The following is a 123,524-nucleotide window of genomic DNA, read 5'->3' as shown; positions in this document are numbered from 1 at the left end:
ACCTGTATATTATGATATACCTATGTCACAAGTTTATAACCAAAAAATTATAAATATATTTATTATATAGTCTATATAAAAAAGTTACGTACTTCCGTCTTATTATATAAGGAGATCACCAAATTAGAGTACGTTTCAATTATATATAATGTTTGCTACATCATCAAATCACCAAACTGGCAGTGGAAATGGAATCGATTTAAGGGCAGTCGTGATTTTACCAAACTACCCATGTACACAATTTTACTACTAGTTGTGAAGAGAGATCAAACATGACCAAAGTTCAACGGTTCTAAGAGATCAAATCCTCTGTTTCTAATACCAACCTGTTAAATCTACGATGGACCGAGAGCTTTGTATATTCAAGCCAGCAACAATTCAAAGTTTCGGTGGAGTTATTGGTTCTATGATTTTAATGGATTTGGAAATTCAAACAAAAATCAAGTGTTATTCAATCAGTGATTTTAAAATACTTATCAAAATTATGTATTATTGGTTATATGATTTACAAATACTTATTAAAATCCCAGATTATTCATTTAATAATTTGTTTTTGGATTTCAGAATCCACATTATGTTTTAAATAGATTTGAATGGATTTGAAAGTGTAAAATAGAAGGATTCATATCCAAGGATAAAACATGTTATTTCAAAATCCATATGTTTTTATTTCCATTATTTACAATTCTATATAGATTTAGAAATCACATCTCCAATAACAGCCCCTTAGTTTAGGGATGATCATGGCCGTGACCAGTGGCGGAGCCAGAGCCGAGTTTTAAAGAGGTCAATTTTTTTAATGGATTAAAAATATAAAATGTAAGAGGTTAAAATAATTTTTTTTGGTTTAATGAGGTTAAAACGCAAGTTTTCGGAGGGTCAAAATGAAAATTTTGTTTCAATAAGATCAAAATTCAAAATTCAAAGGGATCAAAATGTAAATTTTAAATTTATGGGGATCAAAATGTAAAATTTAGGGGTCGTTATGTTATTAGTAACTAACAACATATCAAAAAACAAAAATTAAAATGACATATCTTATTATATAAAGTTTGATGTCAAAGTTACTCATTAACGAGAGAGTGACACATGTCAATAGTATCGATAAGATGTTGACATGTGTCCAGATTACTGCTTAACATGATCGTGACATGTGTCAAATTAACGAACTTAGTTTTTGACACATGTCTAAGTTAATTGCTAAAAAAAATTAAAAAAATATTTACCAAACAAAAAAACTAATCCAAAAACAAAAAGAAAATATTTACCTATCACTGACTCACTGTCATGAAATAGAGTATATATCTTATTATATAAAAATATATATTAAGTGGTATCCTATATCAAATCAAAACCTTAAGTACGATAGAAAATCATGAACAACAAAAAAACAAATACAAACCATGCGAGATCAGAAAATCTTGCTAATAAAAGAAAACGGGGTATCATAAGTGATAATCAGATTGCTATGATCGAAAACACATTTATATATGAACTTCATATAAGGCTGGATTTAACTACGCTTCATATATGGGTAAACAAACTAAATCAATGCGTAAGTACAATATTTAAGGACGCGAAAGCTAGATCTTCAGGAGAACTCGGATTCACGAATGGATCTTGCTTAGAACGTCGTAACTTGACGAAGAAGCAATAAAGATAAGGTCGAAATCGGCAGCGATATCAACGTGGTTTTGCAAGTCCTCCTTGTAGGGCTTGAACTCAAGCTTTTAGGGTTGAGAGTCCTCCTCTTTATAGCATCATGGGATTAATATACTACTACACATATATCTTCGACTACTTCCACCTATCTCACTATTTTCATATCTATGAATAATAGACATTGTATTATTTTAAAATTTTCATTGATTTTCATTGTCTAACATAGTTTAGCCAAATGCTTGGTTCCCAAATTATAACTTCACAACTTAGACGTTGGTAAAGATTTTTATTACATTTGTCTTATACAACTATGGATGACGAATCTACGCACTATCAATATTTTATGTTGTAGTATTTTTAGATTTTAGTTATATTATTTAGTTAAATTTAATTTTCTTAATAGAAATTCGTGATATTATAAAATAAAATTTTCTATACTATTTTGAGTTTCTTTTTTACTTTTCAGTTAAAGATATGTATGATTATTTATTTATTCCTTTTAAAATAAATATTTTAAATTTCTTTTGTTGTAGTATTTTTAGAATTTTTATTTTAGTTTATATTTTATATATCTATAAATTATCTAAGACTCCTATATCATCGTGGTTATAATTTTTTATTTTTTTAATTGTCTTTTAATTTCTCAAATTTTATTAGGTTGGTCATAAACTCATTGCAATCGTGTAAATATTTTTTTCTCAATTTTTCATCCAAAATATTTTTTGAATAAATAATTTTAATGGTTAAACAAACTGTCACTACAAATTTTATTGGTGAAAAGAAACTACATCAAAGTGAAAGTAAAGAGACAAAAATTTGTTTAATTTGTTCACACATACATTTTATAGGTGGTGTAATAAAGAGCATATTTTAACAATAAAATATTTTAGAGTATTTTAGGGAATCCCGCTCCCTACGAATGTAGGGATTAGGCTAATGGGCCAGTTTTTTGTGGCTCAATGGTTGCCTAATATATATATATATATATATATATATATATATATATATATATATATTAGGGTGCAAGAACACATTATTAGTGATAAAACATAAAGTAAAATTGTACGTGGATGCTAATAAGATGACGATTTGACGGGTGGATTGCATGTAAAACATTTTGTGAATAATTTGTTGAACGTTTTAAAATTTGACAATAATAATATTCGTAATGGTTAATGTTTGAAAATATTTTGGTGGTCAATAATTTAGCTTTAGATTATTGTAAGAATTGTAACAATAATTTTAAAATATATAAATATAAATTAGTGTATTAAAGTAAAAACTTCTCTCTGACTAAAAATATCTATTTTTTATTTTCAAAAAATATATTTCACTTAAAAAACATATTTATATATTTTTTTAAAAAATTGTTTTATTAAATAATTTTAAACCCGCACATCCCTAATCTAGTACATATATAACCAGCAACTTTTGTGACCTTACAAAATGACTTGAACGAAGGAAGAAGCTGTTGAAGAAGTAAGAATGTTTCGTAACAAAACTAACTTACGTAAACATTGATATCACGCAAGCTGAATAACGACGATATCTTTTCAACAACAAAGGTGCCAACACGCAATTTATTGGCTTTCTCTCTCAGGCATTCCCATCAAAACACTTTGACGACCCTTTATTTAAAATCAACAATAGAACTTGATGGGAATCAACATAAGGCTTTATTTTTTACTCACAAACCTCAAGGACCATTGCAAACCAGCTATTTTGTTATGACCACATAAAGAAAATTGATGGTGAGACAACAAAGAAAAGCTTACTTGAGGTAACTTCTATTATTACAAAACTAGAAAAACTATTTCTTTTGGAAATTGAGTTTGCTCATGAAGAATGCGAAAAGAGAGGCTACGATAATGGGATAAGCGATGAGAACAAACGCTACTACAGCCAATGAGCCATGTTTGTAACCGAAGTAATCTTCCAAGAAAGCTGAAACTCTTTTCTTTTCTCCAAATACTGTTATCTCTTTGTCGACATCTCCGTACTGCGAACTCAGTAATCCTTCCAACACCCATGATGTCGGGCTCAGGTAGTACATCCATATCCACCATTTTGGGATTTTCTGCGGGATACGGTTAAAAAAAAAAGTTGTGTTCATGAGTCTGAAAACTTCATTTCAATCCATGGCACATATATTTCTTTCTCTTGTTTGAATGATTACACTTATCCTTTCCAATGGCAATGTAGCAACTTTTGATTTTAGATAGACTTGACATAGCTATAAGCCTATTGGGTTATTGAGGCAATAAGTCTAGAAAGAACACAGGTTCTATGACATGTAAAAAAAGGCGTGAGAGAATAAGGGGGCTTACCTGTTTTGGCATGACGAAGCCAGCAAACAGATTTGCCATGGAGAAAAACGACGAGCGTAGAGTCAATGCCATGTGAATGTTTGGCGTCAAAGCAACCATAAGCATTCCATAGTAGTTGAAGACGAGTAACGAGCAGAAGATGCTGTAAAAGCTCCAAAACAGTTTGTAAACTGACATCTGGTAACCGATCGTAGGATATATGATTATTGTACATAGTAGAGACTGGAGTAGTGAGTATGGAATCTCAACTAGGACCTGCAAAATATAAGTATAATCTGGATTATTTAGTGGAAGCCTAACTGATCAGCTATAAGATCTATTTCTTAAAACTTGACAAAACCCAAGTTTTGATGGAAATATCTTAACCTGAGAAAATGAATACGCCCATGAGGAGTACATCCGCGCAAACCTTTCACGGTAGAAAACATTGCGTTCGGTTGCAATGAAGTTCATCACTGTCGCACAGTTGTTTATTCCCGAAAAGATCACTAGAGTGTACATTGAGCCAAATATGCTGAAGAGATCTTGCTGATTTTTTCTGCAAATTAAGGGAAACTCATATTAATAAACATATAGTCCTCTTGATCTGTGAAATATTGGTGGTATTGATGGAGACTTACAACCATATAATAGAACGAAGGTTCTGTAGATTTATTGAAAAAATAATGTTTTTGGAAGCTAATCCGTGAGATTTAGTTAATAAAAGGTTTTTTGGAAGCTGAACTATTTGGTACGGGTGTAATATTATGCTATGTGCTTCATCCATCCAAATGGGTAGGGGAAACTTACATGTCTTTAGCTTTTTGCCAGAAGAGAGAGGCACATAGCGTAGAGTTGAGCAAAATGAAGACTATGCGAGTGAGATTATGTGAAGGGTTTCTCCAATACGAGCAATGCTGTTTCCAAAGGCAAGCCTTTAGTTGTCCCCACCCTGTTTGTGAAAATCGTGACGGAAAGCTCAAAGCTCCTGATCCCGGAGATGCAGAACTCAGTTGATCAACCACCATTTTGTTCTGCCTGCAAAAAAAAAGGACCGAACAACCAGCACTGAGACGATAGTTTTAACTCCCAAATGTAACATTATGAAGATTGCTGCACAAAGACTCACTTGTACAGAGTTGAATCCTTGTACGCTTGTGCAAAATCCATTCCAAGTTTGTCCTCTGTAGATTTACCAGTAATATCTAACATCCAAGTGGCTGGATTATAGTTCTTTTGGATCTTTGGAAGTCCAGGTATGTTCTGTCAATTTTTAGTTTTCGAAGAGTTATCTTGTGAAATCAGTAGTATTCAAAAACCTTTTGTCTTTATGAATATAAAACAAGAAACCCAGCTGAGATGAAAATAGTCTATTATTGTAGAGAAACTGACCTCGAAATATTCGATCACTTTACTTGAATGTTGTCCCAGAGGACCATAGTAGATAAGCTGACCCCCATTTTTCATCAAGATCAGCTGCAATCAACGGACTTAGAAGCCTATGGGTGTCAAAGTTTAGATTATGTGGTAAAATAATTGATTTCATCCGTTTTACCTCATCAAATGTCTCAAAGATATCTATGCTCGGCTGATGGATCGTGCAAACAACCGTTCTCCCAGTCTCAGCAATATTTTTCACAGCTCTCATAACAATAGCAGCGGCTCTTGCATCAAGCCCTGTGGTAGGTTCATCCATAAATATGATGGAAGGGTTAGCAACAAGCTCCACAGCTATAGTCAGCCTTTTGCGTTGTTCTGTAGATAAACCACTAATTCCAGGAAGTCCCACCATGGAATCTTTAATATCATCAAGCTCAACTGTCTCAAGGACTTCATTGACGAGTTCCTGAGGCCAGATTCAGAATATAGTCAGAATAAATTTCTGTCATTTTCTTGTTGAGAGTCTGATTACTTACGTTCTTGGTCTTTGAATCAATGTTATGAGGGAGTCGAAGCCAAGCAGAATATTTCAAAGACTCTTCCACCGTTATATTAGGAGAGTGAAGATCAAACTGTTCACAGTAACCTGATACTCGTGCAAATGTTTCTTGAACCTTGGGATATCCGCTTACTTGAATCTCGCCTTTGATGATACCACGGGTTTTCCTTCCAGAAAGTACATCAAGAAGAGTCGTTTTCCCTGCTCCACTGACACCCATCAAAGATGTGAGAACTCCGGGCTTCAATGCACCTGTAACATCAGAGAGAAGTTGCCGCGTCTTTCCCTAAAAAGAACGCGCGTCACATGTAAAGTTGTGCTCTGTTTGCATCTCAAAACAATCATACTGAAATTAAACGATATTAACCTGAGGAGTTTCAATATAATAATGCACATTTTGAAATGTGACAGTGAGGGGCGTGAAAGGCAAGATAACTTTTCCTGTAAAATTAGACCAAAAGATGTGAAAAGATATCTAGTCATAAGGGATGGCAGACACCTGACCTGTTTGGAATATAAAAACATGGAATAGATTATAAAAGTAGAGGTACCTGTTTTAGCTCGGGAAGTAACTTCAGGGCAGGGTTTAGATTCTTCTTTTGAGCGCTGAGAGTTCTTCTCATGAGAGACAATAGCACGGGATCTTTGTGGATCTTAACTTACAAAGAAAATCTTGTCAATATTTAGTTGGAGAACACTTCATGAATTCATATCATTTGTGGTGAACTTACTATTCCGATATGTCAGGGCCAACAAGTAGAGGGCATTGAAGAACAATACGAACCCGACTAAAGCACCAAAAGCTGTCCAGTAAGGATGCCTACCAAAATTCAATCCACGGACATCTAACACTTGTTCTCCCACCGTAGTGTTTCCAGAGATTAACTATAACAAAATATAAAGCGGATAAGCAACCTAGAGTTCCTAGACTTGTGTGAAAGTCTTCTGAGAACTATTACCTTTCTCCAACGTGGAGAGAAAAATTCATTTGTGGTTAGACCAATCTCAGCATATGATAAGGGAGATAGCCAGAATCCCCATCCCAGCCAAGCAGGCATGGACGCTGAAAGATGAGAGAGATATAATTTTTCAGAACTATAGAAGCATAACTTCATTAAAAGAGAAAAAAGTTACCGGAAACTTACATCTTGGAATAACAAAGCCTCCAAATAAGGCGAGAACCAATACCGAAGTAGCTCCAGTTAATGTTGAGGCAACAAAAGTGCGAAAGATTGCTGCTATAGCGCGAAACATTGATACACATGAAAGGTGGAATGTAAATAAGATAAGGAAGTGCCGGAAGAACCTGAAGGAAAGCAACACTTAACGTTAGAACTAGTTTACTCAACTGAATCTGGAATTTTTTTTTTTTTTTTGGGCAAACTTGAATCTGGAATTATCATTGCAGATATCTGTAAAAAGTTGTTCACCTTCCGACTTCGGGGGTGTAACCAATGACATAGTATGTCAGTAACGTCCAAAGGAATGAATCAAGAACTGATAGAGGTATCTTTAAGATAATTGAAGGAATTGCATATGCCCAAGCAGGATGGAAGTATAAATCTTTCTGTTTGCTGAACACTCCCATTCTAGAGATTGTCAAAGTGAGTTCTGGAAGCCCATCGGCAAGAAGTCTAAAGAGAGCAGTGAACATAGAACCCATAAGATAATTCCCATGACGAGCATCCCTCGTAGCTCCAACTTGTATAAAAACAGTCATTGTGACTAACGCATTGAAAACTAACTGCATAAAGAAACAGGTTAGAAGGAAATGGTAGATAATAAGGAATCATTGGCAAAGTAGAGGAACGTACCAGTCCAGATTTGAACAAGTAAATGAAAGAATTCCTTTTCATCAGAAGATATTCTCTCCTCGAGCAAGCTTTAAGCATCTCCCATTTACCCAGTGAGTATTTTCTAAAACATAGACCATCCTTGCGAGTCTGAGTTTTGTCAAACGGCTTTGACAGTTCTTCCTTTAGCATCAACCCAAGATTTGATTCTTCAAACTTCTTAATGAATGAATCAACATATATATAACTGTAGGGCTTGCTTGTGTGGCACCAATATTGTTCTTGATCTTTTCTAGACATAACCTGTAGCAGAAGCATGTGAAGGATAAAGTTTTCCATCAAATAGATTAAAAATAATGACCAATTTTACTCTTATACCTCTTGAAGGAAGTCAGCAACGCCTTTTCTCTCTGGACACTTAAATCCACAACCTTCAAAGAATCTGCAGATATCAGCTCGTGGAGCATGGTAAATTATCTTTCCTTCCCCCATAAGAATCACATCATCAAAAAGCTCAAACGTTTCTGGTGCAGGCTGAAGAAGTGAAATTAGTATGGTGGCTTCAGCTATATGCGCCAATTGTTGGAGACATGACACTATCTGCAACGTAGTTGAGCTGTCCAAACCATTCGATATTTCATCCATGAACAGAGTAGTGGCTGGACCCACAACTATTTCCCCTGCAGTAGTCGACATATAAATCTATAATAGCTCTCATCAAACAACTGTGATTGGTTGTAAGAAAGTGCAAGTACCTGTTGTCAACCTCCTCTTTTGGCCACCAGATATTCCAGGTCGCGTGGCATCTCCAGCTCGTGTATCTGCACAGATATCGAGTCCCAGGATCTGAAATATGGATTCATGAAACTGAATAAAATGGAGCATATAAATGGTCAGAAGATTAGAAGCAACCCTGAAAGTAGCATACCTTTAGGATGTAGTCAGTTTGCAAATTGTTTTTCAAACCTTCAACAGATATTGCCTGTAACAGCAAAGGTAAACGACAAATTGAGATTGCTTATGTCTTAATAGTGTTACAAGAAGAATATCGACCTTTGGCTACCTTCATGTAAGCATCTATAACAGGATCTGGAACGATTTCTTGGAGTTTCTCCCTTCTACTGATTTCTTTCATAATTTCTGTTGAAGAAACCATAGCTTGCTAATGTGAACCAAGTTCAATAGATCAAAACATCATTCATTCCGAATAAATATGAAAAATCTGGTCCTCACCCATACGGCTCCCTACACCCTGACAACACGTTGCGAAGTCGAGCGTCTCTCTCACAGTCAGCTCTGGAATATGCAGATCATTTTGACTTATATAACTTGACGTTTTTTCTGGAATAAACTCTGAAAGTAAGCAACCATTGTAACTTACTTCTCCTCCAACCTGTAAAGTGAAGACAACCCTTGTGATCTCTAATATCTTATATGATGTTCGTTCAACAGGTTTATGTATTTTTAGTTCTCTTGTCAAACCTTTACAGAAAGGGAAAGTCTTCCAGAAAGTGCCTGTAGCAGAGTGGTTTTACCACAACCAGGAGGACCGAGCAACAACGTCATTCTGCAAGAAGACAAATACATATTCTGAACTCAGTAATAATAATGGCAAGAAAATAATTACTAAACAAGATAGCCAATCACGCCTCATTTATTCTGCCATGCAACTTAAGGGAGTAGTGTTTAGCCTATCGAATACTTTACCTTCCAGGCCTTATGATTCCGCTCACTCCTTTCAAGATGTCTATCTTGGTTTCTTTCTTTGAACAAATGAACTCCTGTAACAACCATCAGGTTTTTAATTAAGCATACACAGCCAAAAGGACAGAGATAAAAGAACATGGAAAGAAGAAAAACGCTCCATATCAAGCAGATTGATAGCACTTACAGATAGTAACCCCTTGACCGTATTCCAAAGAGTTGGGATAGGCTTTCCATGAATTACTTCGCATTTCGCTTCAACAGAAAGGTCCTTGAACTTCACTTCCACCGTCGGTAACTCTAGACCAACTCTACAATACCATGCGTTACACCGAATTAAAAGGTTGCTAAAACATACAAATCGAAATCATCGACGGCATGAAACATAAAAAAAAAACTATACTCAGGAACCAAAACAGAGATTATAACATGGAATTTTTCGAGGCTTTTGCAGTGGCTTACTTGTCGATTCTCGTCCTTATTTTCCTGAGTAGATGGAGGTTATCAGCCTCAGTTTGTTTGACGAGCTTTTCAATCAACAAGTGTCTCTCAGCAGCCTCAAGTTTAGTAATATCAATGACTCTCCCTTTCTCTGACGCTTCATCTCTTGTGTCTAACAAAGCAGTAGTAACCCTTTTAACAGTTGGTAATCTCTCAACTGTTGCCCACTGCGACCGAAGCTCAACTTGGAAAGACTTTTCCTTGTTGTCATCTTCACCTGTTTGAGCCATTGTCACACACAAAAAAGAACCCCTTAACAACAAAGAGAAGCAAAACTTCACATGAAGAAGCTACTGAAGTCAGAGTATTATATATATACTAACACTTTAACAACACTTACGCATACATTAAAATCACGCGAGCTGCACGTGTGAATACGTGATCACCTCCGTAGAATCCGGTCTTGTACAGAGAAATAAAGAATGAATAAAGTAATCAAGAATGTGATTAAGAGTTGAAAAATCTGGTGATTAAAATAAGTGAACAGAATCAAAAGACGAGATCTTTTCAGACAATAGTCAACTCAACTAAACAATGTCGGAACTGATTCCAACAATGTGCCAACGGATTCATACTTCCACCACTGCAACTCATATTGGTTTCTTTTTTTTTTCTTTCTGTGAAGCATTCCATCGAACACTTTGTACGCATTTGTATGTATCAGTGATATGACTATACCCACATATTACTTTTTTCCCTGAGATTTCTGTTTGCAGATCGAATCAAATAGAATCGAATGAAAGACAATGCATGGGTGAAATCAATCACATGGAGCATATCTTCAACATCACGTCGTCCACACAAAAAAAAAAAAAAAATTGTATTTCATGTCAGAGATTTTAATGAGAGAGTTTAGCTTGCATTGCAAGTTTTGCAGAGGATGAACATTTTCTTTGGCGAATCGAATCGTTGGCTGACGCGTTCACAGTATTATTCGACGACGCCGACAATATGAGAATTGGGGGTGACGCGACTTCAATTTTTCAAATTAGTTTTTTTGAATTTTCTTTTTATATTTGAGAACAGTCCAATAAGAGGAGGTTTTAATCTTTTATTGGATTATTTTTAACTGGGCTTAGGCCCATTTACATATTAGCTTAATCAAGCCATTTTGTAGAAGTTGCAGTTTTTTTATTGGTAGGAAACCTCCTAATAATTATTCAATAAAACTGAAAGAAAAATTACAACAAGGAACAACAACAAAACAAAGCATCTAAGCTTAACTGCATATTGCAAATTTAATGTAGGATTTCTTCGCTCAGAAAACACTTTGTAAACTTGTATAATGCATGGTTGATATATAAGCTCTTGTAAGTTTGTCAAAAAAAAAAAAAAAAAAAAAAACTCTTGTAATTGTCTTGGATCCTGAGATTGAGTCTTTTCCTTATATCCACTGATATATATCTATATATATATATACATGTACTCATATCTTAAAACTTTTTCAGAATCCTAATCCAACTGAAATTAAGAACCCACGAATATATCTAAGCCCACACCATAGACACAGAACATAACCCAATAATTTTTTTTATATTAGTAAACCAGCGATTAAACCGGGTTTGTACCCTTTTCACCCAACTCTTTTTGAACATCAATTTCTCAAAAATATACGTTTAATATACTAATTATTAGATGACTTACATTATAATGAAAGACACACATGTAGCTCTTATAAATAAAAGACACACATGTAGCTCTTATAAATAAATAAATTCTCACATGGTATATTTGAATCAGGTAGTATAGCGAACGGTTGTGTTGCGAATATTGCTGTCAAATTTGATATCATGGAGTTCATGTTGGAGTGTCAATGATAGGTGTGTGACCTAAGACATAGAAAGACATTTTTTTTTTGCTCTTAATTAGAAACAATTTTCTTTTCTCTTAAGTCACAACTCACAACCTACATCTTGTTTTTCTTTGTAATTCAGTTCACACATTATTAAGATAGATCGACAATACTTTTTTTTCCACCATTTATAAAATCATCACACTGGTTTCGACATCCACATAATTCATACATACAATTAATATTCTAGTTGTAAGACATCACTGAAATTGAGCCTATTTATTATAAGGCAATCATGAAGATATGAAATGAATGGTGGATGTAGCATTAGCCAAAAAAAAATCATATATGTATTTCCTCCACGTGCTTAAAACAAACACATTGATGGAGAACACTAGAACCCTAATTATACCAAAGAATCTCAGGAAATGACGAAAGAGGACAATGAAGACGCCAAAAAAAAGAGGGCAACAAAGTCATTAGTGAATCCTCAGATGGACCGCTAGAAATATACCACCAGTCGTTTTAGTCTTTAAGATTACGTTACACAAATCACAACCACTCGTTAAATATCTTTTGTTGCTATATAAAGAGCTCGTGAGCTTTCTTTATGAGAGACAAGTGAACTTCAACTACTACTCAGTGCTACTTACTGCCCCATCACAAAGAAAAAGAAAAAGAGTCCACTCATTGGTACTTGTTTTGTTTGCATTTAGAAGAAAAATGGCTGTCAATTACAACGAGAAGCTTCTTCTTAACTATGTTCCCGTTTACGTTATGCTTCCGGTAACTCTCATCATCTTGAGTTAACATCATTTTGCTAATGTTTCGAGAATATAATTCATGGTTTTATTTCATGTGTATGCAAATATTATATTATTGATCACCACCTAGCACTTGGGATTATATTGTTAAACATACAAACATAAGTGGCTATATGAGATCTTGACAGGACATGTTTCGGCCTAGAACTCTTTGATTTAATCATACAAAGATAATAACATATTTCCTACCATTAAGTTACGGATTAAAATCAATCCGAAACTTGAACTAACGAATAAAAGGGAACAAATAAGACTCATTCTTCGGTCACCATCATATATGATTTAGCAATGATATAGTTTGTATTTTTACCCATCTTTTCACACGTTATGTAATGTGCATTGTCGCATTTTATGGATTTATAACAAATTAACACAGTAAAGATGATGAGGTTCGTTTTCCATAATGTCTTGATCATAACTATTATATAATTATCCACCGTTCATAACTATCAATGACATTATGTTGTGAATGTGTAAGTTGGGAGTCGTGAATGTGGAAAACGTATTTGCGGACCCAGAAACGCTTGAAACGCAGCTCAAACGTCTAAAAGAAGAAGCTGGCATTGATGGCGTGATGGTCGATGTTTGGTGGGGAATCATAGAATCAAAAGGTCCCAAACAATACGATTGGACCGCATACAAAACGCTATTCCAACTAATCGCAAGTTTGGGACTCAAGATCCAAGCAATCATGTCATTTCACCAATGTGGCGGAAACGTTGGCGACGTTGTCACAATCCCTATCCCGAAATGGGTTCGTGACGTTGGCGATATTGACCCCGACATCTACTACACTAACCGTAAAGGAACCAGAGACATTGAGTATCTCACAATTGGTGTTGATAATGTTCCTCTCTTTGCCGGAAGAACCGCTGTTGAGGTAGTAGAATCTACGAATAAGACAAAACAAAACAAAAAGATTGTAGTTAACGAAATTGATTGTGTTTTCATTTTTCATTAGATGTATAGTGATTACATGAGTAGCTTTAAAGAAAACATGGCGGATTTGCTGGAAGCTGGTTCGATTGTTGACATTGAAGTTGGACTTGGTCCCGCTGGTGAGCTTCGTTATCCTTCTTACCCACAGAGCCAAGGTTGGGTGTTCCCCGGTATCGGAGAGTTCCAGGTTAGTTTCGTAAACTCAGTCACATATCTTTGCTTTTTACGACTTTATCACTGAATAAACGGTGTTTTTGTGTAGTGTTATGACAAGTATTTGAAGAAAGATTTCAAGGAAGCGGCGGCCAAAGCTGGACACCCTGAGTGGGAGTTGCCCGAGGACGCCGGAGAATACAACGACAAGCCGGAAGAAACTGGATTTTTCAAGAGAAATGGGACTTATGTGTCGGAGGAGGGGAAGTTTTTCTTGACATGGTACTCGAACAAACTTATCTTTCATGGAGATCAGATCATAGGAGAAGCCAACAAGATCTTTGCTGGACTTAAAGTTAACTTGGCTGCCAAGGTATTACTATTATTATCATGGAACTGGAGCAGGAAAAACCCCTAATTGTTGAAAGATAACAACCCGAACAAACCAAAATGCTTGAGTTAAAAACTGAATTCAGTTTCTATATTAACCGGATGGTTTCAACAACTATAAAATCAAACTGGGATCACTAGAACAACTGTTGAAGTTAACTTGTCTTGCAAGGTAGCTAGTAAATGAGTCTGAATTGAGTATGTGAATGCGGTAGGTTTCGGGGATACACTGGTTGTACAACCACCACAGCCATGCCGCAGAGCTAACTGCCGGATATTACAACCTTTTCAAGAGAGATGGTTACCGTCCGATCGCTAGGATGCTCTCAAAACACTACGGAATTCTCAACTTCACTTGCCTTGAGATGAGAGATACAGACAATACCGCTGAAGCCCTAAGTGCTCCTCAAGAACTTGTTCAAGAGGTAATTTAACTCACCACTGCGCATAAAGAGAAGAGATTCAATTTGTAAAGTTTATTAAATGGCCATTCATTTGATATACAGGTACTGAGCAAAGCATGGAAAGAAGGTATAGAAGTTGCGGGTGAGAACGCATTGGAGACCTATGGTGCCAAAGGTTACAACCAGATTCTTCTTAACGCTAGGCCTAATGGGGTTAACCCGAACGGTAAGCCAAAGCTCAGAATGTACGGGTTTACTTACCTTCGGTTGTCTGATACGGTCTTTCAAGAAAACAACTTTGAGCTGTTCAAGAAGTTGGTGAGGAAAATGCACGCTGATCAAGTAAGACTTCAAATTCCAAACCCAACGAAACTGTTTCTTTTTCTTTTCTTATGTCAAAAAACTTATATGGTTTTGGAATAAGGATTACTGTGGAGACGCTGCCAAGTACGGGCATGAGATCGTGCCATTGAAAACTGCGAACTCGCAGCTGACGGTGGAGGATATCGCCGACGCGGCTCAGCCAAGTGGAGCATTTAAGTGGGACTCTGAAACCGACATGAAGGTCGACGGTTGATCCTCCTTTGCGACTGCTATTTTTATGGCCGGTTATGAAATGAAGTGAGAATAAGAGGCTTTTGCGACTTTTTAGTCAACTGCATAAATAAAAATGCGAATTTCGTCGTGTGTTTTGTGTTGACCGAAGAAATAAAACGTATGTGCTATGTATTTTGTGGACTATAATTTCTTGTAAGAAATAAATAAATTGAGTGATATGAATAAATAAGTGAGTCTTCTATGGGTAATGCTAATGCATATTAGGAGGTTGATTCTATGCTTAATAATCTGATTGACATTTGCCACAAATATAATGGACCAGCCACACTTTTTAGTTTTTAATTAACCTACGTTCGGAAGGGCAAAGACCAGACAATGTAATCAAACTAGTCTCCTCTTTGTAGCCTATGTTCGAACTTCGAACTTGGGACTTCCCATTGTATATATTAATGTATTATCATCCGAAATTCATGTGTAAATTGTACTCGAACTACCACAATTAAAGTTAAACGTAGAATACACCATAAACGAATATATAATTGATTTAACATTCTGGAGTACTGGAAAAATATATAAGACTTCTTTCTTTATTAGTTGACTTTTGACGATTTCTTTTAAGTATAATATACTTTTTCTGTTTCACAATGAGTGTTTTTTTGTTACAAAAAGAGTGTTATTTTATGTTTTCAATACAGTTTTTAAAATTAAATATTTTTTATCTTTATTATTTAAGCTAATTAATTATAAATATTTTTTTTAGTGTATTTGTAAAAGGTAAAATAAATTTTTTAATAATTTTCTTAATTCGTGTGCATTGTGTCAAACACATCGTTGTTTTTGTATAAAGTTGCATATAAAACATATTTTGTATCTTATCTTTTCTTGTCAACATACTTTAACTACCTGATTACTTACCAACAAAATAAATAAGCTGATGGTTTAATCTTGGAAACATATCATTAGATAAGATTTTACAACTTTTAATTAAAGGTCATATATATATATATATATATAGAAAGGTCATAACAAAATTGTCTTCTGTTAACTCACAAAACAAGTCACATCATCTAAAAAAAGCTTTCCTTTCAAAGAGAAAAAAATAATCTTGAAACAGAGCTTTCTCTTTCGTTTTTTCTTTCAAATTTTAGTTTTTCGTTTGTGGTTACGATTGTTCGGCGCCGTAGAAAAGCGTTCGGACGGGTTCGGAGCTTTTCTGCATGGCGGTTTGCTTCCGGCGAACTACGACAGCGAGATCATTAAGCTCCGTGAACGTAAGCTTTTATCCTGTTGTTTTCCGTGAGATGAGAAACGCAATACGAACAAGTTGAATGGGGAGATTGAGAACAACGTTTTTGGCGATCTCTCTCGTTGTTTTCGTTTGTGTTTCCGAGGAGATTATCTCTCGAGACGGTGTAGGGAATCTCTTGTCATTCTCCCTCTCCGTGAATCAAGATTTTATCGATGTGGTAAATTTATTGTCATTGTTCGTTTTTTTACATATCCAAGAACATGTATGAACATTTTTGCTTAGGTTACAATCTAGTGAATTGCTTTTTTTTTTTCTCGATCTTTTTGTTTTGACGCATTTCTCATTACTGATAGGCAGAGCAAACATGGATTTCTCAACATCCGAATTCGAAGAATGAGAGATGTTATTGGCATTGGTTTCTTGAATCTCAAGGCGAATCTACGACCTATCCAAGAAGGAAGCTGGTCAGTAAAAGACAAAAGTTTAGTGTATCTGCTCCAAAGTTAGCTTCCCGTCCTGTACCAGGACCGGTTTATGCGCCAGGACCTGCGCCACGTTTGGGGCCAGGTCCTGCACCGAGTCCTAGAAGTTATGATCTGGCTGCACCTGCAAGCGCTCCAACCCCAAATCAACCTTCAGATTCATCAGCTGAGACACCGGATGAGGATTTGAGTCCTGGTCCAAGCGAGGAAAAAAAACCGAGTGTTGCTCCTAGCCGAAGTGTTCCGGGTCCTCCTCCTCCACCAAAGGAGAAGAAGGATGATATCTTGATGAAACTTATCATCGCTGTTGCTTCAACTGCTTTGTTAACGTTTGCTCTTGTTGCATTGATGTTCTTGTGTTGCTTCAGATGCAATCGTAAAAATGCCAATGGTCCAAGAGATGAAGGACCACTTCTACGTTTATCAACTGGTATGATCATGCTTCTTGCAGTGTTGATAATGTCTTTGTAAACTCATTTGACAAATGTAAACTCAACTTTTCAGGATCTACTGAGAACTCTCCCACCATTGCAAGCACTAGCACGAGAATGTTCGGTGTTGCTAGTTCAAAAAAGAGGTCGTTTCTTTCTAGAGTATCTTTTAAGAGAAATGGTAATGAGTTTCCAACAGCAGCTGATGTTACTTCTTCCACTGGACTTCCTCCATTGAAGCTTCCACCTGGAAGATCAGCTCCTCCTCTTGCCCCTACTCCTGCTCCTGATCCACCTCCACAGCCACCACCCCCTCCTCCTCCTAAACCTCAGCCTCCTCCACCTCCTAAGATTGCTCGTCCTCCACCTCTACCACCGAAAGGTGCAGCTCCAAAACGTCAAGGACATACTTCCTCTGGAGATGGATCTGATGTTGACTCTGAGAATGGAGCTCCAAAGACAAAACTAAAGCCGTTCTTTTGGGATAAAATGGCTACTCCTGATCAGAAAATGGTTTGGCATGAGATCAGCGCTGGTTCATTCCAGTAAGAGTTGAATTGTGGAATCTTGTACTACTTCTTTAATATTGTTCCCGGGGCATGCATGCTTAAACTTAACGTTCTGATTTCAGGTTCAATGAAGAGATGATGGAGAATCTTTTCGGTTACAACGATGGCAACAAAAACAAAACTGGTCAGAGAAGTAATTCCGCTAGCGAGTCTCCTGTCCAATATATACAGATAATAGACGCTAGGAAAGCACAAAACTTAGCTATTCTTCTTAGAGCTTTGAATGTAACAACAGAGGAAGTTGTTGATGCCATCAAAGAAGGTATAATATAATCGTCTCACCATTTAGTGGCTTTTGGGTCCTTTGGTTTAGGACTGAACGTGTCTTCTTCTTGTGGTATGTCATAAGGTAATGAGCTCCCAGTAGAGCTTCTACAAACATTGCTGAAGATGGCTCCAACTCAAGAAGAAGAACTCAAACTTAGATTATACTCAGGAGATCTTCACCTACTTGGTCCAGCAGAGCGGTTCTTGAAAATTCTTGTTGATGTACCTTTTGCATTTAAACGTATAGAGTCACTTCTATTCATGATCTCACTTCAAGAAGAAGTCTCTGGCCTCAAAGAATCTCTCGCAACTCTTGAGGTACCTCAGCTAATAAAGACACTTGAAAACAAGAATCTACCATTCACTTTACTAATTTCTCTGTTTCTGTCTTTGTGTCGTCAGGTGGCTTGCAAGAAACTCAGAAACAGCAGACTATTCTTGAAACTACTAGAAGCAGTTCTCAAGACAGGAAACCGTATGAACGTAGGAACCTTCCGCGGTGATGCGCAGGCTTTTAAACTTGACACTCTTTTAAAACTCTCTGACGTCAAAGGAACTGATGGCAAAACCACACTCTTAAATTTCGTTGTTCTTGAGATCATTCGTTCTGAAGGTGTCCGTGCACTCCGCCTCCAGAGATCAAGCCGAAGCTTCTCTAGCGTTAAAACAGACGATTCAGCATCAGATTCTAGCCCACAGTCGTTAGAGCGTTACCGAAGCACTGGTCTTCAAGTGGTTACGGGGTTAACAACAGAGCTTGAAGATGTAAAGAAAGCAGCAATCATAGACGCTGATGGCTTGGCTGCAACGTTAACAAATCTAAGCGATTCACTAACGAACGCGAGAGAGTTCTTGAAAACTATGGACGAAGAGAGTGATTTCGAACGAGCATTAGCTGGATTTATCGAACGTGCAGATGCTGATATCAAATGGTTGAGAGAAGAAGAAGAGAGGATCATGGCGTTGGTGAAAAGCTCTGCTGATTATTTCCATGGCAAATCAGCCAAGAACGAAGGGCTGAGAGTGTTCGCCATAGTGCGCGATTTCTTGATTATGTTGGAGAAAGTTTGCAGAGAAGTTAAAGAAACTACAAAGACTACGAACCGGTCGGGTAAGAAGGAGAATGAAATGGGGACTTCGGACAGTACTCAACCATCTCCGGACATTCGAAAACGTTTGTTTCCGGCTATTGCTGAACGAAGAATGGACAGTTCGGATGATTCAGACGATGATGAGGGTAGTTTATCTCCTTAGTCTTTTGATAACGTTAACGCCGTTTAGGTTTCCTTCACGCCGGGAAGAGATTGATCGCCGGAAACTTAGAAAAGAAAAAAAAGGAGGAAGCCGGAAGTTTTATGTTTAACAAAAAGGCGTGGAAAACTAGTGAGTTTGTTGTAGCTGTTGCGAAGATCAAAGTTGTTCGATATTAATTATGTTTTCTTGAAAATCTTACTTACATCGTATATTTGTATTATTATTTCCCTATTTGTGAACCAAAAAGATAGATGATACGTGTTTTTAGATGTCGATCGAAAAAAATGTGTTTGAGAAGAACTTTCTGTTTATTTTCAGTCTTATATAAAAACTTCAATGAGAAGAAAAGTTATGTGAGATGGTATGGGCCAAAGCTTATCCTTACTTTCTATCAAGTTTGGTGACTGAGACAGCGGCTTTGCTTTGTATCGACAATCTATGAAAATCCCACCATCTTGGTCGAGGCTTCTAAGGTATACGAGTGAGATCATTGAGAAGATTCTTCGAGCCAAGTTCTATTTTCACAAGCTAATGAATATGCTGATAGTATTGGTTATTCTGAAATATGACTATGACGTCGGGGTAACTATGACCTAACTGGTTAGAAATTTCAACCATTTTGAGTCAGAACTAACTGGTTAGATATAATTTCAACTATTTTTTGAGTTGGGAAATTCTGAAATCTCAGTAAGTACCTGATCTGTTTCAGTGCTTTACCTTCTCAACAACAATTTGCACATCTTGTTTATTCTAATTTGGGTACATATACACAAGCATACCTAGCTGTGATGTTTACATATGATTTTACACTTCAACTGTAAAAACACAAATGATTTTACACATCAATTGGTAGGAATACAGATTACTAACAAATGCCCACTGTCAATCCTACCATTTCATTATGACACAAAGATGGCTTTACAAGTAAGATCCGGTTTCTTGCTATTTCAGTATAATCCAGTTGCCACCAGCAAAAACAAAACAGTTGCATACAAACTTCCAAAATATATATTTCAACTTATCTTTTTCCATTTCTTTTTGGTGTCAAGCTTTAACAGATTTAGGAACACGAATAGATTAACTATTTATTAATATAAGGTAACAAAAAAGAAAAAAACAGAAGAGACCCTAGTCAAATGATTCTCCTCTCTGAAAATTATGTGAGCCTAATCTACCAGGAATATAACGATGGCCCTAACCCAAAGTTATTATCAATTTCCAAAATCACATATATGGCAAAGCTATACACAAGAATGAGGGGAAAGCTGAGGACCTTTGAAGTGAATGGCTTTGGTCATGGATAAGAGACTATTTATAGTAACTATGTGTTGCCCTGATTGCTCGCTTTCCCAAAAGGGCAACTTGCTAAATTAAAGAGAAGATTTTTACCTAACTATCCCATGTCGCTTGGAAGACCTGCCGTCTATTTCTTAGCCACTGCAACAGTTCTCTATCAAGTGATGAGTTATTATTAAGGACAGCATCGAACATCGGGCTTCCAAATACTCTTGGGGCGCTTTTGAACGTCCATATTTTATCCTTTGGCCACGGTCTTTGAGGTTGCTTAGACTGTACACACAGTTAAAAAAAAAACCGTGTCATGAAAAGCGAAAAGACAGATGAAACACATTTCAGAAGTGTGTTAAAGAAAGAAATTACCATCTGTGAAATCATAGTTTTCACCATCTTCGGGCCATAAACACGATGCTTCGATGGTTTCTGGGCCTTTGCATAGAAGGAAGCGACATCGGGTAAAGACAAGCAACCTCTGGTTGCTCTCACCAATGTAAGATCTGGATCAGTATTTGTCTGGTTGTACCAGTAAATTAGCTGCCCAAGACAATAATTCTCGCCATAAGTCTTCCGGTACTCCTTGATACTTGCACCTAACTTGTCAGCATACTTAGCCCCCAAATCTAACGGACTTATGTGTACAGGAGAAGAGATAAAGGACTTGTATTCCTGCGACATATCAAGACCCATCTGTTAGAAGAAGTTCAACAAGATTTATTATTTCGTTACTCAAATTAAGCGAAACGACTTACCCGAACTTTGAAAAAGCACTTTGTATAAGCATATATGTGAATTAAATCAGCTGCGGCATCATTCCGACACTTGTATGTACATGGGAGATCTCGGATCTCATCTCTCAACCTTCATGGGAAATAATCTTTGATATGAGTTCACTGTTACGTAAGAGCGTTTCAAGCATACGTAATACTAACATGATAGATGTACTCACCAAAGTAACGATCTCTGAAGTTCCTTTAGGACATCAGCAGATCCAGATGGATCATGGGCATGAATTTTGGATCTGAGTTCATTAAGAATGCCTTCTTCCACGTGTGGTGACAAGCTCTGAAGAAGCTCATCAACTAAGGAGCCATCCCCGTTCCAAATAAAAGAGACTGTTTCTTCAGGAGCGAGCCTCTCAAGCGGAGGAGGGGCGTTCTTGGGATCCCCAAACACATGTCTCATAACATATCTTACCTGTGTATAATACTAATTAGAGACTACCCTCGTTTGGGAAAAACATATCAAAACACTTGCACAAAAAGTGTAAAGGCAAAGCAAAGCAGATAACATTATGTTTGATTTCATGATGAGAGATTGCACTCACCTTGTCAAGTGTAACTGCCAAATTTTGGAGCCTCTGATTGTAGACACCCTCAGCCTGTCGCGTTAAAGTTACAGATACAATAAGCATATAAGAGTTAGAGAAACAAAGAACACCCCAAAGCTAACACAACTCTTAGGCACATAAGGTATGAGAGCGACTGAAAGAACCCGCAAAAGGTTAAGATGAGTGATAATCTCACCTGAACCTCAGCATCACTTTTCTCAACATCAAGGTGTATATCTGAAAAGTATTTCCTCTTTTCTTCTAGATTGTGCTTAAGAATTTCCTCGGGAAGCTTTGTTCTCTCGAAATTGATGAACCGCACCTTTACGCACAAGAAACTTTCAGTCAGAAGTTGTAATCCCATGTAGTGATGTGACAAACAAACATAAAATGATTCAAGACTAACCAGACGAGCAGAATATGCAATCACCCAATCTGGTAACCCACCCAGCAAACAACTTCCCAGTCCAGCTCTTCCCAACTCAAGATAATCTTCTTCTGAAACTGAATTCAGTATACAAGCTTCCAGCATCAGTCTGTGTCGATCCAACAGACCATGCCAATCCTTCAATACCTGTTAACAAATATCGTTCAGAAAATTCAACTGATATTCAAGGGATAAAAGAAAGGATTTTTAAAATTTTTGGTACAAATGAACAATTTAGCTTATTAGTAAAAGAGCGCATACAGCAAACCTCTAGTACTTTTAAACTCCATAAACAGAGACAATATCATTAACTCTCATGTATCTTTGACACCAGAAATATAATCATATATTTGTTAACAGCACAAGTACCTTCTGAAATGCACCTTCACCAGTGAGATTCAAGTAGCTTCCACGGCATACTTGGCTACCACACAAGCAAACAGACGCTTCATATTCTTCCTTACTCTGTCGCATACACAAGAATCTTATTTTAGAATCATTCTTTAGACAGTGGAGTGGAACAATACGATTAATCCAACGAAATATAGTTTGCTACAGTACGAGCTGCATAAAAGAAGGGAGAGGGATGAACAGACCTCAGTTACAGAATTATAATCGAAAGTTATCTCCTCGCCATATTCAATAGAACGTACAGAATAGATACCAATCTGGTAGTGTCCATCCACTGCAGTAACCCTGGAAGCACCAGATGAGAAAGGGAAAAATGAGTGAATTGTATACAATTTATCAAATATATAAACAACCATCAGGGAGTTCTCCACTCCACTTTTCTAAAAATTTATGTATGCATAAGAAACGAACGATACTTCCCAGATACGTGTATGTGCAGAGGAGATACATTCATACGCAATAGACAAAGTGTTCTCCGCTCCACTTTTCCAAAAATGTATGTATGCATAAGAAACGAACGATACTTCCCAGATACGTATGTGCAGAGGAGATACATTCATACGCAATAGACAGATTTCTAAATAATCATTTATTATCTGTGTATTGATCTGATCATACTTAGGCAGGCTAGTTTAAGCATGCATCTTGAATGAAACTAATCCAAACAGCTGTCACTTGGTTCTGCTCTCTGAGTCCAGAATTCTGGAAAAATTGGATGATTGCAGAGGGAAGAATTTAAACTTACTTAGCTTCACAATTCGGTCGGCAAGAGTGACAAATTCGACTTGCATAGTTAGCCTTGTGCATGGCATCAACAACAACTAAATCATATCCATCGGCGTCACCCTGCCCGTGCAACATAAAAAGTAAGAACATGGTCTAAAATATTAAATACAAGCCCAAACATCATAGTTTCATCATACCAAACATCATAGTTTCATCATACCTTTGGTCTCTCAAGATATATATTGTAGAACTCTGGTGCAGGATCAGTTTTGTTTTCCTGTAAGGAACGAATCCCATCTTGCTTCTCAAACCACTTCCAAACAGGATAAACCTACAATATCCAAAACAAGTCAACGTATAAGTTCAGAAATCCCTTTAAAAGAATGTTTCAATGATGAACTTCAGAAAATGTTTCTGCTGCAGCAACATAAAACTACAAAGCTACGGACCCACCTCTCCAAGAAATTCAACAACAAAATCTTCTTCTCCAAAACCACCTTCTTTGTTGCACACAACACCGAGGCCCTAATTGGACAAAATAGTAGCAACAAAGCAGATTAGCAAACAAATTTTATATAAACTGATGGGATACTTGTGAAAGAATAACAAATCGATACCTTCCGATAAGAAACATATTTATCATCAGAACGACTTTCTATTTCCTTTAAAACGCCTTGACACATCTTCAGAGTTCGTATATCACACTCTTCACGAGCACTCTCTTTGAGCTCTTCAATCACAGGCCTTAAAGGGAATACCATAGGGGTGTTTACAGATCCAGTAAACAGCCGAACTTGCCTGTTCAGGGTACGTAAGACTACATCTTCTACAAATGAATGTTTATCCTGCAGTGACCAGTCCAAATCTCCGGGCATTGAATCAAGTAAGAGGTTGTGGGTATAAGGATCGATTCCATAAACCTCTTGCTCTAAAACCTCATCGCCAAGACTCTTTCTTGGTTTATACTCCTTAACTTCAGGAAGTTCCATATCTAACTCTTCAATGCCATTTCTTTGTGCATTAAGCTTCTCACCATAATCCTCTGGCAAAGAAACCCGCATCTTACGTTGCACTTCTTCCTCATTCGCGACAATTGCATACTTTTCAATCACTTCATATTTCCTAGTAACGGGTGGTACAAGACTAGCTTTGGTCATACGTGCACCCCATTCACGCTCTTCGGTCACAGAATCAAAGGATTCATCTGCTGTGAAGTATCTTTCGACGCGCAAGTCCTGTGATCGACCTTCTGAACGGATGTCCGATTCACTTTCTGAAGCCGAAGCTGAGCTATAATTGTCACTCTTGCCATTGTCAGAGAGTTCAGAAGATGTTTCACTACCTGAACTAAAGGATTTACGATTTAATTTAGACAAGCGCCTTTTGATTTCTCGGTCAGATGCATATTCTCCATACTCTGAAGCACCATTTACACCAAATGTGTCACCAGTCCTGCTCATGTACTTCTTTTCAGTTACTGTTTTGCTCAACTTCTTGTTGTACTTAGAGGCTGATGAGAGCCCTGAGCCATCTTGCCATGACTTCATTAGTTCATCTCTTCCATATGAAGAAGTAACCATAGAGACCTCTTCCAAATGCGTGGCAAGTTGAATAAACAGTGTGATGATTCGGTTCATGTCTTTCGAGCCCCCACGATTCCTACCCCTGGATACATAAGATAGTGTCAGAAGCAAAATTGCAAAAGAAAATGGAAAATTAGCTTTTACATTTTTTACAATAGATTACCTCCTACTTAACAACTAAGGATTCAATTATTCAACGGCAAGGCATAAGAGTTAGAAGTAAACAATTCTACAGCCAAACAAATGGAGGGCCAAAAACCGAGCAAATGGCAAGAAAACGAACATTGACTTGAGTAATCATACCCATACCCCAGAAAGGACATCAGCAGCCATTCAACATATTGCTTGTTGGGCAGAAGATCAATAGCAAAGAAGTAATTTATCCATAATTTGCAGAAAATAGATTTGAGTGCTATTGGCATAATCATGTAGTACGATAAGCTTCTCAGACAGAAAAAAAGAAAGAAAGAAAAGAAATCATACTTAATTGCTTCCCTGCACATCCGGCTGATATCCTCCTTGACAGATCTCAATCCATGACTAACGTAGTAACCATTTTTCATTTTTTCCTCGATTTGAGAAACCTGATACCCAAAAATACATTAGGATTATTTATAACAGATGATAAAGAATAGATAGCTGACACGAGTACCAGAAAGCACCTTCAAAGCAAAGAAGTCAAAAGTATTCTGCTTCATGATGCTCCTAAGACTTGAAGCAAGGAATTCCTCCACTCGCTTATACCCATGTTCTGACTTTTTAATTGCCCATCGCCTGATACGAGCATCCCTGGATAGTATCGCTGATGATCTCCTTGCATCATACAATTTTGAGCGTTTGTATAAGCTTCTTCGGAATAACTGATTGGCTGAATCTCGCTTCTCTACTCGATCAAAGTAATCCTTAAGGTTACCAAAATCATCTGTATCGCCCCCTATTCCCTTAGATTTCGCAATATCTGTCGTGTGCTTCAGACTCCTTATCCTGGAATGCAATTCACCTGATCGAGTATCCTCGCCTCTGAGCCAATTTACTTTTGTATAATTCACTGTCAAATCTCCAAACTGGGGGCAGCCTGTGATGTCTACAGAAGATATACGGGGAAATGAATGAAGAATTTCCTCAAGCATGCTGGCAGTCACGTTTGTACAACCAACCAGAATTATCGAGTCTATCCTCTCCTTACTGTAAGTGTTCTGCAAGAAATATCATGTCTAATCAATCAAAATACTGGAATAACTCAATTTCTGTAAACGGAAAGCTTAGAGTGTTTACCATGATACTCCTGAGCCTAGAATCTGTGCATTTGGGACCCAAAGAAGATAAGTCAACTAGTCTTGAAATATCTTTGTATGAATTAATAGTGGCCTTCCAATGTCTACAAGTCATGGACGCAAATGCAAGTGATTTTACATCATATCTCAACAAATGAAACACCCGTGCTAATGCACCGCCATCCAACAGACCCCAATAAATCCCCACAGTGCCAGGGGATCTATTTCCTTCAACATGGAAGGCAACGTCCCCGCATAAATCCTCAAATGTCAACTCATCCTTCTGAAATATTTGTGTATCTTCCGTTTCAAATTTTTCTCCACTTTCACCAGCCATCAAGCGAGCTCTTTTCGTATAGCAAGAATCAAATTCTGGTGTTTAAGAACCAAAAGCAAAAGAGAGGAGTGAAAAATGTTAAAATACATTTGAACGCAAGAATAGAATGTAGGTAAAACCAGAAGTAAATGAGGAAAAGAAGGAGACAACCACCCAAGGTTATAAACCAAGAAAGTACTGGGCAAAAGAAAGTACTCGTTAATAGGAAGAACGGGATTATGTCTAAAATCTGGTTGTTATGCATACCTGAAGATTGGTATATGTACTTTTCACTCTCTTTCCTAGGCTGTCTTGTATGGATCCAAGAGTCTAAAACATCGTTTATGGCAGCCGAAAAATCCCGACTCTTGAATGTTTTCATAACCAATTGATGAAGTTTCCCACGGAAATAACCAAGAAACTGAGGGTGCATACCATGGAACGAGTTTAGACTTGTGTCCATTTCAGAACGCTTGAAACCCTGTGTCTCTAGGCCTTGACAATCTGAAGGCAGAGCTGGGGTTTTCCCCCGAAGCTTGGCAATGATTTCAGGAGCTTTTGTGATAGAAGTAACAGGGACCCAGATTTTATCAGATTTCCTGAAGACACTGCTGTGGCTCTTAATGAAACCTTTATCCACCAATATCTGGAGCCCCGAAAATGGCAGAGGTCCTTGTTCTTGCCCAGCCCCATCCGTGTAAAACCAATCACCCATATGCAATTGCAAATCATCGACCGTACACAGCCGATCCATAGGAGTGTTAACAGATGTGTCAGTTCTCCAAAGTCCCTCCGAATCTTGACCATTGCAAGCTGTTGATTGACTTTCGACTGATTCCCTCTTGGAATCACTAGACGCAGGGGATGGACGAGCAGGCCTTGAAGTGCACCGCTCCTTACCACGAACTTTTACTCGGGGATCAGGAACTGGTGGAACTTGGTCATTAACAACCAAAGCGTTCAGCCTAACAACGGACAGAAAACTAGCTTTTACTCCTCTCGTCTGAATTCTCTCATCTACGCCAGAAAAAGTCCACAGGGGAAGTTCAAGCCTAGAGCTACTGAGAGGATAATACAAGTCATCCTTGTGATGCCATCGAGGATCCTCATAGCCGGATTTCTGCATCAGGCATAATGGGAAACCATCATTCAGAACAATTTTCTTTTTGTAATATCTATCTTGAGAAGCTTCATCTTGTCTTATCCAGTCCCCGCCTTTGCAAGACCAACGACCCGAAAACCAGCTGCCTATCTCATCACTCTCAGAACCATAAACATCGTCTGACTTATATTCTTCGATCCCCCTTTTCATGGGCTCTGAACATCCCAACAACTCTTCATCCACCAGATCCCATTTATTTGCCTCTTGATAGTGACGCCAGGTGATACCTGCAAGTCCCAGAGTATATATTTTCAGTATTTTCATGCAAAAAATGCAGCTCTAGAAGAAGCTATGAGTATTCAGAGTTGATGTCGTCTAAATGAATCTCTATGCTCATGCACAAACCAATCATATGGCAGTAAGCTATTACATATTTACATCTTTAACAAACATCAAACACTTCCCGACACTTTTTCGTGCGAAATGCCCATATTTGCATAAGGAATTCAAACACTACAAGACGATCTACTACATATATAAATATAAAAATATCTAACAAGTAGAAACGTTTGTTTTGTTCTGTTTTCTGCTAGGGGGAGAAGTTGGCTAGTTGGGAACGGAAACTGCCAGAAAGAAATAGAAGCAAATAGATAAAAATGATGTCATGCTACATAAGTGCAAGTGGTGCCAACCAAACATACCTTCAGATGTCGCACATCCTTTGGTCTCTTCAAACTCCACTTTAACCTCCAGAGCTTCTGCAAAGTGATAAAAATAAGCGTGTCTTAGGGCATAGAAGCCTCGGGATGAAATCAGCTAAATATATTAAGAAAAAAGCTCTTAATAACTGCTAGCATTTTGGGAAGAAAAGCATCAATTTTGTGGCCCAAAAGCATATATATATGTACATCTATTACGGTACCTCCAAGTGTCTCAAGTTCTTTGCCAGGAGTGATAGTATAACCCTCCAAGAGATTTGCAATCCTCTTATCAATCTGGAAATCTTCACCATGCTCTACTAAAAATTCATTAGCTTCTGGTACGGACACTGATTCAGGCAAGGAATCTCCAACTTCTTGCTCAATACACACTGCTTCTGTAGTATCTGCAATGTCTTCTAATAAATTACCAGGAGCTTCAGGAGGATTGACGAGCTGTGTCACTGCATCTGACACGACTGATAGAAAATTCATGTTGACCACAGGAGATGTTGCATTTTCAATAGTGACCCACCTATTATTATCTGAATGTTTAACCATATGATCAGAGAAAAGAATGCCTTGCTCCATAAGAGCTTTGAGTTCAGATAACTTAGCAGGCCCATGTTCCATGCCATAATAATCAAGATAAAACCACTTCCCCGAGGATGTATCAGCCGCAACAGGATCATGGGGTGGTGTGTCGCAAATGTCCATATCTACCTCCATTGATGGCAACTCTACAGTAGAGGCTTCACCAACTTGCACAGGCTCTTTTCCCGTTGCACATGGACTTGGAATTTTGGATGAATCACAGACGGAATTTTTCTCAACCACGGGATTATTGTTGTAGAGAATATTTTTACCTTGCAATTCTTTGCTTGATGAGTTTAACTCTTTTCCATTAGAATCCTTATATTTGTGCTTATTATCAAGCTCCGTACCAGTCTGAAAATCCCTCCTCTCCCGGACTCCACTTTTCCTGCTTATTTCCCTTTGCCCGTTACGCCTGTTACGGTCACTCTGGGTATCTTCCATATAGTTAGGAGTACAGTCTCTGCGGTCACTGGGCCTTGAGCGATCATGAGGTGACCACTCAGAATAACTTGGACTTCTTCTATAATCATGGTGACGGCGGTCACGTGGAGACCTTTTACGAGCATGTGCAGACTTTTCAAAGATGTATGGTGATCTCTCCCGAGCATATGGTGATCTCTCCCGATGGACTGGACTTCTATCGCGGTGTTCATAGTACCTAGACCGGTCATGTGGGTCCCAATCAGATCGTGCAGGGCTGTGTCCATGCCTGTCTGAAAAAGCCTTGGCAGGGAAAGGTGCGTCTTGATGCTTTCTAGGATACTTATCCAGAGGTGAAGTTTTTGATGAATATGAATCTCTGTACGGCCTCTCAGCAGAATTCCGTGAGTAGTGGTCTGAGTGAAGAGAGCGTGAACAATCATCTGAAAGTTTTCTACATTTAGAGCTCCCATAATCCCCATAATCAGCATAGGAGTGTTTGCGCTCCACGCTATCTGGTTCAGCTCCATGTCGCTTCAATCTGTTCACAGTAGAAGAGTACTCCTTTACAAGATTACTGGGATTGTTGTATTCACTCTTGTGTAAATTTTCCTCTATAACAATTTTAGAACTGATTCTTGTAGCCCTGTCATACCCACTTCTGAAGTCTCTCCGGTGGTAGATATCTTCATTTGCAAACCTTCCACCGGGCGGGGTACGTTCATAATCATATTCATATTTCCACGTTTTCTCTCTGTCTACTCCATTCCTACGAGATCTGGCGTAACTATGATCATCTTTTACATTATCCATTTTTTGCCATCTGTCTGGGATGAATTCCCCTTTTTCAATTTCATCACTGGGAACTCTCCATGATCTGAAGTCTCTTTCTTCCTTATCTCCTTTCCAGTTCTTATCTGCGGGAAAATCCCTTCTCTCCACATACCCTTTATGATATTTTAGATAACTGAACTCACCCTTGGAAGCTTCATCTTTCTTCCAAGTCTCCCCAATAATCTCGCCCTTTTCGATCTCACTCCTCTGCAATGACCTTACTGGAGAGATTTCACCATTCTCCAAATCCCCAGGAGGCTTTAACGTACCTAATTCACCCTCTTCCACTTCATCCTTAAACCCAGAATCTCCACCGTTTTCAACTTCTTTATTCCCACTACTAGTTCCTCCTTTAAACTCACTCTTCACCTCCTGCTCTTTGGGCGGCAACTGTGACTCCGCAGGGAGTACTTGCACTACCTGCGTCGTCTGTTCTTTCGACAGAACCTCTCCTTGTTTCTGCGGCTGTTTCTGCGGCTGTTTCAGCCTCCTCTTAACAACTTTACGAATAACCTTAACAATTCTCTTCTTCTTAACTGGCTGAGACGCTGAAGGTTTATTATCATCAGCTGGCTGAGACTCCGGAACCTTAGTTGAGATAGATGTGTGACCATTGTCCGAAGTAGCAGCACTCTTGCTTTCATTGCCTCCACAAAGAGTCGTCTTCTTCTCCACAATTGGAAGCTTTTCCATGATATTCAGTAGAGGCATGCATGCGACACCCCCATCGCTCATGGAGGAAACACCAATCCAAAATTTCTCAGTAACCAAAAACACTTCCCCACTAATTCTCCCCTTTCCCGGGGAAATCAATACTCATGCTTTTGCTTCAGAACCTCACCGCTAAAGTTCGCCAATTTCTCCCAACACGCCGGACTAAACTCACCAACCCTGAAATACCCAGAAAAAAAAAACACAATCAGTAACAAAAGGTAAATGTAGGGTTAGCTTTAACCCAACGAAACAAAAAGGGGCAAGGAAGAACGACGAAATCTCAAAACCCTACAAAGGACCAAATTGACGAAATAGAAGAGACGGAGGAGACGCGAAAACAAACGAATTGAAGCTAGAAAAGTTTTACCGGGTAGATAACGAAACCTAAGAGAAACGGATCAAGAACCCTAGAATGGAGCTAAGAGAGATACGAATGAACGAAGAGAAAGAAGGCGAATAATTTATCGAGGAACGAAGAGGGAATTAGATCGAGGTCAAAGGAAGAGAAATCGAGAAGAAAACCCTAGAGAAAGCTTCTCACTAAATCTCTCTCTCTCTCTCTCTCTCTGTATTGCTCTCGTTTCGCCGGGAAAAATCTCTGTGCGCGGCGTTGTTGTTTCTCTCTATTGCGACGTTCGCTTCTCTTCTGTATCGTTTGTGTTCTCTCTCTCTCTCTCTCTCTTTCTCCCTTATGTTTTTTTTTTCTCTGAAAGACGAAAGCCGTCGTGTGTTAATTACTTTTTTTTTTCCTTGTATAATTATTTTTTACTTACTGAAAATGTCACTTTTCTTTATAAAAAAAAAATTCTCACCTTAATTAATTGGGATATGAATCCAAAAAAAAAAAACAGAGATATGAAATATGAAATTGATAAATAGTATGATGAAGTTACATGGCAACAAGTAGACAATATGATAATTGAGGGGAAGAAATCAAAAATGTACTGAAATAAGCAAACATGAACTGTATCATGTTTTGCGGTTTTGGATAGATTTATATGATGAGATACGTTGTTTTTTCGGTAACATGTTACTTTTTTACGAGAATATCTAAAATTTTCAAATAAATTTATATTTATTTTCTATCAATATGTGATATATTATGTTTAGAGATATGATAAAATTTATATATTATTTAAAATTGGGATGATAAATTAATATGACTATAAATTTAATTTTATGTTGACTAAAAATAAGAGTTTTTATTAATGTATTATTTTATAATTGGTAAATGTGTATATTTTAAATTTATTAAATAAAAGGTAATTTGGCTATGTAACACTTTTTATTGATTATTTACATATATATTGGTCAATTATTAATTTATACTTTTTTTAAAGTGTGAAGAAACTTACATTTTTGGGGGGGAAAGACTGAATTACACTTTCATGGTGAATGTATATCACTTTTTGCATAATGGTGTTCATTTAGATAGGTGAATTATATGTTTGTATATTGACACTAGTCCTCAACTATAAGGATACAACTTTTATTGACAAATGTTACTTCTCTATTAGAAATAAATTAAGTACTATCCACGCAAGAAACAAGGCTTAAAAGCTGCTTACTTTTTTATTTTTCCTAAGTAGTATGTAAATAATAACTATATTAAATTATTGTGGAAAACTATCGATGTGGATCAATTTGTTGGAGGAAAAAAGAGATATGTGGAAGGTTTGGAACAATGAAGAGGTGTCTTCAAGAAAAAAATTACGTTTAAATTGGTATTTTTGATTATATGATATAACAATGATGAATATATCTTGTCATTGACGAGTCCACAACTATAAGGATAAAAATTTCATTGAAATTCTCTACAAAAGAATATATATTATTGACGCGAGTAAAATTATTGTGGAAAAAGTTACAGATGTAGATGTGGATCTATTTTCTGGAGAAAAAAAATATCTTACAAATAATAAAGAGATACATGGAAGATTTTGAACAACGATGAGGTGTTTCTAATAATTTTTACGGTTAGAGCATGATTATTTTACATTCTCGACCAAGGATCAGAACAAAAAAAACAAATGAGAAAAAGGTGAAAAGAGAAGAAAGAAGTGTCTCTGGGCAGATATATAAAGATATTGAATCTGTCACATGTTTTCATTTGATTGGCTACATAAATTAAAAAATAATTAAATAATTAAATTTAATTAAAATATTATTAATTATTTTTCTTGACACCTTTGGTCGAGTACGTGCAATAATCATGCTCTTAAATTGGTATTTTTAATTTTATAGTATAATAATGACCGAAATAAAGAAATTAATCTGCATGATACCTTACCACTTTTGGTGGCTACTTTTTGACAACAGAAAAAGAAAACTAAAAATAATTTGAAAATGAACAAACCTAAATTTTATCATAAATCGTAAATTGAATTATTTTTCGACAAAAGAAAGTTTTTTTTTTACAAAAAGGTCGTGTTCTTTTAACAGTCGCACGATTCATATCGACAACTGATTCTTTTTTTTGACATGTCAATTTTTTAATTATGAGTATTATGTTACAACCTCACCCTCGAAACCATCAACACAGGCTTGTGTTGTTGTACGCAACCGAGAACAACAATAGTTTAGAAAAGTAGAAGAGAGTAGTAAAACAGAGAAGTAAGAGAGAAAGACACAGAGCTTTAAAGAGTTCAGATATCGAATGAATAACCTACGTCTCGGCTTGACGGCACAAGCAATTCACTAGTATTTTTCTTGTTATGTTACATCATGTACAAAGGATCCTTATATAGAGACTAGCCCTAGATTTGAACTTATCTCTACATTTGTACCTATCAAACTCTGATTCTAGCTTATCACAATAACAAACTCTCCTTATCACTCATATAGATAGAGTGAGCCGGTTACAACTTGAGACAACCAAATAACAACCACTTAACCAATGATGTTCAATCGACTCTTTGTACCTGTTTGAGTTAAAACCAAACCGGTTTAACTCAAACCACAAGTGTTGTCTGTCACATATATGATCAACAATCTCCACCTTGACAACAACACCTTCTTGAGCTTGTTCCTTGTACCGCCAAGCGTAGCCAGGTTCTTAGTGCCTGGTTACTTTGAGCAAAGCCAAAGCTTGCTCAAACTTTTGAACCAGAATCACCTTAGTAAGCATGTCCACATGATTCTTTGATCTATGAATCTTATGCACAGCTAATCCTCCAGACTCAATCACATCTCTGATGAAATGCATCTTCACATCTACATGTTTCGTCCTCTCATGATGAACATTGTTCTTGGCAAGACAAATTGCACTCTGAGAGTCACAAAATATATTGACCACATCTTGTTTGAATCCCAGTTCCTCTGTCAACCCTTTCAGCCATATGCCTTCTTTGACTGCTTTTACCAAAGCCATTGTAACAATCCGTCCCGTACACCCCACTAGACTACCCGCTAGCTTGCCCCCATAGGCCCCAAGCTGGCCCTGCAGGGCATCGATCCTAACCCCTCATCGTGGAAAGGAACTCACATCCAAGACAGCTTGTCCTGTGGGAAGGTTGTTAAAGGGTGGGGACCATGGTTCGAGGAACACCTGGCGCACCAATAACCTACTGGTGGATTTGGATGTGAGTTCCTTTCCACGGTGAGGGGTTAGGATCGATGCCCTGCAGGGCCATCTTGGGGCCTATGGGGGCAAGCTAGCGGGTAGGCTAGTGGGGTCCATGATACGTCCAAATTCGAGGATCACTCAGCCGGATTAGAAAAGATAGAAACTCGCCAAGGTTCAAAGTGCAACAAGGGAGATTTGATGTATTGAGGGGTTGCACAGCAGTTGCGGAAGGCTGCTGATATTCCCAACTCCAATCGCTGCTAGATATGACACACTAGTCCAACAAGAGGAGGCTGTTACTTGGATATTACACACCAAGAAACAAAGAACAAAGAGATACACTAAAAAACGAAAAGGAAATTGATTGATGATTCTGAAATGAGATTACATGTCTTTATATAGGGATAAAAAACTTGGTAACAAAACCAAGTATTAATTGTTCTTGAAACTAAAAGATAATAAAGATAGTAAGCTGAATTAAAATTCAACCCTTGGTGCATGTTTCTCTTCCCCAGGTGTCTTTCACAAGGGGAGTTGAACTCTATTTTCGTCACCCTCTTTTGACCACAAAATAAAGTGATTATTTTGGGCTTTCTTGGGCTTGTATTATACTCAAAGTGGGCTGGACTTAATAGATATCATCCCCAATAGAAATTCACATGTTCTCTTTGCTCCAAATATCTTCAAATATCAAATGAACAGCTCCAACAAGTTGTTTGGTCCTTGCCCTTGTCATTGGTCCAACAGGTACAAGCATAGCATCCTCAGGAACAAGCTCAACTTCCACTTGATTATCCTCATTGCTTTCCATTATCATATCATGCCCCTCCTCTTCAAAAGGATTTGTCCTCAAATCCTTACCATCTGCAACAAATGGAGCCAAATCAGAAACATTAAAAATAGAACTCACTTTGTATTTACCTTGCAAATCAAGCTTGTAAGCATTGTCACTGATTTTCGTCAAGACTTTGAATGGACCATCGACCCTTGGCATTAGTTTAGACTCTCTTTCAGCTGGGAAACGTTCCTTTCTCAAATGTATCCAAACTAGATCTCCCACTTCAAAAACCAGCTGGCGTCTTCCTTTGTTTGCTTGCTTCTCATACTGCTTTGTCATTGCTTCAATATTGAGTCGTGCTTTCTCATGAATCTGCTTAACAAGTTCAGCCTTCTTTTTTCCATCCATACTAACTCTTTCACTCAAAGGTAAAAGAATTAGATCCAAAGGTGTTACAGGGTTAAAACCATAAACAATTTGGAAAGGGGAATACTTAGTAGCAGAATGAACTGAATGATTATATGCAAACTCAACATGAGGCAAACACTCTTCCCAAGATTTTATGTTCTTCTTAATGATAGCACGCAAAAGTGTAGACAAAAGTTCTATTCACTACTTCAGTTTGTCCATTAGTTTGAGGATGACAAGTAGTTGAAAATAACAACTTAGTCCCTAACTTAGACCACAAAGTTTTCCAGAAATAGCTTAAGAACTTAGTATCCCTATCAGAAACAATAGTTCTAGGCATGCCATGCAATCGAACAACTTCTCTAAAGAACAAATCAACAACGTTTGAAGCATCATCTATTTTGTGACATGGAATGAAGTGTGCCATCTTAGAAAATCTATCAACAACCACAAAGACAGAATCTCTATCTCTTTTGGTTCTAGGCAGTCCTAGCACAAAATCCATTGAAAGATCAGTCCAAGGTTCAGTAGGAATGGGTAAAGGAGTATACAAACCATGGGGTTGTACTTTAGAAATGGCTTGCTTGCAAGTGACACACTTTCTGCAAATCCTTACCACATCTCTCTTCATATGCGGCCAGTAGAAGTGATCCTGCATAACACTAAGTGTTTTGGCAACTCCAAAATGTCCCATTAAGCCTCCTCCATAAGCTTTCCTGACAAATAACTCCCTCAAAGAACATTGGGGCACACAAAGACGGTTATCAAAGAATAGGAAACCATAAATTTGATAATATTTCCCATAAGCGACTTTAGAGCATTTTCTATGAATATCTTCAAAATCCTGGTCAGTTGCATACAATTCCTTAATGATCTCAAAACCAATCAACTTAATTTCAAGAGCTGAAAGAAGAACATACCTTCTAGATAAGGCATCGGCCACCACATTCTCCTTACCTTGTTTGTATTTTATGACGTAGGGAAATGTCTCAATGAATTCAACCCAACGTGCATGCCTTTTGTTCAACTTTTGCTGGCCTTTGAGGTGCTTCAAGGATTGGTGATCTGTGTGAATGACAAACTCCTTTGGCCAAAGATAATGTTGCCATGTTTGAAGTGCCCTAACCAAAGCGTATAGCTCTTGGTCATAAGTGGGCTAATTGAGTGTGGCTCCTACCAATTTTTCACTAAAGTAGGTAATGGGTTTCTTTTCCTGCATCAACACAGCACCAATACCCACTCCTGAGGCATCACATTTTATCTCAAAAGTTTTGGTGAAATCAGGAAGTGTAAGTAAAGGAGCTTGAGTTAACTTCCCTTTAAGTATCTGAAACGCCTCCTCCTGAGCTTGTTCCCACTTGAAACCAACATTCTTCTTGATTACCTTTGTGAGTGGATCTGCTATTGTGTTGAAGTTCTGAACAAACCTCCGGTAGAACCCAGCTATCCCATGAAAGCTCCTTACCTCTCCAACGTTTTTGGGGCTAGGTCAATCACAGATGGCTTTGATTTTTTCTTCATCCACCCTGAGTCCATCAGCACCTACAATAAAACCTATGAAAACCACGTGATCTGTTCTAAAAGAGCACTTCTTAAGATTTGCAAATAAACTTTCTTTCCTAAGGACTTCTAGGCCATATTTCAAATGCAGCTTATGTTCCTCACGGTTCTTGCTATAGATAAGAATGTCATCAAAGTAGACAACAACAAAATGACCAATAAAAGCTCGCAAGATATGATTCATCAAATGCATGAATGTGCTTGGTGCATTAGTAAGGCCAAAAGGCATGACAAGCCACTCATAAAATCCTAGCTTAGTTTTGAATGTGGTCTTCCATTCATCACCTTCTTTCATGCGAATTTGGTGATAACCACTTTTCAAATCTATTTTTGAGAAAACAGAAGAACCATGTAATTCATCTAGCATGTCATCAAGCCTAGGGATCAGATGCCTATACTTTACCGTAATGTTGTTGATGGCACGACAGTCTACACACATGCGCCAAGAGCCATCCGTCTTAGGCACAAGGAGAACAGGTATAGCACATGGGCTTAGGCTCTCTCTGATGTAACCTTTTTCAAGAAGCTCTCCAATCTGCTTTTGAATTTCCTTTGTTTCCAACAGATTGGTTCGATAAGCCGGCCGGTTTGGAAGTGATGCACCTGGGATGAAATCAATTTGGTGTTCTATACCTCTTATTGGCGGTAAACCGTTAGGGTTCTCTTCTGGAAAGATATCTAAGAATTCCTGCAAAACGTCTATCAAATCACTCGGGAGCTCTGGTGCAAGGTCAAAAAATCCCATTAGTGTTTCTTTATACACAAGCAAAAGCAATGGCTATTGAGAGTACAAAGATTTCCTTACTTGACTCTCTTTGACAAAGAAGTTGGAGTTCTTATGAAATACCTCAGGTTTTGCCAAACGAGTCGAGCATCTCCTCGTGAATCTCTCTCCGTCCGTTCCTATCGTTCCTTGGTGTTGTTTCGGTCCTGTGCGCCGCCCCATCCGCCGATCTTATTCGTTCACGGCCCAACCGAGTTGCATTTCTGAATCGCTCCGCTGGGTTTGCTCCGTCCATACGTCTGTGGTTCACGTCCGTAGTCCGGAGTCACATCAGTTGGTATTAGAGCCGAAATTCCTCGCAAAAGTTGTGTCTTTCCTCCCTTTACGTTCTTGCACGGTCAAAGTTTGAGTCTAGTCCATTTGTCTAAGGTTTTGTTCTTGCTAGGTGTTTAGTGTTCTTGAGATTTTCTTCGTTTGGGTAGTCTAGATCCATAAAATTGTGTTCTTTTGCTTGGTCGTTGTTAGGGGTGGCCTAAAAACCACGTGTAGCGATTAGAGTCCCAGCGCGTGAGATCTTTTTTGTTTTTAGTCTTAGTTTGTCTTGTAGTGATTTTACTTTTACTTTTGCTTTACCTTTTTCCAATCATTAGTTGTCCACGATTTGTCTGATTTGTTGATCCTATCAAACAGAGAATCCACGCGTTCATTCTTTGTGTAGGATCTGTTCTAATGGACACACGTCACGGATCGACCGACAGTACCGTTTGCCACCGTCCAACCCGACCGTACGTCAGAGGGCTTATCAACCGCCGCAGTACACACTACCGACCGCCGGTGGTATCACTTCTCCAATTAGCCGCTGTGTGGACCACCGTCCGAACAGTACCTGGCCGCCGTTCGTACCACAGCCACCGTCCGTACAATAACCATCGTCCGTAAAGCTGATATGGCCGAGCAACCTGGAGAGCCGGTTCCACTCCCGGAAATCGGGACTGTCCTAGCCAATATCCGGACTCAACTAGCCCAGCTAGGGAACCAACTCCAACGGATAGAGAACGGACAACGACAACCCGCGGCTCGTGGACCGCCTGTCCAAGATCGCCAACGACGCTATGATCCGGATCCAGGAGGAACGTCCAAGGAAGACGATGGTCCACTCTACCAAAGGAGACGCCATCGTCGTATGGACGAGCATGAGGACGATAAACCCTACCGTCCGGTTGAACCGGGTCACAAACTCACGGCCCCGACGTTTGCCGGAAAGGTTGATCCGGAAGCTTATCTTGACTGGAAGGGAAGGATGGATCATATATTCGCCTGCTACAACTATCCCGAACCCAAGAAAATCGCCTATGCAGCCGCCCAGTTCACAGACCACGCACTTACGTGGTGGGACCGTACCGAAGCTGACCGAAGAAGGAATGGGGAACGCGCCTTACCGCATTGGGAGGCCATGAAGAACGAGATGAGAAGCCGATACGTGCCACCGTTGTACCACCGCGAGCTCCAGCGAAGGTTTCACAAACTGTCCCATGGAGCCAAGAGCGTTGAGGATTACAATGAAGAGTTCGAACATCTTTGCAATCAGCTGGATGTCGAAGATACCAAAGAAGAATTGATGGCCCAGTTCTTGGACGACCTACAAGACCGAATTGCGCGGAAGGTGGAACGCTTAACGTACAATACGTTCGATGAACTTTTGCACCTCGTGATGCAAGTCGAAGAACAGATCAAGAGAAAGGCCAGCACCATCAACCGCTCTGGCACTCAAGTAACGCCGAGCTGGTCGCCTAACTCATCCCAGGACCCGGAGGACACCGCAGGCAAGAGAAGTCTAAGGCCGTCGCCATTGACTCACGATTCAAACCAAGGGACCAGAACAAGGACTCTCGTACTGATCCCCGACCACAACCGACCGAAGGACGTAGCCGAGATATAATATGCTTCAAGTGCAAAGGTCGAGGCCACTACGCCCGAGATTGTCCCAATCCACGTACCATGACTATTACCACATCGGGAGAAATCGAGTCCGAGAACGATGACGGACGCGACGAGCCAAACGGCGCTAAGGAGGTCGAGGAAGTCGTAGCCGAACCAGATGAAGGGGAACTACTTATGATCCGGCGGGTCCTCAACACTAGCCAGTCTCCGGACGATACGCATCAGCGAGACAACATCTTCCACACGCGTTGCACTATAAGTGGGAAGGTTTGTGGCTTGATCATTGACGGTGGATCTTGCACCAATGTGGCAAGTTCCTACATGGTCAAGAAACTTGCTCTTAGTACCACAAACCATCCTTAACCCTACAAACTCAAATGGTTGAATGACAAGGTCGTGGTCCAAGTCACCGAACAGGTCACGGTCCCGTTTAGTGTAGGCCCCTACAAAGACCAAGTCTTATGTGACGTGGTTCCGATGCAAGCTAGCCACCTCCTTTTGGGGCGTCCTTGGCAGTTTGAAAAATGGACCTCCCACTGTGGCCACACCAAACAATACTTTTTCGTGCATGATAATAAGCGTATTTGTCTAAAACCACTAAGTCCCACACAAGTTTGTGAACTACAATCGAAACTGTCTAAGGAACCGAGCACTAAAATGAACTTTTTGATTAATGCTAGTACGGTTAGGAGATCACTTAGTGATTCCACTTGTCAAGTCTTATTGATTGTGTTTAAGGATGTTGTGAGTATAGGAACAGAACAAGACGACATCCCGGCCGTGATCAGACCAGTCCTACGACATTACCAGGACGTGTTTCCAGATGAGTTGCCATACGGTTTACCACCCCTTCGAGGCATTGAGCACCAGATCGATCTCGTGACTGGAGCCCAGCTACCAAACCGTCCAACCTACCGTGTGAACCCCGAGGAGGCCAAGGAGCTTGAACGCCAAGTATCCAAACTCATGAAGCAAGGATACGTCCGAGAGAGTCTCAGCCCATATGCGGTGCCAGTCTTGTTGGTACCTAAGAAGGACGGGACATGGCGTATGTGCGTGGATTGTCGGGCAGAGAACAACATCACCATTAAGTACCGCCATCCCATTCCGCGCCTAGATGACATGCTTGATGAACTCAGCAGTTCCACCATCTTCTCCAAGATAGACCTTAAAAGTGGTTATCATCAAGTGAGGATGAAAGAGGGAGATGAGTGGAAAACCGCGTTCAAGACCAAGCAAGGTTTGTACGAATGGTTGGTAATGCCATTCGGTTTATCTAATGCTCCATCCACCTTTATGAGACTGATGAACCATGTCCTTAGGGTCTACATCAACAAGTTTGTGGTTGTTTACTTTGATGACATCCTTTTTTATAGTAAATGCCTTGAGGAGCACTTAGAACATCTGTCCTTGGTCTTTGACACTCTTAGGGAGAACAAACTGTACATTAACCTTAAGAAATGCGTGTTTGGAGCTAACGAGCTAGTTTTCCTAGGCTTTGTTGTAAGCGCGCAGGGGCTTAAGGTGGACAATGACAAGATCAAGGCCATTGAGGAGTGGCCAACCCCGACCAATATCAGTCAAGTCCGGAGCATGGTAAAGGGAACTATACCAAGTTCTTCGTACCAGGAGCATGGTAAAGGGAACTATACCAAGTTCTTTGCCGACTGCTACCAGGAGCATGGTAAAGGGAACTATACCAAGTTCTTCGTACATGACGGGTTCCTATTCCAGGAGAGGCGCCTGTGCGTCCCAGCTGGATCGATGAGGGAGTTGTTAATGAGGGAGGCACACGTAGGAGGGCTTACGGGTCATTTTGGGGTAGCCAAGACAATGGCCATCCTGAAAGAGCACTTCTAGTTGCCTAAGATGAAGCGCATGGTGGAGAAGTTCTGTGGTAGTTGCATTACGTGCCGGAGGGCCAAGTCCACCACACGTCCCTACGGTTTATACACGCTACTTCCGATCGACATATCTATGGACTTTGTCCTTGGTCTACCACCATGCGACAAAAAGGACGCTATTTTTGTGGTAGTGGACCGTTTCTCCAAGATGGCCCATTTTATACCATGCAACAAGACCAATGATGCCATGCACATTGCCAACCTGTTCTTCCGAGAAGTAGTGCGACTACACGGCCTTTCCCGCACCATTGTGTCCGATCGCGACCCCAAATTCCTCGGCCACTTCTGGAGGATGATATGGAGGAAACTTGGTACGCGGCTATTGTACTCGACCGCGTGTCATCCGCAGACGGACGGCCAAACCGAGGTGGTTAACCGCACCCTCGGAGCACTACTGCGGACCACCATCGACAGTAACAAGAAGAATTGGGTCAAATGCCTTCCATTTGTGGAGTTCGCCTACAACCTTGCCACGCACTCGGCCACCAAGAAATCACCGTTCGAGATCGCTTATGGGTTCAAACCGCTAACTCCTATGGACGTGTTACCCTTACCACCCGGCGACGTAGTGAACCAAGACGGCGCGAGCAAGGCCGAACTCATCAAGCAGTTACATGCGGAAGTGAAGGCCAACATAGAGCGGCGTACTGAACACTATGTGCGGACAGCTAACCAGGGCCGAAAGACCATGGTTTTCAAGGAAGGCGACTGGGTTTGGTTGCACCTACGGCCAGAGCGGTTCCCACAGAAGAGGAAGGAAAAGCTGAGGCCCCGCGGAGATGGACCGTTCCGAGTCGTCGAGAGGATCAACAACAATTCCTACTGCCTTGAACTGCGTGGTGAGTATTTAACTTCGACTTCATTCAATGTTTCTGACTTGGCCCCGTTTGATGTAGGTACTGAGGAAGATGTTTTGAGGGCAAAACCTTTCCAAAGGGGAGGAAATGATGGAACCCGGGACGATGGCCAACATACGGACATGGACGAGGACCGAAGCGTGCAAGGAACCAAGGACGCGACTGCGTCCGGAACTAGACGGCCCTCAACCCAAGCACTGATCCTGATGCCCGGAGATACAACAAGGAGCCAGACCGCAGCAAGGACCGCAAGGAAGAAGTGCCTCATCTTTGTCCAAGCTTTCGTTAAGAACAAGAGGCACTCGATCACGGACCCGACGGACAGCCGACCGAGGCTCTTCTAACGGTCTTCACCATCACGCAAGGGTGAAGACCTCCAAGTCATTAGGGGAAGTAGTACTCTTTTTCCCACCTTGGGTTTTTCCCAATGGGTTTACCAAGGGGGTTTTAATGAGGCTATGATCCCTAGTGCATGGCCATGGCCAAGGACCACTTCAGCCACGTGTCCATTCTATCCTTAGTTTAATTTCGCTTATGACCGTTGTCTTTTAAAACTATTTCCTGGACGCTGCGTTTTAGTTTTACCCATGTGTTTAGGGTTTTGAGAGTCCCCATATGTAAGCCACCCTATATAAAGGGCCTAGACCTTATCATGTAAAGGTAGACAATCATTAATAACGAACAAAGTTATCTATTTCCCCTCGTTTTCAGAGATTGAAACGAAACTCTAGAAGGTACACGAACCGGGTTTGTAATCTTCTAGCTTGGCCGTATCACAAGGAGAGTCATCCCGCGTGTGTCGCTACTTCGCTCCACCTTTATCCCCATCTCTCCGAGAGCCAAACGAGTCGAGCATCTCCTCGTGAATCTCTCTCCGTCTGTTCCTATCGTTCCTTGGTGTAGTTTCCGTCCGTGCGCCGCCCCATCCGCCGATCTTATTCGTCCACAGCCCAACCGAGTTGCATTTCTGAATCGCTCTGCTGGGTTTGCTCCGTCCGTACGTCCGTGGTTCACGTCCGTAGTCCGGGGTCACATCACATCATGTATCGCCCTCATGTCAAACTGCCAAGGTCGTCCTAGAAGAATATGGCTTGCATCCATGGGAAGGACATTGCACATGATCTCGTCTTCATATCGGCTGATGGTAAGAGGAACCGTTACTTGCTCCCTGACATACTGTTCACCCATTTCATTCAACCATTCCAGTTTAAAGGGCCGCGGATGAGGTCTGGTCTCAAGTCCAAGCTTCCTAACAAGACTATCACTAGCAACGGTAGTACAACTTCCACCGTAAATGATTAAAGAATAAACTTTATTGTGAACTAAACATCTAGAGTGAAAGAGATTCTCCCTTTGTTCTCGGTCATTGGACTTAGGCTGAACGCTCAATGATCTCCTAGTGACCAGAAGTGTCCCTTGAGTTGGATATTTAAACTGTTCTTCCTCTTTTTCAAAGATTGGACAGAGATCTTCCTCTTTTTCTTTATCGTCCTCGGACTCCACGTCACCATTGTCTAGGAGGATCATTACCTTATGATTCGTACATTTGTTGGCATAATGTCCAAGTCCTTGACATTTGAAACACCGAATATCTCTTGCCATATTGTTGGTCTCGACTGCCTTTCCTTTATTAAGACGAGTAGGAGCATTAGTCTTAAAAACTGAATTTGATGGGGTTGGAGACTTACCTTTATCTTGATAACTTGGTTTTGGAGTAAAGGAAGGTTTAGAGAAACCCTTCCTCTTGGTTTTTTGTTCGATTAGAATCGCCTTGTGCAACATTTCCTCCAAGCTTTCATATTCTTGAAGCTCCATTCAGTCCTGAATGTCCCGATTGAGGCCTGCAAGGAATCTGGCCATGGTAGCTTCTAAGGTTTCATCTATATCCGCCTTGATCATTAAGCTTTCCATTTTCTGGAAATAATCCTCCACAGATTTGGTTCCTTGGAGCAAGCGTCTGAGTTTTTGGTGGAGATCTCAGTGGTAATGAACAGGCACAAACCGTTTCCTCATCAATATAGTGAGCTCATCCCATGAAGCTATTCGTCTTCCACCTGTCCTTCTCCTGTGAGTCATAACTTGATCATACCAGTTAATAGCATAACCTATAAACTCAGTTGCTGCTAACCTAACCTTCTTGAGTTCAGAAAAGTTTTGACAATCGAACATTAACTCCATTTTCCTTTCCCATTCTAAGTAAACATCTGGATCGTTTTTACCTTCAAATGTTGTAATTTTAAGATTTAAACCACCTAAATTGTCATTTCTTGTACCAAAAGGATTAACATCACTTTGATCATGGTTTCTATGAATTCGTCTAGGTCGGTTGATGGATCGATCTTCTTCTTCATGGACTCCTCTTCTTCAATTTCCTCCTCGGGCCGGTAAGTCCTCCTTGAACGTTCTCTCCTGGCTGCGGGTCTAGAACGGGTTTGTTAGTTGTTCTGAATCTCGTCGAGCCTCTGGTGTAGTTCTTCTAGACTTGTATTCATAAGTTTAGTAGTAGTATCATTCAATGCTCTCATTTGCAAGTTAGAAAGCCCGGCGACAGAAGTCCCTGGCCGATCTCTTTCTCCATCACTTTCCATGGTTTCCTGAAAACTTAACACCAAAAGTTAGCAGATAAAAAAATCCTCACACACAAAAATGTTTCTCTCAATTTTGGTAGGTCACTCAAGAGCTTTCTCCCTAAGTTCTAAGAGAACAAATCCAAGCAATCCAATGGAATTCCCAAGCAACAAGGGAAGAAGGAAGATAGAAAGACAAGAAGATTTTGTGAAATCTGTTTTAACCACTCCAAGGCTGGATTTCTCCTCAGCCAGCAGGATTTCTCTTCCAACACCTAGACAAATGCAAATTTCTTTTTCTTTTATATTAGGATTTTTTTTCCTTCTTTTTTTGTTTTGTTTCTTTTTTTGTTTTGTTTTTTTTTTGTTTTTTTTATTGTTTTTTTTTTTGTTTTCTTTTTTGTTTTTTTTTGAAAATAGAGATGACCTAGGTAAGGAGATGGCCCAGATTTTGAGATAGAAAGAAGAAGAAGAAGTATTTAGAAATGGAAGATGAGAAGATGAACAGACAAATACCGGTTGAGTGGCTCTGATACCACTGGATACGCCCAAATTCGAGGATCACTCAGCCGGATTAGAAAGGATAGAAACTCGCCAAGGTGCAAGATGCAACAAGGGAGATTTGATGGATTGAGGGGTCGCACAGCAGTTGCGGAAGGCTGCTGATATTCCCAACTCCAATCGCTGCTAGATATGATACACTAGTCCAGCAAGAGGAGGCTGTTACTTGGATATAACACACCAAGAAACAAAGAAGTGTTCTAGACAAAGAACATAGAGACAAACTAAAAAAAATGAAAAGGAAATTGATTGATGATTCTCAAATGAGATTACATGTCTTTATATAGGGATAAGAAACTTGGTAACAAAGCCAAATATTAATTGTTCTTGAAACTAAAAGATATTAAAGATAGTAAGTTGAAAAAGATTCAACCCTTGGTGCATGTTTCTCTTCCCAGGGTGTCTTTCCCAAGGTGAATTGAACTCTATTTTCGTCACCCTCTTTTGACCACAAAATAAAATGATTATTTTGGGCTTTCTTGGGCTTGTATTATGCTGAAAGTGGGCTGGACTTGATAGATATCATCCCTAATAGAAATTCTCATGTTCTCTTTGTTCTAAATATCTTCAAATATCAAATGAACAGCTCCAGCAAGTTGTTTGGTCCTTGCCCTTGTCATTGGTCCAACATGTACAAGCATAGCATCCTCAGGAACAAGCTCAGCTTCCACTTGATTATCCTCATTGCTTTCCATTATCATATCAGTCCACGGGACGGGTTGTTACATAAAAATATCAATTGGTGACAGCTTGTCCTGTGGAAAGGTTGTTAAAGGGTGGGGACCAGGGTTCGAGAAACGTCTGGCGCACCAATAACCTACTGGTGGATTTGGATGTGAGTTCCTTTCCACAGTGAGGGGTTAGGATCGATGCCCTGTAGGGCCAGCTTGGGGCCTATAGGGGCAAGCTAGCGGGTAGGCTAGTAGGGTCCACGGGATGGGTTGTTACAGCCATGTATTCAGCTTCAGTTGTTGAAAGAGCTGTAACGTATTGCAGACCCGACTTCTAACTCACCTTGTTTCCACCTGCAGTAAACACATATCCAGTGATGGATCTTCTGCGGTCCAAGTCTGTTGTAAAGTCAGAGTCTGAATAACCTTCAACTCTGAAATCTGGGCTCTTTCTAAATACGAAACACTTGTCTTGACTTCCTTTCAAATATTTGAGTATCCATTGTACTACATTCCAATGAACTCGTCTTGGATTACTCATGAACCTGCTCACCAGTCCCATTGCATAAGCAACATCCTATCGTGTACCAGTCATAGCATACATGATGCTTCCTACAACATTTGAGTAAGGAAACTCACCCATCTCTACACTTTCCTCTGCATTCTGAATAGCAACCAGCTTGAAGTGAGCGCCTATAGGAGTTGACACAGGTTTTGCTTCATCCATTCGAAACACTTGTAGAACCTTCTTGATATAAATAGATTGTGATAGTGTAAGAACTCCACCTACACGATCTCTCTCTATATCCATGCCCAAGATTCTCTTTGCTGGACCCAAATCCTTCATATCAAACGCACTCTTCAGTAGCCTCTTCACCTTGCTAACTTCTGACATACGCTTTGATGCAACTAGCATATCGTCTACATACAAAAGTAGGTAAACGAATCCTTCATTTTCCAGCTCCTTAAAGTATACACAATGATCATATGCACTTTTGATAAAACCATGTTTGATCATGAATTGATCAAAACATTTATTCCATTGTCTTGGAGCTTGCTTTAAGCCGTACAGAGACTTCTGCAGATGACATACCAACTTTGTCTCACCTTCAACTTCATAACCCTCAGGTTGATCCATGTAGATGTCTTCTTCTAAATTACAATGTAAGAAGGCAGTCTTTACATCAAGCTGTTCCAGTTCCAGGTCTTGATTCACCGTTATCGACAACAACAGTCTTATAGACACATGCTTGACCACCGGTGAATATATCTCCTGATAGTCAATCCCTTCCCTCTGTGAATATCCCTTAGAAACCAATCTAGCCTTGAATCTAGGCTCTTCAACTCCAGGTATGCCAGGCTTAATCTTGAACACCCATTTAGAACCTACAGCCTTTTGATCCTTCAGTAGATTCTCTAAATTCCAGGTCTAATTTTTCATGAGAGAATTCATTTCTTCATCCATGGCTACCTTCCACTTCTCCTAGTACTTGCTTCTCCGAGCTTCATAATAGACTCTAGGTTCTTCTGATTCAACCTCCTCTACAACAAAGAGTGCAAAGGCAGCAGTATTTTCATCTATAAGCCTGATTGGACGAGTGATCACTCTCCTGACTCCGTCTCTGACCAGCAGATAATTGTCCAAGTTCTCTTCTTCTTCACCAAATTCATTTTCACTATTATGAGCTTCTTATGCTGCTCCACCTTCAATTGTATCATCTGACACATTCTTACGAGTTTCAACATCCTAGGCAGCATCAACTATTACCTCGTTGCTTCTAATTCTTTCAATCTCAGGTTGAGGTTTCTGTAGTTTCTTCTCTCCAGACAAGTCTTTGTAGAGCTTATCTTCCGTGAATACAACGTTTCTACTAATGACACACTTCTTTTCATTAAGAAGCCACACCTTGTAACCCTTCACTCAATAAGGATATCCAATGAAAATTTCTTTCAATGCTCTTGGCTTCAGCTTTCCTTGATCCACATGAATGTAAACAACTGAACCAAATATTCTTAAATGTGAATATCCAGGTGTCTTTCCCAGCCATAACTCTTCAGGAATGTTGTAATCGTTTGCAGACAATAGCGTCTTGTTGATGATGTACACTGAAGTAGCTGCAGCCTCTGCCCAAAATTTCTCCTCCAAGCCCGATTCATTCAACAGACATCTCACTTTCTCCATGATTGTTATGTTCATACATTCAACAACGATATTCTGTTGTGGGGTGTATGGGCATGTTCTGTGTCTCTCAATGCCATTATCCTTGCAGAAACTATCAAACTCAGATTTACAGAACTCCAAACCATTGTCAGTCCTGAGACACTGTACCTTCTTGTTAGCTTGATTCTCAATAAGAATCTTCCACTCACAAAACTTGCTGAAAGCTTCATCCTTTGTAGCCAGAAAATACACCCACACCTTCGTCGAGAAATCATCAATGATGAATAAGAAGTATTGCTTCTTTGACATGGAGAATTGAACTTTTGGAGATCCCCACAAATCTGAGTGTACATAGTTCAGTACTTCCTCATTATTGTGTTTACCAACATTGAAACTCAGCTTTTTGTTCTTACCCATTACATACACTTCACAGAACTACAAGTTGTTGATCTTCTTCTTGTCAAGAATTCCTTTCTCAGTCAGAACTCTTAGATTTTTCATACTCATGTGGCCCAGTCGACTATGCCACAAAGCAGTATCATCCTTTGACATAACATTATTTGATTCACCAACAACAGTTTCTCCATCAAGATAGTAGAGAGTTCCGCACAACGTTCCTTGCAGTGCCAGCTTGTTGTTCTTAAAGAACTTGTATTTTCCATCACCACCAGTCTGTTTGTAACCCTGCAGGTTTAGAGTCCCAACAGAAATCAGATTTTTTTTAAGGTTGGGAGTATATCTGACATTAGTTAGTCTCTTGATTGTTCCTCCTACAGCTTTGATTGCAATTGTACCAATCTCTTGTACTGTGATAGACCTATCATCTCCCAAGAGAACCTGCCCAGTTGTTACTTCTTCAAAGCTGTCAAACCAATCTTTTCTTGAGGTCATATGATACGAACAACCAGGATTGATAATCCATGGTTCTTGAGATCTTTGATCTGAGACAGAGAGAACCTTCACTTCCAGCAACTTGTCGATGATCACAGCTGCATCACCGTCTTCACTCACCATCTTCTTCTTTCGTGCAAAGCAGTCCTTCTTTAAGTGTCCTTCTTTCTTGCAGTACCAACAAGTAATTCTGGACCCAGACCTAGATCTTGATCTGCCTCTGCTTTTTTTTCCTGTTGAATGGTTCTCTTGTTTTAGTTCTTCCTCTAGCAACGTAACTTTCACCATTACCAGTGTTTGAACCATTCTTCCTAGCTTCTTTCAGCTCCGTCTCCTTTGATTTTGCAGCTTCTGCAACCTCTTCCAATGAGAGAGTTTCTCTACCATACTTAAGTGTCTCCTTAAGCTGATCATATTGAGATGGTAAAGAACTCAATAACAAGATTGCTTGAATCTCCTCTGTGACAAAGATTTGCAGACTATTCAGATCCGAGACTATCTTGAGGAAATCATCAATATTCTCATCTATAGTCTGAGATTCCAACATCTTAAATGTATAGAACTTATGTTGCAGATAAATCCTATTAGGCAGAGATTTGGAAAGAGATAACCTCTCTAATGTAGACCAAGTTGTTGCAGCGGTAGTACACCCATCAATTTTCCTGAGGACATGGTCTCCGACATTGAGAATAATCAGATTCATAGCCTTCTCTGATTTATCAAGCCTTTCGACTTCTTCTTTCCCCACTCTTGCCTTGTATGATTCATCACTTTCGTCTTTCTTGATCTCAGGTCCTGTTGAAAGTGTTGTTGGTTCTGTCAGAACATCCTTCAACCCTAGGACGGACAGATGCGCAAGCATCCTCTTCTTCCACAATGAGAAATCTCCTTTCCCATCAAACCGTTCCACCTTGATCCGTGCGTTCGTCATCACTTCAAGCAACTTGGCTCTGATACCACTGTAAAAGCATACAAGGCAAGAGTGGAGAAAGAAGAAGTCGAAAGGCTTGATAAATCAGAGAAGGCTATGAATCTGATTATTCTCAATGTCGGAGACCATGTCCTCAGGAAAATTGATGGGTGTACTACCGCTGCAACAACTTTCGTCTTTTTTGATCTTAGGTCCTGTTGAAAGTGTTGTTGGTTCTGTCAGAACATCCTTCAACCCTAGGACGGAAAAATGCGCAAGCATCCTCTTCTTCCACAATGAGAAATCTCCTTTCCCATCAAACCGTTCCACCTTGATCCGTGCGTTCGTCATCACTTCGAGCAACCTGGCTCTGATACCACAATTACAACCTCACCCTCGAAACCACCAACACAGGCTTGTGTTGTTGTACGCAACCGAGAACAACAATAGTTTAGAAAAGTAGAACAGAGTAGTAAAACAAAGAAGTAAGAGAAAAAGACACAAAGCTTTAACGAGTTCAGGTATCAAATGAATACCCTACGTCTCGGCTGACGGTACAAGCAATTCACTAGTATTTTTCTTGTTATGTTACATCATGTACAAAGCATCCTTATATAGAGACTAGCCCTAGATTTGAACTTATCTCTACCTTTGTACCTATCCAACTATGATTCTAGCTAATCACAATAACAAACTCTCCTTATCACTCATATAGATAGAGTGAGCCGGTTACAACTTGAGTCAACCAAATAACAACCACTTAACCAATGATCTTCAATCAACTCTTTGTACCTGTTTGAGTTACAACCAAACCGGTTTAACTCAAATCTGTCACATGTACGATCAACATATTATATATAACTATAAATTTTGTAAATTCAGAACAAAGATTTATATTTTTATGTGAAGATGAAAATACAGTTTTATAGATATGACAATGATAATTTGATTTATAAAATCTAGCCACTGTTGCTGCTTCTAAAATAAAACTTGAGTTGTGTAGCTGATTTTTTCATCGATTCTGAAATTTGATATTTGAACTCGCAACGACAAAATATTATGAGAGATGGAGGAAAGTGAAGGCAATTTCGAAGGGAGGCAAAATATTTTCACTAGACTTGTATACTAAGTAGAAATGTAGAACCGTAGAACAAACAAATTGTCATATTGATTAAATTTAGAGGAACTTATAGTTAGTAGTATCATCTCTTACTAAGTAGTAAGTATCATCTCTTATTAAGTAGTAAGTATCATCATCTCTTTTAAGCACGGTGACTATGGTATGGTAATTGGTAAGAAGAAGAAAAAAAAAAACTCCTAGGCCAGTGAAAAATTCATTTGGCGCTCAAGGTTTACGCTTTGAACGGTAACATTTTCACTGTTCCGTTAGTAAACAGACACCTTGACCGTTAGTAAACATGGTGAATGAATGGCTGTTGGTTTTTAACTGGTTTTTAGATTTTGGGTTTTGATTTTTTTGGATTTTGATTTTTGCTTTAGATTTTAGTTTTTGCAAAATCTTGAATGGTGACTTCATTAATTTTTAGTTTTTATGTATAATAATTATTTTAAAAATAATAAAATAATTGGTCGTGGCACAAAAAAAAAAGGTTTTAGTTTGTTTTAGAATTTAAGAAAATTAGAATAATTATATATTAGAAAAAAAAAAAAGTCACGCTGAAAAACCCATAAAATGTGATTTTTAGATTTTATGAACAAATTGCTAAAATCCTCTCAAATCTGGTTTTCCTAAATTCTAAGAAATCTATTTTTCTCATCATCATCAATGGCTTAGAAAGTGCATCCATTCATGGCCTAAAAGAGATTCTGATTCTTTGAGTTTTGAGTCATTAAATAAACAAACCGTAGACAAAGTAAGAACCCGTAACATACTTCAATCAATGAATGTTATGGGCTTTCTCATGGGCCCGTTGGTGGTTGCTCATTCTTTTATTATGTAACCTCAAAAGTCTAAACTTTTAATTTAAGATGCTGAGAAAAAAATAAACAAGTTCTGTCCTAGAAAAGAGTAGTACCAATATTTACAGTATGTGAAAATAATTATACCATATTAAATACTAAAATTTCAATAAATCTGGAATAATTAATGACGATTAAAACATATGGATATGATCAAAAATACAGATGGATATGATGAAGAATAGATCCAGAAACCTGAGTCAAATGCTTCAAGTTCCCAAGATCTGTAACTAGTGTTTTTTAGCCAAACAAGATTGCAGAATTAAAAAGTTTCAGAATTCCATTCATAACAACATAACCCCTAACGATACAGATCATCAATCACATGTATCATGTCATAACCAGAGTGGTAACTGTTTCTGATGCGATATCTTTAAATCCAAAGTAAAATAAGGAAAATGGAGAACTACAACACAGAATGTTGGAAACCAAACCATGCACCGAGGTGTTTCAAGCTTGGGAAGTTTCTGCAGCTGGTTGCGTAACACCATGCTTCACCAAGAGCTTAGTGAGCGAGTCAGACGAGTGAATATGGTACTTAACACTTCCTGATGGAGTCAGATACACCTCAGCAAGCTCGAGTTTCTCAGCTGTCAAGCTTGTGCTGTCCATCGTCTTGCTCAAAACCTTGATAGCGAGCTGAACCACCTCTTCCCTCGTTGCATCATCCTTGTAGTCTTGCTTAAGAATAGACTGAGCCGCTTGGTGATTCGCTCCAACGGCTGCAGCTTTCCATCCACCATAGTTTCCACTTGGGTCACTCATATACAGTTGAAACCCATGGTTCTTGTCCCAGCCAGCGAAAAGAAAGGAAACTCCAAATGGGCGGAGACCACCAAATTGTGTGTATCCTTGTTTGGTGTCACAAAGAGACTGAACCAGCTGCTCGACCGGCATTGGCTCTTGGTACATAAAAGTGTAACGCTGAGCTTGGACTCGTGCAGTATTAATCAGAATGTTGGCATCAGACATTATACCAGCCACTGCACAAGCCACATGGTCATCGATCTTGTACATTTTTTCAGTGGATGTAGAGGTCTGAAGAAGTTTAGAAGTAACTTTCTTCTCACCAACCAACACAACTCCATCTTTAGCCAAGATTCCAATTGCAGAACCAGCATTGCCAATAGCTTCCATAGCGTACTCCACTTGGTACAAACGACCTTCCGGTGAGAAAATTGTAGTTCGACTATCATACCTCCGAGACATTGTTGAAACAGCTGCATACCGAGAAAGAAAAAACAAACCCCCAACGAAACTATATCAGCAAGGTTGAGTCATTGTTCTGTGCAATTGATATTCTTAGAAGGTATGATAGTCTCAGCAATTTCTTAGAGTCCCAATGGTCACAGAACACCACAAACCGGCTCAGGAAAAAAAAATTTGGGGGAAAATGCAAGCAGAGAAAAAATTCAGCTACATTTGAACTTCTCGTGAACAAGAAAACAATTTCATAGTTTATATGACAGTAGACTCAGAGGTTAAAGAAGACGATAACAGTAAGCATCACGCACCATATACATTGCAAATACTATATTAAATTGTACCAAAGAATCGCGTAACGCTAGGGTTTATCTGCGCATCTAATCAAAGGGAATCGAACAAAATCATCCAGATTTTACAGAAAGCACTCCTGGCTAAAGAGAAACACAGATCCCACAAGTAAGAAAGACCAAGTTTTGAAGATACTACGAGCAAAAACCAGTAGGAAGGAAACGAAATCGATTGAAATAACAGTGAGTAGAAAATTACCTGAAGAAAATTTCTATCAGAATCCTCTTCTTCTGGGTTCTCGATTCTTTGATTTCGCTGAAGAACTTTGGTGCTTTTGATTAAACGAAACTTGTGAACTTGTTTTCCAAGAAAAATCAAGGGAAACAAAGAGAAGAACAAAAGAAAAACAAATGGGCCTAATTACTAATGGGTCAAAAATCCCAAAGTCTCGTTTCAAAGGGTACGGCTCAGAATTCTTATAATTATTAGTTCAATTTATAAAAGTTTTGATTGATTTATATTTTTCTATTTATATAGCTTAAGAAAATGTTTGTCTCCTCAAAAAATATATATACTGTTAATATATCCCTTCTTTCTTTCTTTCTTTCTTTTTTTTTTTTTTTTTTTTTTTTTTTTATATTGATTATCAATCAATTACATTACAATAATCCTCATGGAAGAAATTTATCATGCTACTCGGAAAATAATAATGAAACATGAAAGTATTGTTATTGGTTAGAGGATCCTTTGCTAGATGATTGGCTATTTTGTTGCCATCTCTTCCAATCCATGTAAACTTAGCCTCTTCAAACTTTTCTTTCTAGTGTAAGGTTTCTCTTATCCAATTATGTATTCCAAAATTGAATGATTGTCTGTGTAGTAGCTTTGTCAACTCGAGGGAGTCTCCTTCGAAAACAACTTTGTGCAGGCCTTTTATCCAACAATGCTGTATTGCTTGAATAAGACTTTGACATTCACTCTCTAGGGCATTCTGAACTTTTGATCCTTTCGCTTGGCTTGCTCCCATGTAAGTTCCATTTGAATTTCTTATGATCCATCCAGCTTGTGGTTCCCTATCAGTGTTGACAAAAGAGGCATCATAATTACATTTGAACTATGAAGTCTCTGGTTTTGTCCAACTCTTAATTCTGCATGATGATGGTGTTATGTGAGTAGCATTTAGCATTGACAAGTATGCCATTCTTCAGTATCATGTCTTCCTGATCTGATCGTATGGGACCATGGTTGGTGTCTTCGCTGGAAAACTAAAAGGTTACGGTTTTTCCAGATTCTCCATAGGATTCAAATAGGAAGTTGATTGCTGAAATCATTATTGTTAGCCAGACTGCAACTCAACACTTTGTCAAGATTTTCCTCTAATGATGAATTTGCATTAATCAAACCAGCGATCGGATGTCCCAAAGCTCTCCATAATGATTGTGCATGATAACAGGTGAAAAACAAATGGTTGGTTGTTTCTTCTGCTTGGCAGCATCTTCGACATACACTTTGACCAGTTATGTGTCTCCTCCTTAAGTTTTCGCCTGTTGGTAAGAACCGTGACACCATTTTCCATAAGAAATGTTTGATTTTTGGAGCTGTCTTTAGTTTCCAAATTTTCTTCTTCATATCTATGATGTCCGGTATTGGTAGTTGTTGATGATCCTGTAGTTGTGTTGCGAGATAGTAGGCTGACTTAACTAAGTAGAAACCACTCTTTGAATAATGCCATCCCATGAGGTCTGCTCCCTATTTCGAGTATAACTTGATTTTCTTTATTATCTCAACATCATCTTGGTGTACCAGTTCTGTTAGTTTCTCTTGATCCCATGCTGTTGGTTCCGATATGATCCAGTTACTAAGAACTGTTGGTGTGGGGTATCCTCTTGGAACAGGAGCTTTTGGTGGGTTTGTTGGGAGCCATGGATCATTCCATGCATCAATTGACTGTACATTACCTATTAAAGGTCTCACCCCTTGTTTCATTAAATCTCTCCCATGAATGAGTGATCGCCAAAAATATGATTCTTTTCATTTTCTTGTTGCATTGAGGATGTTTGAGTTCGGGTAGTACTTTCCTTTGGTTACTCTCGCCATTAGACATTGGGGCTGTTGTAATAATCTCCACGCTTGTTTTCCTAGCAAAGCATCATTGAATAGTTCCAGATCCCTGAATCCGAGTCCCCCTAAGCTTTTAGGGCTCCCCAATCTCTCCCATGACAACCAGTGCATCCCTTGAGTGTGTTCATCTGAATTCCACCAAAATCTTGCTAATGTTGAGTTGATCTCCTGAGAAGTTTCTTTGGGAAACTTAAATACATTCATGGAGTATATAGGCATGGTCAGAGCTACTGATTTGAGGAGAAATTCTTTTCCACCTGTGGATAAAAATTTCTTGTTCCAACCTTGTGTTTTTGCTTTAACCTTTTCAGTGATGTAGTGAAGCATTTCACTCTTTATGCGCCCAAACTGTTCAGGTATGCCCAGGTATTTTCCCCCGCCACCATCATTATGTATATTGAGAATATGGCGTACCCTCGTCTTGTTCTCTTGTCGAACTTTCTTACCAAAAGTTATCGAAGACTTACTGAGGTTGACAGCCTGTCCCGATACCCGCTCATATTGGTGCAGAATCTCTTTTATCTTCTTTGTTGATCTGACGTTGGCTAGTGTAAAAAAGAGGGAATCATCTGCAAAGAGGAGGTGGCTAACCTCTGGACTTCTGTTAGTTTCCTTTCAGCCATATTTTGATTCATCAGGTGGGAGAGGACTTCAGCACATAGTATGAACAAATAATGAGAGAGTGGGTCTCCTTGTCTTATACCTCTTTCTGACATTATATTTCCTTCTGGTGAACCATTTATCAATACTGAGTAACTTACTGTGGAAACGCAATTCATAATCCAGGATATCCATTAAGGGTGGAATCCCATTCTCTTCATTGTTTTTTCCAAAAATGACCACTCAAGCCGATCATAAGCTTTAGAAATGTCTGTCTTGATGGTCATGTATGACACTGCTTGTCTTGTTCTTGTGTTAAAGCTGTGGAAAACTTCATGGGCAATAATAATGTTATCTGTGATCAGGCGCCCAGGGACGAAAGCTGTCTAGTTCTCGGTGACCAGTCCTCACAAATGTTTCTTTAGGCGGTTCACTAGGATTTTTGAGATTATTTTATAAGCCACATTGCAAAGAGCGATTGGTCGGAAGTCAGCCATTGTATTCATTGTCTCCACTTTTGGGATGAGGCAGAGATTGGTATGATTGATCCACTTATCTAGAACACCGGTATTAAAGAAGTTTTGTACCTCTTAATGGTGTCAGGATGGATGTCCTCCCAGAAGTTTTGATAGAAAGCAGCAGTGAAGCCATCTGGTCACGGCGCTTTGTGTGGTCCTACTACAAAAACCGAGGCTTTAATTTCCTCCATACTGACTGGCTTTATTAGGTCATCATTGATTGTGTTAGTAATCTTGGTTGTGTATCCTCTGAAAACTGCCTCGTATCCCTTCTTGTCCACTGGAACAAACTTATAAAGGTTCAAGAAATAACCTTCAGCAGCTATCTCTATGTCTTTATCTCCTCTTTGTATAACACCTTGTTCGTCTTGTATGGCACTGATTCTCTGTTTGGCATGTTTTGTTTTGGCAGTTGAGTGAAAAAACGCTGTATTTCGATCTCCTGCTTGCATCCAATGGTTTCTGCTCTTTAGCTTCCAATACATTTCTTCACAAATGTATGCCTGATTGAGATCTCATCTCAAGCCTTGTCTTGTTATTAGTGGAGCACCTTCTGGAACATGTTTGAATCGAATTATATTAATTCTTTCCTCAGAATTCATCTTATTCGCCTTTTTCCATCTTGAAATGTGTTGACGGCATTGGTGAAGTCTTCTTGCCAAAGGGATGTTCCTATTATATTTATCTTTCCAGCCTGACATAACAACATCATGAAAACCTTCCTTTGTTTTCATTCTCTTGTCATAGATGAAACAACCCCGTTTTTGCTCTTCGACATCAGAAATATATGTCACTAAGGGTCTATGGTCTGATTCTCCAAATTCTAGGAATTATGTGGTTGCAGCTGGGTATTTATCTAGCCAAGCCTTGTTAGCCATGTTCCTATCTAGGCAGCATTGAACATAATGCTATCCCCTTTGACCCGCCCAGGAAAATCGATCCCCAATTGATCTTAAATCTATTAGTCCACACTCTCGAACCATTCTTCGAAAATTGCTAAAGGTAGCTTCTGGTCTATTTCTTCCACCATTTTTCTCTCTATTACTAAGAATTTCATTGAAATACCCTATTAATAGCCATGGTTGACTTTTCCTGGTGATATTTGATCTTTCTAGGCGTTCTCAAGTATGATCACGAAGGTTTGGTTCTGGGTTCCCATAAACCAGCGACAAATAAAAAGAACTGTCATTATATTTGACTAAACAGTCTACAAGATTAGGGGAAGCAAAAGAAACAGACAGAGCTACATGATTTTTCCAATAGATAACTAAACCACCACTAAGGCCTATAGGAGGGACTGATACATAGTTAAGCAAGCCCAATTGACCCCCTATATCCCTAATATAATCATCATCCTGCTTTGTCTCTGAAAGGCAGATAATGTCCGGGAGAAACTTTCGATGAATCTCCTTAAGGCGTCGAACTGTCAAGTCTGAGCCTAACCCTTGACAGTTCCAGCAGGTTTTCTTCATATCGACTGTGGTGGTTTTGGGTCCACCACACCGCTAGCAAGTTCAGGATCAATGTTCGATCCTCCACATCTTCGTGTTCTGTCTTCCTCTGTTCAGTGTTGCTCCCTCTCCACCTTCCCTCTTCCGCTTCCTGTTGTTTATCTCAGTGGGTGCCTTGCTTGCATCACGGTGGTGTTTTGCATCTCCCAATATGACATTATCTGCCACCGGACCATTGTCTTGAGCTCTGTTATTACCATTCTCATCACCTTCATTCAGTTCCTCAATTCGAACATTCTGGTTTCCTGGTGCTGCATGGGGTGAATGTCTTCGTCACTATCATCATCATCTGAGAAGGGATCAAAGCCACCGTTTCGGAGAAGACAAGCCCCCTAATCATGAGTAAGCATACCGCATGCCTCACAAAATCCCCTAAGACGCTCATATCTGAACCTCATGATGGTGTTGACTCTAGGGGTAAATTGAAAATTGCGCTGGAAACGAAGGGGGTCTCTGATATCCCAGTTCAATCTGATGCGGACATACTCCGCCCTTTTTACTGCAGCTTGATCATAATCGATGTCCATGATCATGCCCATAGCCCGACCAATATGGGCAACCACTTCCTGATTCATGTATTGCATGGGAATACCTCGAACTTGGACCCAGAACGGGATAAAGTTAAGATTATCCTGATGAATTAGTGGAGTCCATCGCTACAAAACCGTCATACGGTCCGCAAAGGTCCAAGGTCCTCTCCTTAGCACTGTTTCCATTGATTCTTCTGATGGGAAAACAAATTGAAAGCGCCTTCCTTCAACGAGTCGACCGTGGACCAGACCGGCTTGACCCCACAGTCGTGGCATAACCGCAATAAGAGAGCGGAGATTTTGTCGTCTTGGCATCACTGGTCGGTCCATGATTATGAACCGGTTTTCCGCTGCCGCGTTGTTGACCACGTCAAAAGGAAGTGCGATGGGGACATCATCGACACCCAAGTCCAGATCTTGCAAAACTCTACGGATGTTATCAGCCATTCTCTCAAGGGGATTGAAATCTTGATAGGGGAAATAAGTTGGATAAGTAGAGCTAATAAGTTTTCCAATCACTCCTCATCTACTTATCCAACTTATTTCCTCAGCAAGGACATCCCTTGCGAGGGAATCAGCATCACTAGGAAACGTGGTTTTCTTAGTGGGGATAACTACCCCGTCGCAGTGATCATGGAGATCGTGATCCACAACGCCGGTGTCTACAACAACTGTCACAAGTGTGAGGAATAGACGGAAAAGTAATCGTCTCACAATCGCACAAAAAATCGCTCTTTTTCTCTCATTCTTTCTTTTGTTTTTTTTATCAATTTATATTAATTCAAACATTATACCGGCTTGGTAAACAACAAAAACATTCAACATTTGTGTAACATAAAAGAACAAAATACCCCATTTTATGAAGAAGGTAATATACCCTATATATATATATAGGTCCAAGTGGAAAATATGTGGGTTCACTCTTAGGGATGAACCTCTTCATTCATCCTCATATAAAAAAAAAAAGTAAAATATGTATACATTATTATAAAATTAAAAATTTAAACCGCTCTTTTATAAACCCAAATCGATATATAATTTCATTCTAATTGTAAAATCCAAATCCTAACCATCTTATTTGTAAACCAAACCGACATATAATTTCGTTATAATTGTAAAATCTAAACCCTAACTACCTTATTTGTAAACCCAAACCGACATATAATTTTGTTCTAATTGTAATCTAAACCCTAATTACCTCATTTCTAAACCAAACCGACATATAATTTTGTTTCAATTGTAAAATCTAAACCCTAATTCTCATTTATAAACCTAAACCGATATATAATATCGTTTAATTGTAAAATCTAAACCAAGGCAATATTTAACATTTTTCAAATAAAAATATACAGAATTTGTTTTCTTAATTTTTTTGCTTTTTAATTTTATTTTGATTTATTTTTAAATAAATATTAGATAAAATATTCTGAGTTGTTGAGAGGGGAGATGGTGAACTTAAGAATTTTTGAGCTCAAGAGAGATGCAAAATTTGTAGAGGAAATCACAAACACTCCAACATCTAGTTGTCCTATATACCGGCTTTAATAACATTTTTTTGATTGAGATTAATTCACTTGCAACTTCGAAGATTGCTAAGTGGAAATGAAGAATGATTGCAGAGAATAACGATAATTGAAGTTCCTTGTACATTACAAGATTACATACTATTTTTTTTTCGTTCACATATTTTATAATATTTTGTCTTTTATGAAACTAGCTATAAGTCTATAACATGTGAAAATTTAATTAAAGTTTCTTTGTAATTTGTAGTAATTCTAACGCAAAATACATAAATAGACAATAAGAGAATATCCATTTGATTACCTTTAAAATTTATATAAAAATTGATAGTAAACTAGATTTTAACCCGCGGTACACCGCGGGAAGATACATTTAAACTAAAATATGAAAATTATAAGCTGCATTCTTTTGTTAATTTTTGTTTAATTTATTTAGTGTTTAAAATTGTATAAGTGTATTTTGATAGTTAATATTAGGATTTAACCTGTAGTATACAAAGAAATAATTTACTTTTACATAATCATAATTTAATCAAGTTAATTAAATATGTCTAATATTTTAATATTGATAAATACTTTTAATGAATAATTTTGTACTACCAAAATAATGATATTTCAAATTTACATTAATACTAATCCAAACCTGTGAAGCTATATAACCCTGTGAATTTGAATGATAGACCAAAAATAAAATAAGAAGTATTGAACCGAGAGAAAAGTAAACAAAAAGAGGGGGAGAGACATTTATAAAGCATAAAAACTTTAAAAAATGCAGCTATTTTAGACTGTTTTCCATCAGCAAAAGAACGTAGAGGTCACAATCTTATCTTTCAGCTATGGCATGGGATGATGGGAGGCATAGGAACTGCTCCAGATTTGGTGATCACTCCATGACATCTCGACATATTTCATCACAGTTGTATATGTGCAGCTGCTAAATGAGCATAGCAAATAAGTGCATCTTTTTATGTTGCTGGTGATACTAACTTGAGAATAGGGGTCAACATTATTTATAGGTGGATATATTCAACTTATAGGTGGACATATTCAACTTAATCTCATTAATCACCACATTCAATTCTAAAATACTATAATTTTGTCCCAAATTTTTATATATAAAATCGTATAAAAACAAATTAATTAAAACAAATTAATAACTATAAAATCGCATAATATATATATATATATATATATATATGGGAACATGCCAAGTTTATATTATTAGATTAATTTTGATTGATTATAAGTCATTAATTTTTTTAATATGATTTTATATATAGAAATTCGGGACAAAATTATTGTATTTTAGAATTGAATGTGGTGATTAATTAGGAAGATAGAAAATCAAATGTAGCTGATTTATAGGCTCCTCATAAATTTATATTTAAAATCGATTATTGTAAAGAATTTGTAGAAAGATTTTAGGAGAATGAAATTTGGAAATTTTATTTCAGATTTAATAAGGAGACAAATTAGGAAATTTTTGTTTTTGTTAATGGAAAAGAGTTGAAATGAATTTTTTTTGTTTTATAATTTTATTAAATAAAATATTAAATTACAATGGCATGAGATGTAAATAATTCTCAACTTCAAACCTTCTTTGCTAAAGTTGCTGTGAAAATAATAATATAGATGTATTTTAGAATTGAATGTGGTGATTAATTAGGAAGATAGAAAATCAAATGTAGCTGATTTATAGGCTCCTCATAAATTTATATTTAAAATCAATTATTGTAAAGAATTTGTAGAAAGATTTTAGGAGAATGAAATTTGGAAATTTTATTTCAGATTTAATAAGGAGACAAATTAGGAAATTTTTGTTTTTGTTAATGGAAAAGAGTTGAAATGAATTTTTTTTGTTTTATAATTTTATTAAATAAAATATTAAATTACAATGGCATGAGATGTAAATAATTCTCAACTTCAAACCTTCTTTGCTAAAGTTGCTGTGAAAATAATAATATAGATATAGATAGATAAAAATAAGTATATAGTATCCATACAGAAAAGCAAACTAAAAAAAAAACCGTAAAACTAATTGATAAATGATGATACAACGGTAAAAAAAAAAAATTAGCGAGAACAAAGAAAAAAAGGTTTTAGCAATAGAAGAAATAAAAGATAATCAAACTGTGTCAAGAAAAACAATATTCATCTTATGACTGCGATTGCCAATTATCAAACCCTTACATTGTCTTAACAAATGTTTGCAAATTACGATATTTTGTTAAGATAGCGCAAGGATACTGGATACTGGATACATACGGGGTTCAGTCGGTGACGGTGATCAAAGATATCACCATGATCAATGTGACACAAAATCTTTGTATGATTTTTTTTAAAACACAACTCTTTGTTATTTTGTACGCTTGGATTTTTAAAACGAGATGTTGCGCACACAAAAAGAAGAAGAAAATATCTTAAAACGAGGCAGGACCATATCTATGGTTGTTTTCTATTATCCATATAAAAAAAATTTGCACTTACGTATCTGTATAATTTATAGTTTTATACATATGTTGAATTACGCGTACATATACCCAAATTTATATATATTATATTATGTCGATTTGACTGACTTAGTATGGGTCAAGGTCCTCAAGGACGACACACACCACATGTACACGTTGAGTGAATTTGTCCTTTAAAAATCGAATTTCATATAACATTATTTCAACGTACATAATCACCTTACAATTACATAAAAATTTGCTTGATATTTTTAGAGATATATATAACGAAATTTAGATCCTTTTAATTACTGTCTTCGCTATCGCAAAACATAAAAGAAGAATCTAGATCTTAACGTCTCAAACCCTTTTTTAATATTCAGTGTATCAAATGAAACACGAAATAGATCAACCCAAGGCAGGAGCCCTGTTTACTGGAGCTGGACACTTGAAGCCACGAGGTGGAGTCTTACCACAGTCGACAAGAAGCTCAAGAGCAATGGGAATAACGAGGTCAATGTTGAGAAGCTTCGCTCTAATGGTTGTGCAGAGACAAACTGCTGCGTCAAGACCCACCAAACCGTCAAGAAGTGGACAACACTTTGCCTTGGCGTAGGTTTTCCCTAGTCCAATGTGAATCAAACCACCTAGCACGTCCACACAAGCGCCTAGTTTCAGTGCGTCGATTGGACAAGTCTCTGGTTTAGGTGTTGGTACGTGCTGTGGAGGGGGAGGTGGACATGGGGTTGGTGGAGGTGGTGGTGGAGGACATGGCGTCTCTGGGGTTGACGTTGGCGGCGGTGGTGGGGTTACGACCGGTGGTGTTGGAGCTGGCGGTGGTGGGGTTACGACCGGTGGTGTTGGAGCTGGCGGTGGTGGTGGCTTCACGGTGGGTGGTGGTGGAGGCTTCACGGTGGGAGGTGGTGGAGTGAATGGAGGTGGTGGTGGCTTCACGGTGGGTGGTGGTGGATACTTCACGGTTGGAGGTGGTGGTGGCTTCACGGTGGGAGGTGGTGGAGTGAATGGAGGTGGTGGTGGCTTCACGGTGGGAGGTTTTGGGGTGTGAGTAGGTGGTTTAACGGTGGGTGGTTTTGGGGTGTGAGTAGGTGGTTTGGCAGTGGGGGGCTTAGGTGGTTTAACGGGATGTTTAGGTGGTTTAACCGGGTTTGGAGATGGCTTAGGAGGGTCACTACAGTCACAAGCATAAGAGACTGCGAGGAGACCGAGGAGGAGGAGTATTACAAAGGCGTGGTTTTGCTTGTGAAGAAGCCCCATGTTGAGAAAGAGGGTTTAGGGTTTGGTTTTGTGAACAGGTAATGAATTAGTACGTTCAACTGTTAAGTGTCTTCTTCTTTTTATAGACACAAGTCTCTAAGATATTTATTTCTCTATTATAGTACTGTTCTCATTAGCCAAAGAATAATAATAAAAATGTTCTCATTACCATCATCCGTGACCGTGTTGATATGAACGTGCCAAATTGCGAGTAAGATGATTGATCAAGTTGGACTATAATATGAAGCACAATAATATTTACAGGTCACTTGGTCATAAGAAGTAGAGAGTCCTTTCTTTTTTCAAGAGCAAACATGTTTTCGTTAACTTGCCTATGTTCATAACCAAATTTGTTTTTGGAGATTTCTTGGTTTTATATCCAAATTTCCAAATTTGTTTCTCTATTTACGAATCCTATTTTACTAATGAAAGTAGGTTATTAGCATTTTTTATGATGGTATTATACGTAAGTATTGATTTGGATGAGACAAACTAAGGACATTGTCACAGCCTTGTTTACCATTTCGGCTAATTATTATACGTAAGTATCCTATGATTTTCTGACCCAAAAAAAAAAAAAAAAGGATTGAGACTGCTGCTGTATTACTAATATGGGTAGTGTCAAAGACAACTAATGAAGGAATTTGTCATTATTATTTGACTGAAGAGATACCTCTCAATTTCTCAAAAACAACAATGGCAAGTGGCGTGGCGAGACAAGGAACGATGGAATTTGTCATTGTCATTTGACTGAATAGACACCTCAATTTTCTGAAAACCACAAAGACAGAAAGAGATCCTTCCTCTTTTCTTGCTCCTTTGATTAATTGGGTCCATTTGTTTCATGAGGAATTTAGGCAAATGTTTTGGAATATATAGTATTTTTTTTCTATACCTATATATTGTAGCCTAGATATAGTCCATATAAGCAAACAAGGAATTGGAGAAAAGAGAATGATTTGTAAATAGGTCCAAAGCTAGCTAGTTGTATATGTTTAATGTATAAATCAATGTCAAAATAATGGTAGTGGTCAGTGTTTGTATTGCCCCTAATATATTACAGAATACAATTGATTACAGATGTGTGCTATGCAGAATCGAATACTTTATAGTGTTTGTTAAGACATCTTACAAAAGTTTTTCATATATCTATTCAGGTCAAAGATTGTTTTTCTTTTACACAAAAGGTAGCTTTCTATTAACCACCGGGATTAAACGTTTTTCACAAGCCTTGCACGTATTTCAAAAGTGAAACAAAATTAAAACATGGTTGATTTAAGGTAACCTAATTAGCATGATTTTAATTTTCCTCTTTTGTATGTCAAAACTCAAAAACATTCAGAAGACCAACGGATACATATGAAAAGCATAAACTATTTATTGTCAATGAGTTAAGACTTAAAACATATGAATATGGAGTAGAACCTCTATAAATTAATAGTCTTTAAATTAATATTCGATATAAATTAATAAATTATTCGGTCTTGGGCTGGTGTAAAAAACGACATATTTCGATAAAATAATAAGATAATAATTTTTTTAGAAATTTTATGTAAAAATATGGTCCCATCAATATTATAAATTAATAATCAAATAAACTAATATATATATATATATATACATATATATATCTAAGAAAATCTAGTGAAATATGACTCTATTGTTGTTTGCCTATTCTTGAATTTGCATTCTTGTTGGAGCTCATTTTTGATCTTTTTTCATTTGTTGTTTTCTCAAATCGCATCCAAAAATTATGGAGAATACTAGATGCGATAATTGCTTCTTTAGTAACTGGTTCTATCATTACCATTCGACTTCATCATTACCATGCAGAATAGTAATAGCAATTTCTTCTAAACTCTAAAATTTATCATTTATCATTTTTACCTAGATAATCTAGTAAACAATTGATATTTGTTACGATAGCCAAGATTATAAATTAAGCAAATGAGAAAATCTTTTCATAAATTAATAAAATATTAATTTATCGATAAATTAAAACCTTTATAAATTAATAAAATTTTATGGTCCAGACCTTATTAATTTATATAAGTTTTACTGTACATGTGATTGACTTGCGCGACTATGGGAATTAGCAATATATATACATGCAAAGTTATGCAGTGGGATTGTAAAATGGTGGTAGTCGTAGTTTAAAATCTTTTGTATATGCATGGGATTTTCGCAGCTTTAGAATTGAGATGAAGATGGATTGTCGACGCTCCAAATCTAATGCCATGAAGATATAATTATAGAAAGGTAAATAGTAATTATTCAACTTTTTCAGAAAAGTTAAAAGTCGATCCACGTAAAAATTTGGTAGACTTGCGGGGAGGTTGATTTTGATTGCAATAAGCAAATATGCAAAACCTCTGTTATGATGATGGCTTTTAAAGCCTGAAGAGATCTTAAAGGCATTTGTTATATGTTTTACTTTTACCAAATTTAACAGAAAACTGTTGTATGTTTTCATTAATATATATGTCAATACATGAAAATTGACAGATATTAGTTTAACCATACATGATTCAATTACTGAAAACCATAATACGCATTTTATTTAGTAGATAGTATGTAGTAGTTTCTTGAAACCTAAAAGAATATCATTTTATAGCATTCCTTCACTTTCGTTAATTCTAAATGCAGGTTTATTTAAAAGATCTGATTAGCTAGGAACTTAGGCATATAAATCAGTAAACGAGAATCTACAAAACTAGTTTAAACAAGAATCTATATCGCTGCAGTCTGTGTCGCCGCCGGATCGATGCAACCGATCAATCTTGTATTAGATAAACTAAATCTTGGTTTACGTTTTAGACTCTTTTCTTCCTCACATCTTTTAAGATCCTCAGCTTTCCACAAGAAGCGATTGTGTAAGTCCGTGATTGATGACTATCTATGAAATTGTTTTTTATATTTATCTCCTTATGGCATGGATTGTCCTTTCAGGACATAGTCTGAGTCGATAATAGATATACAAAGGATTAATATAGTTAACAAGTATATCTACGATATAAATTAGTTTTGTGTCTACACTATTTTTATTTTTATTTTAAATTAATTGGCAATACAAAATCTACTAATTAGTACCTAGCGAGAGAATTGTATGGAGACGCGTCCAAAATTGCCGGTGAGACTTGTCGTCTAGTAAAAATAATGTAACCCGTGAATCTGATCATCTTAATTAAGAAATTGTTTTGTTATTGTTGTTTTTTTATAAGAGAATGGGATAATGTCACGTAAGAATGAATCGTACAAGCGTTGTAAGATTTATATGTATAAAATATGAATCACTATTCACATGCATGGATCTCTCCATGTGACCACACCATTATTAATTTATACTGAAACCTTGGGCCAACGTATTAAGTTTTATTAATCATGTAAAAAATCCCAAATTGTCGGGATTATCTTCATTACCGGATCAATGTCAACTCTCCAATACTCTTCGAGACAGAACATGCGAATCATGACTAGCGAGTATCCATTTTGTTTGATGTAGAATTTAAACTATATCTATCTGTATAGGATCAAATTTTGTTGAACACATACTTTTGCGAGTGAGTACAGACATGTACAATCACCACCTTACTAGAATAAGTAACAGTTCATATATCGTGTTATATTTTTGTGAGATCGAAGAAAATTGGATAGTTATCAATGTGTATTGTGCGGATTATCTATTAAAACTGATCTTAAACGTAATCTTAAGTTTTGAGAATTTAAGATATACACTTAAACAATTTTTTTTTTGAGAATGAGATAACATGAATTTTGTTTTAGGTGTACCGTGTACGTGACAACGAGGATCTACTCCCCTCCTTAAAAATATCAAAATTTGAATGAATTATATTGTTTTTTCCGCTGCAAAATTTGAATTCAAGATGTAACCTACATTCCTCCCTAGATCTTCTATATCTCCAATGGCCCCAAGAGACTAAAACTGGTATGTATGTGGAATGTGGTGTGGATGTGCGAAAAAGTATGCTTTCATGTAATGATCAGTTTGGGACATTTTTTATATATATCAAAACAATATTGATATTAGGAAATATGAAAACGTGCATAAAAAGAAAAAGAATCAAACAGCTCTAAGTCTAGCTAATCGTCTAAGTCCAATACGACTAACATTATTTTATAGTTTTGAGCCCCAAATCAATCCTTAATCACTACTCTGATAATTCAACCAATCACTAGCTACTACTGCCTTTGTGACAGGCTGACAGCTATGCGGAGACGCAACGTTGCGACGACCCGATTTGGTTTTTCCCCATTGTTTATAACATAACAGGCAATAACAGTTTGTGGGGCTTCAACGAGGTCTCCTATGTTATATAATAGCACCCTTGAAAGGCCTTAACACTTTTTTTAGATTCTACATTTTATCACCAGTGTGTAGTGCACTTGGGCAAGAATACAACTGAGAATTTAAATCAGGTTACGGTTGAAAAATAAACCAAGCGGAGTATATCTATAAAAAGCACTTAAGCATTGGGAGAAGGAAGCAATAACTGAAAATAGAATAAAAAGACTACGAGTTCAAACAGAATGAGATGGCATGTTATCAGAGAGAAGTGGAGGCTTGGTCACGCGATGCTTTAAGGCGATTGGCGTGATCAGCATTGCAGTAGAGAAAGCTCTTTTTACCAGATGATGTGCTAGTTGGCACAATGGAGAATCCCAAGTAATCTTCCTCACATTTCTTTTGGCTGATATTAGCCATGAACTTGAACATTTCGTTCTTCTGGTTAAACGGTTGGTCTATGTATTCTTGTACCGGCATCCACTATAAAAACAATATAACAGAATTTGAGATAGAGTTAAGCAGTGTGATAGTAGTAACAACACTTCTTGGCTCATCACCAACTATATATCAAAATGATTATATATACCTTAGCGTCCAAGATCTCAGAGTTTTGTTTAGTGATTTCATAGGAGAGCGGAGTTAAGACACACAAGAAAAACAGATCCGATTTCTTTTTCAAGAATGCGTTGTGGCTTTGTCTGCAAATAGAAGATAAATCAATCCGGAACTGATGCGCTAAAAGCCTGACCAAATGTTTCCAAAGCAATGACAAATTAATTTACCTGAAAGACAACACTTCAACAAATTCTGCAATAATCTGAAGTTAAAAGAAAAGAACACAGAGATCTTAGATTATAACCAATAGCAAGTAAAAGATCCTTAAAATGGATATATTTTTCTTGCTGAAAGCTAAATACTTACTCCAGTTTCTTCTTCCAGTTCCCTAACTACTCCATCACAGATATCTTCACCCTGTGAAATTGGAAAATTTAGTTTTAGAGGTAGGAGAGAAAAATCAGAACATTTCTTTATTTCAAATTTGATATCATCAATCCTCTTTATAGGGACCAATGGTTCAACACTAAATGTTTGTATGACCTCAGAACTCAGAAGTATATAATATACCAAGCTAACTAGCTAAGTCGTGTAAACACTTCAAGGTTCTGTTTCGTTTAAACTGCTTTTCCTAAAACACTATTTTTAGGTTTAACTCATCATGTAATGCAACATTAAAGAACACACAATTAAAAACGTGATTAGAATCACCTCGTTGATAACACCGGTAGGTAGCTTCCACACATTAGTACCTCTGAAACGACCACCTCTTTCCTGGACTACGAGGACCTGCTCATCGAAGTAGTTCATCTCGGTTTTAGATCAAACTCATAAACAGAACACCAAGCGTAAATATAGAGTGTTAGCTACATGTGCAAAAAGATATATACAGTACTTTGGCAGTCTTCTTGTTGAAGACCAAAGCACCAACACCTACAACATGAGAAGCATTGGCTGGGATGGTATCAAGACTGGGAGAGATCCAAGATACAAGCATCAAGTAATCAGGCTCGGCGTGGTGATATCTAAACCCTTCCTAAAGAAAAATCACCCAACATATATAAGCACTTAATTATCATATCAAATTAAAAAAACAACATAAGATGCAAATCTCATCATCATATAAAACCCTCTTACTGTAACTGCAGCCTCCACAAGATTGGCTAATTGAATAGGCAGCTTTATCCAAATTCCTTTCTTACCCTGCAAATAAGGTTTTGAAAGACTATTTCCAAAAAAAAAAAGAAAAAAATTTGTGGATTATAAAGCTTGAATCACAAGTAACCTCGTCTCTCCAATGCGAAAGAGAAGCCCTAAGCCGTTGTGTAAAAACCTCAGCACTCATGGGTTCTTCCATGTTTACCGTAACGCCATCGTAGTTGTCAATCTCTCCATCAAGTAAACTGATCTGCTTAGCTCTACTATCCATCTGACTGACATCAGAATGAAAACCACTTAGACACTCTACAATGGCGGAAACAGAGCCTAAAGAGCTCAATCTATAACTAACTCAATCTCAAACGTTCAGTTAAAGCAGCTAACCACAACAATGGCGTAAACAGAGCCTAAAGCTCTTTCACAATAGAAGAAAAGATTACAGCTTTATGCAAACCCTTGTCTCAAAATCGACCATGATTGAAACTTTAAGCCATAAATTTGAAAAAATTCTAATTCAAAGTCTCGAATCTAATTGCAAATTTCGGTGATAATTGGCCAATATCATTACCGGCAAAAATTGAAGAATTAGGTAGCAGATGACGATGACGAGCTATGACTTACTCACACAGAATCAACGACGTCGTTAATGCCAGATCTCTCCTCTGAGGCGGCGACGGCCAACGGAGATGGCGTGAAGAGAGGAAGAGAGAGACGTTAAGTCAAGTGAGGGAGATGGAGAAAGGAAAGAAAGGAACCTTCCTTTTGTTTTGTCAGTTTGACATTTTTCTCCTTTTTTATATATTCATTGTTGTTTAATTAATTGAAAATGGCATGATGGTTATTATTACTCTCATTTACAGGTTAGTTGTACTTTAAACAAAAGATTTGGATTGTTACTGTTTGGATCTCGTTTATGTTTGAGATTGGATTTGGATTGTAGGTAGTCGTTTATGTTTCTTTGTAGACATTAAAACGCTTATATGATGTTTAGACGACAATTTTGATCGTTTGAATCTCGTTTTAATGGTTTTTTTTTTTAAATTTTATTTTCAACTACATAAATTTGAATTTTACAATTTTTTTCTTTCCATATACATAACAAACGTTTCTGTGTTGTTTAATAAAAGTTAAATATATTGTTGTCTAATTTTTGTTTGCGATTTGTTTAATAATTTTTTTCATAAATAATTTTTATGTTTATATAATATTTATATTTATTACCGTCTACTTTTATATATAATAAATAGTTGTAACGCTTAAATCATCTACAATCGTTTAGACTCCGGCGATGTATAGTGTTTAGCGATTTTTTGAGAAAAAAACGATCTGTATTCTTTTCAGGAACTTTCGTATAGCACCACATCCACCCAGTTTTGAAACTTCGATCTATGCCCCCCAATTCAGAAGTTTCAGTCCAGTATCCCCCTAATTTCAAAGTTCGAAACCTCTGTCCCACATAATGCTAAAATCGTGTTTTAGCATTGGTGTACTGGTCCAGAATAACCATTAACCGCGTGACATAAATTCAAGTGAGTTGGAGCCGAATGTGATGGTCGTTCATACCGAGGCTACTGCTACTGCTACTGGGTCTGTTCCGCCAGAGGAAGGAGGAGAAGGTCAGCCGATCCGAGACGATGAACCCAACGATGAATATCCAAGGGAGCGAGACGCGTTTGACATCGAGAAAGCCGTAATGGAGTTCATAGACGAACCATCGATCGTTCATGATGAGTATCTGGACAGTTCAAGTGATGAAGATGATGAAGCTCGTCGGGAGAGAAAGCGGAACAACATCAGTAAAGTAGATGGGACTTTGTACTATCACCAGACATTCTTCAATGTCATTGCCTTTAAGGAAGCTGTACTCGGCCATGCTCTAAAGACTGGATGCAACATCGCACAGTACATGTATGATAAAACCAAGATTGGATTTAGATGTGCTGGAGATGGATGTATTTGGCGCATATATTGTTCAATCACGAAGAAGTGTAGGATGTAAGGGTGAATAAGTACACTGATAAGCATACATGTAATCCGAATGGAGATTGTGAGATGTTGAAGGTTCATGTTATCTCTAGGTTGTTTCTAGATCAAATCAGAGAAGAACCTGAGTATTTCATGCCAATGAAGATTGAACAAACCATTAAAGGGAAATGGAAGATCACTGTATCCAGGCCTCAATGTCAAGCTGCAAGGAATAAAGCATTGAGATGGATTGAGAAAGAGTATGATGAGCAGTTTGCAAGGCTCCAAGATTATACGGCTGAGATACGAGAATCAAACCAAGATTCAACTGTTGAAGTTGACACTGTGACTAACGATGCAGGAGAAGAGGTATTCAACAGGTTCTATGTCTGCTTTGATGTGCTGAAGAGAACATGGAAAGATACTTGTAGGGCACTAATAGGTTTAGATGGAACCTTTATAAAAGGTAAAGTTAAAGGTCAGCTGCTAGTTGCTTTAGGTAGAGATTCAGATAATGCTATCTACCCAATAGCATGAGGGTGTGTACAAGTAGAAAACATAGTAAATTGGTTGTGGTTTGTGAGGAAGATCAAGGCTGATTTGGGACTAATGGATGGTGATGGTTATATCATAGTCTCTGATCGCCAAAAGGTAATAAACATTCTGATTTTGGTTTCATTGCTTATGTGTTGTATATATTCAGTTATTAACCTCTTACTTCTGTGAAGATGTTGAGAATAACTCAGTTGAGTCATTCAACAACTCCATTTTGAAAGTCAGGGACAAAGCATTTGTCCCAATGCTTGAGACCATAAGGAGTCTTGCAATGGTCAGGATTGCCAAGAGATCTGCCGAATCTCATGATCACAATGGGAGATGCACACATATGTGTCTAAGTTCCTTGCCAAAGAAATTGAGAAAGCTTCGACATGCCAAATAAGAAGAAGCACTAATGACAATTACGAAGCTACACTTAGTGGAGTTTCTCATCAAGTAAGCTTGACTGAGAGGACTTGCACATGTCAGAAATGGCAAATATGTGGCATTCCTTGTGAGCATGCTTATGGAGTCATGATTGATAGGAAGTTTGAAGTTGAAGACTATGTGTGTTTCTGGTTTCGGACACCTATGTGGAGGAGGAACTACACAGAAGGCCTTATTCCACAAAGAGGACCTGCTTATTGGCCATCTACCACAACAGTCAGGGAGGAAGAAAGGAAAGGAGAGTAAGAAGGATAAAAAGAGGAAAAGAGGACCAAATGAGTCTCCTTCGAAAAAAGCACCTAAACAGTTGAAAAGGACCATGCATTGTGGTATATGTGGTGAAGCTGGTCACAATTCTAGGTTTCACTCAAAGAAGAAGTCCTGTAAACAGGTTAGTAGGTGTAGTTTTCTATCTACTATGTGTTAAATAGTATGTGAAACTGACCTTTATTTTGCTTCATCTTGTGTCTTAGACATTTGAACCAGTGACTGCTCAAGGCACTCAAGGCACTCAAGTGGAACTGTCTCAAGGAATTGTGATGTCTCAAGGATGATCTAGAAAGGATGAAGGATTAGAAAGTGTTAGATGAGTCTAGTTTTTGTTTTCCCATCTGATTAGGATAATTAAGTCGGCTAATGTAATTGAGTTTGAACCAGTGATATGTTTAACTCGGCTAAGTATTGGTTTTAAACCATCAACGTATAATTGTCTCTGTTTTAGGATGTTTAACTCGGCTTATGTATTGGTTTTGAACCATGGATTCATAAATGTTTCTGTTTTTTTTGTCATTTTGTCTCTCTTTTTTTGTTATCTCCTTTCTAATGAGAAATTGAGAATCATGAAGGTTAATCACAAGATGACAAGAAGCATATCAATTTGGTTTCTCATAACACATAAAAGAGGACACAACAAGAACAACATAACACTACCAACAACAACAACACAATACATAACAAATCAAACAACTACAAGCCAATACATAACAAAACCAACAACTACAAGCCAATCAAACTATCACTTTACTCAAACCAATCATGATCATACAACCTACAATTACAACAATCATTTTTTTCATCAGACTTGATTTGGTTTCCAACAGTTCTTCTTCTACCTTCTCAAAAGTCTCGTTCTCTAGTTTCATTTGCATCCTCTCAAAAACCATCTTTTGGTGATCCATAGTCTCTGTTGTAATTTGGGACACTGTTTGTTCAAGAACAACCGTTCTGACAGCCAATCTCTCAATCTCATCCAGCAATGCTTCGTCAACCCACTTGAAATTGTGGTTATCATCAATGAGCTACAAAGCACAGAGAATTAGAGTTAAATTTGCTAGAAACAAATCAAAAATCAAACCACATTACCTCAAGTGATGCAGCATAACCACATCGATAGTAACGACGGTATGGATTGGCAGCCGACTTTGAAATTAACGCCACGATACTAGCTCCACACCAACACGTCTTCGGTACACCCACAACTCTTCTTCTCTGTTGGACATTGGATGTTACACTCGTAGCTCCAGATGAATTGCTCGTATCAGGGCTCAGCTGTTGATAATAGAAATAGAGAATATCGACGAAGAGAGCAAAATCAAAACTAGGGTTTTATTTTTTTTTTAATTTAGGGATTCTTCTCACTTGGTATATATTTCGGATTGTGAATAACTCTAATCAGGTCTCAATTTGGTTTACTGTTCTCGGTTTTTGGTTTCGCATTGATTTTATGTCATGAACCGCGCTAACCAACATCTATGGGGACAGAGGTTACGAACTTTGAAATTAGGAGGATAATGGATTGAAACTTATGAACTGGGGAGACATAGATCGAATTTTCAAAATTGGGTGGATGTGGTGCTATACGGAAGTTCCTCAGAAGATACAGCTGGTTTTTCCATTTTTTTAACATTGGGTTGTCATGAGTTTTTTTTTTTTTTTTTTCCTTTTGACAAGGTTGTCATGAGTTTGTCGGTGGACTTATGCAGGCTGATGTACGTTCTTATTTTGCTTCTATAATATAATACAAAACTTGTGATCAAAAGAAAACAAATAGAGAAGTCTGTTGTTGCTTTAAAAGTCCAATATATTTTGTCAACGATTCAACGTACATGAGACTCTTACGGTTACAAAATATACATTTTTTGTTTCTTGAAAAAGTTTAGATTAAAGAGGAAGAGAAACATGAATATACTACTTGCAAAGCCAAAAGCAAAGTTTCAGATTTTATCTTAAAATTTCGAGATCGAAAACATAAATGAGTTTATTTTATTGTACACGCTGACACAAAGATATCTATCTAAAGAAAACCTTGTGAATGAGAAGCCTTTGGCTACGACAGAGGTTAGGGGACTGTTGGAATTATAGGTGGGGACTTGACAATGACCAGCTTTGGAGTATCCCCTAGAGGCTTGACAGTGATCGGCGTTAGACTTTTCGGAGGCTTGAAGAAGCCTGGAGGCCGAGGCTTGAAGAAGCTTGGAGGAGGAGGAGGAGGTGGGGCTACGTCAGGTGGAGGATCGAAGTCTGGAGTTGGTGGTCGTGGTCTTCTAACTGGGACTGGTTTTGGAGTAGCCGGGATCGGCTTGGGTAGGAAGACTTTCGGTGAGGGCTTGAAGGGGAAGACTTTTTGTGAGGACTTGAAGTTAAAATATTTCGGGAAAGGCTTAAAGAAACCGATCCGTTGATGTGGATTTAGTTTCCTAGGAACAGAAGCGTAGGAGACTGCAAAGAAACCGACTAGTAGAGAGATGATTACAAAGGAGAGGCTTCGTTTTGTCTCAAGTCCCATGTTTAATGAGGTTTTTTTTTTATCTTTACCTCGACAGGTATTGTTTTATGGTTTAGTGATCAGTGTGCTCCATTTTTATAGATCTATGTGAATCTTTGCTTTATTTATGATATTGTGTATTATAAATCAACGTGCGAAATTCGATAATTTAGATTATTAAAAGTGGACGTACGAGGTTATAATGAGTAGGTGTGGCACTCCGTTTCTATAAAGGAAAAGGTTGTCGAGCTTCCCTGATATTTCGTTTAATAATAGTTAATTATACACTTTATAAACAAGATGATTAATGTTCTTATTGTTGAGTATAGCTGATCATTGATGACTGTGAAAGCGTGTTTGGTGATAGTTCTTGAATTATATAGACTTACAGATTTTCGTAGTGTTGTGTATCTTCTCTGCGAAAGTGTGTATTTTTTATTTTATCTTTTTTTCTTAGAGTTTGATTATTCAGTATTTGGCCTGTTTAGTAGCTTCATTGTGGCTGATTTCATGATAGTGTGTTTGTAGCCAAATGAAAACATATGTAATTCAGTATACATAATGTCTTAGCATATATATGCATTATTTTCCAAGTATATTTAGCAAATAAATCCTGAAGTTGCCACCTATTTACAAAACTGTCATTGTATTAAATATTAAATATTAATTTGGTAATTAAGTTAAAAAATATCAAGATTCCGATTTTAAAAAACAAAATTTCCCTTTAACCAATTTTCCAAAAATATCTGCCTAATAAATAATCCATTAATTGCTAAAAAATCAGCCTAAATATTCGATCTCAAAACATTAATTTCAGATTATTTTCCTTTTATAATAGTGTATATGTTAACAATCAAATTAAAGAAACAAATTTAAATACCAAAAGATATCATATTCCTACCATATTCCTTAAAAACAGATTACAGTTATTTACTCCCTAATTAGTTACTAAATCAGATTTTTTTTTTGCTTGCTTGGAAAGGTTTGTTTCCTCAACATAATGTTAACCCTATAAATACTATACACCTAAATCTCGGTTATATATCAACAATCATAATTACATAACCCTTAAACACTTTTTCATTCTTGATTTTTAGATCTGTCTCCAAATCTTGGAAATCTTTATAAGAAAAAGATAATGATGGAGAAACAATCGAGTGGTTATTATACTTTTTTTTTGGTTAAAGAGCACTATCAAGATTTTGTAATATCATATACTTGGAATTTAAATATAGTTATTCTTTTTTTGTGATGGTTTTCATTTTAGTTCTCACATTTAAGATTTTCTTATACAGTTAAGTCATTAATTTTTATTTTACTTTATCAAAAATAATATTGCTTATTTTATGTGTAATGCTTTTAGTTTCACAAATAGTTTGGTATAAAATATATCTTCGTAAGCATGAAAAAGATGAATCAAAACAAAAATAGAGAAGTCTTAGTTTTCGTTTTTATACTTTTTTTTGTTTTTTCTTAATTCATGCAAATTATATTCAATTATTTTATATTTTTTTATAATAACTATAATTCTTTATCTATATTAAAAATACATTTTAATTTTTTCATAATAAGAAACATATCTAACCTAAAAGAATCAGTAATTACACTTAAAATCTTTTATGGTTATAATTTCTTAGTTTCCAAATTAGATGATTTATAACAAAATATAGTTAATGTGATAGCTAAAATCCCGAAATTAAAGCAAAATGATAACATGATTATGAATATAATTATTTTAAGAAAATTCTATAAAAATCTAAATTGTTTCCTAAAATTTTGTTTTAATGCCATATCTTCTTATAATACTCAATTCATATTATTTGTCTTTAATTATGTATGTATATTGTAGTATGTATGTATATATTAATGTGATATATTGGTGAAAAACGGATCAGCAACTATTGTAGTATGTATGTATATATTAATGTGATATTTGGTGAAAATCCGAAAATATCAGGTTATATAGATATAATTATTATATAGAAAGTACCAAAATCATGAAAATAGTAATGAGTCTTTTTTTTTTTTTTTTTTTTATCTCTCATGTATCAAATAATATATAGATTTTAATAAAACATTTAGTTATAAAAGTTATATTTTTACTTGATAAAAATTTGAAAAATTGATTTGATAAAAAGTTACTTTTAGCCTCAAATACTATTTTTACTTTAACAGTTTCATATGATGAATTTTTGCAGACTAAAAATCTTTGAACATGTTGCGTGACCCGCCTAGCATGCCGGGTTTGGACTATATAATCAACACTAAAACTATTAGTTTATTTCATATATACTATAGATTTGTAATTATAGTTTAGAAAATTAACTTATAAATTATTTAGTATATGAACTACATAATATTACACATACTATAACACATTCTTAATATTCCCAAAAAATAAAAAAATACACATAAAAATATACAACCACATACCATATAGGCATATACCTCTGTTTAATTCTAGAGAACAAAACAAATCTAAAATTTTATATTTTATCTAATAACAAATTTAATGTAAATAAGTTATAAACTTTGTAAAAGTGTAAAAAGAAGAAAAAAAATTCTAAACAAAATTCTAAATTAATTAGAAAAGGTTAATTAATTGAGAATTTGAAAACTAAATAAATTAAAAATTATTATTTAAAATACAATAATTTATAATTTAGCCATGCGGAGTACCGCGAGTGAAATCCTAGTAATTTGTACTTTTGTTGTCATGAATTAATGGTACGTAGTCTTCTAAAAACATTTTTAAGAAAAACAAATAAAATGTATATCTTTGGATAAATAAATCTATGTGTAATAGTTGTATATAATAGCAACTAATTATACATTATTAAAGCAAATAAATACATATGTGTTTGGCTGTTTGCCAAACAAAAGTAAGAACATAAATGAAATCAAAGCCTGATTTATAACAGTTGGCTACAAGGTTGGTATTACGACTAGACTACACAACATTAGAGATTTATAACACTCTAACTTGAAAATAGCAGGCACAATCTTGAAATACAGGAGAAGAGAACCGATTGGTTTCTCAAACATAGATCTTACCATAACCAATTGGTGCTTTCCATTATTGAAAAAAAGAAAAAGATAAACAGAATTTAGCATAAAATTTTGAACTGGACTCCTTCATATGACTAACATCAACTGAGGAATCACATAATTTTTGATTATTTGTTTGAGTCATCCTCTGCTTTCTCCACCTTTGACACAAATATAACTGGTTTCTTCGGGTGCTCATTAACGGTCAAGCTGAGAACATCTGGCTTGGAGTAATGTCCGACCACGTCAAAGTATAACTTGGCTCTAGCTATCTCACTAAGATCTGGATGAAAACAAATAACGTTAACGATATGGTTAGCTCAAGAAATTTGATATAGCCTAAGATGAAAATTAAAGAAGAGTATATATATACTTCTACCAATCAGCTGTGATGAGACCCTCTGATTCAAAGTTTGGTCCGGCGAGAACCTGTCCCAAAGGTGAAATAATGACACTTCCGCCTTGGGAGACGATAGCATCGTGTTCTTTGTTGTTGTCCAAGTCGGTAAACAAGTAATCAGGATGCTCAGGGAAATCTTTACGCTGGCAGAATTGACAACACGAAGCATCCACCTTCCATCGCAATGTGAAGTATGGACGATTGCCATTCCTTAGAACCATCAGCAGTAGGTGCACAATAAAACTCAATGCCTAAAGCCAAAAAATCAAATATTTTTTAGGGAATCTTGTATCAAAAGGCTAGATGTTGCGCACTACATTGAATTAAAAGCACTACCTTTGGCATACAATGCAGTTTTGTAGAGGGGCATCCTATTCTACCAGCAAATAGCAGCACCTAGCTTGCCAATGGGAGTGTCGTAAACGGGGATGGTTGATGTGTCCCCTTGACCCCATATGCAACGTTCCAAAGTTGTGGGCATGAGTTTTCGGTTGAAACGATTCGACCCGTTTTTTTTTTCTTTTTTTTTTTTTTTTTTTTTTTTTTTAATAATAATAAATATAATATAATAATAATAAACTACAACTAGTGGTCCCATACTCACTAGCCACCTAGCCATAACCATATTCAAACAGCGAAAATAACCAATATCAATAACCAATAGTATTCTAATAATAAAATATCCAATAATCAAATATAACCATAAACCAATATCCAAATCATCAGAAAACATGGAACCAGCAACCTAGCAATGTTTCTAATGACCAAACTCTAACAACCTAGCAATGCCAAAAAACATCCAATCGAGTCCCTAGAACATCCTCCTCTTTATTGCCTAGCACACATCGCACCTCGCGACCCAACTAGCTACATCCCTCTTCATCCCGACCCAATGATAGTACCTCTTGAGATCACAGTACATCTTAGTCGCTCCTGGATGAATAGAAACTTGCTCCCATGAGCCTCTCTCAGGATCTCCTGCCTCAACTCCTCATCCTTGGGCACACAAACCCGACCGTGCACCAAGATAGTACCATTATCTGAGACCTGATACTCTGAATCCACATCCTTTGAGGCATTCACCAGCCCCAAATCCTTCTCCTGAGCCAACTGCACCCTGCTCAGAAGATCAGCTCTATCAACTGCCACCAAACCCAACGGTTCCTGAGACACAACACACAAACTCAAAGCACCGATCTCTCCTACCAGAGACTCCATCTCCTGCTCCTGAGCCGAAGCTACCCTCTTCCGACTCAGAGCATCTGCAACCAAGTTAGCCTTACCAGGATGATGGCTATCTCCAAATCATAGTCTGCCACAAGCTCCATCCACCGCCTCTGCCTCAAATTCAGCTCAGGCTGAGTGAATATATACTTCAGACTCTTATGATCTGTAAACACCTGTACCTTTGCACCATAAAGATAAGATCTCCAAATCTTCAAGGCAAAAACTACAGCACCCATCTCTAAGTCATGAGTAGGATAGTTGTCTTCATGCTTCCGCAACTGCCACGAAGCATAGGCAATCACCTATCCATGCTACATCAACACACATCCCAAACCAACTCTAGATGCATCTGTATAAACCACATAGGGTTCTCCCTGCTTAGGCAAAGCCAACACTGGCGCAATAGTCAACATCTCCTTCAGGCTTGCAAAGCCTTCCTCACACTCCTCTGACCAAACAAAAGGAATATCCTTCCCTGTCAACTTAGTCATAGGACGTGCTCTGCTCGCAAATCCCTGCACAAATCTCCTGTAGTAACCTGCCAATCCAAGAAAACTCCTGATCTCTGTGGCATTCTGCGGTCTAGGCCAATCCCTGATAGCCTGTATCTTCTCCGGATCTACAGAAACCCCATCTACAGACACAATATGACCCAGAAAACCCATCTCACGCTGCCAAAAACTGCACTTGCTCAACTTAGCAAACAACTTCTGCTCCCGCAGTTTCTCAAGAACTGCCCTTAAATGCACTGCATGCTCCTCAGGACTCTTAGAATAAACCAGGATATCGTCGATGAAAATGATGACAAATACATCCAGAAACTCCTGAAACACACTGTTCATCAATCTCATAAACGCTGCTGGTTCGTTAGTCAACCCGAAGGGCATCACCACAAACTCAAAATGCCCATACCTCGTCCTGAATGCAGTCTTCCTCACATCTGCCTCAACTATCGGTATCTGATGATAATCCGACGCCAGATCTACCTTGAAGAACCAAGTAGCACCCCTCAACTGATCCAACAACTCATCGATCCTCGGAAGAGGGTACTTGTTCTTCATAGTGACCCGGTTCAACCCCCGGTAATCAATACACAACCGGAAACTCCCACCCTTCTTCTTGACAAACAACACCGGTGCTCCCCACGGTGATACACTAGGACGGATGAATCCCTTACTCAACAAATCCTCTAACTGCTTCTTCAGCTCTGCCATCTCTGTTGGAGCCATTCTGTAAGGAGCCTTGGATAACGGCGTCGTCCCCGGTTCCAGTTCAATCGTGAAAGGATCAGACCGAGATGGTGGTAATCCCTGCAATGACTGAAACACGTCCTCAAATTGCTCTACAATCGGAATACCTCTAACCTTAGACTTCCCCACTGACTCTGGCATAGATATGGTGACCAAATAAGCCTTACGGCCCTTCTCGATCATCTTCCCAGCCTGAATGGCAGAGATCACGAGACTTCCCGAAGTCGGTCTAATACCCTGAAAGACCAACTTCCCTCCTGGACGCTCAAACTCCACTTTACCCCGATAGTAATCCAAATGTACCATGTGCCGATGCAACCAATCCATCCCGAGAATCACATCATACAACTCCACTGGACTGATAAGCAAATCAGCTGGCCACGACTCCCCTGTGATCTGAATATCAATTCCTCTGGCTCGTCCAATAACCCTCAGGAACTTGTCTCCCGCAACTCTGACAACTCATGTACGCTCCCCAGGATCCCATCTGATTCCCGCACTCTCTGCACACTCCGGAGTAATGAAGCTATGAGAAGCTCCAGAATCAAACATAACATGGGACTTAAACCCGCCCACCAACAAGGTCCCTACACAAACCTCATGTGTTGAGAACCTAACACTTTATCACAGGAAAACATAAAATCTGAACATACTAAGAATTCACAAAGTTAAAGTACCAGAAATTATACCTGTGATCGCCCCGACACTGGGTCCACCAGTCTCTGCAGTCGTGTAAACCCGTGGTGCCTGCTCAATTCGTGCAACCTGCTGCCCTCCCGGCTGCAACTGCTGCAACGCTGCCACTGCCACCAGCTGCAACTTGGGACACAAGGGCCTGATCTGCCCTGGCTCTCTGTAATGATAGCATACACGAGCTGCTGCCATCGGAGCACTCCTCTTGGGACAGCTAGCAATCTTGTGATCCCTGCCCCCGCACCCGAAGCAACTCGGACCACCTGACCTCTGCGTAGCCTCCTCTTGGTTCCCTGCGCGGGCTTACCGCCCCTGCTAGAACCACCCTGCTTCTGAGCCCTACTAGGCTGAACTGCTGGACTAACCGCCACTGACTGTGCTCGGATATCCTCCTCACTCCCTGCTGCAGTCTCAACCGGCTATGCACATGTTGCATAACCCTCCCCTCTACAGTGAACCCTCAAATTATCACGTAGGGCCCTCAAAAACCTCCTGATCTGAGCCTCCTCAGACTCTATAGCCCGACCCCCATAACATAGAAGTCGACTGAACTCCACGTCCAGCTCCCGCACTAACCGCATCCCCTGAGACAACTGAAGGAACTGCACCTCCAACCGGTCCACTGATCTCCACCACAACTCAGCATCTCCAATTAAATGGTGGACTCCTATGTCCACCCAAAACTCCTCAGGACATCTCAGAGTATGGAAGTTACGTTCCACACTCGTCCTCCACGCATCTGCAGCAGTAGGATCCGTACCACCCGAAAACTGCACGGTCACGAGACCCTTCATCTCCTTGAGCATGGACATATAATGTCCATGTGCTCCTGCATCCGCAGCCACTGGCTGCCGTTCCTCCGCCACCACTCGTGGCACTACCTGAGCCTGAGCCGGTGCCACTGGTGGCAACCGCTCCAACAACTGTGCTAGGAAAGCCGCAAAGTCAGCACTAGGGACTCCACCTGCTGAGACTCCCACACCCGGGATCCTACCATCACCAACCACTGGAGCATCAACACCGCTCCCTCTGACCACACTCATGGAATCCTCCTGGACACCCTGCGACTCGCCAACACCCTCAGTTGTCACACTCTGGTCCTCGGTCTCACTAACCACTGGGACTCTGCCCCCACCACGACCACGTCGGCGTCCACGACCACGTCCGCGTCCACGACCACGTCCGCATCCACGACCACGACCACGATCAGCAACAGCATCCTCTCTAACCATCTGCACTACCATGAACAGAAGACTAAGCACGTAATTATACATAACACAAAAACATATACTCACCGTGGAATCACATTGTAGGCTCGAAGAGGATGTTCTAGGACTTCATGCCACCCACAATTGACTAACTCACATAATCAATCAAGACATGCAATCCCAAACATCACAACAGAAACCTAGTGAACCGACCCGTTTTTTTTAAATAATAATAAATAATAAATATAATATAATAATAATAAACTACAACTAGTAGTCTCATACCCACTAGCCACCTAGCCACAACCACATTCAAACAGCGGAAATAACCAATATCAACAACCAATAATAAAATATCCAATAATCAAATATAACCATAAACCAATATCCAAATCATCAGAAAACATGGAACCACCAACCTAGCAATGTTTCTAATGACCCAACTCTAGCAACCTAGCAGTACCAGACAACATCCAATCGAGTCCCTAGAACATCCTCCTATTCATTGCCATGATTCCACGATCACACTTTTCCTTTACTTGCGCCACAAACACATATTGCAATGTATGAGTATTTTATAAACACTCAGTAAGGCAATCCTCCCATCCACTGGGCTATACACACAAGCAATAGAGTCATCTCTAACCATCAAACAACAATCAACACACAACAGATAACAAACCAGGACTCTACATCGACCGACACCAACATGCATCAACCGACACCACATGGGGATGCATCGACCGACACAGGGTTGCATCGATCGATGCTCGATGCACTTGCATCGACCGACACTCGCTCTGCATCCACCGATGCATGCTCAACCTAACACGAAAACCCTAGGGTTTTACGCGCCGTCCTCGCACTTGCATCGACCGATGCAATGCCGAGCATCGTGTTTTCCCCAAAGCTTCTCGCTGGATCTTTGTTCTTACAACCACAAAAATCGATCCCAAGCCACAAGAAAGCTTCCTAGCGTCCAAAATAATGATCTAACAAGTCTAATAACACATAGCAAGCAAATTAGAGAGTTTTCTAGCTTAGATAAGCCATGGTCCTGCACATACCTTTGCCACAGAAGAAAACGACCCAAACATAGGAAGAAAACGACCCTAGGACGCTCCTACAACGATCCCAGCTACAGATCTTGATGTTCATATATTTTACCTTGTTTTCCCTTAGTTTATCCACAACTTTTGCATCTTTTGCTATCCATTTTGGCCATTATTGTGTAGCTTTAGGACTAATCATGCATTAGAGTATAGTTGCATTGCATTTGCATATTTTCATGCATAAACAAGTGATTTTGGAGCTTAAGGAGCATGGAAGCAATGCTAAGGAGAAGTGAAGCAATCCTGAGGAGAAAACAAGAAAGTTAAGGCTGAAGAATCAAGGTCCGGAGTCCAACTCGACCGCACACTCGACCAGACACTCGACCGTGTGCTGAGAAGGACTCGACCGAGTGGAGAATGCACAAGAGAAGCCAGCTCGACCAGCCACTCGACCGAGCACTGGTCGAGTTGACCGAGCCGTTGACTGCTTTGACTTTTTGTATTTTTAGGGCTTCCACCTCACCTCCTATATAAAGCCCTTGTACCTGCAGCCACCAAAGAGTCCAGCTTTTTAGAGAGTCTAAAACCTAGTTTTTACCTTTTTTAGATTTTATTCCTTTTGCACTTTCTTTTATTTTTTTTAGATTTTGTACTTCTTTAAGAAAGAAAGACTAGATTCTTGTATTTTGTTGGTTTCATAACTTTCAAGATATTAAGATTTCGAGTTTTATTTCTTCATCAATATTGTAGATCTCTGTTTCATCTTTCTAATGATGCAAGTTTCAATATTTTCTGGGTTTTTGACTTATTTCACCATGTGTTCTTGTGAGTAGTTTGCTTAGGACCTTGAGGATGGGTTAGGCTGGGTTGATCTTGTGGTTTATTTGATTTGGTCAAGCTTGATTGTTGTAGATCTCTTCTAGGCTAGATGTTCTTAATGCTGATCCTATATCTGAGAAGGTAGGGTTTGATTTCAAGCATCTTAGCATCACACCAATGTTTAAGGAGCATAGATAAAGCTAGATCTAGAGTTTACCATTAGGCTTGCTAAGAGATTAGAAGTCTTGTTTGGTTTGAGATGTATTGCTTAATGCCTGCTTGTGTAGATTCTTTACTTTGTGAGAACAAGTCTAGAAATGCATAGGTTTGATTGTTTCTTGCCATGAGAGTGGATTAAACATGTCTTAGAATAGTATGTCTAGAGATCAGCTCAAAGTTTGCTTGAGATTTGTTGACCAAGTTAGATAACCACAATGATTAGTTCAGCCCATGAATCCCTCCTCAAGGCCTTCTTTGTTTATTAATATCTTAGTCTAAATATCATTGCTTGCTTGTTGTTTGATTAGTTTTTGCATTGCTCTGTTTTTCTTGTGTTGCTCTGTTTTCACGTTTAGTCTAGCTCGACCCTGTACTCGACCTACACTCGGTCGAGTGCTGCTCGAGTTCGTCTCCAGAATTTGTGTGCATGCTTTGTAGTTGTCCTGTCTTATCTCTTGTTTCATTCCTGTTTCATTTCTATTGCATTCACTTAGTTTTCTATTCATTACTTGTCTTGCATTAGTTCATTAGCATAGTGTCTATTTCTGTTCTAGTTTCATTATAGCTTTAATTTGTCTGTTCTGTTTGCATTTAGTATCTTGTTCTAGTTGTTTTTACTTTCTGCATTTCATATCTCATTATAGGATTGTTAGTGACAAAAAATCTTTACATTTGGCTTGACTTAGACTCATATGCACATCTTGATTGTTCACAAACACTCAGATAGGATTGACACCTCTTATACTGCAACTGCATAAAGGGAATTGAAACAACCTGACATCCATTCATTCATAAATCATCATTCCATACATCATTCATTCACCACACCACACAAACATTCTGTTTCAGATCTCTACAGAAACAGCTTCCAACTCTAAGAAATCACCAAGAACACTCAAGAACACCAAGAACTCTTCTTTTTCTCTTCTTTTCTCTCCAAAAACGGCTAAACTCGCCGAATGAGACAAAAACCTCGACTTAAGGGTTTTCCTTTTCCCTTTGCCCAAAACACAGCGTTTCACTTAAGTCAAAACGCAGAAAACTGAACCTGCATCGACCGATGCACCTTCTGCATTGATCGATGCAATCCCCAAACCAGGATTTCGGTTCGCGGGTGTTACAACAGTGCTTAACAAAAAGCTGACCTTGAGGACTGAAGAAAAGAGCTGTGCAATAGAGTGTATACCCATCCTTCTCTATCGCTCCCATTACCAAGTACACATTGTTTTTCCCTGCCAAGTCTACTAATGTTTCTACTTCAGGGCCTGCAGGTTCATCACAAACCCAAAACAAAGGAAAAGAGGGAGAGTATCATATTAATAATTAATCTATATATATAAAGTGTACTTTCCTCACTCCTGGTGCTACCACGTCATCACCTCTATTAGTTAAGTAAGGCCACTTTCTTGAAGCCCAATTTTAGGAGACCCAGTAAGTAATTCCTATTTCTTTTTTTTAATATTTAGTTTAAAGCCCATTACAAGTTCATCTGTATTACACCTTTAATATGCTCTTGAAATAAAACCCTTTTCCAGGTAGCTCCACTCCGCCACCATTAATGTGCGACCTCAACCGTCCCCCCCCCATCTTGATTCCACCGTTAATCAAGCCTTTTTGCATTGCCTCAGTTCTGTCACCTCAAACGTCCCTCATCTTCTTCATTCTTTCTTTACTCGCTTATACTTCAAACCCTTTCACTATCTCCATCTGATCGTCTTCCTCTAAAACGGTAATTCAAGTCCTTCAATGCTCTCTCATTCAACTGAAGACCGACTACTTTTTCTTCAATGGGTGCAAGGTGAAGTCCTATATAATGTCCTCTCCTCCAACTTCATGCCTCTCACAATTTCCTTACTCTCTGAATTTTATCTTCACTTACATGGATTCCACTGTTGTTTCATTCGCAAATCTCAAAGTTGGCCGCCTACACCAGCGAATCGTTGGGAGATTGCTTCGTCACTGGCCTGTCTGCAACGTAAAAAAAGGAGGCCAACTAATGGGAGTAGATTTCCTGCTAATAGATCAAAAGGTTGTATCCATCTCAACTATATTTTTCAATGACTCCATTATAATGTATTTATCTAATTTGAGGTTTTTTTAGAGTTGTGTCATCCAAGGATCCATCAATGTCACCCATGTTTCAAAATTCGAGAAGTCGCTGTGTGATGGGGCAATATATATCGGATTTTGAAATCACTAGAAGCAACACCCGTTTTAAACTAACCGATTCCCCTTTCTCAATACGTTTCATAGCAACCACTACTTTTGATCAGGTCGACGAGTCTTTCGGTATTTTTCCGCAAGAATTTTACAGGTTCCAGATTTATGAGCAGTTGGTTTCTCTTGCCAACACCAATACAGATCTTCCAGGTGAGTCGAGGTTTTAACTCTTTCAATATTTCCCGTTTACTATATTGTGTTCATCTCTTAAAAGTAAAACTTTCATAATTAAAAGCTCATGAGTTCATTTTCGTTTGAAAAAGAAATAGCCAACTTTTCTATATGATGTACAGGGCGTCCGTCTTCTACTTTTCTATATGATGTAGATTAACGGTGTTGTTATTTTATTCTATTATTAATTTATAGATAGAGTAGAAGAGTTTCAGAGTTTGCAAAGGCAAAAGCAGAAGCAGAGCTGTTCAAGGCGAAGGAGATAGTAAAGGAGCTTACTTTAAGGATAGAGGAGTCGAATCGAAGGTTAAAGTCTTGATTTTTCGATATTGAAGCTGTGATGAAGGAGTCAAGCATAGATGGAAATGCTGAGATTATGAGAGAATTAGAGGATGTGAAGCAAGAACTGAGTAAGTTGAAGCTTAATATAGCCAATGTTTCGAGAGAGAAAGTTGTGCCAGAGAAAGAAGTAATGGAGTTAGGTATCAAAATGGAGGAGAATTTGAAGTTGTTAGAGAGTCTTAAGTTAGAGGTCGATGCTTCGAACGAAGAGCATGTTTTGGTTGAATTGGCGAAGATAGAGGATTTGAAGGAATGCAAAGAAGTTGAGGAGCAGAGAGATAAATAACAAAAGGAAGTGTCTGAGTCATTAGATAAACAGAAGAAGAGAATAAAGGAAATGATGAGAGAGATTGAGAGATCAAAGAACATTGAGAGTGAGTTATCTGAGACTTTATCAGATATTAAGATGTTAGAGATGCAGTTGAAGCTTGTCAAGGAGATGGAAAGGAAGGTTCAGAGGAATGATAGTATGTCGAGATCGAAAAACTGTGGTTTTGAAAGAGGGAAAGATGTTTTGTCTCGCTTCGATTAACGCAGAGCTCTTTTGTTTGGTCAATACAGTGGATACATTGAATCAGGAACTTGACCAAGCCAAACAAGAAAGAACACGGTTTGAGAAGATAATACAAAAGGATGATGTAATGATTGAGAGACTCAATTCGAAGCTTCTTATTGCAAATGATCAGTTAGAAGCAGTATCTGCAGCTGAAGAAAGAATCAGCTCTCTTGCTGACAATTTAACTACTTCATTTGAGAAGCTAAAGAATGATAAAGAAGCTGCAAAGAAAGAGGAGCTTGAGCTAAAAGAAGAAGAAACAGTCATCTAGAGTGAAGTACAGAGCACATAAATAGGAATTGGTGAAAAGGAGAAAGTGTTGCTTTCAAAGTTAGATGAGCTTGAGAAAGCTAAGCATGCAGAGGCTATAGCTCTCGAGAAGCTCGAGTCTATGGCAGAGAAGACAATGGAAACTCGGGAAATGGAATCTCAGAGAAGTTCAACCATCACAATCTCAAGATTTGAGTGCGAGTATTTGAGTGGACAAGCTTGTCACGCGAAAGAAACTGCAGAGAAGAATGTGGAAGCTGCAATGGCGTGGGTTGAAGCATTCAAGGCTAGCACTAACGCGATTTTGTTAAGGACGGAATCTTTAAAGAGAGTGAGTGGGATAAAAATGGTGGAAGAAGAAAGGGCATCGTTCAGGATGCATAGGTCGCTATCGATAAAGAGACTGGTCTAGAATGAGATTCAAAAGTTCAAGCAGAAGTCAGAAGACTATGGCGTGATCAGGTCTCCTAAACCTATAAGAAAATCGTTTCAAACTCACAAAGAGAACTCAGGAGACAAAGGCTTGATCAACTCTCCTAGATCGGTAAGAAAATCATCAAGGCTGAGCGGGAAGTTCACACCAGTTCAGGGAGGGAAGTCGAGAAGATACTCATCAGGGAACAGAGCAACTCCAATGTTCTTTGTAATCAAGATGAAGAAGAAAGTTCCAAGCTTGGTTAAAATTTTTAGCAGGAAAAGGCGTAAGTCCTCTTTAGAACAATGAGAAGTTTAGTTATCTTGTTGTCGTGGCTGAGTTTTGTTTTGCTTGCATTTTAAAGTTTCACATTGTTTGTAACTAGGTGCTTCCCCACGCAACGTGTGGGTTGTGGTGTTGGCACTTTCTTGTTTTTTTTTTTGATTTTTTTTTGTTTTCTCTTTTGTATTATTTCGTTTTAATTAGGCATATACGGGGTTTGCAGTCACTTGTATTTATACACTATATCTTTATACCAATTAAAGAAAATAAAGAAAATAAAAAGTGGTGTTATAGGAAAAAAGAAAATAAAAAGCGGTGTTAACTACAAATTAAACGTATGGTCCATTACATGGGTGATCCCAAAAAAAAAAAAAATTAGTTACTACTGTATCTATAAATTCACTAGGGGTAGTGCAAAAATCCTAATAGTTCAATGAAGATGATGTAAACTTTAAAACATGTATGATGTAAAATATATGAAGTATATGACCCCTTACCCTTTGGCCACGGATAAAGAAAATTTAATTAAGAACAGTAACCTAATTTGCAAGTGACAGATACCATCCGATACAAGGAATAGTCGGATATATAACGAATCGAGGATGAATCAATGAATATCTAAATATTCAAGGTTTGAATATTCGTATTGTGTGTGTACTTGGATAACTAAGCACAGAAAAATTAACGTTTATCATAGTTGTTGATTGGAAAAGGCTAATGTATAAAAAAATCATTTTAAACTTAACTTTAATAAAGAAAAAAAAAAAAAAGCTAGTTAACGATTACCTAGGAACTTGAATGGCAGAAGCATGGTACTTGCGGAACTCATCACGACCTTCCTCGTTGAAAACGCCCACAGCCATACCGAACCTAAAACCGCGAGGATACCAACCAATAAACGCCTCCGGGAGGCGGGAACACTACCAGCTCCGATCCAATGCTCGCTGCCTCTACGATATACTTCTTCGCCTTTTCTATAAATTTTAAGCACTTAGAGCATTACATAAATTTAACATAGCTAAAGCATGGAAATCAAGGAGATGGCTAGCTAGACTATTACCTAGAGTGGCGGGTGTATCGTTGTAGACGGTGGAGGCTTGGACAATGGTAGCTCGTACACTGGAAGGTGAGGCAACACCGTTAAACTTAGTTGCGTTTTGAAAGTTGACATATCAACTCAAGCTTTTGTTTTACGTTGGTGTGGTGACACTGCTGCGAGACTTGAGAGGCAATTATATAGACTGTTTTTCTTTTCTTTTCTTATTTTACTATTGGTTAATATGTGAAAGAAGATAAGATTATGTGGATTATCCACCTCATACACTGACCAGAGTAAGCCTGGGCAAAATACCTGGATCCAAAGATCCGATCCGAACCCGATCCGAAAAATTCGATCCGAACCCATATCCGAAATTGTAAAATACCCGAACGGATTCTAAATCTCTAAATCCGAAAACCCGAACCTAAACCGAAATCTGAACAGGTATCCGAATATACCCATATTTTTAATATATAATAGTAATATATTAGTAATATTTATAATTTTAATAATATAAGTATTTAAACTGTTTATTAGTAAATTTGGGTAAAAATATTCTAAATTTAGATATATTGCGTATTACTGAATAATTTAGACTAAATTAAATACTAAAATTTTGAGTTTTGTGAACTTCGGGTAATCCAAATTCGAACCCGAAATACCCGAACCGAATCCGATCCAAATCCGAAATCTAGAAATACCTGAACGAATCCTATACCTCAAAACCCAAAAACCCGAAAATCCAAAATACCCGATCCAAACCCGAACGGGTACCCGAATGTCCAGGCCTAGACCAGAGAAAAAACATACCCATATTGACATATTCTATGCATGTTTTTTTTTCTGTTTTCGTACGATCTAATCTTTTTATTTTTTTATTTTTTTTCGTTTTTTACTATTTTTCGTATGATCCTATATTCCTATCTCACAAATTGAATATAATTAACTAAGAAAACAGGCTAAAATCAAGAAAATATTAATTTGAAGCAGTAACCAGTCTTGTTTGTGTTTTTAGGGTCAAAATATTTTTTTGGAATGATATAATAAAATATATATATATATATATATATATATATTTACTATATAGTCATCACAACTAAATTTATTTACTATATAGTCATCACAACTAAATTTATTTAGAGCATCCTTGAAGGAAGGTAAATCAACTGAATACCGTAATTTTCAACTTTTACGCTAATACAAAACCATTTCGAATTTTTTTACTACACCGTATGCAAAATCTAGTTAATTTGAATTTGATATAATTCTCTTGATAATCTTTCTTTCTAACTAGGTTTGTAGTGTGTGGGTTTATTTGATATATTTTGATAAAAATTATATACAATTGATTACGGTAATAAAATATTATCTCATAAAAAAAATTAAAATTAGTACTAAGGAAAAAAATTAAATTTCAGATACGCAATTTTTTAAAATATAAAAATCAGTTGTGTTATAAAATCAAGTCTGATTAAAAAATCATAAAGTTAACTTGAGGTCCAGGCGAGACAAATCAAACTGATGACCTCACATATCCTAAACCATTTTCTTTGACCACCAGAAAAACGAAAAAAATTTATAATCATGAATATAACTCGTTTTCATATTTAATTGATTGCTACCACCTATGTTTTCGTGTTTTTTTATTAAATGTTTTCTTATTCTTCATATTCTTGTCATTTTCATTGTCAAATTTTGTGTTAATTGTCATCATAAATTTTACTGTTTGGTTCTTCGTTATACTCTTTTTCTTCTTCTTCCTCGTCAACTTCTTCACATTCTTCCACTGAAAAACCTTTTTTTAGACTACCACACAACTTGTTAACCCAATAAACTCCAAGAACAAAATCATTTCTTTTTTCGTAAAATTTGTGAAATTCATGATTACCAGCATAGTCAACACATGCACCCAATTATTGACAATTTTATCCATATACTTATTTGGTTTTAGATCCACGCGTTTAGAAACTTTTCAAACCAAAATCCTTACTTGGTTTATAATATTTTAAAAACATAATAAAAAATACTACTAATAATTATTTATTTAATATGAATCATATGATATATAGAAATATGAGTACACTATAAGAACATATTAATTATAAATGAATAATATCAATTATATTATATCATCAAATAATATCAACTATATCATATTATCAAATAACTGTAACCGTATATAACAGTAACCGCTTGAACCGTAACCATTTGTTAAACGGTTCTGGTTCAGGGTACACAAATTTCTAACCATAACCGATGGTTAATAAACCTTAACCGTGACAACCGTAACCTTGATCATGCCTATGTATAGCTAATAAAACATGTGTGTTTGTCGTTCATCTTTCTTCTTTAAACCTCAAAATTTGACTCAAACATCAAATTAATGTCTTGCGATGTCAAACCTTCTTCCTTAGACCCAAAAAAAAAATTAATGAAAGAATATCAACTCATTTATAAAATCATACACAAAAATATGTTTTACAGCTCATAAGAAATAAAAAGCACAAATGAAGATAAATAAGATAATTTACGTTTTGCATCAATATTTATAATATTTTAAACTTTTAAAAGGTTTTGAAATATAAAATTTGAACATTTTAAATTTTTTTAATATTTATAATATCTTGAGCTTTTAAAATTTAAAACTTATAATATTTAAAAACTTTTTAAAAGCTAAGAACTTTTAAAAGTTTCAATATTTATAATATTTAAACTTTTAAATTTTTTAAATATTATAATATTTTTTTGAAACTGTTTAAAGTTTTAATTTGATCAAATAAAAAACCAGATCAAACCAAATAAAACTTTTAAACTTGGACGCCTGATAAATCAAGCTTTTAAATAATATCAATTATATTATATCATCAAATAATATCAACCGTATCATATTATCAAATAACCGTAACCGTATATAACAGTAACCGCTTGAACCGTAACCGTTTAACCGTTTGTTAAACGGTTCTGGTTAAGGTTACAAAAATTTCTAACCATAACCGATGGTTAATAAATCTTAACCGTGACAACCGTAACCCTGGTCATGCCTATATATAGCTAATAAAACATGTGTGTGTCGTCCATCTTTCTTCCTTAAACCTCAAAATTTGACTCAAACATCAAATTAAGGTCTTGCGATGTCAATCCTCTTCCTTAGACCTAAAAATAAAAAATTAATGAAAGAATATCAAATCATCTATAAAATCATACACAAAAATATGTTTTACAGCTCATAAGAAATAAAAAGCACAAATAAGATAAATAAAATAATTTATGTTTTGCATCAATATTTTTAGATTTCGTAAGTTACAAAAAATTATATATATAATACATCCATCATTATTGGTTTACATAGCAAATGGTAAAAAGAGGTGCATGTGTGCAGCATAGATATACTTGTGTGGGCCTTGACTACAAAAGAGAACACGAGTTCCTTATGTGAAATAAAAGAAAATCACAATTAAGAGAAACGTAACTGCCATAGAAAGAGAGAATACGGCCAGTAAAAGAAAACATTAAAGTATTTAGAGGCGATATTCTCCAATTACTTCAGGAGCTTTTTAAACGATCAGAAGTGAGTGGTATCCCAGAGATACTTCAGGAGATTTCACCACTCATCATGGATAATATGAATAGAAGCTTAACTAGGAATATTACTGAATCGGAAGTTCGTAAAATTTTATTTGCTATGCATTCTGAGAAATCTCCAGGACCTAATGGTATGTCGGCTTTATTTTTTCAGCGGTTTTGGTTTTCCTTAAAAGATGATCTGATGGCTTTGGTTAAAGATTTTTTCCATACTGGTTGTTTTGATCCTCGACTAAACGAGACGAATATCTGTCTCATTCCTAAAATTGATAGTCCACAGCGTATGACGGAATTTAAGCCAATCAGTCTTTGTAATGTGAGCTATAAGACTATTTCCAAAGTTTTGTGTTTTCGGCTTAATCGGTTTTTGTTGTCTCTGATTTCCAAAACTCAGTCCGCATTCGTTTCTGGTCGATTGATTACCGACAATATTCTAGTTGCACAGGAAATGTTCCATGGGTTAAATACAAACCGCCGTTGTAACTCGGAGTTTTTGGCTTTCAAAACGGATATGAGTAAAGCGTATGATCGTGTTGAATGAGACTTCCTGGAAGCACTTATGATTAATTTGATAGAAAGTGGATTTCATGGATCATGTGGTGTGTCTCCTCGGTGTCGTATCAAGTTCTTTTGAATGGTCAACCTCGGGATTCTATTTTACCGCAGCGGGATTTACGTCAGGGAGACCCCCTTTCCCCGTATTTATTTATTATTTGTACCGAGGTTTTGGTAGCTGATATTAAAAAGGCGGAACTGGAGAAGAAACTTACAGGTATCAAGATTGCTCGAGACTGTCCCTCGATCTCGTACTTGTTGTTTGTAGATGATAGTCTGTTTTTTTTGTAAAGCAGAAGAGACTGAATGTAAAACGGTGATGGATATTATAGGTAATTATGGGAAAACCTCAGGTCAAGAGGTAAACCTGGAGAAATCCTCTATTATGTTTGGTAAGAAAGTTCCGCCCGAGATAAGGACTAAATTAAACACAGTTATTGGTATTTCTAAAGAAGGCGGTATGGATTCTTATTTGGGTATTCCTGAAAGTCTTCAGGGATCGCGAACTAAAGTTTTTGGTTATGTAAATGATCGTCTAGACGAGCATGTTAATGGCTTGTCGGCAAAGTACTATCGAAAGGGGGTAAGGAAATTATGATCAAATCTGTGGCGTTAGCCCTCCCGACCCATGTTATTTCATGTTATAAACTGCCACATGCGTTAACAACCAAACTTACAAGTGCCATATCAAATTTTTGGTGGAAGTCTAACGATAAGGCACGAGGCATGCATTGGGTAGCTTGTGATAAGATGTGTAAGGATAAATGTGATGGGAGCTTGGGCTTCCGTGCTCTGGAGCAATTTAATGACGCGATGCTAGCAAAGCAGTACTGGCGATTAATCCATTATCTGAACTCTTTAATGGCTCGGGTGATGCGCGGTCGATATTTCAGGAAAAAAATCCTTTACTGGCCACTAAACCACATTCTCCTTCTTTTCCTTGGAGGAGTATTTTTTCGACTAAAGGACTCGTAGAACGAGGGGCAAGGTGGGCGGTAGGTTCTGGTTGTAATATTTCGGTGTTGCGTGATCCCTAGTTACCGGATTTCTAGCCTAGACCACCAAATGGTAGGGGGAGACTTCTCCATCTTAATCTGATGGTAAACCACTTATTTAATCCAATTACGAAGGATTGGCATATGCCTATTCTTTAGGATTTTATGGATCTGGCGGATATTCCGCTCATTCGGAGTATGGCGGTTAGCAATTCTCTTAAATCAGATAGTTTGATTTGGCATTATACCAAATCCGGGAAGTATTCAGTCAGATCGGGTTACCAGCTAGTGCGGGATTTAATCAGGGAAGTTGAATATGGGCCGTCGTGCACGGACCTCCGGGCACAAGCCTGGAAACTTGAAGTCCCTCCAAAGGTACAACATTTTTTCTGGCAGATTACGTCTGGTACTCTTCCTGTGATGGACCACATCGCTCATCAGGGTGTCCAATGTGGCTCTGCGGCGGAGACTAATAATAACGCTCTTCTTGAGTGCATCCGCTCGCGTAAGGTATGGGATTTGTCTTCTGTTCTGATACTTCCGGATGGCTTTCCCTATGGATCTGTGTATTCGAATTTAGACTTTATTTACTGGCGGGCATCATCCAACTTCGGGTGTTCGGATATATTTTATAGGCTTCCATAAATTTTATTGTCAATTTGGAAGGACAGGAATAAAAAAGTTTTTCAGCGAATAGAGGCAGAGCCAATTGATATTATCAGTCAGGCGACTAATGATAAACTACTTTGGGAAGCGGCGAAGTTCTTCTCTACGCATCACCTAGATTCTCAGCCAATCTCGGAGGTACGGGATCTTTATTCTTGATGCCAGGTTGATAGTTCACTTATTTTCAAAAGATTTGTTATAGCACATCTGGTTAAATTCATCTATGATTTGATGTATTTCCGGATTCAAAACCCGGCAGCAGAAATCATTTTTTTCCCTAAAAGATGTAATAATTTGATTGATCCAACATATATATACATCATGAAATCATATATTTTCAAAAGATCCGTTGTAGCACACTAGTTAAATTCATCTCTGCTTTGATGTATTCCCGGGTTAAAAGATCGGCAGCGGAAATCCTTTTTTCTTTAAAAAATGTAATAATTTGTTTGTTTCAGCATATAAATACAGCATGAATTCATATATTTTCAAAAGATCCGTTGTAACACACTGGTTAAATTAATTTGTGATTTGATGTATTTTCAGGTTTGAAGCCCGACAACGGAAATCCTTTTTTCTCTAAAAGATGTAATAATTTGTTTGTTTCAACATATAAATACAGCATGAATTCATATATTATCGAAAGGTCCCTTGTAGCACAATGGTTAAATTCATCTCTGATTTGATGTATTTCTGGATTCGAAGCCTGACAGCGGATATCCTTTTTTCCTCTACAAGATGTAATAATTTGTTTGTTTCAACATATAAATACAGCATGAATTCAAATATTTTCAAAAGATCTGTAGTAGCTCACTGGTTAAATTCATCTTTGATTTAATGTATTTCCGGGTTCGAAGCCTGGCAGCGGAAATCCTCTTTTTCTATAAAACATGTAATACAATAATTTGGTTGTTCAAACAGATAAATACAACATGAATTCATATGTTTATAAAAGATCTGTTGTAGCACACTGGTTAAATTCATCTTTGATTTGATGTATTTCCGAGTTTGAAGCCCAGCAGCGGAAATTCTCTTTTTCTCTAAAAGATGTAATAATTTGTTTGTTTCAACATATAAATACAGAATGAATTCATATATTTTCAAAAGATCCATTGTAGGACACTGGTTAAATTCATCTATGATTTGATGTATTTCCGAGTTCAAAGCTCAGCAGCGGAAATATTTTTTTCTCTAATAAAATGTAATAAATTGTTTGTTTCAACATATAGATATAGCATGAATTTATATATATTCAAAAGATCCGTTGTAGCACACTGGTTAAATTCATCTATGATTTGATGTATTTTCGGGTTCGAAGCCCGACAACGGAAATCCTTTTTTTCTCTAAAAGATGTAAGAATTTGTGTGTTTCAACATATCAATAAAGCATGAATTCATATATTTTCAAAAGATCCATTGTAGCACACTCGTTAAATTCATCTATGAATTCATGTATTTCCGAGTTCAAAGTTCGGCAGCAAAAATTCTTTTTTTCTCTAAAAGATGTAATAATTTGTTTATTTCAACATATAAATATAGCATGAATCATATAATTTTAAAATATCTATTGTAACAAACTGGTTAAATTCATCTATGATTTGATTTATTTCCGTGTTCGAAGCCCGGCAGCGGAAATCCTTTTTTTTCTCTAAAAGATGTAATAATTTGTTTGTTTCAACATATAAATCCAGAATGAATTCATATATTTTCAAAAGATCCGTATTAGCACACCGGTTAAATTCATCTATGAATTGATGTATTTCCGAGTTCAAAGCTCAGTAGCGGAAATACTTTTTTCTCTATAAGAGGTAATAAATTGTTTGTTTCAACAAATAAATACAGCATGAATTCATATATTTTCAAAATATCCGTTGTAGTACACTGGTTAAATTCATCTTTGATTTGATGTATTTCCGGGTTCGAAGCCCGGCAGCGGAAATCTTTTTTTTCTCTAAAAGATGTAAGAATTTGTTTGTTTCAACATATAAGTAAAACATGAATTCATATATTTTTAAAAGATCCGTCGTAGCACACTGGTTAAATTCATCTCTGAATTCTTGTATTTCTGAGTTCACAGCCCGGCAGCGGAAATCTTTTTTTCTATAAAAGATGTAAGAATTTGTTTGTTTCAACATATAAGTAAAGCATGAATTCATATATTTTTAAAAGATCCGTCGTAGCACACTGGTTAAATTCATCTCTGAATTCATGTATTTCCGAGTTCAAAGCCCGGCAGCGGAAATCTTTTTTTTCTCTAAAAGATATAAGAATGTGTTTGTTTCAACATATAAATAAATCATGAATTCATATATTTTCAAAAGATCTGTTGTAACACACTGGTTAAATTCATCTTTTATTTGATGTATTTCCGTGTTCGAAGCCCGACAGCGGAAATCCTTTTTTCTCTAAGACATGTAATAATTTGTTTGTTTCAACATATAAATACAGAATGAATTCATATATTTTCAAAAGATCTGTTGTAGGACACTGGTTAAATTCATCTATGATTTGATGTATTTCCGAGTTCAAAGCTCAGTAGCGGAAATAATTTTTTCCTAAAAGATGTAATATATTGTTTGTTTCAACATTTAAATACAGCATGAATTCTTATATATTTAAAAGATCTGTTGTAGCATACTGGTTAAATTCATCTATGATTTGATGTATTTTTGGGTTCGAAGTCTGACAATGGAAATCCTTTTTTTCTCTAAAAGATGTAATAATTTGTGTGTTTCAACATATGAATAAAGCATGAATTCATATATTTTCAAAAGATCCGTTGTAGCGCACTGGTTAAATTCATCTATGAATTCATGTATTTCTGAGTTCAAAGTCCGGCAGCGGAAATTTCTTTTTTCTCTAAAAGATGTAATAATTTGTTTGTTTCAACATATAAATATACCATGAAATCATATAATTTTAAAATATCTGTTGTAACACACTGGTTAAATTCATCTATGATTTGATTTATTTCCTTGTTCGAAGCCCGGCAGCGGAAATCCTTTTTTCTCTAAAAGATGTAATAATTTGTTTGTTTCAACATATATATACAGCATGAATTCATATATTTTCAAAAGATCTGTTGTACCACACTAGTTAAATTCATCTCTGATTTAATGTAATTCCGGGTTCGAAGCCCGGCAGCGGAAATCCTTTTTTCTCTAAAAGATGTAAAAATTTGTTTGTGTCAACATATAAATACAGCATGAATTCATACATTTTCAAAAGATTCGTTGTAGCACACTGGTTAAATTCATCTCTGATTTGATGTATTTCCGGGTTCGAAGCCCGGTAGTGGAAATCTGTTTTTCTCTAAAAGATGTAATAATTTGTTTGTTTTAACATATAAATACAGCATGAGTTCATATATTTTCAAAATATCTGTTGTAGTACATTGGTTAAATTCATCTCTGATTTGATGTATTTCCGGGTTTGAAGCCCGACAGCGGAAATCTTTTTTTTCTATAAAAGATGTAAGAATTTGTTTGTTTCAACATATAAATCCAGAAAGAATTCATATATTTTCAAAAGATCCGTTTTAGCACACCGGTTAAATTCATCTATGATTTGATGTATTTCCGAGTTCAAGGCTCAGTAGCGGAAATACTTTTTTCTCTAAAAGATGTAATAAATTGTTTGTTTCAACATATAAGTAAAGCATGAATTCATATATTTTTAAAAGATCCGTCGTAGCACACTGGTTAAATTCATGTATTTCCGAGTTCAAAGCCCAGCAGCAGATGTAAGAATTTGTTTGTTTCAACATATAAATAAAGCATGAATTCATATATTTTCAAAAGATCCGTTGTAGCACACTGGTTAAATTCATCTTTGATTTGGTGTTTTTCCGGGTTCGAAGCCTGGCAGCGGAAATCCTTTTTTCTTTAAAATATGTAATAATTTGTTTGTTTCAACATATAAATCCAGAAAGAATTCATATATTTTCAAAAGGTCCGTTTTAGCACACCGTTTAAATTCATCTTTGATTTGATGTATTTCCGGGTTCTAAGCACGACAGCGGAAATCCTTGTTTCTCTAAAAGATGTAATAATTTGTTTGTTTCAACATATAAATACAGCATGAATTCATATATTTTCTAAAGATCTGTTGTAGCACACCGGTTAAATTCATCTCTGATTTAATGTAATTCTGGGTTCGAAGCCCGGCAGCGGAAATCCTTTTTTCTCTAAAAGATGTAAAAATTTGTTTGTTTCAACATATAAATACAGCATGAATCCATATATTTTCAAAAGATCCGTTGTAGCACACTGGTTAAATTCATCTCTGATTTGATGTATTTCTGGGTTCAAAGCCCGGCAGCGGAAATATTTTTTTCTCTAAAAGATGTAATAATTTGTTTGTTTCAACATATAAATACAGCATGAATTCATATATTTTCAAAATATATGTTGTAGTACACTAGTTAAATTCATCTATGATTTGATGTATTTCGGGGTTTGAAGCCCGGCAGCGGAAATCTTTTTTTCTATAAAAGATGTAAGAATTTGTTTGTTTCAACATATAAGTAAAGCACGAATTCATATATTTTTAAAAGATCCGTCGTAGCACACTGGTTAAATTCATCTCTGAATTCATGTATTTCCGAGTTCAAAGCCCAGCAGCGGAAATCTTTTTTTTTCTCTAAAAGATGTAAGAATTTGTTTGTTTCAACATATAAATAAAGCATGAATTCATATATTTTCAAAAGATCCGTTGTAGCACACTGGTTAAATTCATCTTTGATTTGATGTTTTTCTGGGTTCGAAGCCTGGCAGCGGAAATCCTTTTTTCTTTAAAATATGTAATAATTTGTTTGTTTTAACATATAAATCCAGAAAGAATTCATATATTTTCAAAAGATCCGTTTTAGCACACCGGTTAAATTCATCTATGATTTGATGTATTTCCGAGTTCAAGGCTCAGTAGCGGAAATACTTTTTTCTCTAATAGATGTAATAAATTGTTTGTTTCAACATATAAATACAACATGAATTCATATATATTCCAAAGAACTGTTGTAGCACACTGGTTAAATACATCTATGATTTGATGTATTTTTGGGTTCGAAACCCGGCAGTAGAAATCCTGTTTTTCTCTAAAAGATGTAATACTTTGTTTGTTTAAACATATAAATCCAGAATGAATTCATATATTTTCAATAGATCCGTTTTAGCACACCGGTTAAATTCATCTATGAATTGATGTATTTCCGAGTTCAAAACTCAGTAGCGGAAATACTTTTTTCTCTAAAAGAGGTAATAAATTGTTTGTTTCAACAAATAAATACAGCATGAATTCATATATTTTCAAAATATCCGTAGTAGTACACTGGTTAAATTCATCTTTGATTTGAAGTATTTCCGGGTTCGAAGCCCGGCAGTAGAAATCTTTTTTTTTTCTCTAAAAGATGTAAGAATTTGTTTGTTTCAACATATAAGTAAAACATGAATTCATATATTTTTAAAAGATCCGTCGTAGCACACTGGTTAAATTCATCTCTGAATTCTTGTATTTCTGAGTTCAACGCCCGACAGCGGAAATCTTTTTTTTCTCTAAAAGATGTAAGAATTTGTTTGTTTCAACATATAAATAAAGCATGAATTCATATATTTTCAAAAGATCCGTTGTAGCACACTGGTTAAATTCATCTTTGATTTGATGTATTTCCGGGTTCGAAGCCCGGCAGCGGAAATCCTTGTTTCTCTAAAAGATGTAATAATTTGTTTGTTTCAACATATAAATCAAGAATAAATTCATATATTTTCAAAAGATCCGTTTTAACACACCGGTTAAATTCATCTATGATTTGATGTATTTCCGAGTTCAAGGCTCAGTAGCGGAAATACTCTTTTCTCTAAAAGATGTAATAAATAGTTTGTTTCAACAAATAAATATAGCATGAATTCATATATATTCAAAAGATCCGTTGTAGCACACTGGTTAAATACATCTAAGATTTGATATACTTTCGGGTTCGAAGCCCGGCAACGGAAATCCTTTTTTCTCTAAAAGATGTAAGAATTTGTCTGTTTCAGCATATAAATAAAGCATGAATTCATATATTTCCAAAAGATCCGTTGTAGCATACTGGTTAAATTTATCTATGAATTCATGTATTTCCGAGTTCAAAGACGGGCAGCGGAAATTCTTTTTTTTTCTCTAAAAGATGTAATAATTTGTTTGTTTCAACATATAAATATAGCATGAAATCATATATTTTTAAAATATTTGTTGTAACACACTGATTAATTTCATCAATGATTTGATGTATTTTCGGGTTCGGAGCCCGGCAGCGGAAATCCTTTTTTTCTCTAAAAGATGTAATAATTTGTTTGTTTCAACATATAAATTAAGCATGAATACATATATTTTCAAAAGATCTGTTGTAGCACACTAGTTAAATTCATCGATGATTTGATGTATTTCCGGGTTCGAAGCCTGGCAACGGAAATCCTTTTTTCTCTAAAAGATGTAATAATTTGTTTGTTTCAACATATAAATAAAGCATGATTTCATATATTTTCAAAAGATCCGTTGTAGCACACTGGTTAAATTCATCTTTGATTTGATGTTTTTCCGGGTTCGAAGCCCGGCAGCGGAAATCCTTTTTTCTTTAAAATATGTAATAATTTGTTTGTTTCAACATATAAATCCAGAAAGAATTCATATATTTTCAAAAGATCCGTTTTAGCACACCGGTTAAATTCATCTATGATTTGATGTATTTACGGGTTCGAAGCACGGCATCGGAAATCTTTTTTTTTCTCTAAATGATGTAAGAATTTGTGTGTTTCAACATATGAATAAAGCATGAATTCATATATTTTCAAAAGATCCGTTGTAGCACACTCGTTAAATTCATCTCTGATTTGATGTATTTTCGGGTTCGATGCTCGGCAGCGGAAATCCTTTTTTCTCTAAAATATGTAATAATTTGTTTGTTTCAACATATAAATCCAGAATGAATTCATATATATTTCAAAAGATCCGTTTTAGGACACTCGTTAAATTCATCTATGATTTAATGTATTTCCTAGTTCAAATCTCAGCAGCCGAAATACTTTTTTCTCTAAAAGATGTAATAAATTGTTTGTTTCAACATATAAATACAGCATTAATTCATATATATTAAAAAGATCCGTTGTAGCACACTGGTTAAATTCATCTATGATTTGATGTATTTTCGGGTTCGAAGCCCGGCAGCAGAAATCCTTTTTTCTCTAAAAGATGTAATAATTTGTTTGTTTCAACATATAAATACAGCATGAATTCATATATTTTCAAAATATCCGTTGTACCACACTGATTAAATTCATCTCTGATTTGATGTATTTCCGGTTTGAAGCCCGGCAGCGGAGATCCTTTTTTCTCTAAAAGATATAATAATATGTTTGTTTCAACATATAAATACAGCATGAATTCATATATTTTCAAAAGATCCGTTGTAGCACACTGGTTAAATTCTGACTTGATGTATTTTCGGGTTGGAAGCCCAGCAGCGGAAATTCTCTTTTTCTCTAAAAGATATAATCTGTTGTAGGACATTGGTTAAATTCATATTTGATTTGATGTATTTATGAGTTCAAAGCTCGGTGGTTAAATTTATCTTTGATCTGATGTAGTTTTGGGTTCGAAGCCCGGCAGCGGAAATCTTTTTTTCTCTAAAAGATTTAATAATTTGTTTGTTTCAACATATAAATACAGCATGAATTCATATATTTTCAAAAGATATGTTGTAGCACAATGGTTAAATTCATTTCTGATTTGATGTATTTCTGGATTTGAAGTCCTGCAGTGGAGATCCTTTTTTCCTCTAAAATATGAAAGAATTTGTTTCAAAAGATCCGGTTTAGCACAGTAGTTAAATTCAACTCTGATTTGATGTATATCAAGGTTTGCAGCCCGTCAGTAGAAATCCTTTTTCCTCTAAAAGATGTAATAATTTGTTTGTTTAAACATATAAATACAGTATGAATTCATATGTTTTCAAAAGATCAATTGTAGTACACTGGTTAAATTCATCTTTGATTTGATGTATTTCCGAGTTCAAAGGTCGGCAGCGGAAATTCTTTTTCTCTCTAAAAGATGTAAGAATTTGTTTGTTTCAACATATAAATATAGCATGAATTCATATATTTTCAGAATATCTGTTGTAGCACACTGGTTAAATTCATCTCTGATTTGATGTATTTCTGGGTTTGAAGCCTGGCTTGTGGCTTAAAAGAGGGTCAAGCAATCAATATATTGACTGGTCCTATCAATTCTCATATCCACTCTATGGCTCGCCATGCTTTCCAAACTAAAGTAAGACTCTTAGAGAAGCATCCTCTTTGTTTGTTATGTTGGTAAAAAAGCTCTTCGACTATGAATCAGAACCTCTATTATCGTCTCTTAAACCCAAGATCCTCCAGCGATTTGGTTTCTTTTAGACTAAGATGATCCCACATTGCATTTTAACCAATTTATGGGCGGTTTCTCCCAAACACTACCAGAATTTGCTGTTTCTTGACGGTATCTATTTGACCTTCATCAAGAACTTTCTCTTCCTACATCTCCAAAATTTGGGCCTCAAACCATTCAATTACATCCTCTTTGATTTTCTCGACTGTCTTCATAGGAGAGAACTCTTTCCCCTTAAAGATAAAGGCATTTATGTTCTTCCAAATTCTCCAAAAAATCCATGGGAAGCTCTTCCTAAGGTTGGAGGGCCAATTTCTATTGTCCTTGTTCTCTAACAGATGATAGAAATTAAAAAAAAAAAACAGAACCGGTTTTGAAAACCTTTTTCAGGGGAAGGATAATCTGAGAGGGCTCAAACCTGTCTTGCCAAAGTGTAGAGAAAAAGAGTATGTTTAGTAGATTCACCAGTCTCTCCGCAAATCTGACAATGCTCATCCACTTTCATTCCTCTGCCATTCAGGTTTTCAGCAACTGGTAAGATACCACTGATAACTTTCCACAAAAACACTTTGATCTTTGGATCAGTTTGGAGTTTCTAAACCTAAGTTTTCAGCTCCAAAGTAGATGGCTGGATACATGTCTCCTTTACCAAAGATGAACTGGCTTCTTGATCTGCTAACCAATATGCAGAATTCACTAAGAAATCTCCACTTTTGTTTTATTGCCAAATGTAAATATCTTCTTGTGAAGCGACTGGTTTTATGGCCAGTCTTCTTGTGATATCCTGGGGCAGAAACAGGTTATCCAAAATCTCTCAATTCCAAAATCAAGTTCGAGGATCCAGTAATGCATTGACCTTTAAACCGACATTAAATAACTGGTTTCTCCTCCAAGTAACTCTAAAACGATTGTCATTAATCCAGGGATCACTCCAACGTTCATAGAGTTACCATTACCAACCTTTTTTATCAGACTTTTAATTAATAGCTCCCTGCCAAACATGATACTTCGCCACGCGAAAGAAGGTCTTTAACTCATCGTTGCTTCTAAGAATTCCACGTCTTCATAATATCTACTTTTCATAAGTCTAGACATTAGGCAGTCCGGGAATTGCAGCAATCTCCAAGCTTGCTTTGCCAACAAAGCTTGTTTGAAGTATTGTATATCATGAAAGCCTAGACCGCCAAAATCTTTTGGTAGACATAACTTGTCCCAGCTTTATCAATGAATTTCCACCAGAATGAAGCCATAGCACTTTCGATATTTTCACTTGTTGATTTTGGTAATTTGAAGCAAGACATGGTAAAAACTAGCATTGCCAAGGCTACAAATTTGAGGAGAACTTCCTTCCCTCCCTGTGATAAGCTTCTAGAATGCCAATTTGAAAGTTTAGAATTCAAATTGTCCAACATTTCCACCTTTGATCCATTGAAGCACTCCTGAAGACCAGGATACTTTCCGGCTACACCCTCTGTGACAGTACCCAAAAAAGCCTGAATGTTTGTTTTGCTTAGGTCATTTACTTTTGAGCCAAAAGTAATGGAGGATTTGTTTAAATGGATGGTCTGACATGTAGCTGCTCCAGTGCTCCATGGATCCCCAAAATATTTTGAAGAACAAACTATCATCTCCAAATAACAAGTGATGAATCATTGGCCCCTCTATAGATAACTGAATTCCTTCCAACCTTCCTTGCAATTGAGCTTTATTGAGCATATGGGTAAGGGGTATAGAGGATCTCCTTGCCTCAATCCTCTCTGAGGTGAAATTACACCAAAGGGACTGTCATCGATCAGAACCCAATATGTTACAGAAGAGACACAAGTCATGATCCAATTAACCCATTTCAAATCAAAACCAAGGGGCAACAAGAGAGATCTTAAATAGTTCCACTCGACCTTGTCAAAAGTCTTTGACATATCCGATTTTACTGCCATGAACTCCTCTGACATCCTAGGATGAACTTTTAAGCAATGCACCAGTTCGTGAGCCATTAGAATGTTATCAGTGATGAGTCTTTCTGACACGAAGGCCGATTGGGTATCCGATACTATATCAATTATCAAGTAACAAAGGCTGTAAACGCTTGAACAAAACCTTGAAGATCATTTTATTCTAAATGGAGCATAAGCTAATAAGCCTTAGATTTTCCATCTCAGTAGGGTGGTAAGTTTTTGTAATTAAACACAGATGAGTATAATTCCTTTCATTTGGCATTGTCCCTTCACGAAAGAATTTTTGCACTTCTAAGGTTTCCTGAAATCCAACAGTAGACAAGTATTTCTGAAAGAATAGTGTAGACATTCAATCAGGACCTGGGGCGTTGGCTGGTTTTATTGAAAAAATTGCATCCTTAATTTCCTGATCGCAAAGAAAAAACGTGTTTTCTCCCAGACACGAGAATCGAGAAGCTCTCACCACTGCCTTCTTCCGACGCTGGTGAAGGAGAACTTTGCCGGCGTCGGGACATAACCCGTTTTCATCCCCTTTTTTCTTACACTCTTTGTTTTTTGTTCTTCTTAATTTTCGTTAAGCTTTTGCCCCCTTTTAATCCCTCTAGAACCCTTCCCAACCACATGCAGTCAATAGCCGATTTCAAATCTAAGGAGGTGAACAGTTGGTCGAGTCTTCACAGCTCTTACCCACGACCCACCTCTCTCCCGGAGAAGCTATCCGAAGAATCAACAACCGTCAGATCTAGGTTTTCGATCCAACAAGAAGAGATCTCATACCAGGTACCGACGATGGCAGAAGCAGATCTGCTTGGTCCATCATTTGAGTCTGGCCTGGTGGAATCATCGACGGCACACGACGGTCATCTCATCTTGGTGTCGACTCCTAGAACCGGAGAACTTAAGCTCCTTATGATCTCTTCTGAGGCCTCAAGCCCTGCTATGAATCTACAACCAGCATCCTTTTCCCCATCGGAGATGCTCAAACCCTTGAATCAGACCTCACTTCAATCCGGCCGTCGCGTGCAAACCCACCCGTCCATGATTGGAAAACTAGGGTTTCCATTGGTGGGCTTACATCTCGGCCCATTAAGCTTCTCGAGCCCATTAACAAACGATGATCCACAAATTCTCCTTCTCCGTTTATCGAGGTTCGATCGATACTCAAATCTCTCCCACTCTAGTCAATCTTTGTGTAGCTTTATGGAACCATCTGTTTGAAAACTGCATTTGGATGATAAACTGCCATTGTTGCTAGTTTGTTTAAAGGTTTTTTTAGACAACATGTTATTAGAATCATCTAGGGCTCTTGCCTTTGAAGTTAACAACTTGAATGACCTCGGCATTATGATCCAGTCCATTTGGAACTGTGGTTACCGATGTGTCTTCATGCTCCCTTCATCACTCCGACTGATTCATAAGCCCGTTAAACTGCCTTTCATCAACTTTTTGAAGTTCACACTTAAAAACCTGAAGATTAGTGGCATTATGATCCCAATTCATCGTAGTTGGGGTTACCACAACATCCTCAAGTTTTTCACCCCTGAGACTAAGACCGCAACCAACCCTATATCTATCTTCAAACAGAGCATCCTTAACCCTGCTCAAACCCTTGGCAAAGCTCTCCTTTGGGTAGACATCCTCATTCCGGTGAGGTGCTCAGCTTTAGCTTCCTCAATGATGCTTAGTCTTCGATCTAAGATAGTGGTCATCTTCTCATCCATCGAAGTATTCATGGAAGAAGCATCATTATTTCTTGACCTCACAGGTTCCAAAACCCTTGCAAGGAGTTGGTTCATAGCTCTCAAGACTTCAATTTCGATGACCCTTATCTATCTATATCTCTTTGTTGTATTGGCTTTGGGGATTGCCTTACTTTGTTGTTTCTTAAACTTTGATCTTTATGTTGTATGTTGTATTCTATTTTAATGGAATGAAGCATATATTTGTCCAAAAAAAAAAAAAAATTCCTGATCGCTTACTGTTTCTGACATTCTATCATTCATAACCTCAGAGACTCTAGGAGTGAGTCCGTCAAACCAGTTCTGGAAGCTAGCCAGATTTGAAGAATTGAAAGGATTTTGGATGTACGCTGGAACAACTTCTCTATTTGCAGCCTCAGATTCCTGATAGTTCTCATTTATGTCTTTCTCCTGTTGCAATTCTCTTCCTTTGTCAATTAAACTTTTCTGAAGCATGAAAGAATTTTGAGTTTCTATTTCCACTTCTCAGCCATTTTTGTCTGCTTTTTTTGTTTCCAGTATGACTCCTCTTCTCTGTGAGCCTTTGCTAAGTCTCTCTTAAGAAAGGCTACCCTTTGTTTAACATGCCAGACTCTTGATTGCTCATTTACTAAAGCAACTTCCAATTGTTGGATCTTGTCATGAGAGTTTGTGAAGTTCTTTCTCTTCCACAAACCGAGGGACTTTCTGCATGCTTGCAATATATCTGCCATTGGTATATTGGTTCCCATTTTTTCACAATTCCAAGCCGAGTGAATAGCCGATTTCACTCCTTCTTTGCGCAGGAACCTTTTGTCGAACCTAAATTGACCTCTGTAAGAATCTTGAGACGTCATTAACTTTATTAAAACCGGTCTGTGATCTGACCCTCTCAGATCCAAAAAGGATTGGTTTGACAAGAGGAAATTTCTGAACCAGTCCTTATTTCCAAAGGCTCTATCCAATTTGCATTGGATCCAATGTTCTCCTCTTCTTCCAGCCCACGTAAAACTATTCCACTGACTAGGGAGTTCAGACATATCACACGCTTGTATCATATCATTGAAGCCAATAAACTCTTTATCACTTCTTCTTGGTCCTCCATTTTTCTCACCATTATGCAACAGATCGTTGAAATCTCCAAACATACACCATTTGTCTCTTCTACCAACCCCTATTCTTGTGATTCTCTCCAAACCACACCTCTTTTTCTCATATCTGGGTCTCCATAAAGACAAGACACATATAATTTGGAACCTCCAAACGCCACTTGAGCATCCAACAAATTTTTATCTACAAACTTGAAATCCACCTTTACACTACTTTTCCAGAACAAGGCTAAACCACCACATTTACCAACAGGTTCTAGTATACAAAACCGACCGTATCCCAACCATTCTTGCAAGTCAACTAAAACATCTCAATTATGCATCGTTTCCATCAAAAACAACATCTCAGGAAAATGTTTTTTACGCATTGCCTTGAGATGAGGATTTGTCAAGTCATGAAACCGTCCCATTCCTTGACATTTCCAGCTAATGATGCTCATTGAGCGTTAGGCAATCCCCCACTTTGGGATCACCTCTTGAAAGTTAAGATTTGTCTGTTTTACAGTGCTTGTACCCACATCATCTGATTTCCTTTTGTCTTTCACTCCCTTTTGCAACCCTGCTGACTTTCCCCACTACACCAAATCATTACTTGGCTCTGAAAGCTTTAGCTTTCTAGTACTCTTCGCTAGTCAATTTCTTTTTTTGGGCTTTGGTTTTTTCAGAATAATTCCGGAGGACCCTTCTACAAAGGAGATAGGTCCATAAACCGTCGTATTCTCCTGAAATGGCTATGATAAAGCAAGAAAGTTATCCGAATCTTAAGCTATAAAGGGCGGATCTGACTCCATTAGCCACAAGCTATATGCTGCCTGAGAGAGGGTATCATTTACAGACTTTAACCTTTCAACAAACACACTTTGACTCTTCTGAGATGATGAAGCATTCCCAAAACTGAAAACTACTCCTTTTTCTTTGTTAATCTCCTGTGGAAGATATGTAAAGGCTCCAACCTAAGAATAGACTTCTGAGCCAGAGGATTCTTTTCCACTTCTCCAATTGACTGTTTGACCTTATCCTCTCTAAGAAGCTTTTCTTCTTCACTGCCAACTCTAAGATACTGTCTCATTCCTTCTAATACCACATGTGAAATTCTCGGTCTTCCTCTATTTGATCCAAACCAACTTGACTTTCTTAAAACACCCCAAACAAAGGATCTGATTCTTTCAGAACCGGAACTTTCATCGGTTTTTCTATTGGAATCCCACCTTTCCTTGCATCAGACAAATCAAGCTTTTTCTTGAGAAGTATCGGACATAAGGAGTTTTCCTGAGTCATTCTTTACCATTCATAGCATCTTCTCTGCACTCTTTCATACTCGAAGAAGACTGAAGCTATGCCTCCTTTTGGAAGATTAACTAACTTTGAACACCTCAGAGGTCTGGAGACATCAAATAGAACCTTTGTTTTGACAAAATCTTGTAGTTGCGGCTTCTCTGTATCAAAAGCAATCTCAAGGACTTGACCAATTTGCTCACCTAGCGTTGTAAGAGCCTTGTTTGTGTAGAAATTTATTGGCATGTTCCACATTTGAATCCAAATTGGAGTGAATTAGAGATAGTTATCCTGTGGATTCTCATACCATCTATCCACCACTATAGTGCAATCGTTAAACGTGTGAAGACCTTTCTCCAACACTTCCACCAAGTCATGTTCAGAATGGATGAAAAACTGAAACTTTTCCTTTGATAGAGCCACTCCTCTACATCTTCTGATCTTCTCCCACTTGCGTGGCATATTACGAATTAGCTGGTCCATCGGTTGACATTCAAGGTTAAGAGTGCGGCCTACCAAACTCAAGACATTTCTTTCACAAGAAGAATATTCTGGTAGATATGGCATGTTGAAAGGAACATCTTCCTCTTCCAGCGACATTTCCATCAACGCTCTGTCCATGGCTGGCGACATCCCTTTTATCTCAGAGAACTAAACCAGATCTGAGAGACAAAAACTCAAGCTTCACACACCACTTTTTTCCAAGATCTGAAATTTGTCACATAATTGATCGGAGAAAGTATCAAGAAATACCAGGAGATATAAATTTAGGATGAAAGAAACAGGGAAAAAAGACTTGAACTAGGTGAAAAGTGCTAAAAAGATAGTGTTTTACTCTGGTCAAATCTCTATTCTACCCCTAATGTAAGAAACTAGTTTAGAAAGAGGGTCATACAAAAAATCGCCTAAATATTTGGAGACACTAAAAAGCGAATTACTAAAAGCAGAAAATGAGAGATTTTTTTAAAACACCAAACCTATATGACCAAAAAATAAACACCAAACTTATCTTTATACCTAACGTCCACAATAAATGTGTACATGTGCAGCCGCTTCAAACGTCTTGTCATCTTTTAAATAGCTTGCTTCTTTGTTCCGAGGGTAGTTTTTCCCAACCATGGCATAAAACATAAAAATGGCATCTGCAAAAAGTTTTAACTGGCATCCTAAAAGATTGAGTTTCCAATGCTCCACTTTCGTTAAAATGTTAAAATTCCCATCAAAACATTTTTTTTTAAATAAAACATTGTGAAATTTAATTTGGGGGGGTTGTACTTTTGAAATTCAATTTGTTTTCTATTTTTAAAAATAAAATCTTTAATATTACTTAATTATACATTTGTTTTATTAAAAACTCCAAAACTATACAGTATTTGAAAGAAAAAATAAACAAAGATTACCTAATAACATTTATTGTAAAAATGGAGGACATGAGGAGGAAGTAATTTTTAAAATTATAAAGACAAACTTAAATTGGTTCAAATTTCAAACCAACTTTCTATAACTTCAAACAAAAAAAAAATGCTCTTGTGCAATTCAGATTGAATCTGTATACACCGTAACGGTAAGACTTGAATAATATTAAAATCTTAGATTCGGCCGTGCGGCACTGTACTGTACAACATATTCCTGCGCCGATCTCATCTCAATCTTAAGTCTTCCCAACGGTAACTTTTCGGACATAAAGTCGATAATTTATTCCATTTACTACACGACACGTCTCCTACATCCGACCCCAACGGTCTTCTTTCTTCTTCTTCTTCTTCATCCTTTGACCCAAAATATAAAAAGACACAACACGAAACTCATAGAAAAAACAAAAAAAAATCTGAAACAAAAATGGTGAATCAAATAAACCTACAAGAAGAAGAAGAAGAAAAGGAGAACTATCCACTTATGATTACAACCAAAGTAGTTGAATACTTGCAACCAGTAATGTGTCGAGAGCTTCTCTGCAAATTTCCAGATAACTCTGCTTTTGGATTCGACTACTCACAGAGCTCTCTCTGGTCTCCTCTCTTGCCTCGAAATTACGCTAGTCCTTCCGATCTTGACTCCGGCTCCTCCGACGGTTGCGTTTGTCGGAACCTTAATCTCGGAGATTTTCATGTAGGCAAGAAGAAGATGAAGATGTCAATGAAGAAGAAGACGAAGAATAAAAAGAGTAAGTTGGTGAAATTAGATATGAATTTGATGAAGAATGAAGATTCTCCTAAACTTGGCTGCTTTCCAATTCCTTCCAAGGTATGTTACATAAACAATGTTTTTTTTTTTTTTACACCATATAGTTAATTTGACATAGATGATGTTGTTATTGTTTAGGGATGGAATGGCGTGTTAAAGGCAGCTTCAAAACATTTCAAGAAATCAAGAAAGAAGAGAGATTCATTCAGTCGCTGATACCAAGCTTCTCAACTTCAAATGATAAGATTATATAAGCCACTTCAGTTCAATTGCTTTTATTGTATTCAACATTACTTGGCTTTTGATGGGTTAAATTTAGAATAAAAATATTTCTACTTATTGTCTCCATGTAATCATTTGGAGTGTCTGATCATAGATTATAATTATAAGTGACTGCTTTTATTTGTTGGCTGCATTTGAGTCTTAAAAAACAAGTGGAGATTGTGAAGTAGAGTTTAATATACAGTTGAATAAACAAGCCTTGCAACAAATGTGGAATCTAGTAGACTTTTGGTCCTGTGTATCTGGAAATACTTGAATCATGAGCCAGAAACTCTCATTTCTTTACTATTACAGTCTCTTTGTTGCTCACACTAAGATCTTCATGATCATTGTCATCAGATATTTGTTCGTCTTCATTGTCTTCGGAAATTGTCCGACCATTTTGAAGCATGCGTCGGTTCTCTTCTGATTCCTGCCTCATTAGCCGTTGCTGGATCCCATCTCTGATGGCTGTTCCCTGAAAGCAAAAAAAAACAATCTCAACTCAGTCATTAGCTACAGAGACTCTCATGATTGAGATTTCAGAGGATGAGAATCAATTCTAGCTTACCATTTTATGACAACCTTCCTCAAACATTTCAAGAAATCCCGCAACCCAACGATCCGCATTTTCAAGCCACTCATCATGGTGCATCCCTGCAGTTTTTGCTACGGTATGTATCTGCAGAAAGGGAAAAGATTCAGGATTCAGAAGTTACACAATGAGCAATTCCAACACCATTATAACAATTAACAACCCGTGCATCACAAAATCCAAAAGGGGAAAAGGATGTCTCAATAAAGCAACATCATTAACACATAAAGAATCGATTCATCGCCACCTACCTTTTCTTGTTGTTCTTTCACTTTCTCTTGTAGTTTCTTCAGTCTCATGTTCACTCTAAGCCTCTTCTCCTGTGTTTAGTAAAATAAAATCCCAAATAACATGTTAGTTGGATATAACATAATAAACCAGATGTGGCGAAAAAGAATGGAGAGACCGTGCCTTAACAAAGCTAACACCAAGTTCTTCTCTCGAATACCCTCGGTCCAGGTTACGCAACACATACTGATTATAATCTTTCACTATCCTCATGATTATATCCGAAGTCGATATCCCCTCTGTTCGTTTAGTTTCTTTAAACTTCCCTATCGCCTTTACCTATATGAATCACAAGAGATAACAAGTAAGATACCAAAAGGTAGAAAGATGAGCCTCTCTCTATATGCTTAATACTTACAAACTCATAAACATCATTTCCAGCTCCACTAGCATCCGCATAGCTACCAAACAAACACAAACCACAAATCATTAACCTCTGCAAACTCTCTAATAGAACTACACAACAACAACAACAACAACAACAACAAAAACAAAATCTTACGGAAGAGCATCGTGAGCTACGTAATCTATATTATGCTTATCAAGAAACTCTGTAGTGAGAACCCATGGTGCATCTGGTATAACTTCATCAACCCACCTGTTTTATAAAACAAACAAACAAACAAAAAAAACTCAAAATCCCCAAAAAAAATTCAACAAATCTATAATACCAATTATTGAAAACATTACTTGCAATGTCGAAGAGATTCGTATCGTTCAGATTCTGTCATCACAGTCTTCCCTTTGAATTTGTTCGTAATCTCATCGTTACAACATCCAACAAGCAGATACGTATTCGGAAACCTAATGTTCGAAATTCAATCACAAATTGAATCAGTTATTTCTCAATTCCAGCAATTACGAATCGAGATCGAATCACAGAGATAGAGATAGAGAATTAGTAAAACTGACGATTTCTTGGCTTGTTCGATGGCGCGAGCGTGACCGAAGTGGAACAAATCGAAGATCCCATCGGCGTAGACTCTAACCGGTCGATCTGAAGAACCTGTGGTTTCTCCTCCTGGAGCCTTGGTTTCACCATTGACGCTCATCTTCTTCCTCCTTGTGATTTTTTTTTTTTTTTTTTTTTGGGTTTTTGGATTTTGTTTGTTAAATGTTGTTATTATCTTTCAGTTTATTTATTGGCTTTCCCTCCAATCGCGCGGTTTTCTAAATTAGTTTTTTTTTTTTTTTAATAAGAAATAGTTTTCAATTTTTGGAACCTAAACTAATATTTTATATATTATTGTTATGGTCTCACATTCACATTTAAAGCAAAAAAAAAGTGTGATAGACGACAATTTTGTGAAAAATAATTGAGAGATGGTGAGATCATAGGTCGGCCATGTTTGAACACTGACATCATAGTATTTTTGATTTAAATATATAGTTTTATTTATTTATTACGCAGGTATAAAACGTTCTTGATAAATATTATCTATTATATCAAAATGAGGATTGTTATTTTTGTAGTTCTAATTAACGATAATTTTAGTTTCTACGTATTTTCAGATAATTTAATAATTTCTAATTTTTTTTAAATTATCAATATGTATTGTGTTTTTTTTAATGAGTCAGGATATATATAGATCTTCTTTTATGTGTATATTTCTTGTTTATTTTTCCCAACTAAACATTAATTAAAATAGAATTCCAATATTGTTAACCAAAAAAAAAAATGTTTACAAAAATATTTTTTTTTTTGTGGACAAACAAAAACTTTCATTCAATCTAAAACCTGAAAAAGGTGAGTTCATACAACATGATTTAAGATAAGCAAAGAAAAGTATAGATAAAGGTTCCATGAGTTTGTAAAAGAGATTTTCAAACTTAAGAAATTTTACAATAATTGAAGAATCTATGGGGTCTAAGGCGGATTCGTCCTTAAAGCTAGGCTTCACGAAATCCTCCACCGTAGTCATAAGCGGCTCTAGCGGATAATGCATTCGAGCTTGTAAAAGAATGCTCTACGGGGGGAACACGTAAAGGCCTTCTCGCCAAACACATGATAGGGTTCAAGAGCCTTGGAGCAAAGTCCTTCAACCTTTTAGGAACATATCTCATGATTTTAGATGAAGCTACAACAAAGGTTTGCAAGAGATGGATATCAAAGCGTAACAAAGCAGGTGGATCCACCCTCATACGAAGCTCATGGCCATAGAGATTGAAGAATTCCACACAAACCTTGTAGTTGGTTTAGCCCACAGATATGAAACTAGACCCAAGCATTTGATCTTGTGGCTGTAGGTAGCATATGGGGGCAATGGGTACAAGCACCAAAGGTCAACCAGACTGTCGGATCAAATTCACCATTAAAACTCAACAACATGGCCTCGACATAAACATTTTCCAAACAATTCAGAAGAAACCAATGTTCTGCTACCGAGGAATCCTCTACTATACCAAGCAGGGATAATCAGTACTAAAGAATTTGAGCTTGACATAAGACTATTATAAGTGGATCTAGGTAGCGAGCTTTACAACCATAATTATATTGTCGAAAGGGAGCTAGAAGGTTTAAGCGTTCATAAAGCCATACCAAAGATAAAAATGATGGTAGGATTTCAAGATAATGGAACCAAGACCAACTAAGCACAATCAATTCATAAGTCAACTGGATTCTGCCATAGAGATTAGAGAAAATATTTACGAAAGATGTCGTAGGTGTAGAAGAGAAGTACATAGATCTGAGCCATAAAATTTGAGAGCATGGATTAATTCTTTTGGTAGTGGATCAAATGATGGGTAATAGGCTTAAATGTGACCAAAGGTCCATCATAGGGAACCCTAGTTCATCAACTGCTGGACAGAGAGTGGCGATGGTGTGACGGCGCAATGACGAGTAAGATCTAAGCCTGGATCCAGCTAGCATCGGTGAAGAAGGCGGCGGCGAAGACCTGAAGCACAAAGTCTTTGAGGCGAAGAAGGGTTTGGTGGGGAGCAGAGGTAGCCTCTTCTGTATCGTCTTAATTTTTTTGCAGCCAAGAGCATTCTATCCAAGAAGCGGCAGCGTCTTGTACCTTTGACGCTTTCATCGGATGAAGAGAAGCCTCAGCCAAGGGAAGAAATAAATCATATCTGAAGAATTGAGGAAGCATCAAATTTACTAGCTTCATCGTAGAGTTTGGGAGAAGGGTTTGAGTTGGATTGAGGGTCGCTGGAGGACTCTTCCGCTGTTTATCTCCGGAAGAGAATCAGACTTTGAAGCTCGGCAGCGGAGTGGAGAAGGTTTGCGCAGACTTCTGAATCTTTCGAAATAATTGAGATAAAAGCCAGAAAAGGTTTAAAAGGGAGCAAAACATGCGAAAAGAGGCAAAGAAGAACTCAAGATCCTGACACCGGCAAGCCGAAGTTTCACCGAGCAAAGTATTTTGCTAACTTCTCGATATTTGGGACAAAAAAAAAATTATTTTAATTGTAATATAAAATAAGTAATTTTTGAAATTAATGTATGTCTCTCTTTTATAAAATAAAATAATTTTATGTGAAACGACAAAATACTTTTCTAATTTATCATTTTAATCCATTAATGTTTGTCTGATAAAAATTAAGAAATGGGGATCGAGTAAGATCTTTGCTCTTTGTTTTAAAGCAACGGACAACAATTATTGATTTTGTTACAACCATTTACTATTCTAGTAAAACAGAGATAAACTTTCAAAAAATCTTTACATAAAAACTTTTTTTTATCTCTCTCCCACAAAATATAGTACTCCATAAATTTATTCTAATCCACAAGATCTTCAAAATAAACATATAGGTCTATTACGAAAACCGGCGAAAGTCAATACGAACATGTTGCATATACGCTTTTATACCTAAATTACAACAAAACGTGTTTTTCTACATGAACGATTATTAAATCAAATTTCAAATATGAACTAATATATGTTATACAAAAACCAACATTGATTTTGACGATGTTATTCAACTGGTAATTATTGATGACTAGAATGTCACTGGGTACTCTCCCCCATATACTTCCAAAAATTCAAAAACCAATGTCTTAAATATGTTTTACCCGAAACCAATGGCTAATGATTCATTTAAACGAGAGAACTCAACAACAAATAATAGTTCAACTATTATCTTATCTAAATGAAAAAAATGTCAAAAAAAAAACCATGAATCTATCTACCAAAAGTGGTGAAAAAATCATGAACTTTGTTAGCGGTGGAGGAAAGTAGAGCCGCATTTGATTGCATCCATGAAGACTCTTCTTAGATCTAATAAGAAGACTGATGAATGAGGACCATTAAGGATCATTGAAAATTTTCATTCTTTTTTGTTTAGTTTTATTTTTTTGATCAAAATTTTCATTCTTCATTGATGACATACTTGTTTAATTTGCTTTTCAACATATCAAAAATAGGGGCTTATGCCTTATGGCCCAATTCATTAGTTAAAAAACAAACAACATCATTCACCAAATACACCAAAGCAACAACAAAAATAAATAATTAGACATAAGAAAAATCAGCATTTAGTTATTGTGTCTCTCTCTTTCATGCTGGATGTTGTTGATGTATTGTGTGGTGCTATCTCGAATAGCTACCAATGTAGCATCATCGGTTTATATAGGGTTCAAGTTCTCCCCAGATCTCTCCAACATTTGCACCGGACTGATGGGGTTTTCTTCCAATCATAATGACCAAGTACGTTAGCGACGCTAAAAAAACTATTAGAGAAGAAGTTAGCAAAATAAATCACAAAAAATAAAAATAGTAATTATATAATCAAATAGTTGTATAACTTTGGAGATCCGTACTGTCTCGCATCTTCATCGAGGTAGATGGTAATTGGTAACTGAAGGTTGTAGTCTGAGATTGTTAAGTCGATTCTCGCTTAAGTGTGAGAGTGACTCTGATCCGTTTAGAGGGTTCTCATTAATCAGCTGATTAAGCTGGATAACCGAGGATTCTTTGAGGTCCAGTTTAGGTTATTTGATCTGCTAAGAAGTTGCCACGCGTCCTCTTTCTCTCTTGGTTATTTCACACGCCTCACACGTGAGAAAGGTTGTTGGACTTATGCTTATCTAAGCTCTTCTTCTTCCTTTGTATTCATTTGTTGTATACTGTAGAGAAAAGAGAGTTTTGTAGAGAGAAAGAGAGAGAGTAGATCGGTGTGATCTTGTAACCGTCATGGTGAGCTCAAGTTCGAGCAAGTTAGTGGATTCCAGAGATAAAACTCCGGCGAGACGTAGGTTAACCACATCGGTTAACCGAACTCGTTAAATCGCGTGTGTGTTCTTTCTTGTTTTTACTTCTTTTCTCTTCTCAATCTCAAATCAGATCTACAAAGATTCTGATCGGTGAATTCGATTACAACAAATTGGTATCAGAGCGAGGTTTAGTTCCCGATTGTCAAATCTGATAAGGAGGATGACGAATACGAAGCTCAAGGTGGCGGTGTTTGACGGATTCGGTGACTTCTCTCTTTGGAAGACACAGATGTTGGCTCACCTGAGGATTCTAGGTCTCAAAGGGGTTTTAACGGAGCAAGAACCTTTTGCTCCTTTGACGGAGGCGGAAGAAGCAGATCCGGAGAAAAAAAAGAAACGGATCGAAGATGAAAAGTCAAGAAGAGATTTGTGCGAGAAGGCGTTAGATATCATCTTTCTAAACATCGGTGACAAAGTTCTAAGGAAGATTGATCAGTGTACGACGGCAGCTGAAGCGTGGTCAATGCTCAAACGTCTGTATCTGGTAAAGTCTTTGCCAAATCGAGTGTATCTACAGCTCAAGGTTTACAACTATAGGATGCAGGACTCAAAGGCACTGGATGATAACATAGACGAGTTCTTGAAGATGATATCGGATCTGAATAATCTTCAGATTCAAGTTCCAGACGAGGTTCAAGCTATCTTGATCTTGAGTTCTCTGTCAGAGAAGTATGACATGCTGAAAGAAACGTTGAAGTATGGAAGAGATGGGATCAAGATGGAGGATGTCATCAGTGCTACGAAGTCCAAAGAGTTGGAGTTTCGTGATGAGTCTGGGGTTTCTAGTCAGATTGGAGAAGGCTTGTACGTTCGAGGGAAAGCATTTACTAGGAGCTCGACGTATCAGGCAGATCAAGGTAACAATATGGGTGGATCTAGGTTTGAATCCAGAGAAGGTAAGAAAGTTTGTTGGATCTGCGGAAAAGAGGGGCATTTCAAGAAACAGTGCTACAAGTAGATTGAGAGAAACAAAACCAAAGGCCAGTCCAATGATCCGGGTGAAGCAGCAATGGTTAAAGATGATGCCAAAGATCTCGTCGGTTTAGTGGCGTCCGAGGTCAATCTGATCATGGGAGAAATCACTGAAGATGAATGGATCATGGACACTGCATGTTCTTTCCATATGACTTCGAGAAGGAATGTGTTCGTCGAGTTAAGAGAAGTTTCCTATGGTAAGGTTCCAAAGGCCAATAATACTTACTGTGAAGGATAGGGAATTGGTTCGGTTAGGTTCCAAAACTCAGATGGAACCACTTTTCTGCTCCATGAGGTCAGGTACATGCCTGACATTTCAAGGAATTTGATCTCGGTTGGCATACTCGAAGCCAAAGGTTGCGAGTTCAGAGGTGGTAATGGAGTTATGAAGGTCGTGAAGGGTAATACTGTTTTTATGAAAGGAGTGAGGCGTCAGTCTCTCTATATTTTTCAAGGTAGTGCTAAAGTTTCGGAGGCTTGTGCTGTTGAGTCAAGGAAGGTTGCAGATCAGGTCAAGGGAGATGACAAAGCCATGTTGTGGCACAGTAGACTCGGACATATCGGCCAGACGGGTCTTCAAGTTCTTGATAAGAAGGATTGTGTGTCTACGGAGATAGGTTTCTGTGAGGACTGTGTTATTGGAAAAACACACAAAGTCAGCTTCGGTTAAGCTCAACATGTTACGAAGGAAAAACTGGACTACATTCATTCAGACCTTTGGGGTTCTCCCAATGTTCCTATGAGTTTAGGGAAGTGTCAGTACTTCATATCCTTTACAGATGATTTTTCACAAAAGGTGTGGATATATTTTTTGCGTTTTAAGGATGAGGCTTTCAAGAGTTTTGTCAACTGGAAGAAAATGGTTGAGACTCAATCGGAGAGAAAGGTAAAGAGACTTCGAACAGATAACGGTCTGGAATTCTGTAATCATCAGTTTGACAGTTTCTGCAAGGATGAGGGTATAGTGAGGCATAGGACATGCACATATACTCCTCAACAAAATGGAGTTGTTGAGAGGCTCAATCGAACTATCATGAATAAAGTAAGAAGTATGTTGAGCGAGAGTGGTCTTGGTCAGAGGTTTTGGGCTGAAGCAGCCTCTACAGCGGTCTATCTGATAAATAGATCTCCGTCATCTGCTCTGGACTTCAAGGTTCATGAGGAAGTTTGGACTTTAGCGATGCCATCCTTAAGCGGCCTGAGGAGGTTCAGTTGCTTGGTTTATTATCATTCCAGTGAGGGAAAGCTTGAACCTCGAGCGAAGAAAGGAATTTTTACTGGTTATCCGGAAGGAGTTAAAGGGTTTAAGTTTTGGCTTCTAGAAGACAAGAAGTGTGTTGTCAGTAGGAATGTGGTGTTTCGAGAGGATGTCATGTACAAAAAGATCAAATGCGGACAACAGTCAGGTAATGAACAAATTATTTTTAGTACTGATGACGTTTCTAGTTTTGATTTTGTAGGTACGAACAAGGATACACATAGTACTTTTCAAGGTGGAGATCTGACAGAGACTTCCATACAAGACCAGCAGTCAGTCAGTTCTCGACAGATTCAGGAAACTGGGAGTCAAGGGAATACTTCTGAAGGTCTTCATGATTATCAACTGGCTCGAGACAGATCAAGGAGACAAATTAATCCTCCAGTCAGGTTTCGGGATTATGATGTAGGAACAGAGGAAGAGGATCTTACTGCATATGTCTGTTGTATAGCAGAAGATGGAGGAGGCTCAGAACCTTCCAGTTTTGAAGAAGCTATGAATAGTTCTGATAGCGATAAATGGTTGGGAGCTGCGAATGAGGAAATGGATTCACAAAGGAAGAATGGAACCTGGGATCTGGTTGACAAACCTGCAGGACAGAGTGTCATCAGCTGTAAATGGATTTTCAAAAGGAAAGCTGGGATTCATGGTGTTGAGGATCCACGTTTTAAGGCCAGGCTGGTGGCAAGAGGCTTTTCTCAGAAGGAGGGCATAGATTATCAGGAGATTTTTGCTCCAGTTGTGAAACATGTATCGATAAGATACATTCTATCTGCAGTAGTCCACTTCAATATGGAGCTACATCAGTTAGACGTTAAGACTGCTTTTCTTCACGGCTATCTAGATGAGTATATACTGATGGAGCAGCCTGAAGGTTTTATTGATCAAAAACATCCAGAAAAGGTATGTTTACTCAAGAAATCATTATATGGTTTGAAGCAGGCCCCAAGGCAGTGGAACAAGAGATTTGATGAGTTTATGGTTCAAAAGGGTTTCATTAGGAGCGAGTATGACTACTGCGTGTATTTCAAAAGGTTTTCAGGTGATGTCTTTGTGTATCTCTTGCTGTATGTGGATCACATATTGGTAGCTTCTACTGACTTGA

The 123,524-nt window shown here is 37.5% G+C and overlaps 13 protein-coding genes, 1 long non-coding RNA gene and 4 pseudogenes across 26 annotated transcripts; 8 read left to right on the top strand and 10 right to left on the bottom strand.

The window, feature by feature from the left end:
* Nucleotides 1–3,319: 3,319 nt before the first annotated feature.
* On the bottom strand, nt 3,320–10,929 carry LOC104723633 (ABC transporter G family member 41). Of its 5 annotated transcripts, XM_087475477.1 has the most exons (26): nt 10,584–10,882; nt 10,246–10,307; nt 9,867–10,122; nt 9,592–9,715; nt 9,408–9,481; nt 9,183–9,267; nt 8,934–9,093; nt 8,764–8,840; nt 8,629–8,682; nt 8,456–8,546; nt 8,079–8,380; nt 7,722–8,003; nt 7,338–7,651; nt 7,053–7,213; nt 6,867–6,970; nt 6,639–6,792; nt 6,459–6,560; nt 6,275–6,348; nt 5,885–6,193; nt 5,524–5,814; nt 5,361–5,444; nt 5,098–5,231; nt 4,779–5,006; nt 4,356–4,527; nt 3,990–4,244; nt 3,320–3,739 (listed from the first exon to the last, which is right to left on the bottom strand). In XM_087475477.1, the coding sequence occupies exons 2-26, from the start codon at nt 10,247–10,249 to the stop codon at nt 3,473–3,475; spliced, it is 4,158 nt and encodes a 1,385-aa protein (XP_087331603.1). In that variant the 5' UTR covers nt 10,250–10,307; nt 10,584–10,882; the 3' UTR covers nt 3,320–3,472. The 5 variants fall into 5 exon arrangements, with proteins under 5 accessions (XP_087331603.1, XP_087331604.1, XP_010440323.1 ...); XM_087475478.1 differs by having other exon boundaries at nt 10,252–10,929; XM_010442021.3 differs by having other exon boundaries at nt 10,246–10,890.
* Nucleotides 3,566–6,334, top strand: LOC147934146 (uncharacterized). The gene is made up of 3 exons (XR_015572491.1): nt 3,566–3,706; nt 4,800–5,224; nt 5,400–6,334. It is a non-coding gene; the product is annotated as an uncharacterized LOC147934146 (long non-coding RNA).
* Nucleotides 10,930–12,231: 1,302 nt separating the features above from the next.
* LOC104723634 (beta-amylase 5) lies at nt 12,232–15,213 on the top strand. The gene is made up of 7 exons (XM_010442022.3): nt 12,232–12,483; nt 13,000–13,401; nt 13,483–13,647; nt 13,723–13,986; nt 14,219–14,428; nt 14,510–14,749; nt 14,832–15,213. The coding sequence occupies exons 1-7, from the start codon at nt 12,421–12,423 to the stop codon at nt 14,982–14,984; spliced, it is 1,497 nt and encodes a 498-aa protein (XP_010440324.1). The 5' UTR covers nt 12,232–12,420; the 3' UTR covers nt 14,985–15,213.
* A 774-nt stretch (nt 15,214–15,987) lies between these two features.
* LOC104723635 (formin-like protein 3) lies at nt 15,988–19,574 on the top strand. Its single transcript, XM_010442023.3, has 6 exons — nt 15,988–16,431; nt 16,568–17,126; nt 17,201–17,672; nt 17,759–17,958; nt 18,046–18,281; nt 18,366–19,574. The coding sequence occupies exons 1-6, from the start codon at nt 16,294–16,296 to the stop codon at nt 19,215–19,217; spliced, it is 2,457 nt and encodes an 818-aa protein (XP_010440325.2). The 5' UTR covers nt 15,988–16,293; the 3' UTR covers nt 19,218–19,574.
* Nucleotides 19,575–20,248: 674 nt separating this feature from the next.
* On the bottom strand, nt 20,249–31,698 carry LOC104723636 (histone-lysine N-methyltransferase ATXR3). 2 transcript variants are annotated; one of them, XM_010442025.2, is made up of 20 exons: nt 31,310–31,698; nt 28,602–31,119; nt 28,381–28,437; nt 26,845–27,966; nt 26,263–26,633; nt 25,650–26,183; nt 25,471–25,571; nt 24,022–25,069; nt 23,858–23,929; nt 23,625–23,735; nt 23,424–23,524; nt 22,864–22,963; nt 22,637–22,732; nt 22,247–22,414; nt 22,037–22,162; nt 21,838–21,891; nt 21,460–21,707; nt 21,263–21,371; nt 20,877–21,179; nt 20,249–20,786 (listed from the first exon to the last, which is right to left on the bottom strand). In XM_010442025.2, exons 2-20 carry the CDS (start codon nt 30,961–30,963, stop codon nt 20,607–20,609), a joined length of 7,263 nt encoding a protein of 2,420 aa, XP_010440327.2. In that variant the 5' UTR covers nt 30,964–31,119; nt 31,310–31,698; the 3' UTR covers nt 20,249–20,606. The 2 variants fall into 2 exon arrangements, with proteins under 2 accessions (XP_010440327.2, XP_087328384.1); XM_087472258.1 differs by having other exon boundaries at nt 31,484–31,694.
* A 20,984-nt stretch (nt 31,699–52,682) lies between these two features.
* Nucleotides 52,683–54,383, bottom strand: LOC104723637 (proteasome subunit alpha type-4-A). 2 transcript variants are annotated; one of them, XM_010442027.3, is made up of 3 exons: nt 54,173–54,311; nt 53,968–54,057; nt 52,683–53,640 (listed from the first exon to the last, which is right to left on the bottom strand). In XM_010442027.3, the coding sequence occupies exon 3, from the start codon at nt 53,627–53,629 to the stop codon at nt 52,871–52,873; it is 759 nt and encodes a 252-aa protein (XP_010440329.2). In that variant the 5' UTR covers nt 53,630–53,640; nt 53,968–54,057; nt 54,173–54,311; the 3' UTR covers nt 52,683–52,870. The 2 variants fall into 2 exon arrangements, with proteins under 2 accessions (XP_010440329.2, XP_010440328.2); XM_010442026.3 differs by lacking the exon at nt 53,968–54,057 and having other exon boundaries at nt 54,173–54,383.
* Nucleotides 54,384–58,673: 4,290 nt separating this feature from the next.
* LOC147934145 (uncharacterized) lies at nt 58,674–59,671 on the bottom strand (annotated as a pseudogene).
* Nucleotides 59,672–63,350: 3,679 nt separating this feature from the next.
* LOC104723638 (uncharacterized) lies at nt 63,351–64,604 on the bottom strand. The gene has a single exon (XM_010442028.3). It carries the CDS (start codon nt 64,437–64,439, stop codon nt 63,573–63,575), a length of 867 nt encoding a protein of 288 aa, XP_010440330.1. The 5' UTR covers nt 64,440–64,604; the 3' UTR covers nt 63,351–63,572.
* Nucleotides 64,605–68,746: 4,142 nt separating this feature from the next.
* LOC104723640 (nudix hydrolase 7) lies at nt 68,747–71,301 on the bottom strand. 6 transcript variants are annotated; one of them, XM_010442030.2, is made up of 9 exons: nt 71,027–71,301; nt 70,586–70,729; nt 70,438–70,503; nt 70,196–70,336; nt 70,012–70,089; nt 69,667–69,717; nt 69,528–69,562; nt 69,332–69,443; nt 68,747–69,225 (listed from the first exon to the last, which is right to left on the bottom strand). In XM_010442030.2, the coding sequence occupies exons 2-9, from the start codon at nt 70,727–70,729 to the stop codon at nt 69,004–69,006; spliced, it is 849 nt and encodes a 282-aa protein (XP_010440332.2). In that variant the 5' UTR covers nt 71,027–71,301; the 3' UTR covers nt 68,747–69,003. The 6 variants fall into 6 exon arrangements, with proteins under 6 accessions (XP_010440332.2, XP_010440333.2, XP_010440334.2 ...); XM_010442031.2 differs by having other exon boundaries at nt 70,586–70,733; nt 71,084–71,301; XM_010442032.2 differs by having other exon boundaries at nt 70,586–70,733; nt 71,080–71,268.
* A 706-nt stretch (nt 71,302–72,007) lies between these two features.
* LOC147934144 (uncharacterized) lies at nt 72,008–73,961 on the top strand (annotated as a pseudogene).
* Nucleotides 73,962–75,782: 1,821 nt separating this feature from the next.
* LOC104723642 (glycine-rich protein) lies at nt 75,783–76,241 on the top strand. The gene has a single exon (XM_010442034.2). The coding sequence runs from the start codon at nt 75,783–75,785 to the stop codon at nt 76,086–76,088; it is 306 nt and encodes a 101-aa protein (XP_010440336.1). The 3' UTR covers nt 76,089–76,241.
* A 2,895-nt stretch (nt 76,242–79,136) lies between these two features.
* LOC104728066 (nitrilase 2-like) lies at nt 79,137–80,135 on the bottom strand (annotated as a pseudogene). The gene is made up of 3 exons (XR_015570418.1): nt 79,956–80,135; nt 79,600–79,870; nt 79,137–79,505 (listed from the first exon to the last, which is right to left on the bottom strand). The product of XR_015570418.1 is annotated as a nitrilase 2-like (transcript).
* An 8,506-nt stretch (nt 80,136–88,641) lies between these two features.
* Nucleotides 88,642–90,463, top strand: LOC104727452 (protein PLASTID MOVEMENT IMPAIRED 2 pseudogene; annotated as a pseudogene).
* A 4,541-nt stretch (nt 90,464–95,004) lies between these two features.
* Nucleotides 95,005–96,117, top strand: LOC147934143 (uncharacterized). Its single transcript, XM_087472522.1, has 3 exons — nt 95,005–95,280; nt 95,631–95,736; nt 95,816–96,117. The coding sequence occupies exons 1-3, from the start codon at nt 95,005–95,007 to the stop codon at nt 96,115–96,117; spliced, it is 684 nt and encodes a 227-aa protein (XP_087328648.1).
* Nucleotides 96,118–111,123: 15,006 nt separating this feature from the next.
* On the bottom strand, nt 111,124–111,883 carry LOC147934142 (uncharacterized). The gene is made up of 3 exons (XM_087472521.1): nt 111,648–111,883; nt 111,375–111,570; nt 111,124–111,288 (listed from the first exon to the last, which is right to left on the bottom strand). The coding sequence occupies exons 1-3, from the start codon at nt 111,881–111,883 to the stop codon at nt 111,124–111,126; spliced, it is 597 nt and encodes a 198-aa protein (XP_087328647.1).
* A 30-nt stretch (nt 111,884–111,913) lies between these two features.
* Nucleotides 111,914–112,270, bottom strand: LOC147934141 (uncharacterized). Its single transcript, XM_087472520.1, has one exon. The coding sequence runs from the start codon at nt 112,268–112,270 to the stop codon at nt 111,914–111,916; it is 357 nt and encodes a 118-aa protein (XP_087328646.1).
* Nucleotides 112,271–113,365: 1,095 nt separating this feature from the next.
* LOC104723644 (uncharacterized) lies at nt 113,366–114,312 on the top strand. Its single transcript, XM_010442037.3, is given in 3 exon segments — nt 113,366–113,881; nt 113,960–114,025; nt 114,027–114,312. Coding segments are annotated over 3 exon segments (507 nt in total). The 5' UTR covers nt 113,366–113,476; the 3' UTR covers nt 114,063–114,312.
* LOC104723643 (choline-phosphate cytidylyltransferase 2) lies at nt 114,202–116,207 on the bottom strand. Its single transcript, XM_010442036.2, has 8 exons — nt 115,878–116,207; nt 115,656–115,769; nt 115,468–115,563; nt 115,324–115,366; nt 115,089–115,244; nt 114,929–114,997; nt 114,654–114,764; nt 114,202–114,560 (listed from the first exon to the last, which is right to left on the bottom strand). Exons 1-8 carry the CDS (start codon nt 116,015–116,017, stop codon nt 114,378–114,380), a joined length of 912 nt encoding a protein of 303 aa, XP_010440338.2. The 5' UTR covers nt 116,018–116,207; the 3' UTR covers nt 114,202–114,377.
* Between the last annotated feature and the right edge of the window lie 7,317 nt (nt 116,208–123,524).

The sequence above is a fragment of the Camelina sativa genome, chromosome 11, assembly GCF_030686135.1.
Source record: "Camelina sativa cultivar CO46 ecotype springtype chromosome 11, ASM3068613v1".
Classification (NCBI taxonomy): Eukaryota; Viridiplantae; Streptophyta; class Magnoliopsida; order Brassicales; family Brassicaceae; genus Camelina; species Camelina sativa.
The sequence above is the reverse complement of the archived record's forward strand: the minus strand, read 5'-3'. Positions and strand labels throughout refer to the sequence as shown.

Coding starts and splice junctions, on each gene's coding strand:
- LOC104723633 (XM_010442020.3), bottom strand. CDS start 10,135: ATGGCTCAAACAGGTGAAGATGACAACAAGGAAAAGTCTTTCCAAGTT. Junction 9,482..9,591: donor CGGTCAAGGGGTTACTATCT/GTAAGTGCTATC, acceptor TGGTTGTTACAG/GAGTTCATTTGTTCAAAGAA. Junction 6,194..6,274: donor ATTATATTGAAACTCCTCAG/GTTAATATCGTT, acceptor CGTTCTTTTTAG/GGAAAGACGCGGCAACTTCT.
- LOC104723634 (XM_010442022.3), top strand. CDS start 12,421: ATGGCTGTCAATTACAACGAGAAGCTTCTTCTTAACTATGTTCCCGTT. Junction 14,429..14,509: donor CTCAAGAACTTGTTCAAGAG/GTAATTTAACTC, acceptor TTTGATATACAG/GTACTGAGCAAAGCATGGAA. Junction 14,750..14,831: donor GGAAAATGCACGCTGATCAA/GTAAGACTTCAA, acceptor TTTTGGAATAAG/GATTACTGTGGAGACGCTGC.
- LOC104723635 (XM_010442023.3), top strand. CDS start 16,294: ATGGGGAGATTGAGAACAACGTTTTTGGCGATCTCTCTCGTTGTTTTC. Junction 17,673..17,758: donor ATCAGCGCTGGTTCATTCCA/GTAAGAGTTGAA, acceptor TTCTGATTTCAG/GTTCAATGAAGAGATGATGG. Junction 18,282..18,365: donor AATCTCTCGCAACTCTTGAG/GTACCTCAGCTA, acceptor TTGTGTCGTCAG/GTGGCTTGCAAGAAACTCAG.
- LOC104723636 (XM_010442025.2), bottom strand. CDS start 30,963: ATGAGCGATGGGGGTGTCGCATGCATGCCTCTACTGAATATCATGGAA. Junction 25,070..25,470: donor ATGTGCAGGGAAGCAATTAA/GTATGATTTCTT, acceptor TTATGTATCCAG/GGGTAGGAATCGTGGGGGCT. Junction 22,964..23,423: donor CGACCGAATTGTGAAGCTAA/GTAAGTTTAAAT, acceptor TGGTGCTTCCAG/GGTTACTGCAGTGGATGGAC.
- LOC104723637 (XM_010442026.3), bottom strand. CDS start 53,629: ATGTCTCGGAGGTATGATAGTCGAACTACAATTTTCTCACCGGAAGGT.
- LOC104723638 (XM_010442028.3), bottom strand. CDS start 64,439: ATGGGGCTTCTTCACAAGCAAAACCACGCCTTTGTAATACTCCTCCTC.
- LOC104723640 (XM_010442030.2), bottom strand. CDS start 70,729: ATGGATAGTAGAGCTAAGCAGATCAGTTTACTTGATGGAGAGATTGAC. Junction 70,504..70,585: donor TTTCGCATTGGAGAGACGAG/GTTACTTGTGAT, acceptor CCTTATTTGCAG/GGTAAGAAAGGAATTTGGAT. Junction 69,444..69,527: donor GTTGAAGTGTTGTCTTTCAG/GTAAATTAATTT, acceptor TTCTATTTGCAG/ACAAAGCCACAACGCATTCT.
- LOC104723642 (XM_010442034.2), top strand. CDS start 75,783: ATGACCAGCTTTGGAGTATCCCCTAGAGGCTTGACAGTGATCGGCGTT.
- LOC147934143 (XM_087472522.1), top strand. CDS start 95,005: ATGAATAGAAGCTTAACTAGGAATATTACTGAATCGGAAGTTCGTAAA. Junction 95,281..95,630: donor AGCCAATCAGTCTTTGTAAT/GTGAGCTATAAG, acceptor ATTTTACCGCAG/CGGGATTTACGTCAGGGAGA. Junction 95,737..95,815: donor ACTGGAGAAGAAACTTACAG/GTATCAAGATTG, acceptor TTTGTAAAGCAG/AAGAGACTGAATGTAAAACG.
- LOC147934142 (XM_087472521.1), bottom strand. CDS start 111,883: ATGCCAATAAATTTCTACACAAACAAGGCTCTTACAACGCTAGGTGAG. Junction 111,571..111,647: donor CAGAGAAGATGCTATGAATG/GTAAAGAATGAC, acceptor ATGCAAGGAAAG/GTGGGATTCCAATAGAAAAA. Junction 111,289..111,374: donor AGCTTCTTAGAGAGGATAAG/GTCAAACAGTCA, acceptor TATCTTCCACAG/GAGATTAACAAAGAAAAAGG.
- LOC147934141 (XM_087472520.1), bottom strand. CDS start 112,270: ATGTCGCCAGCCATGGACAGAGCGTTGATGGAAATGTCGCTGGAAGAG.
- LOC104723643 (XM_010442036.2), bottom strand. CDS start 116,017: ATGAGCGTCAATGGTGAAACCAAGGCTCCAGGAGGAGAAACCACAGGT. Junction 115,770..115,877: donor ATCGAACAAGCCAAGAAATC/GTCAGTTTTACT, acceptor TTCGAACATTAG/GTTTCCGAATACGTATCTGC. Junction 114,998..115,088: donor TTGGTGTTAGCTTTGTTAAG/GCACGGTCTCTC, acceptor TACTAAACACAG/GAGAAGAGGCTTAGAGTGAA.